The sequence below is a fragment of the Schistocerca cancellata genome, chromosome 5, assembly GCF_023864275.1.
Source record: "Schistocerca cancellata isolate TAMUIC-IGC-003103 chromosome 5, iqSchCanc2.1, whole genome shotgun sequence".
Lineage (NCBI taxonomy): Eukaryota > Metazoa > Arthropoda > Insecta > Orthoptera > Acrididae > Schistocerca > Schistocerca cancellata.
The window spans coordinates 404,819,999-404,964,177 of NC_064630.1; the positions used below are offsets into that span (position 1 = coordinate 404,819,999).

At 44.2% G+C, this 144,179-nt stretch overlaps 1 protein-coding gene across 1 annotated transcript; it reads right to left on the reverse strand.

The window, feature by feature from the left end:
• Positions 1-48,972: 48,972 nt before the first annotated feature.
• Positions 48,973-115,651, reverse strand: LOC126188568 (zinc finger and SCAN domain-containing protein 5B-like). Its single transcript, XM_049930169.1, has 5 exons — positions 115,605-115,651; positions 115,269-115,466; positions 109,000-109,456; positions 106,479-106,710; positions 48,973-52,073 (listed from the first exon to the last, which is right to left on the reverse strand). The coding sequence occupies exons 1-5, from the start codon at positions 115,649-115,651 to the stop codon at positions 51,898-51,900; spliced, it is 1,110 nt and encodes a 369-aa protein (XP_049786126.1). The 3' UTR covers positions 48,973-51,897.
• Positions 115,652-144,179: the final 28,528 nt, after the last annotated feature.

The following is a 144,179-nucleotide window of genomic DNA, read 5'->3' on the forward strand; positions in this document are numbered from 1 at the left end:
CTAAAGCCAAACTGATCGTCACCTAGCGCATTCTCAATTTTCTTTTCCATTCTTCTGTATATTATTCTTGTACCGAGAATATCAGGACTCAAATCTCCGACATCGGTGCGGCAGAAAAAATATCCTGGAAAACTGGACCGAAGACGACTGAAGAGAAACGTTCAACGTGACAGAAGTGCAACCACTCAGCAAATTGCTGCAGATTTCAGTGCTGGACCATCAAGTGTCAGGTTGCGAACCATCCAACGAAACATCATCGGTATGGGCTTTCACAGCCGAAGGCCCACTTGGGAAGTTTAACGACTGCACGACACAGAGCTTTACACCTCGGCTGGTCCCGTCAATACCGACATTTGACTGTTGAAGACTGGAAACATGTTGCCTGGCCGGACGAGTCGCATTTCAAATTGTATCGAACAGATGGACGTGTAGGAATATGGACACAACCTCACGAATCTATGGACCTTACATGTCAGCAGGGGACTGTTGAAGCTGGTGGGGGCTCTGTAATGGTGTGAGGTGTATGCAGTTGGAGTGATATGGGACCCCTGATACGTCTAGATACGACTCTCGCAAGTAGCACGTACCTAAGCATCCTGTCTGATTACCTGCATCCAAGCATTTCCATTTTGCATTCCGACGGACTTGGGCAATTCCAGCAGTACAATGCGTCACCCCACACTGTAGAATCGCTACAGAGTGACTCCAGGAACACTCTTCTGAGCTTAAAGACTTCCACTGGCCACCAGGCTCCCCAGACATGAACATTAGTTAGCACATCTAGGATGCCTTGCAATGAGCTGTTCAGAAGAGAGCTCCACTCCCTCGTACTGTTGCGGGTTTGTGGACAGCCCTGCAGGATTTATGGTGTCAATTCCCTTCAATTTCTTTGGCTCTTCAGTGTAGTTATATTGTATATTAACATAATTTTTATATTAAGGCGTAATTTTGACAATACTGATGCAATATTTTCTGCGAACTTACAAATGTTAGACATTAACATAAAATGGCCACTGAGTTCGCTACGTGCCAATAGAAGTCGCAGTGGTCCATCTCTCCCAGACAGTCTGGAGGGATGGACCACTTGTTTCCATGTGAAAGAGATGGAGAGCAATTAAATTTAGCTCTGAGGCGTATGGAATATCCCCACTGAAGATAGCCACAGTCCCAGAATATGCTTATTTGTCTGAAGATACGTCCGTGCCAACAAACCGAAGAGCAGAATCTCTCACGCAGACCAACCAACTACTTCAAAGTTCATCAAAAGACTTTAGTGATCCCAGGCACAATAAAAGAGCAGACTTATCTGGACAGGTCAGATTCCTTCACTGACTCCATTGCTACTAAACCTAATATTTTTCCACTTCAAAACTGACTGCTCCAAAGCCAACACAGACAAAACTTTTGGAAGAAATATCACCTATTGCTTTTATTGACAAAAGCATGAAATTTGAGAGTAGTCAAAGCGCTACATACTGCTGAAAATATTTAAAGGGTAACGAAAAAGAGGGATGAGAAAAGAAGGGAAGCAGAAGAAAGACACAAAAATATCACCAAAGGGATATACTAGCGAAAAGAACAACAGACTGAAGAAGCTAAAAAAGAATACTGCAAATAGCTCAACATAGTCTTCGGATGCAGACATAGTAGAAAGATTACGAAAATATCTTTGATTAATCAGATGAAAATTAATATGTTGGGTGTTTTGAAATTTCATTAATAAAAATGATTGGATTCAGTGTGTTTCCCGTTCGCGATGGCAACATGAATATTGTTCAATATTTGGTAGCAAGTGTAAATGCTGTGGTGAGAGAAAGACTGGCTAATGCATGAACAAAAGCTACAACTCATTACAAATGCCAATGATCCATCAAGATTCGAAATAAACTGATAAAATTGTTTTAGGCTAAATTATTTAATAGAATAATTCTGTATTGATTACAACATGTAGTAAATAAAAATTTGTCATTTTAATTGAGACTTTTCTTCATGTGTAACCTTTTCCATACGGCTCATCTCTCCTAGTACACTGGTCGCTCTCACCTATACACCTATGGGTGAGATGGACTACTTGTGTATATTTTCATTTCATCATATCTCCAGTACTTTAAGTCGCACTGCCTCGATAATATACTATACTTGGGTTAAATGAACATGCTGCTAGAAGTACAAAATGTTGAAAAACATCCAAACTCTATGCTGTAGAGAAAAAGTGGTCTAAGTCTCCCGGATTTACCCTACATAATACACTAAGCTAAATGACACTCCGTCTGAACAGGTTTCGGTAAACGCATTGGTTCTGACCGACCGCCGTGTCATCGTCAGTCTACAGGCTGGATCCGGATATGGAGGGGCGTGTTGTAGACTCACCTCTCCTCCGGCCGCTGTTAGTTTTCATGACCGCAGCCGCTATTTCTCAATCAAGTAGCTCCTCAGGTTCCCCCACAAGGGCCGAGTGCATCCCTCTTGCCAACAGTGCACCGTAGACCGAATGGTCACCCATCCATCTACTAGCCAAGCCGGACGCCGCTTAACTTCGGTAATCTAACGGAAACAGGTGTTACCATTGCGACAAGGCCGTTAGCTTACATAATATACTGCTGACCACCCTGTTTACCCCCAAATAACCTACAAAGTAAATTATACAGGATGTTTCACAAAGAAAGACCTGATCTCAGAACTCCATATTCATTGATAACAAATACTACAAACAAGTGATAAACTGCAAAATACTCAAAAAATCTTAACGTTCTAGCTGTGCTGTCACAAGTACTACATTCGTTCACCAGTGGCAGAACGAACAATATTCGTCGTAAACTTTACACAACTTATCTGCTTTTACAAAGTTACGAACGCTATCCTACGTTCTTGGCCTCCAAGATCACCAGAAATGAGCCCCAGCGACTTTTTCTTGTAAGGGTCTGTAAAAGGAAAGTGGTGCGTCTTCCCTTTAACTTGTTACATAAAAGAAGTGACGAACAGAATAAGCCGCCCGCGGTGGCCGTGCGGTTCTAGGCACTTCAGTCCGGAACCGCGGGACTGCTACGGTCGCAGATTCGAATCCTGCCTCGGGCATGGATGTGTGTGATTTCCTTAGGTTAGTTAGGTTTAAGTAGTTCTAAGTTCTAGGGGACTGATGACCTAAGATGTTAAGTCTCATAGTGCTCAGAGCCGTTTGAACATAATAACAGTCGCCATAATTTCTGTAAAAGTAGATACATTGTGCAAAGTTTGTGACGAATTTAGCTATCGTCTACACTTTGTTTTTGCTACTACTGGTGGACGCATAGAGCATATGTAACAGCACAGCTAAAACTTCAAGACTTTGTGAATATTTTGTAATTCGTCCCATGTTTGTAGTATGTTTTTATCAATAAATATGGAGTTTTGAAATCACGTCATTCTTTTTGAAACATCCTGGATATTGTTCCTCCTGTATTGTATACGCACATTATGTAAAATTCACTTATTTGCTATGTCCCTGTTAGCTGTAGTGGGTGTCGTAAAGTCCATTCATTTCAAGATTAGCATCAGGAAACACCTAAAAGCCACTGTGATCTGCATGTACAGGGTGTTTTAAAGTCTTTGGACAGGGGTGGTAGATCACGTAATGGGGAACAACTTTTGCTGAGATAAAATGTTCGCTTACTCTTTACACGGGGGTACGATTCGTTGAGTACCGTAACTGCGTTAGCCTATTGATAATTCGTAGCTGATCTGTCTTACTTACTTTTCGTGTTGTTTGGAACTGACATTTAAGTGAAGTCGTATTCCTTCTGTTTGCGAAATAATTCTGCGTATCATCAGATTCGGGTATGTCTGTGAAGATCTGAATGTGCGAAATGAACTCAGTTTCAGTATCAGATAACTCGTGTACGTTAAAATCCGTCGTAATCAAGTATTCTTCGATCTCCGTTGATTCCTGTTGTCCTGTTGTCCTCTTAAGTGGTATAGTAAAACTCTGAGATTGGTTTGTTTCGTTGATTGCTTTACCAAAATTAAGTGATTCGTGTCCGTTGAATTCACGTGGAAATTAACTAGCATACTCACTGGCGTAATTTCACTTCACCAGAGATATTGTAGCCCGATCTTCGTCGACAATTGCTTTCTCTGAGAAACGATGTTAATATCTCGGCAGAGTTTAGGAAAAAATTAAATTGTCCTTTTCCATTATACACCCTCTGTAACTCATCATCACACGAAATCTTTAAACGTGTTTGCTCGTCACGATTACTATGCAAACGACAGCACAATCTTTTTATACATTCTGTGCACCAGACATGATCACCATTTCGTAGCCGTTAAATCCATCAGCTCTGACCTACATAGCCAAGATGTTAATTTAGCAAAAAGTCAAGCGTAAGATTAAGTCCACTTCGCAAGAAACTAGTTCACGTTTACTGAATATACGTGTCCCCCTTTTCTCTTTAAAGTTGGCTGCCACCAAGTTAGTTACGTTTTCGCAAAACAGCCGTGTAATATTTGGTAACTAGATTGCGGAATATTCTACCGCCATAGATCTTCTTCTGTATTTTCCAGCACTCAAATTTAAGTTTAAATCGTATCTCCATTTGGCGAGAAATTTCCCGGATATGCTCTTTTCAAAATTCTTTATAAATCATAATGTTGGTATCGGCAGTTTTCGAAAAAACACTTTTTTTCACAGTTTTGTTGACACAATATGTACACCATATACATTTACACAATACACCTTTCATGTATTTAACTTGTCAAAAGCATGTTCAGAACTGAACTTTTCAAAACTAGAAATTCGTATCTTTATTATTTTTATTGCTAAAATATGAAGTCCATGGAAGGAACTCGGTCCAGGTATCTTCTTTTAATGGGTAGCCACCGACTAGGAGCTGTTTAGTTGGTTTTTGTTTTGAGTTCTTGCAGCTCCGAAGACGCCATTCACTGCCAAGCTGCAGCAGTTCCGCTCATGAAACAAAGAAATAACAAGTTTTTTACTCAATATTTTGAATGTTTATATATTATTTATAATAAGAATTCCAGTCTTATTAACATACTATTCCGTATCCAACTCATCGAGTATCGTTGGTGATGGAGGAACCAGCAGCGTCTTTCATAATGTATTCTGGATCACTACATCTTCCAGTTGACGTAAGGTGTCCTTCAGTATTCGCCAGACCTTCGAAGACACGCCGCGGAGGACTTCTGCCCTGGTTGGCTGATTGGTTACTACGGGGGAGGAGACCAAACAGCGAGGTCATCGGTCCCATCGGATTAAGGAAGGATGGGGAAGGAAGTCGACAGCGCCCTTTCAAAGGAACCATCCCAGCATTTGCCTGAAGCGATTTAGGGGAATCACGGGAAACCTAAATCAGGTTGGCCGGACGCGGGTTTGAACCGACGTCCTTCCGAATGCGAAGACAGTGTGCTTAGCGCTGCGCCACCTCACTCGGTCTTTTGCGCTGTCACCTGTAAGGGGCATAATCAGTGTTACACGACACATAGCGTCGCTGGGAAGCGTCAGGAAGCATTTTATCTCTAACGAAAGTTGTTCTACATGAAGTGGTTTGTAGCACCTAGATGTTTGTCGCAAGCACTTTCAAACACCTTGTATTTACAGATAAATAGTTTAGGTCAAGTGACCGTCTGCAGGTGATGTATACCACTACACCAGGTTAAAGGGAGGCTAGTTTGTGCCAAGCACATAATTATTGTCAGTTGTAGCATCTGTCACTTAGACACGTATCCATTAACTTACAGATTTTTCTATTAGCCAATAAGTACACAAATTGACAGTCTCTTGTAGTGTTCTGCTAGCTGTATCATCAAGGTGGCATCAAAATGATTTTAATGGCTAGCACTGTAATTTTGTTTCATCTGCAATCCATACTAGCAATTGAGAAGGTTGCGTGTACATAAACAACTCACAGTAATGTGAACGTAAATGTGTGCATGTGTAAGTAACAGTAGTGCAAGAATTGTAAAAGTGAGTCATCGCTTACAATTTTGTTTTTGTTTTATTAATTACTTACTTTCATTATACTTCATTTCTGATGTCCGCCCCAGTAGCTGAGTGGTCAGCGTGACGGATTGCCGTCCTCCGGGCCCGGGTTCGATTCCCGGCTGGGTCGGAGATTTTCTCCGCTCAGGGACTGGGTGTTGTGTTGTGTTCATCATCATTTCATCCCCATCCGGCGTGCAGGTCGCCCAATGTGGCGCCGAATGTAATAAGACCTGCGCCAAGGCGGCCGGACCTGCCCCGCGAGGGGCCTCCCGGCCAATGACGCCAAACGCTCATTTCCATTTCCATTTCTGATCAGCTACGATACCTTCTTTACATATCTACTAGCTGTTCCTTGCTACGCATTGCTGTGGCTCAGTGTGGTTAAATGGAAAAGAAAGGAGAGAGATAGCGTAAATTTCTGATATATATGGGAATTGGATATATGTCCTAGTAGGACAGGCTAGTAGGAGTAATCCACTAAATTACAAGCCCATATGTCGATATGCAGTAGCATTTTGGAACATATATTGTGTTCGACCATTGTGAATTACCTCGAATAGAATTGTCTATTGAAACACAGTCAACACGGATATAGAAAACATCTTTCTTCGTGAAACACAACAAAACACTTTACACACGAGGGATTACAAATTGATTCCGTATTTCTAGATTTTTAAAAGGCTTTTGACACTGCACAGCACAAGTGGCTTGCAGTGAAATTGGGTACTTACGGAATATCGTCTCAGTTATGTGACTGGATTCGTGATTTCCTGTCAGAGAGGTCACAGTTCGTAGTAACTGACGGAAAGTCATCGAGTAAAACACAACTGATGTTTGGCGTTCCTGTGCTGTTCCTTATCTATGTAAACGATTTAGGAGTCAATCTGAGCAGGCGTCTTAGGTTGTTTGCAGATGATGTCGTTTATCGTCTAGTAAACTTACCAGAAGATCAAAATAAATTGCAAAAACATTTACAAAAGATATCTAAAAGGTGCCAAAATTGTCAGTTGGCCCCGAATAATGAAATGGGTGAGGTCATGCATATGAGGACTAAAAGGAACTCGCTAAACTTGGGTTACATGATAAAACAGTCTAATCTAAAGGCTGTAAATTAAACTAAATACCTAGGAATTACAATTACGAACAACGTAGAACACACAGAAAATGTTGTGGGGAAGGCAAACCTGTTGTGGGTTGGCAGGAGAGCCAACACCGGTCTGAGAGGAAGCCGAAAGGCACGCGTTTTAGCTCACGCAGGCTGGCGTGAGGTCTGAAACAGGACAAGGAAATTAGACTGTCGCAAAAAAGGACGTAGCTGTTGGAATACTTAACTTTAATCCGTAAATTGGTGAACGTCGGTCTGGCGGTACATTAACAAGATCAATAGCAACTGATAATGGCGGCTTGCTAGGTCGTAGCAAATGACGTAGCTGAAGGCTATGCTAACTATCGTCTCGGCAAATGAGAGCGTATTTTGTCAGTGAACCATCGCTAGCAAAGTCGGTTGTACCACTGGGGCGAGTGCTAGGAAGTCTCTCTAAACCTGCCGTGTGGCGGCGCTCGGTCTGCAATCACTGCTAGTGGCGACACGCGGGTGCGACGTATACTAACGGACCGCGGCCGATTTAAAGGCTACCATCTAGCAAGTGTGGTGTCTGGCGGTGACACCACAAAACCAAAGACTGTGTTTTATTGGAAGAACACTTAGAAAAAGTAACAGATCTACCAGAGAGACTGCCTACACTACGCTTGTCCGTCTTCTTTCGGATTATTGCTGCGTGGTCTGGGATCCTTATCAGATAGGATTAACGGAGTACATCGAGAAAGTTCAAGAGAAAGCAGCACATTTCGTATTATCGCGAAATAGGAGAGACATGGTGATCTTTAAAGCAAAAGCGTTATCAGGACGGCCGTACAGAGCAACTCCACCCTCCCGAATACAGGGTCAATGTCCTAAAAGCTGCACTGCCTCATTCGTTAAGTTCCTATCGTATAATGTCCCTTGATTTACGCACAATTTACTTCGGTGAAAAATGAACGTATCACAATCCCACTGAGAATATTAAGCGGTTTGCTATTCGTGTGTCCACTTTACACAGATTACTAAAACGTTGTGCGGTATAATAAATTAGGATACTAAGTTAAGCCTCAAGAAACTTTGACATAACCGTCCTGAAAGTTCAACAGACCACAGCCCTGAAACTACATGTTTTCGGAGGCGATTGTCTCTCGAGAAATGACTCATTTGCCATCAGACAGGAAATATTAAGCGGAATCAGGATTTTTGCTTTTTTAACGCCATGCAATCATTTACACAAGAACGAGAAAACTGGTTGAAGACACCTTGGGGAAAACCATCTTGGGTTCCCTAGAAATGTAGGAACACGCAAAGTAGTACTGACATAATGACTTAACTGTTAAGATAGGCTGAAGAAAGGAGAATCTACGTTTAAGGGGAGGTTCCGGTCGAGAGGCACGAAATATGGTTGATGTGTAGAATTTCTTTTCGTAGAAGGATGTGATTTCACCTGTTTGTTACACATATATTGGTCCATGAAAATATTATTTATCTCACAACGACTTCAAAATGGCAACTGCAGCCCTTGTCAACGTATGCAACCCATTGCGCGTCCCGGTTTGCTCGATGCGTTCTACAGACTCGCAGCTATTTCTGAAATGTATAAAAATAGAAAAAAATGCTTAAATTAAAATGAATTTGGAGAGGGAACCACCTCGAAAAAGGTCGCAGATATTTCAAAAATATGTCAATTTCTAGGCATGGTTCCTAAGTTCAAATGTTTTTAAGAAAATTTAAAATTCGAATCCAAATAAACCTCTCACTAAGCCCCCCGAATTTAAATATCTTTCACTTAAAAAATCAAATAAGCTGTTACTCTGATAAAACTCTACAGAGTTTCGCGCTCTGAGAAATGATGCTTCGAGAAAAACGCGTTTAAAGTTTGGAGTGACAAAAAAAACATTGTTTCAAAACTTTGAGCTAATCTGAAACTTCAGGTCCATGGGAGCAGCCTGCCCCTTCCTCAAACCTCTCTGGCCCTGAATTTGGTCTTGCATTTTTTTATTTTAACAAACTGATACATTCCTTGCTCTGCGGCAGCCATGCGTTTCCAGCCAGATAACTGCGCGGTGTTTACTGTTCGCCGCTATGACTATTCCTAACACGATCATGGTCTGCAGAATATATGAATAGCCTTCGTTGAATATACCTGCAGCTATATATACTTTTGCCTCACAACAGACGTTTAGGTACCAGTTTCGAAATGCGTTGCAGCTCTTGTTGTCAGTTCGCTTATTGGCACCAGTGCACATCATCATTGGACGGAAATTCGTATACTGGTCAAATCTTTTCTGGAACTAATCATCGAGCGCCTACAGTTGCAAATATTTCGGTCACCACACTGATTCATTCAACACACTGTAGCTTCTAAAATACCTTCAAATTAAAAACTCTTTTGTGCAGGCACAATATATCTGTATACTTCAGGCACGCAAACTATGTAAAAAAAATCAATTTTTCATCTGTCTCGACCATAGCCTCCCCTTAATGCAGTTGTAGATTTAGAGAAAGCTTTTCACAATTTTGACTGGACTGCACTCTTTGAAATTCCAAGGGTAACTAGGACGAAATTCAGGGAGAGAAAGATTATTTACAACTTGTGCAGAAACCAGACTGCAGTTGTGGGAGTTCGAAGAGTTGAAAGGGAAGTGGTGGTTGAGAAGTGAGTGAGCAGATTTATAGCCTCAATGCTATTCAGTCCGTTTATTCAGCGAGGAGTAGAAGCAAACCAAAAAAAATTGGAAAGAGAACTAAAGTTTAAAAGAAGAAATGAAAACTTATATGTTTCCCACTGACGTAATCTTAATAGAGAGTTGTCCTGATGGCATGACTCTCATTGTGTGGGTCTGCTCTTTGTCCGCTCTAGCTTCTACAGCTGGAGCTACACTCTACATCCACATCTGCATCATACTCAGCAAGCCACCAGATGGTGTGTGGCGGAGGGTACTTTCGTACCATTAACTGAGTCCTCCAAACCTGTTCCACTCGCGGATAGGCCGTGGAAAGAACGACTCTCCGTACGCCTTTGTACTGTCTCTAATTCGTCGACTTTTCTCCTGTGGTCCTTACGCAAAATGTATGTGCGCGGATGTAATATGTTGTCCGCCTCTTTCCGGAAAGTGCTCTCTCGATATTTCAATAGTAAATCCCTCCGTCATGCGCAACCTCTTTCTTTTAACATATGCCAATGGAGTTTGTTGAACATTCATGTAATGATCTCGCGCCGACTATACGGTCCTGTGACGAAACCTGCCGCTCTTCGTTGGATCTTCTCTCTGGCTCTGTCTCTCTCTCTCTCTCTCTCTCTCTCTCTCTCTCTCTCTCACTCACTCTCTCTCCCTCTCTCTCTCTCCGCTATTAGTTCTATCTGGCAGAGTTTGCAGATGGGTAACAATACTCAATAATAGGTCGAACAAGCGTCTTATAAATCACTTCCTTCGTGGATGAGTTACATTTCCATACTCTGAAAATCACCTTACGGTTTGTGGTGCAGGGTATGTCTGATAACACTATGTTTTGCTCCTTCCCTGTTCTAATTAAGAATGGTGTGCAGGAAGAATAATTGTCGGTAAGCTTGAGTATGAGATCTAATTTCTCAGATTTTTTTCTTTGTAGTGGTTTCGTGAGACGTACATCAGAGGGAGTAATATGCTAGTGTTTTTTTCCAAAATGTGTGCTCTCTGATTTTCAACAGTAAACCTCTCTCTAAAACAGAACGCCTCTCTTGTATTGAGCGCCATTATAGTTTGTTAATCATTTCTGTGACCCTCTCGCTCCGACTAAACAATACTGTGGCGAGATGCGCCGTCCTTCGTTGAATCTTCTCTACCTCTTCTATCAATCCTGTTTCGTATGGACTCAGGAAGAATACTCGATAATAATGTGTCAAACAAGCGTTCGTAAGCCACTTATGTCGTGGATGAATTATATTTTCATGAGACTCCTGCCATTCCTGTTATTTATATGATTTAGATCGATCCAGACAGCTTCTCCTAGGTATTGTGCAGAAATTACTGTTTCCAGAGATTTTTCTTCATATTGTAATCGAAAAATAACGGATTTTGTCGCCTATTTATGCACCATACGTTGCATTTATTTACGTTCATTGTACCTGCACAAGTCACCTGACCTATGCACGTCTTTCTACGACTCGCTAAAGTTTCCTGGCGTTTGCACTTTCCTACAGACAGCTGTAACATCTGCGATCAGCCTCATGAAGCTTTTGGAGTTTCCCAATGGATCATTTACATACTAGTAAAAATATTAACAGCCCATCACGCCTCCTTGGTGTACTCATAACACACTGTAAGACAAAAGAAAGGAGGCACCACGGAGTACTTACCCGAATGGGACAAAAATCGTTAGATGTGATTTAGATGTATAGACAAACAAATGATTGCAGTTTCAGAATAACTGGGTAATTTTTTAAGGGAAAAACCTCCACAAATTGATCAAAGCTATAATGAACTGGTCTACATCAGAGCTTCATGCAAGCAGTTATTCGGCTTGGTATTGATTGACATGGTTGTTGGATGTCCTCCTGAGTGATATCGGTCAAATTCTGTCCTAGTGGCGCGTGACGTCATCAAAAGTCCAACATGGTTGGAGGGCCCTGCACATAGTGCTCCAAGCGTTTTCAGTTTCGGAGACATCCGACGACCTTTATGGTCAAATTATGGTTTGGCAAGAAGTAGTAGAAACTCCCGCTGTGTGTGAGCCGAGTCCGCAGCTCGTGGTCGTGCGGTAGCGTTCTCGCTTCCCACGCTCGGGTTCCCGGGTTCGATTCCCGGCGGGGTCAGGGATTTTCTCTGCCTCGTGATGACTGGGTGTTGTGTGATGTCCTTAGGTTAGTTAGGTTTAAGCAGTTCTAGGGGACTGAAGACCAAAGCTGTTAAGTCCCATAGTGCTCAGAGCCATTTGAACCATTTTTTTGTGAGCCGACATTATCTTGCTGCAACGTTAACGGAGTACGGTTTGCCATAAAGCGAAACAAAACGCGACGTAGAATATCTTCGACGTATCGCTGTGCTATAAGGCACCGCGCATGATAGCCAGAGGAGTCCTGCTTCGAAACAAACAGCACCCCAGGCCATCACTCCCGGTTGTCGGGGCCGTACGGAGGGCAACAGTCAGGTTGGTATACCACCACTGTCCAGGGTGCCTCCAGACCATCTATACTGTCATTGGGGCTCTGTTCGAAGCAGAGCTCACAACTGTAGATCTATCCGTCAATGAGTTTCCAGGGTAATTGTGTCCGAAACTGCTGCAAATAGGCTTATTGGGTACACAGCTCAGTGGTAGTAGGTGCGAGGGACGCCGTGAGCTCAGTATGCTTCTATGAGGCACCTACTCATGGTCCATGCACGTCGGATCGACGACAACGATGAACCTGGGTCTCTGAGTTTTTGTCTGACAATTGCCAGGTCCTTACATTCTGTCGTCTTTCTAATCGGTCGCTTCCGTCTTGTGTTCGGCTCCCAACATCGTCGAATATTGGTATCGATCCTATCGAAATGTCGAGCAATTCGCCAGTTACTCCGACTGCCTAGTTTGAGCCTCACATGCAAGAGTGATGCGTCATACATAGCCTCTCCTTCCCAAGTAGCTCTTTGCGCCTTCCCGTGGTGCCAGACGTCAGGCTTGGCATTTCCCAGGCCCGTATAAGAAGGGAGAGCTGCGACGCAACTCGATGCGAAAGCGAGGTTGCGTGACACAGGGGGGCTGTGTCTATAGACCTAAGACCTGTCCCTTGGAGGAGGACTGAGTGGGCTGCTAGGCCAGGGGGTGTCGCTCACCTCGTGGGCGACTCCATTGTGCTGGGTGGCTGCTGTCCCCTTCTCTCTTCGCGCGGACTACAGAACAACAGGTGCTCTGCGTGACAGCGACGTCGTTTGTCAGCGTGGGTTCACGGCGCATGTCGGCACGGATACTTCGCTGTGCCCAAGGGTAAATCAGGCGTGTTCTGACAAGCCCAGGGGATGGTGACATCGCCTGGGCCAGGTTAGCTGGGTCCAGACCACTGAACGACTGGGTAGGAGTGGGTTCTCGGCTGAGAGGTGGAAGCTCGAGCAAGTAGGGCGGCGAAGAGCGAGAGGTTCATCTGCCTCTCCAGAGTGCGGGGTGTACTTGCCGAGGAGTGCTGAGTGAAATGGTCGGTGACAGGGCCGTCGAGGCGGATCAATGTGCTAGGGACAGTGTGCTGAACTTGGCAGCTCAGGAGTGCCCTTGGCGAGTCTCCATCCTCCCCCCCACCCCCCACCCCCATGCCAGAGGAGTCAGTCCAGGGCAAGAGACGGGCTCCCAATGTTTTTCATTCCTGTAACAACCATGATGACTGACCAAGAGACGTGTGATTCGACTGAGCCTTCTAGAGCTTCAGTGCTACCTGTTCCTTCCTCGGAAGAGGGCCTGGGACAGACCGTGGAAACCGTTTTGTAAAACATGCCAGGATAACTCAGATCCTGGACTAAACTGTTAAGAACGGTAAAATAAGCCAAACAGCAGTCCTGTCTATTAAGAATGAATCGCTGCTTGGGCTATCGAAAGCGCGAAGCTCTAGGGGCGAGTTAAAGAAATTGAGAGAGAAAATGAGCAGCTGCGCAAGCAGCCTACGGAAACATGGTCAGGAGTGGCTGCGCGAGAAGCCCCCAAGCCTCAAACAACTAAAGAAACGATAGCGAAAGTGTCGCAAGGACCGGCACGGCAGTATTACTAAGACCCCTGCCTGGTCAAGATACAAAGAAAGTGCAGGAGAGTTTCACTACAATGGTGAACCCTGGGAAATACAATCAACGAAGTCGAAGCAACGAAGAACGTGGTTATTGTAGATCTTGCCACAAAAGATGACAGAAATAAAATTCTCAACTACCAGAATCTGACGAAAGCGGAAAAGTGTGAGCCGCCAAATAAGAGGAATCCAGTGGTAATATTGTACGATGTGCCTGTTACACTAAAGGATAATAAAATATATGAAACAATATGCAACAAAAACTTCGTTGAAATGGATGTGGAAACTCTTAAAAATTAATTCAAACTGCACTTCAGAACTGGATATCGGGAACGTGGCGTGGTGCATCATGTTGCCGAGATTTCTGGTAAAATATGCAGGAAATTAACCACTATGGGTAAAACCAACATGGGATTTCACGCAATAAATGTACAAGTTTATCAGGTAGTAACTCATTGCCACAATTTCGGTGATCTGGCCCACGTACATAAGCACTGTGATAGGAGCCTGGCATGGTCCAGGTGTGTGACTGAGGATCACAAATGCAAAAATTGTAGAAAAATTGGAGTTTGCTTTCCCCGCAGCAGAAGAGATAAAAAGACCTATAACACCACTGGGAAGAACTGCCCTACCTACAGGCTGCTAGAGCAGCGACTCATTTTCAGAACTGACTATGGCTGAGGCCATGTCTGAACACAGGAAACCTAAGACGAAGTCCCCGAGCAAAAGGAGAAGGGATGCTGTCAGGGCCAGAAGATTTAAGGAATTTATGCAGAAGATTGCCGAGTCTCGAACTGAGAGAATACTGATGGTAGATGTATACATACAAGCTGAACCTTGTGGTCCAGAAGAAGCTCCCTCTCCTACTCTCCTAGAAGCCAGGGACAGAAGTCGTACGAAGACCGGGAATGACCAGGAGAGCATCCTGTGGTAGGAAGTTGACCGGTGGTAATGGAGAATTATACGATTCAAAAAGAAAAGGTGCAGGTAAACACCATAAGCAGTATGAGTGGCTTAACAACAGACTTACTGCGTCTAAGAAGCTTGGTGATAGACCCTGTTAGGGTACATCCTAACCTCGAACATGCAATGCAGATAGCAGGCCAGGAGGAGCCAGCCATCCTAACGACAGCTCTGCAGCACATGGTGCATGTTGGCCATCAGTATGAGAGAAAAGTCACCTTTTCGGTAACGGAGACTGTGGACAGGGTACAGCTCAAGACAACGAATCTCCCTGCCGGCCTTGGGGCTCTGGGGGACTTAGTCAAAAAAGTCTCCAAAAGAAGGAAGAACTTTATAATCAATGTGCCCTAACCAATGGACGAATAGCACATGATTGAAAGTGTGTCCAGAGTGACATGTCTATACGTATTTCCCATGACCATCAGTTTTAAAATGGGACCTATCAATGTGCACAACAGGAGACTGGTGATACAGGAGCTTCAAAGAGTGGTGGAGGAGAGGAGTCTCAATGTGCTCTGTCTGCAGGGGCTGTATTCCCTCGATGGGCAAATCCCATTTATGGCTGCAAACTGGCAACTGATCTGACCCAAAAGCAGCACTGAGAGTTATGGTCCTTTCACAGCTCTGTAATGTCGTGGAACGTCAGTCACCTGTCCGGTTACTATACCTCGTTAATATGTATTTCCAGTATGGGAGAGGAATTGATGAATTTTTAGATCAGCTAGTCTAGGTGGCCACGTCGTTGTGGTGCCGCAGATTTATTGTGATGGCGGATATGGTTCAGTGGCTCTCGGGATGACAGGTGAGAGAAGGCGGATGCGACTGACATGGCATTACAACTGATGGTTGCTAATAGACAGGTTGCTAATAGACAAGGGAACCCCTCCCACCTAGAGTGGCGGAGGGGGCGAGTGCACAAACATTGACGTTATGCTAGTAACACCAAATCTTGCAACCAATTTAAAGGATTGAAAAGTACTGGACAAAGTAACCACTAGTGACCATAATCTAATAATGTTCTTACCGTGTGATATGGAGTGCCACTGGGACATGACGTGGGGGTTCAGTTCAATTACGGTAGGACCAATTGGGAGCACCTGGTGAGGGAATGTGATATATCGATACTACCTGAGGGTGACAAAAATGTATATGAGTACGCTGAGGAACTGGTGAGATGTTCCAACCAGGAGGAGAGCCATTTCAGCCTCTCCATCAACATGGTCAGCTGAGCTGGGGCAGATGCTTCAGTCTGTAAGGAGAGTGAAGAGGTACTACCAGCAGAGTGTCGTCTGAGACGAAAAGCAACGCTGGTGCACCAATACCAGGAAACTAAGGAACAATTTTAGAAGGAGCTAAGGGCAGTAAGTTTAAGGAGTTGGGAAAGATACGTGCAGAGCCAGTTTGCTACAGATCCATGAGCTTCCCATACAAGTTGGTATGGGACAAAATAAGGTCGCCAATGGTGTTGTCATCGTCAGGGACGGGAATTGGATGACGGAATCGTGGCGAGATACCGCCGACGTCCGCCTCCTGTTGCCTGACGATAAAGAAGGAGATAACTCACATAAGCAGCGCTAGATGAGGATGGAGGATCGACAAGACCATGAGAATAACACTAATTATCCCTTCTTGGAGTAAGAAGTCACTGCCGAAATCAAAACCCTAAAGAGGGCAAAGCTCCAGGCTCAATCGGGATTGTAGCAGAGGTGGTGCAATTCCTCTCCCTCCCACACACACCCCTCCCCTCCCGCCCAGTTGATGGCGTCACTCACTATGTTGTACAATGAGTGTTTGATGCTCCGGAAATTACCCTGTGTGTGGAAAAAGGCAAACTGGGGTTAATAAAGGAAGACCCAAAATAGATAAAGTTGTATAGGCTCATCTGCTGGGGAAACTTGTTGAGAAGATGCTAGCAGACAGACTCACAGCACATCATGTGCTGTGCGGGATGAGTGATAGACAGTTCAGCTTTCGGTCGGGGCGATCGGAGTCTGATGCATTCGCCCTGATTGCTGATGTCTGTGGCGCAGCCCCACAGAAGTACATAGCCAGCATCTTGGTGGATATCAGTGACGCCTTTGACAACCTGTGGTGGCCTTTGCTCTTCTCCTGACTTAGATATACGGCTGTTTTGGGAACTATTGTGAAGAATGGGAGGTCAGGTTGTTTTCAACTAACGGTAAAATTAGCAAAAAGATAACAAAGGGGTATTCATAGGGTTCTGTCCTGGGGCCACTCGTTCCGGACGTTAACATGGGCCTCTTGTGGAGAACTTGAAGAAAAGTGCGGATGTGCTAGAGGTCATAGAATATGCAGACTACCTCCTACTGCTGGTTGGCGGTTGTAGCCATGAGGATTGGAAAAAAAAGTGGAAAAGGCTATGCCAGTATTGACAGCATGGTGCTGTAAAACAGAGATGGCGGTAGCACCTAGCAAGTCCACCTGTTTACTCCTGAAAGGGCAACTTACCAGAAATCCAACAGTAAGAATAGACAGCTCACGAGTTCCTTGACGCCGCGAGGCTCAATACTTGGGAGTGGTCGTTGATGAGAAATGGATTTACGTGACACATATCAACAGTGTGACCCAAAGGTCGCTGGAAGTCCTTAATGACTTGATCGGAATTGGACAATAGCATTTCTACCTAGTAGCAGACTTGATTAAGCTGTACCACAAGAGCATGCTAACATCCATTGTAGGTTATGGTTTGGGAGTCTGGGAACACAGACTCACGAGTGTCATGCCTGCCATGGCTGTGAGAAGGATGCAGTGGAACATGCTTTTGCGTTCAGTAGGGGCATACAGAACGACTCCTGAGGGGCAGGGGCATTATTAGGGATACTGGTAGTCCTCTTGATATCAAAATCAGAGAGCAAGGAGCACGGTATTGGTTAAAGGCAACAGGGTGAAAATAGTTGAAGTAATGGGTGTTCAGGTAGGAGATAAAGCTGCAGTTAGAAGAAGGGGTGGGGAACTACGGGAAGAACAGTGGGATGGGTATGAAACTTGGCGCAGAACTCATGAGTTGTTACCAGATATCAAGGAGCATCTGCAGCTCAAGAACTTCAAACCTGCCAGAGGACTGCTGTACTTTCCAACCAGGCATGGACCATATCCGGCATATGTATGCTGGTTCGGGAAGTGGGCTACATCATCGTGTGACTGTGGTGCTATACAGGGCATTCCAGACCAGGTGGTGTTCAAATGCCCTCTTTTTGGCGATGTAGCATCTCGGCTTAGACAACAGTTACCCAATCACGACGCTTACCACCTGCTCAGGCAACAAGACACATTCAAGATCCTCAGTGAACTTGCCCATGAGATATTAACCAAAGTTCTAAAAGAATTTCTACGATTAAAATAACATACTGACTAAGAAACAGTGCACCTGTGCTGTACCGCTGGGGCGTGGACTTGGATAGCTGCCTTACGGCTGGAATCTGTCACGTCCTGGTTTCACAGAGAGGGTACATAAATCACCGACTGGACAACGCACCGATTATGACTGCAGTATTAAGAATTTTGGGTTAGATGTAGATTTAAAATAGGATAAACTATTAGTAGGTAAACTGCAGCGAATTCTAGATCTTGGCCAGTCCGGTGCCAGGGGTATGCCCACTGGGATTAGCTCGGTGGGCACGGCCATCAATGTAGCTTTATATCACACTGGCATACCTGGAATAATTCTGGTGGTATAGTTTAGTTTCTTAAGTACCATGCCGCTTACAACATAGCATAGAATTAGAAATAGATACTACCGTACTAACCACGTAGAAAACTTAGCAGTAAATGTCACATGTAGAGCAAACAACGATAGTTAAAACAAGAAATGCCTATAGTGGAATAAAATACACATACTGTAGTTACAACAATTAGCTGCAGTAATTGTAAATGTAGATGTAGAATTAGGACCCCCTTATGAGTGAGGTAGTGGGTTGTTATGTATCATATGGTTAATTGAAATAAAGACATTTTTTTAAAAAAATCGGTTCCACGTTAGTGAATTAGCATAAATAAAATGTTTCGCTGGCATACGATAATTACAGCTCAAAGTGCACTTCCCTGGGTAGCTGCATTTGAATTATACCCATTCGGTGCATCCTCGATAATTCTGAAACACAATGATGTCAGTGACATATGCTATAATTATTGGCATCTATCGTATTACCCTGTAGCACTACGCCAAAATATATTACAGTCGCCGATCCGTCATCATCTTCAAAGGATTCACCTGGGGATCGTGAGCACGTGACCTGTCTCAGGTGGTCAGGGGGCTTTTGCGTCCCGCTAGCGTTTGCAGAGCTCCCAGCGCAGCCACAAGGAGGCGACAGCTGGTTGAATTGGTGGCATCTCATGGATATGGGAAATGTAAAGAAATTAGACACCATTGTGAGTAAGAGTCACGAGCGAGATGTCTGTCTTTTGACTCCTGACCTACTGAGGTAATCGTTCTCAAGAATAACGATGCAGCACTCTGTCTGGAGAACAGTGTCAGATCAAGAAATTTTTCAATGAGCTTGCGCTTTCCGACAGATTCCATAAGTAAAGCTACCTGTACCAATAGCTTGACCAACAAGCACCTAGTCGTAATCGTGTCATTGTGGAGGGTTTCTTCACCATGTTGATACAACCCATTATTGATCCACTGCCAACAGGACTAACTGCTTTTGCTACGATGTTGCTGTGGTATGTTTCAGAACAGATTTTTTGTTATTTTCAAACTCTCATGAGGATGGACGAAATGACATGTCAATTTTTTGGCATCACATAAAATGAATGTATCACAATATTTGCGCTGTATACCTAGAAAACCCAAGTTTTACCTTTTCCACACAAATCATATTTTTAATGTGAAAAACTTTTAATGTCATGTGAAGATCTGATCAACTACTTTTCAATTTGGCTCATTGTTGTCTACACTCCTGGAAATTGAAATAAGAACACCATGAATTCATTGTCCCAGGAAGGGGAAACTTTATTGACACATTCCTGGGGTCAGATACATCACATGATCACACTGACAGAACCACAGGCACATAGACACAGGCAACAGAGCATGCACAATGTCGGCACTAGTACAGTGTATATCCACCTTTCGCAGCAATGCAGGCTGCTATTCTCCCATGGAGACGATCGTAGAGATGCTGGATGTAGTCCTGTGGAACGGCTTGCCATGCCATTTCCACCTGGCGCCTCAGTTGGACCAGCGTTCGTGCTGGACGTGCAGACCGCGTGAGACGACGCTTCATCCAGTCCCAAACATGCTCAATGGGGGACAGATCCGGAGATCTTGCTGGCCAGGGTAGTTGACTTACACCTTCTAGAGCACGTTGGGTGGCACGGGATACATGCGGACGTGCATTGTCCTGTTGGAACAGCAAGTTCCCTTGCCGGTCTAGGAATGGTAGAACGATGGGTTCGATGACGGTTTGGATGTACCGTGCACTATTCAGTGTCCCCTCGACGATCACGAGTGGTGTACGGCCAGTGTAGGAGATCGCTCCCCACACCATGATGCCGGGTGTTGGCCCTGTGTGCCTCGGTCGTATGCAGTCCTGATTGTGGCGCTCACCTGCACGGCGCCAAACACGCATACGACCATCATTGGCACCAAGGCAGAAGCGACTCTCATCGCTGAAGACGACACGTCTCCATTCGTCCCTCCATTCACGCCTGTCGCGACACCACTGGAGGCGGGCTGCACGATGTTGGGGCGTGAGCGGAAGACGGCCTAACGGTGTGCGGGACCGTAGCCCAGCTTCATGGAGACGGTTGCGAATGGTCCTCGCCGATACCCCAGGAGCAACAGTGTCCCTAATTTGCTGGGAAGTGGCGGTGCGGTCCCCTACGGCACTGCGTAGGATCCTACGGTCTTGGCGTGCATCCGTGCGTCGCTGCGGTCCGGTCCCAGGTCGACGGGCACGTGCACCTTCCGCCGACCACTGGCGACAACATCGATGTACTGTGGAGACCTCACGCCCCACGTGTTGAGCAATTCGGCGGTACGTCCACCCGGCCTCCCGCATGCCCATTATACGCCCTCGCTCAAAGTCCGTCAACTGCACATACGGTTCACGTCCACGCTGTCGCGGCATGCTACCAGTGTTAAAGACTGCGATGGAGCTCCGTATGCCACGGCAAACTGGCTGACACTGACGGCGGCGGTGCACAAATGCTGCGCAGCTAGCACCATTCGACGGCCAACACCGCGATTCCTGGTGTGTCCGCTGTGCCGTGCGTGTGATCATTGCTTGTACAGCCCTCTCGCAGTGTCCGGAGCAAGTATGGTGGGTCTGACACACCGGTGTCAATGTGTTCTTTTTTCCATTTCCAGGAGTGCATTACTTTAGTCAGAAACAGGTTTGGAATGTTTTATTTTGGCAATGTTTCCTGCGCTTTACAACAAGTACTGGAGCTTAATTACTTAATCAGAGAAAACTTTTGTGTGATGATATTAATTACAACTTGAATTGCTCAGACTAACGGAACTACATTGCTCATGCGAAATATTTTAACATCTGCGTGTAAACAAAGAAGTGTATATTGTCTGATACACAGTTTATTTCCACACTAGGTAAGTATTTTGTGAAGCAGAAATTGTATATTTTGATACAAGAAACAAATGAGAAACGTCCTAAGAAGTTACATGTTTCGTAAGCGCTATGAAGGAACCTGCTTAGCACCATGAGAATAGCTTCCATTTTTACGGACAGTGGTAGACGATAACTTATTTACGTCGCTATTCTGTATTGTCTTAAAACCTCTTTGGTTATATTTCAGATGTAGTGTCACGAAATATTTACCAATACTCATTGAGTGTAGTCGCCTACCCACTGCATGAACAAGAGGTTGTTATTAAGGTGTGTTATGAGTTACAGTATGTGTTTATTATGTTACTTCAAAAATTGGATTTTCTCCCTTTCCACATGACGGGTGATAGCTGTAGCATGTGCGACGAATTTGGCAATGGTTCGCTTTGCGGGAAATCTGGTCACTAACCATCACTCGCTGAAGGCCAACGCATCTCAGAGCGACGATCACGCATTGTCTCCGTAAATTATTAAATGAATTTTATACCTTGCTATTAATTACGATGTATAGATTTGGTTCTAATATTATGGAGATATGAGAAAGGTTGCAACATTTTACTTATACTGGAATAAATGTCTGAATTCAAACGTGAGTAGCTGCCTCTCACTCACGAAAAATTTTAAAGAGTGAGCCTAAAGTCACTATCCACCGTACCATAACCGAATACAAAACAAACAATCGAAACAAGTGAACACATCATTTAAGCTACACGATTATTTATAATATTGTTTCTCGAATTGTTTTCCATCTTTCTTCATACATTTCGTCAGACGTTATGGGACACTTAAGCACACTTGTTCACACAATCTTTTATTAGAATTGATGTCTTCAGAAGTGTTGTAAATAGTTTATTTCAAGCCTGCAGTTCGTTGTGGCATTCCACTTTTCTGAAAACATTTTCATAGATTGCAGGTGGAACATTGTTGAAATTAATATTCCACTCATTTATTTTTAAATTATAACCACCTTTATACCTCGTTTCTAAAGCAATAACTCTTTCTTTATTAGAAAACATCTGCACAACTGGTTGGAATGAACAATGAGCAACGTCAGAGAGGTTTTACTTAATCACAGTGTATCCTTGTATTTGTATCTACAACTGTCGAAAACAAAGAATACCTTAATGTTTACAAAAGGATACGATGCTTAGTGACTTTTTGCCCACCCCATATATGTATGAAGAATGACACTACGATTTCTTAGTAAGACGTAGGCCACCTGTTTCAAGAAATGTATTTGAATGGGACATTACGAGAAGAAAGTGTAGTCAGGTTATTGATGGATACGAACTTCATTTGTGTGCTGAAAGGAGTGGATTAATAATTTTGAATATTGAAGGTCTTCGCTTCCCAACAGCTATCCTTGTTTCTCAACAGCTATTCTTATCTTTTGAGTACTCGACGATAGGCTATCTAGAAAATTACTTACAGTCTTCATCCCTGTTCTATTTCTCCTAGCATATTGATCGTTTTCTGAAACGGAAGCCTAAAATAACGTCGACAACACAGACCTGACGCCTTTATGAAGAAACAGACGCAACAACTCACAGGGCAGCCGTGTCTATTTATAGAGGCAGTTCTTATTAGCTCAGTAGGAAGACATCACAGCAAGTTATCGTGTCACTTCAGAGTCGTTACGTCAGCACTAGTAAAAGAGTTTGCAAACTGTTCATACTAACCAACCAAAATGTTGAAGCGACTTTCAGTAACAGGTTAATCATTCAGTGAGTAAATAAATAAGGAAACAAAACTGTATGAATAGTATACTCCTAAGTGACAAGAGAATAAGTTTATTGATTAGCGACTCCGTGGAGTGCTGTGTGCACAACGGCCATATATATTAAATTAAAAGGAAGGTCAACGTTGGCCGTAATATTGATGGTTTATTGCTAGCGAAATCGACTTTCAATCACATAGCGATCATCTTCAGTGTTGTGATGTATAAATTAAACTCATAGGCACTGTTATCAAGTTATCAGTAACCAAAACTCTCATTTACTTTTAAATTATAACCACCTTTATACCTTGTTTCTAAAGCAATAACTCTTTCTTCATTAGAAACGGAAGCTGATAACTTGATACCAGTGCCTATGAGTTTAATTTATACATCACAGCACTGAAGATGATCGCTATGTGATTGAAAGTCGATTTTGCTAGCAATAAACCATCAGTATTACGGCCAACGCTGACCTTCCTTTTAATTTAACGAGAATAAATGTATTCTCTTGTACAGAATCCATTTACATGTAATTTTTTTCAAGAAATGCAGTAGGATCCATGTACGATATCATTATAGTCTGGAATGCTGATATAGTATTTCATACACAATCATTTCCTCACATCAATTATGTCACAAAATGTAACATGAGTGAAGTGAAATTGTGGAGAGTAGTTACAAACATGACAAAGACCCTGACCATTTTATAAAGTGTGTGACTGGTAATAAGTGCAGTTAGTTTTATATGTGGTAACTCTATATGTACGCACATCAGCGCGTTGGTTGTTTATTCTCTGCACCGAATTGTCTTCTCACAGACAAGTCACGTAACTAATTACCTGATGTTTTCTTCATGATTGTAACTGCATCACTATGTGATCTACACCTGTATGTATAAGCTAACTGTTTTACGTCCACACTTCAACCCCTGACCTACTGCCCTGGAGAATATGACTATTAATGGCTTGCTCTTGCCACATGTACTTCAAGGTACCAACGAACCTTAAAACCATACTTCCTAATAGCTATAAGCATTAGTCTCCAATTTAAATAAATACTGATGTAATATTCTTCGGTACAGTGTTCTAAGTCACCAGCAAAAATATCTGCACTTACATCACTTACACGATGTGTACAGGAAGGCTAGTTGAGTTCTAAATATGAATGAAATACTTTTTAATGCAGTAGTCTTATTTAGAAACATATCTTTAGGCGAAATGGCGCACTAATTAAAGAGATAGAAACGAAAATATACTAGATTATTCAGCTTCAAAGAAAATGATTGTCCACTTTTGAAAGCAATTCTTGTTGATACTGATTTTAAGTAGCAATCTTGAAGTATATTTTAATCGTGAAATTAACAATTTCAGAGGGGAGATTCTACGTATATTGCAGAAAGTACATAATTTTCAAAATTATAGACTTCACTATCTTCAACACTAACCTTCTCACTTGTGACATCTACGACAGAGTTATTACACTGGTCCAACAAACAGGTACATTGTAAGATACTGATCATGTCTTCAGTAAAGTTGATAGGCTAATAATAACTCTATGTCTGAATGTGAGGGACGACATGCTGTTGCTGAAAAAAGTACCAAATCATTTACTGTAAATTTTCTTTCGGGGCTATTGTCGGTAACTTCTGTTATGCACCTCTTAACGGAGCATGATCCTATGGTTCAGCGAGTCCTTCAGTAGCGAAATAACCATATTCGTAAGCCACACTTATTATTTTTTTAAAAAAGTGCACTTTGTTGGTTGCTTAGAGAGTAGTCCAGGATTTTTGTGTTACAACACGTAATGTGTCAAAAGCCTGCAACATTTTTGTGTAAAGTCCTGTATCAAGTTTAAGGTTTTGTCTCTCTCATAAACTGGTTGTGTATTTCTCTCAACATCTTTGTCCATACACGCCACCGTCTGTAGTCTGAACGGAATCAGTGTTACGTATGTTTTAACATCTTACCTGCTTTTTCTCTGTCTCCTTTTTAACTCTGTTTTCTTCTTTCTTTTTCTTTATAATTTCCATGTTGTGCTATACTTTCCGAAATACATAACTCTTTGAATATAACATATTTATGTATTATTTATTTGTTGCCTTCAGTAGTAACTTACAAGGAATTACGTGTAAACAGAGAAATTTGATGTGACACAGCAGATGTAGGAGACGAAACTATGATTTGGCATAAATAAAGACGAGCATAAATGGATGAGTAAATAAGGGGACTATTCATACGTAGCGAAAATACCATTCTTACCATGTAGTCATAATACATATCTCATCTTATAGTTCAATATAGATGTTCATACCATTCTTTACTATACTAAGTATTTACAGGATTTCCATTAAATTCTTATAATTGTTACTCTATTTTACTGATTATTTTATTATTTTATTTACTTGCTAAAGTTTTTATATTTCCATCAGGGGCACTACTGATTCTGATGGGTGCGCCTCAACCTATGCAACAGTAATCTACGTGTGTGGATTCGGTCTACAATCATGGTCCTTAGAATCTGGTTGTTCTGTCGACTGGAGATAACAAATAAAATGTTTTCATTTCTTGTCTGAGTGATTAGGTCAACTGTGAGAGAGCTCGAATCTGATCAGCTCGATCCTAGTCAGTTGGGACTGGGACAAGGGGGTTCCCAATTGAGAATACTATTAGTGTCTTGTTATCCGTTTCCTTTCCCAAAGGATACGGCAGCTGTGAGTTACAATGCCAATCATTTGGCCAAATACGACCCAAACTGTTTTAAAAAAGAGTTGCAAAGAAATTGTTTCACTTTAAATAATTTCTTCCTGTGGTGTATGCGTTCGCTGTGTACTTCCTCCCACACGGACTGTGCCAAAACGGCAACTGATCCTCCTATCAGTTATCCCATCACGAAAACAGACCTTACTGTGAATCAGAACTGCATGTCTGGTAATACGTTTCCTGCTTTTCGTTTGTATGAAAATAAATACTTAATACATACTTTCATTACAAGTAATGTATTATCACATTTTATAATTGATTCAAGATATGTCGTTTTTCCGACTATATCAGTTTGTGTACGTTCCTTTTTCTCGACAGACGCAAATTACACTATTATAACGCACATTGGAAAAGAACCATGAGCACACCAGATAAACAAATAGTCACGCCCAGGTTAAAGCACGCTAATACCGTATAACACCGACTTTAACATAACGGCCTCAATCCCAAGAGGAAGAGATTCTTTAAGTTTCTTCAGGTACGCTGTAATCAGCAGAAACCACTTACTGAAGATCCCGTAGAACTACCAAACTGCGGCGATGCCTATTGTTGTATTTTATCCGCTGTTCAAAATAGTCCCAGACATTTTCTATGGCATTACTATCGGGCGATATAGCGACCCAATTATAGTATGACAGGGTGCCTGAAAGATCCTCACACCCGCAGCGTATGAATGCAGCCCTGTGTACACGGCTGTTGTCATCTTGTAAGACGGGAGCATTTACAGCACACTCATCACAAAGATGCAGAACAAAGAGCAACAAATGGGTCGTGTTAAGAGTAAATACGAGGTCTAATTCGGAAAGCAAGCAACGATAGGTCGCGAAATGGAAACCACAGGAAAATCAAAACTGTTTTATTTGCAACGGTTAGCTACACCTTCCAGCTACTTCTCTACACAGTCGACTCTCAGACTTAGACATGTGTCGTAGTGTTATACCAACTTTTCAATTCCCTCGTTATAGAATACAGCCACCAGTACTTTCTGACAATTTTCTACTCTGGAGTGCCGCTCGTTGCCTATATCAAAAAAATTGTCATAGTCTGCGGTTAATTTGAGCAGAGATGAACCTCAGGGGTAGCCAATTACGGGCTGTATTGTGGGTGATCAAACACTTCCCATCTAAAACGCTGCAGGAGCTTCTTCATTGCCCCTGCAGAGTGCGTCCGAGAATTGTAGTGTAGAACGAAGCGCATGACAGTTATGTTACGTGGACTGCATAGCTTCAGGCGAAATTTTTCACCAGGCCCTCATACTTGGCGGGAGATGTTGATTTCTAGCCATCTTTACGGTCTCACTGTGTGCTATGGTGCGATCAATGGGCGTACCAGACACAGTGCAAAACGCATCTGTGCAAAGCTTCCTTAGATTTTCACTGTATATTCCATTTCGCGACCGATCGTTCCTTACTTTCCGAATAACCCTCGTAAATGAGTGGACCCAAGTCATCCTTTGAAAAATACCCCCAAAAACATAACACAACCAATTCGGGTTTTAACTACACTCTCCACACACTGTCGGCTAAACACTTCATTGGGCGATCGATGCACTTGACACTTTGCAGTAGTTTGAAATGAGGCGAAATCGTTACTGTTTGTCCACACTATACACTTCCAGTCATTTACTGGGCAATTTCTGTATTGTTTGGACCAATGTACTGCTGTGAGCAATGGTCTTTAGCGAGTTACCCTGCTCCAACTCTCCGTTGTGTGCAGTTCCCTTCACAGATCGAAAACTGGTTGAGATCGACCTTCATTCGCTGGCAGCAACTGTTGCTGTCGAGTTTTGTAACTGTCGTTAACAAGGCGTCATACTCGTCTGCAGTCGCTGTCTATTAGGATCTTTTCACACCCAAAGTCCTGACTCCATCTTAGTGACTATCAGTGCTACGTCATTCCTTACAGAAACCTTGGACAGTCCTCATTGATGCACTAACAAACTGGGCAGCTACATTCATGGTGTGGTCATGGACACATTCAAACATGCACGTCTCCACGTCAAACCATCTTACGGCTCTGATTCCATACAACTGACAGCCACATACTACTTGCGTCAGCAGCGGAAGGGCACGTAACTTCCTGGCACCACTTCTGTAACACCTACGTTGATTCAGAGTGAACAGTAGGCTCTTTGAAATGGTCGACTAACATTTTGTTTTATGAGCTTATAGCAGGTGTTAGTCTTCAAAGTGTTAACATAATGAACTAATGATACACTCCTGGAAATGGAAAAAAGAACACATTGACACCGGTGGGTCAGACCCACCATACTTGCTCCGGACACTGCGAGAGGGCTGTACAAGCAATGATCACACGCACGGCACAGCGGACACACCAGGAACCGCGGTGTTGGCCGTCGAATGGCGCTAGCTGCGCAGCATTTGTGCACCGCCGCCGTCAGTGTCAGCCAGTTTGCCGTGGCATACGGAGCTCCATCGCAGTCTTTAACACTGGTAGCATGCCGCGACAGCGTGGACGTGAACCGTATGTGCAGTTGACGGACTTTGAGCGAGGGCGTATAGTGGGCATGCGGGAGGCCGGATGGACGTACCGCCGAATTGCTCAACACGTGGGGCGTGAGGTCTCCACAGTACATCGATGTTGTCGCCAGTGGTCGGCGGAAGGTGCACGTGCCGTCGACCTGGGACTGGACCGCAGCGACGCACGGATGCACGCCAAGACCGTAGGATCCTACGCAGTGCCGTAGGGGACCGCACCGCCACTTCCCAGCAAATTAGGGACACTGTTGCTCCTGGGGTATCGGCGAGGACCATTCTCAACCGTCTCCATGAAGCTGGGCTACGGTCCCGCACACCGTTAGGCCGTCTTCCGCTCACGCCCCAACATCGTGCAGCCCGCCTCCAGTGGTGTCGCGACAGGCGTGAATGGAGGGACGAATGGAGACGTGTCGTCTTCAGCGATGAGAGTCGCTTCTGCCTTGGTGCCAATGATGGTCGTATGCGTGTTTGGCGCCGTGCAGGTGAGCGCCACAATCAGGACTGCATACGACCGAGGCACACAGGGCCAACACCCGGCATCATGGTGTGGGGAGCGATCTCCTACACTGGCCGTACACCACTGGTGATCGTCGAGGGGACACTGAATAGTGCACGGTACATCCAAACCGTCATCGAACCCATCGTTCTACCATTCCTAGACCGGCAAGGGAACTTGCTGTTCCAACAGGACAATGCACGTCCGCATGTATCCCGTGCCACCCAACGTGCTCTAGAAGGTGTAAGTCAACTACCCTGGCCAGCAAGATCTCCGGATCTGTCCCCCATTGAGCATGTTTGGGACTGGATGAAGCGTCGTCTCACGCGGTCTGCACGTCCAGCGCGAACGCTAGTCCAACTGAGGCGCCAGGTGGAAATGGCATGGCAAGCCGTTCCACAGGACTACATCCAGCATCTCTACGATCGTCTCCATGGGAGAATAGCAGCCTGCATTGCTGCGAAAGGTGGATATACACTGTACTAGTGCCGACATTGTGCACGCTCTGTTGCCTGTGTCTATGTGCCTGTGGTTCTGTCAGTGTGATCATGTGATGTATCTGACCCCAGGAATGTGTCAATAAAGTTTCCCCTTCCTGGGACAATGAATTCACGGTGTTCTTATTTCAATTTCCAGGAGTGTATTTGCTTCAGAAAGTTGGCGAATGCCACTGAATCCAGTTTAATGAAAAGGACAGAAAATAAAAGTACATGATTTCCATGTGGATTTACGTTACTGATTAAACACATTTGTCACCTTCCCATGTTCCCTGTGTAATGTTTACTAATTTAATGTAATGAATTTATACGAAATTCTGTTGCAACTGAAGTTGTTTAGAGCAGCCACAGACATTCTCAAACATGTTTGCAAGTCCATGAAATGACACAAATTTCCTACTTGCAGTACAGCTGTTTTAGCTCTTGCCCAATGGTAGCTTCAGGACTGCTCTTGTGTCTATGCCGCTGCTGAGGGTATGCATTTATTCCAGTTCGGTGGACTGAGAGCCATGCCGAATTTAGCTCTGGTGGTGTGGAACTGCAAGAGGCCATTGGAAGACCCAGATATGTCACATCACCTGGGAGCCAGTGCCTGTGGTTCGTGGTCTGTGGCAGACAAGTGTTCGGCTCGGCGCCGAGGACCAAACGTCGCATGCTTTGTTTTGTAAAGGCAAGACTGGCCCGTGGAGCGGCGAATATGAAAGCGATTTCATGAAGTCTGAGGACGCTGTAGCCTTCAGGCGAGACAGCCGCAGTGATGTGGCAGTTCGAATTAGCTGACGAAAGTGATCTTGAACGAAGCTCAACAGTGCTGCCTGGAGTCGGAGTAGACAGCATGGAGGCAGCAAAGCTGTGTGGATGCGAATGGGCAACACTGTGGCCTACTGATGGGGCCAGGCATCGTTTGGCTGAAGTAGCAGATGGTGTTGGCTCCATACATCCAAAGGATACGGTAGTTAGGAGCCAAGTAGCGTTTGCGGCAGCATATTTCCATTACGAGGATCGGAAAACTATCTATAAGAGTGATTTGCACCTTTTTGTTGGCGGCGCGGGGTTACCCAAGCGGTCTGGGGCGCTGCAGTCGCGGACTGAGCGGCCGGTCCCGGCGGAGGTTCGAGTCCTCCCTCGGGCATAGGTGTGTGTGTTTGTCCTTAGGATAATTTAGGTTAAGTAGTGTGTAAGCGTAGGGACTGATGACCTTAGGAGTTAAGTCCCAAAGGATTTCACACACATTTGAACATTTTTGTTGTCCTGACATTTGAGTCTGTGGTGGCACTATAGTACTGCCAAGGCTTTGAATTGATTAAATACAACGTGGCTGATATAGGTCCTGTGATTTGGGGGCGTTTTATACAGTGTGTTCGGAAATTCTCATTATACACTCCTAGGACTGGTAGAGGGTTTTAAGTCCATAATATTTTGAATAAGCACCGTTTCCGTTCTACAGCCGTTTCAAAACATGTTTGCCAGGCAGATATTCTACAGGGTAGTCATGGTGTGGGTTGGTTACGTAAATCGGCTGATGTCATTTGACTCCTATCCTACCTCTCTGAACTGGTCCGAGACTTACTGAATTCTATATGAGTGTCAGAGCAACATGCTTGAGCACACGTCTGCAGAATACGCCGATACCATCCTTGTGAATGGCGTACCTCACGGTAATGGAAGAAATGCTCGTCGCGATTTATCAAGATCGTTCTCCACCACGTCCGACGCCATAGCATAACCTTTTCGTCTTAATTACGTAACGGCTTCGAGGAAGGATACCTTCACCGTCAGCAGGCGAGACTGTGGTGCTTCAAGGAGACACCGCACATCTGAAGTAGAAGAGGCTGTACCGAATCACGTTGAAGAGAACCCGTCAACGGGTACAAGAAAAATTTTTTCGGCTATTAATTGCAGAAACTGTAAAACGACTGATGTACTGTGTGAAGCCTAATCAGTTTACTAGTAAAAGCGCTCGCGTTTCCAACACGATTTCAAATAGTTATACCAGGAACCGGTACGTATCTACATCTACATCTACATCTACATCTATACTCCGCGAGCCACCTTACGGTGTGTGGCGGAGGGTACTTATTGTACCACTATCTGATCCCCCCTTCCCTGTTCCATTCACGAATTGTGCGTGGGAAGAACGACTGCTTGTAAGGCTCCGTATTTGCTCTAATTTCTCGGATCTTTTCGTTGTGATCATTACGCGAGATATATGTGGGCGGTAGTAATATGTTGCCCATCTCTTCCCGGAATGTGCTCTCTCGTAATTTCGATAATAAACCTCTCCGTATTGCGTAACGCCTTTCTTGAAGTGTCCGCCACTGGAGCTTGTTCAGCATCTCCGTAACGCTCTCGCGCTGACTAAATGTCCCCATGACGAATCGCGCTGCTTTTCGCTGGATCATGTCTATCTCTTCTATTAATCCAACCTGGTAAGGGTCCCATACTGATGAGCAATACTCAAGAATCGGACGAACAAGCGTTTTGTAAGCTACTTCTTTCGTCGATGAGTCACATTTTCTTAGAATTCTTCCTATGAATCTCAACCTGGCGCCTGCTTTTCCCACTATTTGTTTTATGTGATCATTCCACTTCAGATCGCTCCGGATAGTAACTCCTAAGTATTTTACGGTCGTTACCGCTTCCAATGATTTACCACCTATGGCATAATCGTACTGGAATGGATTTCTGCCCCTATGTATGCGCATTATATTACATTTATCTACGTTTAGGGAAAGCTGCCAGCTGTCGCACCATGCATTAATCCTCTGCAGGTCTTCCTGGAATACGTACGAGTCTTCTGATGTTGCTACTTTCTTGTAGACAACCGTGTCATCTGCAAATAGCCTCACGGAGCTACCGATGTTGTCAACTAAGTCATTTATGTATATTGTAAACAATAAAGGTCCTATCACGCTTCCTTGCGGTACTCCCGAAATTACCTCTACATCTGCAGATTTTGAACCGTTAAGAATGACATGTTGTGTTCTTTCTTCTAGGAAATCCTGAATCCAATCACAAACCTGATCCGATATTCCGTAAGCTCGTATTTTTTTCACTAAACGTAAGTGCGGAACCGTATCAAATGCCTTCCTGAAGTCCAGGAATACGGCATCAATCTGCTCGCCAGTGTCTACGGCACTGTGAATTTCTTGGGCAAATAGGGCGAGCTGAGTTTCACATGATCTCTGTTTGCGGAATCCATGTTGGTTATGATGAAGGAGATTTGTATTATCTAAGAACGTCATAATACGAGAACACAAAACATGTTCCATTATTCTACAACAGATTGACGTAAGCGAAATAGGCCTATAATTATTCGCATCTGATTTATGACCCTTCTTGAAAATGGGAACGACCTGCGCTTTCTTCCAGTCGCTAGGTACTTTACGTTCTTCCAGCGATCTACGATAAATTGCTGATAGAAAGGGGGCAAGTTCTTTAGCATAATCACTGTAGAATCTTAAGGGTATCTCGTCTGGTCCGGATGCTTTTCCGCTACTAAGTGATAGCAGTTGTTTTTCAATTCCGATATCGTTTATTTCAATATTTTCCATTTTGGCGTCCGTGCGACGGCTGAAGTCAGGGACCGTGTTACGATTTTCCGCAGTGAAACAGTTTCGGAACACTGAATTCAGTATTTCTGCCTTTCTTCGGTTGTCCTCTGTTTCGGTGCCATCGTGGTCAACGAGTGACTGAATAGGGGATTTAGATCCGCTTACCGATTTTACATATGACCAAAACTTTTTAGGGTTCTTGTTTAGATTGTTTGCCAATGTTTTACGTTCGAATTCGTTGAATGCTTCTCTCATTGCTCTCTTTACGCTCTTTTTCGCTTCGTTCAGCTTTTCCTTATCAGCTATGATTCGACTAGTCTTAAACCTATGATGAAGCTTTCTTTGTTTCCGTAGTACCTTTCGTACATGATTGTTATACCACGGTGGATCTTTCCCCTCGCTTTGGACCTTAGTCGGTACGAACTTATCTAAGGCGTACTGGACGATGTTTCTGAATTTTTTCCATTTTTGTTCCACATCCTCTTCCTCAGAAATGAACGTTTGATGGTGGTCACTCAGATATTCTGCGATTTGTGCCCTATCACTCTTGTTAAGCAAATATATTTTCCTTCCTTTCTTGGCATTTCTTATTACACTTGTAGTCATTGATGCAACCACTGACTTATGATCACTGATACCCTCTTCTACATTCACGGAGTCGAAAAGTTCCGGTCTATTTGTTGCTATGAGGTCTAAAACGTTAGCTTCACGAGTTGGTTCTCTAACTATCTGCTCGAAGTAATTCTCGGACAAGGCAGTCAGGATAATGTCACAAGAGTCTCTGTCCCTGGCTCCAGTTCTGATTGTGTGACTATCCCATTCTATACCTGGTAGATTGAAGTCTCCCCCTATTACAATAGTATGATCACGAAACTTCTTCACGACGTTCTGCAGGTTCTCTCTGAGGCGCTCAACTACTACGGTTGCTGATGTAGGTGGTCTATAGAAGCATCCGACTATCATATCTGACCCACCTTTGATACTTAGCTTAACCCAGATTATTTCACATTCGCATTCGCTAATAACTTCACTGGATATTATTGAATTCTTTACTGCTATAAATACTCCTCCACCATTGGCGTTTATCCTATCCTTGCGGTATATATTCCATTCTGTGTCTAGGATTTCGTTACTGTTCACTTCCGGTTTTAACCAACTTTCCGTTCCTAATACTATATGCGCACTATTTCCTTCAATAAGAGATACTAATTCAGGAACCTTGCCCTGGATACTCCTGCAGTTTACCAATATTACGTTAACTTTTCCTGTTTTTGGTCTCTGAGGACGGACGTTCTTTATCAACGATGATAATGTCCTCTCTGGTAAGCCGTCAGGTATTTTATCGTTTCGCCCAAGGGGGGGTCCCTCTAACCTAAAAAACCCCCGTGTGCACGCCACACGTACTCTGCTACCCTAGTAGCTGCTTCCGGTGTGTAGTGCACGCCTGACCTGTCTAGGGGGGCGCTACAGTTCTCCACCCAATAACGGAGGTCGATGAATTTGCAACCATTATAGTCGCAGAGTCGTCTGAGCCTCTAGTTTAGACCCTCCACACGGCTCCAAACCAGAGGACCGCGATCGACTCTGGGCACTATGCTGCAGATATTAAGCTCAGCTTGCACTCCGCGTGCGATGCTGGTTGTCTTCACCAAATCAGCCAGCCGCCGGAAGGAACCAAGGATGGCCTCAGAACCCAAGCGGCAGGCGTCATTCGTTCCGACATGTGCTACTATCTGCAGCCGGTCACACCCAGTGCGTTCAATAGCTGCCGGAAGGGCCTCCTCCACATTACGGACGAGACCCCCCGGCAAGCACACCGAGTGCACACTGGCATTCTTCCCCGACCTACCCGCTATTTTCCTGAGGGGCTCCATAACCCGCCTAACGTTGGAGCTCCCTATAACTAATAGGCCCGCCCTCTGTGACTGTCGGGACCTTGCCGGAGAATCGGCCACTGGCCCAACAGGCGAGGCATCCTGTGGTGGCTCGGAAACGATGTCATCACCACTAGGAAGCACCCCGTACCTGTTGGAAAGGGGTAAGGCAGCTGCCACGCGGCCAGATAATCTTCTGATGAGCTACTCTGATAATCAAGAAACACTCACTGAAATACGAGACGCGAAAACTACGCTAGGTTTTCCCAGAAAAACTATTTAAAAGCTAAGCGCAGCAAATAAGTACAAAAACGCTTTATACAAACAGTACTCGCTGCTGCTGGTGCTCTCGCTCTGGCTGTCACAAGACAACTGCTGATTCAAGTGACTAGTGGCTAACGGCCGCGAAACAAACAAAGACGGTTTTAGGGCGCTTTCTGTTCTAAACGATCAAGAAAACACTAAGAAATCTAACACGAAAACTACGTAAAGTTTTATCAAGAACTGTTAGTTACTATGCAGAGCAGATAAACACAAATAGAATCCCTTCCTTAGTGGAAGGTCGTAAACAAAATGCAAAATAAACGCTTTATACAAACAGTACTCGCTGCTGCTGGTGCTCTCGCTCTGGCTGTCACAAGACAACTGCCGGACATGGTTCCAATTTAAAATATTATCTACTCACTCCGCTCTACAAGTTTTAGAAGTTTTCAACGGGAATTTCTGAACAAACTATAAGTGCATTGTATTTTGATGAAACATGGTAAGACCGTGTGGGGCCTCACTAATGCAAAGCATTGAATTATCTGAGAAATTGTGTTTTAGTGATAAGCTTTTAATGATTCAAGGTGCCTTTCTATGTGCCTTGATAACTGATAAACGTTTGGTTATTGTGTCATCGCAGATTGTGCACGTTGTCGGTGTTGGGCTACGGTGTTGTTCATAGAGGGGTGACCTTGTGCTTCCGTGTTGACTACAGCGTCTTGTTCTGGAGAATACTCAGTGCCTCTTCGATTAAGCTAACCTAAGTGGGGCGAAATATTTATATTTGGTGATGTATGTATACTGGATTAATATTTTCTGATCGTATACTCATTGGTGGCCCCTCAAGGCCTTTTTATTACTGTTGGTAGAAGGCTTATTTTACTGATTCTTTTTTTTAGGCCTGGTGTTAAGCCACTTTGAAAACTGAGACCGATCTCACAGTTTGTTTGTCTTACACATGTGCTATGGTAACAGGATAGCTCATCCCGTTAATAAAATTAAATTGTTGTTAGTCAAGATTCCACGCCTGCACGACTCCTAGCCAAACTCCATTTTAATCGAAATCCTGCACCACATTAAACAACAAACATAGCAGTATCAATATCAACCAGCCAACTTCAACTTTCATTCCGAGTACGGTTTTGAAATGTCAGCACCTTTATCAGACTCGCGAGACTTCATAAATTTCTTATTTCGTAACCTAACCGAGTCGGTCCATGATGAAACTGCCAATTCCTGAGATACAGGGACTAGTGAACTGGTAATGGAGCAATGCTGAAACCAAATGTTTTGGCATATTCCTACAGTCAATATAAATGGCCTACAATTCTGTGGATAAGACTTATTGTGGTTCGAGCCAAAATTATGCGTCCCTAAATTGGGCAGACTGATCTGCTTCGTGTTAGAATGTCCATCGCGACTGCTGCACATGCCTCTTAATTCCTGATGAATTTCTTGTGGTGCGAGATACCCTTTCAGTGTTACCCACAAGCAGGACATTGGTGAAAATCCGAAGGACTTGGGGTATGTTCAACTTCTTCGCTCCTCTTCACCCCTTAGTCGCCTGGAATTTCGCACTGGGATAAGCTGACTTTTCTTGGTGGTATTGTCGGGGTACTTCATTGCATGCGAAGCAAAATCCCTTCTCATTAGTGGAAATAAACGCCAAATGAGACAAACATCAACATCAAGTTCATTAACAATTGGCCATGGCATGTTAAAAATAGTGGGACACTTCCCACCAGACATAGATTCTCCGTAAAATTGCAATTAGTCTGTTGCACACCAGAACACACGAATATGCACATTTATCATTCCGTTCAGAAGAATCTGTCTCTTAAATGGCCAAACCATTTTAACGCCTCCCATCGTGTCCACTAACCACTCAGAGAACCACACTTGGACCAAATGGTTCTACATTTTGAAAGGTACGGAAATTGAAATTTTCTTTGCATATTTGTATAATTTTTTCTTGTTCAATTTACTGTAATGTTATTTATGTCTGACTCATACATTTTATGTGTGTGAAATTTTGTACACGTATATTTTATGCAACTTGAGTGTTATGTCATAGAGGAAGTTTTATCTAAAGAGATTAGGAGTGCAGCAGTGATGCTGTGCTTAGATACAGTGTGTGAGTTCCTTTTTTGTGGAAGATAACTTGAATGTATGTAAGAAAAATTGTTTTGTGTGGAACAGTTAGCTTTTAGCTAATGCGTAAATACTGCACTACGCCCGCTTGAATGTGTTTGGCCACAGCTAGCAGCAGTTATGCAATCAGATTTCGCCTATCTCAAGAAACAGAGGAGGTAGGAGAGAAGCAACACAGGACAATAACCTTCGTCAGTCTCTGATTAACTAAATATGTGAAGAACTATGGCATTTCTGACAAGGGAACCTCCCCATCGCACCCCCCTCAGATTTAGTTATAAGTTGGCACAGTGGATAGGCCTTGAAAAACTGAACACAGATCAATTGAGAATACAGGAAGAAGTTGTATGGAACTATGAAAAAAATAAGCAATATATACAGACTGAGTAGTCCATTACAAGATAGGCAACATCAAGGATAATGTGAGCTCAGGAGCGCCATGGTCCCGTGGTTAGCGTTAGCAGCTGCGGAACGAAAGGTCCTTGGTTCAAGTCTTCCCCCTCGAGTGAAAAGTTTTAATTTTTTGTTTTCAGACTATTATTATCTGTCCGTCCGTCCGTCCGATGCGATCACTTTTTTGTGAGTGATTATCACATCGACAAGAAAACCTAAATCGGGCAAGGTAGAAGAATCTTTTTACCCATTTGCCAAGTGCACAAGTTATGTGGGTCGACAACATATTCCTGTCATGTGACGCACATGCCGTCACCAGTGTCGTATAGAATATATCAGACGTGTTTTCTTGTGGAGGAATCTGTTGACCTATGACCTTGCGATCAAATGTTTTGGTTCCCATTAGAGAGGCACGTCCTTTCGTCTACTAATCGCACGGTTCTGCGGTGCGGTAGCAAAACACAGACACTAAAAGTGTTACAGTGAACAGAGACGTCAGTGCACGAACGGACAGTTCATAACTTTGCGAAAATAAAGAAAGTAAAATTTTCACTCGAGAGAAGACTTGAACCAACGACCTCTGGTTCCGCAGCTGTTCACGATAACCACGGGACCACGGCACTCCTGATCTAGCATTGTCCTTGTATTGCTTATGTTGCACATGGACTACTCAGTTTGTATATTTTGCTTTTTTTTCATAGTTCCACACAACTTCTTCCGGTTTTCTCGATTGATCTGTGTTCAGTTTTTCAAGGCCTATCCACTGTGCCAACTTATAATTAGATCTGAGGCGGGTGCGATGGGGATGTTCCCTTGTGAGAAAGAAGTCTTGACGATGGTGTTGTGAGTTGAGTTGGGACAGAGCAGCAGTGGGGTGCGGACTGCCATAAGTCGCTCGATCGTTGCCGACACACATGACTTGAGTGGGGACTGCCTTGGTTAGTCGTTCGGTCGGTCGTCTCATCGGACGACGTGTATTTGGTCGCCGACCGCTTCTGGGTTCTCTGGTGTTTCGACTTTTGATTCGTCCTTGTTGTACCTCAGTGACTGGTTTTAGTATCGTTCGAATTGTTTGTGGAAGTGTTTCCGCACACGGTTTTGACTGACCGGTTATTGTAACGCTCTCTGCGTGTTGGATGCAGTCAGTCGGTTGGGACAGAGCAGCGAGGAAGTCTCCGCGGTGCGAGATCAGGCCGAGACCACTGGCGGCGTGCACGCGCAATCGGATTGTGAGGCGCTAGCGAACCTGGACACTGAAGTTGAGTTTATCAGGTAACCTTTTATGAAACCTCAACTGCTGTGTTGGTGCTTCCTGGGCCATTCCGGCTAGCAGCAATGTATGGTGCGTTGGAGTCGGCGAAATCTTGCAGCCATCTTCCTGTATGGTCTTTAACTATTAAATTTGTTGTTACTTACCAGTGAAGTGCACCACTGGTATTTTCTGCCATGTGGCCATTGATGCCCCAGTTACCTGCCCTGGTCGTTAGCATAGTTTTCCAGTAGTGTGTTTTTCCTCGCCGTGTTGACGTTGTCTAGCACGGCATCTAGTTCGATAGCCTTGTTTGTTCATATTTTTTTTCTTAACGTGGTTATTGTGCCTTGCTTGACTGTTTTTAGACGCCAATTTTAAAGACGTAGTGCTGTTGGTATCTTTGTCCGTGGCTGATACTTTCCGTTGCCGCGCCGCTAGTCGGACTGAAAAACAAAATGGCTCTGAGCACTATGGGACTTAACATCTGAGGTCATCATCCCCCTAGAACTTAGAACTACTTAAACCTAACTAGCCTAAGGACATCACACACATCCATGCCCGAGGCAGGATTCGAACCTGCAACTGTAGCGGTCACGCGGTTCCAGACTGAAGCGCCTAGAACCGCTCGGCCACAACGACCGGCGGTCGGGCTGAAGGTAATTGATTAGATTGTTGGTCGGTCCTTCAGCCACGCCTGGGTCAGGTTGCCATCCGATTATTTAACCTTACTTTTGGCTGCCTGTCTCACCTCACCTTACCTCAGGCCGACCCTTGGAACACTTCTGAGCACCACTGTTCTGTTAGTTTTAGATTGTGATTTTCATTTTAGTCTGAAGTACTGTGCGAGGCGTTCAGCTGTCTATTAATTTACTTTGTTTTAATTTTAAAATAAGGCCTTCAGCCGTCTTAAATTAAAATATGAAAATTGATTTGTTTAAAACTAATTTTTTTTTAATTTCTATCTGAAATTTTTGTTATCCTGGCCCTAAGTCCTGAGTTGTTCAATGTCTTGTGTGTGGCCTTCAGCCAATTATTTATTTTGTCTTTAGCCGCGTGTATTCCTTAAAGCAATTTTTAATAACTTGTGGTTCAGGCCTTTAGCCGTTCTTGTTTTTGGTGTGGTTTTGGGCCTTCAGCCCAGGAGGTATCGCAAGTTTTCTTAACTTTGGGCCTTCAGCCGCATTGTTTTAATTTGATCCTATTAAGGTAATGTGTAATTAAGTCGTTCTTAGGAAAATAAAAGTTTGTGTGTTTGTGCAACTAACAGTGACTCATCACGGCCCCTTTACACAACCATAACCTGATTCGCTCTATCCGGCGAAACCAGATTTCACGATCATAAAACTGAGGCGCGTTTTACAGTGAACACTATTGCCAGAAGATGAATTACATAGTCGCTGTTCATTCGACAGTTCGAACTTGAAATAAAATTGGCGAAATGAACAAATTGTAGTACCGGACTCACTGTGATGGATGTCAGTAGATAGGTGTAAATAAGGGAAATACAAGATCATGTACAAGAAGGGAGATGTACAAGAGGCATATGTCAAGAAAATGTGCAGAAAACTAAAACTGCTACAGAATGAGAATAAGAACTTGTTCGGTTACGATTGGACCATGAAGAAGATAACGTGCAAAGGAATCTTGTTTAAAAGAAGTGAGAAGGGTATGACTGGAAGACTTGCTGGCCTGAGAAATGTGTGGATGAGCACAAAGATTATATTCATTTAATTTAAGGCTACTTTGATATACTAATGAGTGAAAAATTTGAAAGAAATCAATGTATTCAATCAAGGTATAGGACAGTTATAGTACATACTACACCCTGATGTTCTAGAAATGTATCACAAGTTGCTTCTGTTAACAGCATGAGTGATAAAGGGCATGTTATCCCTGTGTGTAATTTTCATATACCTCCTTGTGAACGTCAGACATCGTTTCCTGAGTTGCCACAGATGTGTGAAATTGATAATCGTATTGGTTTATCTGCTCCGTACTCAAGCCTCCATCGTCGTCGAAGTTCGATATCATCCTGCTTGCTCCAATACTTCTTTAAATATCCCTTTCAACGTTCAGAATAAAATGTTGGCTCCACTTTATTTGCTGCTCTACCAGTTCCACGTTATAATTTTAATAATGTTATAAGTATATCGATTGTGCAGGCGCCCAGCTAGTCAAGGGCTTGTAAGTGCAACATCTTTGAAAGAGCTTGTTGTATAGTGTCAGCAGTGACTTGTTGACGAAAAGAGTCTGAAGTCAGATTGTGTGGTGAAGGCACGAAAAAACTTTTCGTGTGTTCTACATTATTTTATAAACTGAGCAATGGAGCCAGTACCAATGAACAACAAAACATTCCATAAAATTGTCATAAAATGTTTGCCGTTTTTGTGTGTAAGATAGCTATATTTAACAACGTCTTTGCCGGCCGCGGTGGTCTAGCGGTTCTGGCGCTGCAGTCCGGAACCGCGGGACTGCTTCGGTCGAAGGTTCGAATCCTGCCTCGGGCATGGGTGTGTGTGATGTCCTTAGGTTAGTTAGGTTTAAGTAGTTCTAAGTTCTAGGGGACTTATGACCTAAGATGTTGAGTCCCATAGTGCTCAGAGCCATTTAAACCATTTAACAACGTCTTACATTGTACGTTGAGAAGTAGAGGTGGAGTTTGTGAGCAACATGGCACGAATAATAAAGATAGGTGCACTGCGGCAACTGGTCGTAAAGCGTAGAGATGTGTGTGTGTATGTGTGTGTGTGTGTGTGTGTGTGTGTGTGTGTGTGGATGGCTGGGTGGGCGGATAGGCGAATGAGTGAGTAGGTGAGCTGGTAGATGGCTGGGTATGGATGTGACTTACCTGTAGGCTGAGACACGTAAAAAGATGGATTCTGAGTTAAGTCTGTGTTGATGTTAAATTTAAAAAGACAATGAAAATTACCCCGTTCCAGTCCGCTTTCAATATGAAACATATTTGTTGAGAGAACATGATTGAACCATACAATTTCAAGGGATTTTATACTGATCTTCTCCATTTTCTTCAGACTATGTCCCATGAATGTAACTTCCCGTACTCGACCTAAGGGAAAAAGAGTCATATGTTCCATTCGTTTGCGAGTCCTGTAGAGTACGAGTTTGTATTGTTTCTGTAGCGTGTTTCTGAGCTGGAGATGCGGAACTGGCCATGAATTTGGCTAGACGCGTGAGGCAAAATAGCTAAAAACTGCGTTCAGTGTAGCCAGTATAGCAGATCAACCTCATTAATCCAAACCTCAGGTTTAACCGGATCTGACCAACAACTCTAACTAGCTGCCCAATAAGGAAGTGTGGAGTAGAGGTACCCAAGGTTCTAGCCCTGTGGCCCAGACTGTTGTAAGATGGCTCGATATGACTATAGGAACTCATGTAACACATTTATTAAACTCTTTTTATGGTGTGAATGTAAGGACGGCGAGTTTAAGTTATAGACGTTTCAGTTTATGACGAGAAGAGTAGCATCTTGTCTGCTCTAAAATAGTGATAAACAGTAAAACAGAACACTCGATTACAAAGCGCTTGTTTCATTTCCTTTTGTTTATGGAGCAGTTGGCAGTGATATTGAACATCCTGAAGAGAAATTCAAACAAACGGCGTCTTTGTTGTTCTGGAATGCTGCAGCCAAAGTTGCCGATCGGTATAAGGTTTTTGTACGAACTGAACAAGTACAGTTTCTTATTTCTGCGCGCTGGTTTATCCACATTAGTGACGTTTCAGATAAAGTAGTGGAAGAAATGAATTACCTGAAAGTAGTTCAAACTGAGAACATCAGTGACTGACTGGGACCAATTAAGCTCTCAAACACAATTCTTGATCAAAAATTGAGCAACAATTTCCCAGACGTCTGCGTTGTTCTAAGAACATGTGTTTCTCTGCCATTACCTGTGGCTGAGAGACTGATACATAGTTCAGCACATCAGAAAGATCGAGAAACATCCTACGAGACATAACGGCGCAAAATAGATTACCATGTTTAGGTGTATGTTCTACAGAAACGAATATAGCTTCTCAGTTAAACTGAAATGTTATGACTGAGACACCTGGCAACAATAACGCAAGGAAAGGTCGGAAAGGTCTGTTTTGAACTTAATAGCCCTTTACGTTTCACGCTCGGTTACTTACGTTTACAACGCTGTGAAGTAGCATGTAACTTGAGAAACAGTGGATCGCTAACTCATAATTTGGACGTAGTGTACGAGCTATTTGCTACCTGCTTTTATAATGTGTGATTTATTTGCAGGACACGTCTATGTTGTCTATTATCAAAGATGTATGGACGTTAAGAAGTACCCACCTCGTGACGTAAGCAGATGACCATTGGTACTGCCATCTCTGATGCTGTACACAGTATGTCGGATCCGTTTTCTTCAACATCACAAAATTTTTATTAAAATTCTCTCTTGTCGGAAGTGTTGTCTTATAACCCACTTAAAGGCCCTAAAATAATTAACAAACATGTAGAGTACTTCCTTCGTATTTTTGTTGTTGTTAATATTGTAGTCTCCAGTCCGAAGACTGATCTGACACAGCTCTCCACGGTACTCTATCCTTTGCAAGACTCTTCATCTTCGAATAACTGCTGCACCCTGCATCCATCTGAAGCTGCTTACTGTATTCACCTCTTTTTCTCCCTCTAAGCTTTTTATCCCCCACGTTTCCTTCCAATACTAAAGTGATGATCCCCTAATGTTTCAGGCTGCGTCCTATCAATCGAGCCCTTGTTTTAGGCAAACTGTCCCAGAAATTTCTTTTCTCCCCAATTAGATACAGTGCCTCCTCATTAATTACACGATCTGCCCATCTAATAGTCAGCATTCCACTGTAGCATCACATTTCACAAGCTTCTATGCTCTTCTTGTTTGAATGTTTATCGTCCACGATTCACTTTTATACAGGGCTACGCTCCAGACAAATACCTGCAGAAAATACTTCCTAGTACTTAAATTTATATTCGATGTTAATAAATCTCTCTTCTTCAGAAACACTTTTCTTGCCATTGCCAGTCTACATTTTATATCCCAAGTACTTCGGCCATCATTAGTTATTGGACTGTCCAAATAGTAAAACTCAGCTACTAATTTTAGTGTCTAATTTCCTACACTAATTCGATCACTAACGCCTAATTAATTCGACCACATTCCATTATCATTACTTTGCTTTTGTTGTTGTTCATCTTATATCGTCGTTTCAAGGCACTGTACACTCCGTTCCACAGCGCTTCCAAGGCTTTTGCTGCCTCTGACAGAATTACAATATCATCGGCAAACCTCAAAGGTTTTATTTCTTCTCCCTGAACTTTACTTCCTATTCCAAAGTTTTCTTCGGTTTCCTTTGCCACTTTCTCAACAACGTACAGATTGAATAACATCGGAGATAGGCTACAACTCTGTCTCACTCCATTCTCTGTCGCTGATTCCGTTTCACGAACTCCAACTCTTCACGGTTACCGTCTCGTTTCTGTATAAGATGAAAATAATATTTCGCTCTCTGTATTTTGACCCCGCTACCCGTAGTATCTAACGAATGGGTTCCATTCAATATTGTCAATAGATTTCGCCAAGTGTGGTTCAAATGGCTCTGAGCACTATGGGACTTAACTTCTAAGGTCATCAGTCCCCTAGAACTTAGAACTACTTAAACCTAACTAACCTAAGGACATCACACACATCCATGCCCGAGGTAGGATTCGAACCTGCGACCGTAGCTGTCGCGCGGTTCCAGACTGTAGTGCCTAGAACCGCTCGGCCACGACGCCCGGCCGCTAAGTGTGTGAACGCTATAAACTACGTTTGCCTTTCTTAACCTATCTTTTAACAGAAGTAATAAGGTTATTGTTGCCTCGTGTATTCCTATATTTCTCGAGATCCCTCAGGTCGGGTTCTACAGTTTTTCCATTCTTCTGTAAATAATTAGTGTCATTGTTTTGCAACCATGACTTAATAAACTGATAGTTCGGTAATAGTCACACCTCTCAGCACTTGCTTTCTTTAGAACTGCAGTTGTTACATCTTGACATTTTGAGATATTTCTCCTGTCTCATACACCCTGCACAACAGGTGAAGTAGTTTCGTCATTGCTGGCTCTTCCAAGTAGCCAGGAAGTTTGACGGAATGTCGTCTACACCAGGTGCCTTGTTTCGGTTTAGGTCTTTCATTGCTCTATCAAATTCTTCTCGCAGCATCGTATCTCCCATCTCCATCTACGTCCTCTTCCCTTTCTATAATGTTACTGTGCCGTGGTGGCGGTATTCCCGATCGATTCTCGATCGTTGGGCATCCGAGTGGTGTTTCTTTCTCCGTTGCGGGGCGCCTCCTGGCGGCGGGTGGCGCCGTCTCTGCCCGCAGGCGTGTTGTGTGCGCGGGCAGTCAAGTTTGGGCGCGAGCATTGCCTTTTGCGTCGGACGGTGGGTCCCTCCGCGCTGTCGCTGGCCAGGGCTGGTGTTACCTGCTGCCCCCCGGGTCGGTGGCTGGAGTCGTCGCCTGATTACCAGCTTTCCTGCCCTGTCTGACTGCGCCTTGCTGAGGTGTGGGTGACGATACTCGTGCTGGATCATCTTTCTCTCGGCGATTTCCCTGGACCGCGCCTTGGCAGGAGCTTGTAGCTGTGCTGCTCCCGGATCTACATCTACATCTACATCCATACTCCGCAAGCCACCTGACGGTGTGTGGCGGAGGGTACCTTGAGTACCTCTATCGGTTCTCCCTTCTATTCCAGTCTCGTATTGTTCGTGGAAAGAAGGATTGTCGGTATGCTTCTGTGTGGGCTCTAATCTCTCTCATTTTATCCTCATGGTCTTTTCGCGAGATATACGTAGGAGGGAGCAACATACTGCTTGACTCTTCGGTGAAGGTATGTTCTCGAAACTTTGACAAAAGCCCGTACCGAGCTACTGAGCGTCTCTCCTGCAGAGTCTTCCACTGGAGTTTATCTATCATCTCCGTAACGCTTTCGCGATTACTAAATGATCCTGTAACGAAGCGCTCTGCTCTCCGTTGGATCTTCTCTATATCTTCTATCAACCCTATCTGGTACGGATCCCACACTGCTGAGCAGTATTCAAGCAGTGGGCGAACAAGCGTACTGTAACCTACTTCCTTTGTTTTCGCATTGCATTTCCTTAGGATTCTTCCAATGAATCTCAGTCTGGCATCTGCTTTACCGACGATCAACATTATATGATCATTCCATTTTAAATCACTTCTAATGCGTACTCCCAGATAATTTATGGTATTAACTGCTTCCAGTTGCTGACCTGCTATTTTGTAGCTAAATGATAAAGGATCTATCTTTGTGTGTATTCGCAGCACATTACACTTGTCTACATTGAGATTCAATTGCCATTCCCTGCACCATGCGTCAATTCGCTGCGGATCCTCCTGCATTTCAGTACAATTTTCCATTGTTACAACCTCTCGATACACCACAGCATCATCTGCAAAAAGCCTCAGTGAACTTACGATGTCATCCACCAAGTCATTTACGTATATTGTGAATAGCAACGGTCCTATGACACTCCCCTGCGGCACACCTGAAATTACTCTTACTTCGGAATACTTCTCTCCATTGAGAATGACATGCTGCGTCCTGTTATCTAGGAACTCCTCAATCCAATCACACAATTGGTCTGATAGTCCGTATGCTCTTACTTTGTTCATTAAACGACTGTGGGGAACTGTATCGAACGCCTTGCGGAAGTCAAGAAACACGGCATCTACCTGTGAACCCGTATCTATGGCGCTCTGAGTCTCGTGGACGAATAGCGCGAGCTGGGTTTCACATGACCGTCTTTTTCGAAACCCATGCTGATTCCTACAGAGTAGATTTCTAGTCTCCAGAAAAGTCATTATACTCGAACACAATACGTGTTCCAAAATTCTACAACTGATCGACGTTAGAGATATAGGTCTATAGTTCTGCACATCTGTTCGACGTCCCTTCTTGAAAACGGGGATGACCTGTGCCCTTTTCCAATCCTTTGGAACGCTACGCTCTTCTAGAGACCTACGGTACACCGCTGCAAGAAGGGGGGCAAGTTCCTTCGCGTACTCTGTGTAAAATTGAACTGGTATCCCATCAGGTCCAGAGGCCTTTCCTCTTTTGAGCGATTTTAATTGTTTCTCTATCCCTCTGTCGTCTATTTCAATATCTACCATTTTGTCATCTGTGCGACAATCTAGAGAAGGAACTACAGTGCAATCTTCCTCTGTGAAACAACTTTGGAAAAAGACATTTAGTATTTCGGCCTTTAGTCTGTCATCCTCTGTTTCAGTACCATTTTGGTCACAGAGTGTCTGGACATTTTGTTTTGATCCACCTACCGCTTTGACATAAGACCAAAATTTCTTAGGATTTTCTGCCAAGTTTACAGGGGAGTACCATTCCGTCCTCGGAAGTTTGGTGCTGTTTGTGTGTTTCAGTGTACTATGGCTAAGAAGATCATCTTCGTTGTTATGATTGTGTCGGAATCGTGGACAAACCCCAGTTTTCGTGTTTCTCGGCATTCCGTGGGGTGATGTACCTTACTTAGTGTGTTTTTCTTGGCGTTTTATTGTTCCGTTGCAGAACTTTGTTTAACCTTTTCCCTCCTTACTCTTCTGCAGAGTGCCTTTGAATCCTGTGGCCTGTAATTTCACTTATGTTTTGGGGGATAATTGATTAAATTATGTTTTGGAATTTATGGGATTCTGTGTGTTTGTCTGGGGTTTTTGCTGGCCTGTGCCCGTACGATTTCCCGTTTCCTCGCCCGGGCCTCGTACATAAAGTTTAAGGTGAGTGAATTTTGGTAGTTCCCGTCCAGTGGTTCGGTGGGCTCCGAGACTAATTATTTTTTTGCACCCTGCCTGTCCTATCTTCCTGGCTTAAGGTTGGCTCCTCTGTGCCCGTGCGCGAGTGTGTATGTGGGCGACGGTGATCGTTTCCTAACTTGTTTACCTTTTCTTGCCGACTTCTCTGCATAGACTGCCGAATCTGCAATTTGGTCTATGCCATGTTATAGTTGCTTCAAGTTGGTTCGCACACTCCCCTTGGTAATGACATCTGCGCACCTATGAGATTGAATAACGTTTTGAACTATTGTAAGCTGGCGGTTGGCGCCGTATGTGTTAAATTTTAACTTGTGTTTGAGTTTTGGTGTAATTGTATTTTGTTAACTGAGTTAATTTTATCTGCCTACTGCTGTGATGTCAGAAATGTTAAAATCCAGCTTTGGGCTCCTTGTGAATTTTTATGTTGATAACTGATGCAGAATTTTAGTGTAATGATTTATCTTTTACGTTTTGGGGAAATTTTATCTTGGCAAATCCTTGGGGTTAAATTGTGCAACTTGTGTCTATGATGTATGCAAATGTTGGGATGGATTGCACTTCCTCGTTAGGCCTATCACTTATTCTTTTACTAAAGGCATTAAGGGATATTTGTTGAAAGTTGTTTAAAAAATTAACTATATAAATTTAATCTTACCTGTGAAGCCATATATGTGGAGAGTTGTTATTTAAATTTCATTGTCTACTGTTCACTCCAATAAAACCACCCTGTTAAAGAAAAAAATTTGGTGCTACCATTTGTTTCCCCCTTGTTCCCCTACCACGGCTCAGTTACTCATGTTCATTTCCATTTCACAGCCCCTATACACACTCATTCCACCTTTGAGCTTTTCCACCTTTGGCTAATACTGGTTTCCCATTTCAGTTCTTGATATTGATACGTTCTCTTTTCACCAGTTTTTGTTATATGAGCATAATGCCGATGTCTAAGGCGTGTTTCTTTGCCTAGAATTTCGCCTCCTAATGATGGAGACTTCCTCAGAGACTATAATGACGTCGTAGTTGATAACCACACACAGTTTTAGCCCCTCAGAATACCTCTAGCAATAGGCGACTAAAATTTAGGTGGAGAAACATGCCTTAGACCACAGTCTAATGTCCGTATACAAAAAGTCAGCAAGGATCTAAATTTCGGACGTGAAATGATCCAGTGTGTGATGGAAAGTACTGCTTGCAGTTGCGTCAGAAAAGCCGACGAGACGCAGTATGTGGTTGTTGGCACTAGTCCAGACAGTGAATGTTATATGATTTCTTACCTGTGTCGTCTTTTGAACAGCCCACGGTCAGGAGGAGGAGGGCATTATGCAGAAGAATGAGCACGGGCTTCTGAACAGGAACGTACGTTTATTTGCAGTGAGCAGATATACAAGCAAGAGAAATGCTCGGCGAGGCCGCTGGCGGTCGGCGGCTTCCGCTCTACAACGCGCAGGCGCAGAACCGCGCGACCGCTAGCGCCGCCGTCGGCATTCACACAAACTAGTGAAATACAATTTAAACAAATTTCTTGGAGAAACATTAATCCTTTTTTTTTCGGGGAAAGTGGTCGAGGGCTGTCGGGTATATCAAAGAGGAAGACTGGAAGAAATACAGGGATGGGAGTAAAGGGAAGTGGATAAGAAAATGAGAAGAGGTACTCTTTTCTCACTTTTATCGGAGTACGCTAAGTCTCTCGACAAGGGAAAAACAGATAATATTTTATAGAAATTATAACTATTTAAATTATCTCTTAAAAATACGTCAATATCTAGGCAAAAAGCAGTTTTTAAAAAATTCAACATGACAAATTATTCATTTTATCTTGCTTAAACATTAATAGGATGTACTTTTTTCTCTGATATTACGCCCATTTGCAACATCTGAGCGCCCGTATGCGTTTTTCCACCGGAAGAACTGTAGATGAGGTTTTTCACTTTCTTATTTAAATGCTGCAGAGGACGCGTTATTTGTACAATCACATTGATCACTCAAAAAGATTAACTGACTCGCTAATCATAATAATCATAATAATAATAATAATAATATTTATTAATATATATTAAAAACAAACTTACAATAGCCTCTCGTTTTTCTCTTTTTTTTAATTTGGTTATTTACTCACTCGTTTGTGTGTTGTCTCGTTTTTTTGTAACATTCAAAGCGTCTATTTGTATGACAATTTTACAAATTGTAAAACACAATTGCATGTGCCTTAAATCTGCGCACAAAATATACATTACTTCGTACATAATTTTATCTTTAATGACAGATTTCGCGTGTTCAGCGAAGTCCTTTACTGTACAAAATACTACAAATACTAAAAAATCTAGTTTACTTTCCCTTTCAATAAATTCATTTGTTGTCACAGTCACTCGAGCTCACATGTACTGCTTTTTTTTAATTTCTTTCTTTTTTTACTTTTATAATTTCTTTTCATCGACCGTATTAACAAAGACTCGGAAAGACATAAAAGAATGTAGTCCGATTCAAAAGAGGAATGTGAAAATAGACTGAAGCGAACGGTCTGTAAGGCTATTTCAGAGAGAGGAAGTCGTTGTTACGGATACATCAGTCAAGGACACTTATGCTGTATACTGTGGAGAAAAGAAAAATAGTTTCTTAAACCTATGTCTAACGTACAACGAAAAACAAAGGTGACATAACATCTTTTGACAACTATTTCTACGAACATATTTTGATTTTCTGCTAACATTTGAAAAATATGTCGTGCCCAATAAATGCAAGAAAGAATACAGTTACATTACAAGGCCCACACTTGTGAGGCACAATTAAAGACTATAAGAGAAATAACATTCGAATTCTTGCAACCACATGTCAGTCAAGAAATTTTTGACGGTCTTTTGCGGGTTCGAAAGCTCCACAAACAAGGAACCACTGCTATCGAGCCCGATATGGAAATACAAAAGTACTGGCGCAATAACATCCATAATACAATTGTTTGCTGACAAAAGTCTTTTCTCTCTCAACCGCAGAAGCCAGTCTTATTTCAAAATACTGAAATTGCTTTCTCTTCTCAATTCCTATATAATTCATTTAATCGAAAAAATTTCTTACTCGTAAATATTAAGAAAAAATGGGAAGATGATTGGAAAAAAATTCGTAGACATGGAAGAAGCTTTTTTTTTGTTTGGAGAGAAAAAAATTCTTTAAACATCTCGTTAAACCACCTAGAAAATCTTGGATTATGAAAAAACTGTCTTAGAAATTATTGGCGACGAAACCCTGATCTTGAACAGAGCATCTAATACGTAAGGATGTCCGCCCCACACTGCATCTCTTCATACCTTGTATCACACCTCATTACTTCACATCACATTACATCACACACGACACCACATCACAAAATGGGGCTCACCTCGCCCCCAAACGCACCGCCACGCACCTGCTCCACTACTCTACCGTCACACGACAAAAAATACGCTTCGTCTCGTGTAAAGCTTTTTTGAGCATTATTCCCGTGTAGCGCCTCTCTTGGTAGGAACCCTGATTTTTTTTTTTATTTTATCTCCTGCTTAGAAAATCGTCGCCATACTCTGTCTCTCTCCATATTTTTTTAAAAAGTTTCTTAAATTTCGTTTTTCAGCGATTCTATCTCCTTTTCCGCGCTCCTCACAGTGGAGCTCTACAGACGCTACGCACACCGCGGAACTACGCACTAACGGACGTGGGTTGCAGCGCACAGTACGCACACACACAAGAGTGCTGACTGGCCACGACAAACGTCTCACGCAACTCACACGACGACTGGTAACACTTCTCACATTTGGCAACGTTACAATACTTATTTTGGGTATCACTTTTCTTTCGTTTTCTTTTTAAATAATTACTCTCCAGCTAACTTCTTTTTCTTTACTTTACACTCGAATCACTACGCAATTAATCGTAGTTTTTTTTACCCCTTTTTTGGCATAATTCGAGTCGTCCACTTGCTGTCGAGCACTTGGAAAGACTGCTGTTTAATATTTTTAACACTAAATGAACTGGCCCCTGTATACATATACATATATATATATATATTTATGATTCTTTAACAATTCATCTCTCTCTCTCCTTTTTCTGTGTCCTCCGTGTCCTACAGTTTCCTTCCAAAATACTTCCGGAAAAGAGTGGCGAGGCGCCGAGACCCGCCGGAGGGCGGCGGCAGTCTTCCTCTTCTCCGGGAGGACGCAGGACGCAGAGGCTCGGCCGCGGCCGACGGCGGCGGCGGCTGCGGGGGTGGCAGTGACTGGGAGGCGCTGGGGGCGGTGCGGGGGCGGGCCCTGGCCTAGACGTGGCGCTTCATGTGCAGCGCCAGGTGGTCGGAGCGCGAGAAGCAGCGGTCGCAGTGGCGGCACTTGAACGGCTTGGCGCCCGTGTGCTTGCGGTAGTGGCGCGTCAGCTCGTCCGAGCGCGCGAACCTCCACTCGCAGCCCTCCCACGAGCACTTGTACGGCTTCTCACCTGCGGACACACAAGAGCACACAACACGTCACACTCGAGTAGTCGTCCGTGGCTCGGGCGCAGCCGCTGACGTTTTTGGGCTGCTGTGAACCAATTGAAGCCGGATTTCGGCCGTATGATGTCTTGCTGCGTGACACCACACGTGCGACAACAGTGGTTGAACAGAACACAGACAATCTTTATTTAGTATCTCAAGGCTGTCAGATATGGTAGTCTTGCCTGTAAATTACGAAATAACTTATGGACAAAGGTAAGTTTCTCACGAGGTGTCAGTGCCACGTAACACAGTCGATGAAACTTGTACATACAGAGAACTGGTAAGTACCGGGTGATCAAAAAGTCAGTATAAATTTGTAAACTTAATAAACCACGGAATAATTTAGATAGGTAAAAACTGACACACATGCTTGGAATGACATGAGGTTTTATTAGAACAAAAAAAAAGTTCACAAAATGTCCGACAGATGGCGCTGGACAGCAAAATGTCAGTGACTGCGCATGACAATCGTGTATAAAAGGAGCTGTAATGAGAGAGAGAGAATCAGCTGCGCCAGCAGTCGCAGCATACTGACTTTACCTGAAAATGTGCTTTTAGTCAAGCTGTATTATCAGAATTGGGAATGTGCTAGTTCAGCGTTACGATCCTATTGCCATAGCACGGGGATTCGAATGTGTAAAGGTCCGTTGATAAATGCAGCTGTGGCGAGAATGATTTCGAAGTTCGAAGCCACAGGTTGTTTAGACGATGGACCACGTAGTGGCCGACCGAGCATAAGGTGTAATGTTGCTGAGACAGTTCAGGACGAAATGGAGACTGTAGCGGGTTCGTCTATGCACGTGCAGTCACACGTCGCACGGGTATTCCATACACTACTGCTTGGTTGGCACTTGGACGTACCCTCCGGTGCTATCCGTACAAAATCCATCGGCATCATGATCCGTTACCTGGCGATTTAGTGAAGCGGAGGGCTTTTGCGGTGTGGGCGTTTCAAAAGATGGCGGAAGATCACGATTGGTTGAGTAACGTGCTGTGGACCGACGAAGTTCATTTCACGCTTCGAGGGTCTGTCAACGCCCACAACTGCAGAATTTGGGCTGCCGAAAATCCTGGAACTGTCGTGGAAACAACATTGCACGACGAGAAAGTCACGGTATGGGTTGGATTTACCACATCTACCGTTACCGGGCCTTTTATCTTCGAAGAAATGCGTGATTCTGGTTTTGTAACTGCTACCGTGATGGGTGAGAGGTACGTCGATATGTTACAGAATCACATCATCCCCAGCCTGGCTGATAAACTCCTACTGGAACGTACGATGTTTATGCAGCTCCTTTTATACACGATTGTCACGCGCAATCACTGACGTTTTGTGAACTTTTTTTGGTTCTTATAAAACCCCATCTCATTCTAAACATGTGTGTCAAATTTTTGTCATATTTTTGCTAGATGTGTGAAAGATCTCTTGCGCGCGTCGTTTGGTGATGATCGTGTGCTCAGCCGCCACTTTCGTCATGCTTGGCCTCCCAGGTCCCCAGACCTGAGTCTGTGCGATTATTGGCTTTGGGGTTACCTGAAGTCGCAAGTGTATCGTTATCGACCGAGATCTCTAGGGATGCTGAAAGACAACATCCGACGCCAATGCCTCACCATAACTCCGGACATAATTTACAGTGCTGTTCACAACATTATTCCTCGACTACAGCTATTGTTGAGGAATGATGGTGGACATATTGAGCATTTCCTGTAAAGAACATCATCTTTCCTTTGTCTTACTTTGTTATGCTAATTATTGCTATTCGGATCAGATGAAGCGCCATCTTTCGGACATTTTTTGAACTTTTGTATTTTTTCGGTTCTAATAAAACCCCATGCCATTCCAAGCATGTGTGTCAATTTGTACGTCTCTATCTACATTATTCCGTGATTTATTCAGTTTTCAAATTTATACTGATTTTTTGATCACCCGGTATATTACAGAAGGTAGCTGAAACAAACGCGCAGAAGACGAAATCACACGTGGTCATCAGTCCCCTAGACTTAGAACAACTTAAACCTAACTAACCTAAGGACATCACACACATCCATGACCGAGGCAGGATTCGAACCTGCGACCGGAGAAGCAGCACGGTTCCGAACTGAAGCGCCTAAAACCGCACGGCCACAGCGGCCGGCCTCGACATTACAAAAGCGGATCATGGGTCTTCATAAACATGAACGACGCTGTATACTCTGCAGCGTACTCACGTTCTGGTTTCAAAGGCTGGTAGTAACACAAACATCCAGTGTCCGGGCAGAGAAAATCCCCAAACCGGCCGGGAATCGAACACGGGACCCCATGATCCGGAGGTAGCAATGCTAGCCACTCCTCGAGTGTGGTTCACAACTGATGGAAAGTCGTTGGTCGATGTCGAAGCGCTGCAATACCTCTCCCCAACTCATCCCACACGTGTTCCATACGATGCATGTAGGGGGAACAGGTAGGCCACTCCATTCACCGAATATGCTCTCATTCCAAGAGCTTCTCTTTTTGCGCAGTTCAATGAGATTGCGCAATGTGAGGCACGAAAATGAAGTCAGGGCGGAATGCACTCCTGAAACGATACCCATGTGGAGGGCGTTGTCCGGTCAGTGTACCATGTTTAAAGATTTGGATGCCACCACTCCCATGCAACATTATCCTACATATACCATAAGAGCTGGACGATCGAAACGTTCATGTTCGATGGTGTTCCTCGCTGCGTTTTGTACTGTCACATGGCGAGAGATGGGAGCATTTAATGCAACCAGCAACATTGTCGATCATCGAGGACGAGTAAGATGTGTTGGGCAGATCTGTTGCAGACCGAGCAGGTACACCAAGGACCACCAGCAGTTGTCAACCGCGCCAGTGGAAGAATGGACACCCTACCAGAGGAACTCCATACCAACCCGGTCCGCAGCTCCTGGTCTCGCGGTCGCGTTCTCGCTTCCCGAGCACGGGGTTCCGGGTTCGAGTCCCGGCGGGGTCATGGATTTTCACCTGCTTCGAGATGACTGGGTGTCAGTGTTGTCCTCATCATTTTATCATCATTCATGCACTTGGCGAGATGGGACTGAGAAAAGGTTGGGAATTTGTACGGGCGCTGATAACCACGCAGTTGAGGGCCCCACAAACCAAGCATCATCATCCATACCAACAGTGTGGCCAGCATCAAAGCACGTTACAGAGCATGCACTGCCGTCCGTGGTGATTAAGAACTATGTCCCATGTTTTGTTATGTCCAGGGGACCATCATGAAAAGCGGTGACTTCGGTATAATTATTGTCTTTAAGTAAAATTCTCATTTCCGTTCACATCATTATGTTTTATTTCAGCTACCTTCTGCGTTATACTGTAGTAGTTCTTCCTAGGCATAGCGAAAGTCTCACCGAGCCTTGTCACTTGTCAATGACACAGCATGCTAAGGTTATTGTCGTCCTTAAGTTTTGCGCACCAGTCTCATAAGTAAGATTAACGTTTATGTAAGGAACTTTACTCTTTCTGAGGAGTTATCTACATAGTTTATTTAAATGAGGGTTGGCATGATCACCTACAAGACTGCAGCGAACTAATGTTTAAAAATTTGTGGGGACTAAAACAGTCTTTGATCGTAAATCTCTTTATTTAATTCACTTATCATTTTCCATTATTATGATCGTCGTAAAAATTACTCTAAGACCCTTGTTTGTTGCTGAAAAAAAATCTCGTAGCTGTTTTTGGAGAATTTTTTTTATTTCCACATGCACAACATGTTTCGGGCCCAGCCCATCGTCTGGTGAGCTGCCAGCAGTTAAAATGTGGGATTACAAACTCTTTCCATAACATAAATGCAAATATGCGCAACTGCAAGGTTCACAAACGTACAAAAATAATAAAAAATCGAAGATGTGAATATAGGCGAAAATGTACATACCATATGCAATTATATAAGCTCAAGAGGCACTGGGTTCTGCATGAAACCATGATTTCATTAAGTTTGTTTTGAAGTACCAGTCCCTTTAGCACTGAACGACCGATGCTGTTGTAAAACAAGACATACAGTGGTACACTGAGGTACTTCTACAATGGTAGTGGACTGTTGCAGTCACTTTTAGCGCTCACTGGAACAGTCGGGACGGAGACTGCTACGTAATAGTAGTAGTAGTTTTTTTCTTTTTCTTTTTTTAGCAGCCGTATACCTAAAGCTTTTCTAAGGAATTTGAGTTTCTGATAGTACTTTTCAGTTCTTATACAAAATTTATTAAATTTTTGTCTCATATCTGCTTGTTATTTAGGATTGTAAGTTGTTGTAGAATCATGAGTTCGTGGGTGCTTCGACATGTCTGGTTGTGTCTAGGGAAAATGCGGACTTGCTTTCAAATATGGGTTGAGTCAGGAGAAAAGGTACATGCTTTGAGACGCGATACTATTAGTGATTCTGAACAAAAAACTTCACCTGGACATGTGCATTATTGCGAATTGTTTCCGAGATAGAACACGTTTAATGTCAGTTTTGTACGTTTTTCTTTAATGACTCGAAAACCACACTCTCCAACGAAAACGTGTCTCAGTATAAAATTAAACTAAATTAATTTGCCACAAAAAGGTCCTATTTATTTTTTGCCTAGGACTAACAGTTTGCGCGGAGAGATCGCGAGAATATAGAAAATCTCGCGTGACGCGCGTGCGCTGTAGCTTAGGTGCTTTTTGTAGGCCAGTTTGAGGTAGTTTTCCGACTTGATTGACTACAACGTCCTGTATCACAATGTTCGTCTCAACTTCCTCTATATTACTGTGGTACGTTGTAAACACTGACCGTGAATAATACAGAAAATAAATAGAAATTGTACATTAAAAGTGTACTATCTCGGAAACCATTCGGAATAGGGCGTATATCCACATCAAGGATTTTGTTCAGAATCAGTAATGCTATCACCGATCAAGACACGTACCTCTCCTACTGACTCACTCTGAATGCCGGTGTGGTTGAAAACTGTACATCCTAGTGTCTCGAAAGTGGATCCATCTCCTGAAAACAATTCATTCTTGAAGTTTTGCCAGTTTCTTCTTACACTCGTTGCTTACTATAATGATAAGGATTAATTTTGTGAAAAACTTTAAAATTACATTCCAAAGTGAAACGACCTCCTTAAAGCAACTGAATGTTTACTTTTCATTAATATCTTTTAGTATTCGTTGCTTACTGTGATAATAAATGTTAATTACTTTAAAAAAATTATGTATTTTTCATATTTATGGGTCACAAAGGGTTAAACCAGATTTAAGATCAGGTACAGATATGTTAAGGCGTAAAAGTTTTGATCCGTCCGGACAGCCGCGAGCGTAAGCTCGCCGCTTCCGGGCTTCTGGGAGGTACGCCGGCTCGCATCGAAACAGCCAAGCGGATTAACGTCGAGGGATAGTGAGACGACCAGCCTGGATGTGGTTTTCAGGCAGTTTCCCAGATCCACCTAGGTGAATACCGAGCTGGTACCCAGGCGATTCGCAAAACATTTCGAACACGTTCTCAAACTTGCACATGGGATAACTCTACGCGCAGACAGTTGGCCTACACATATTCCATCCCAGTGACGAAACGGGTGGTAACAGGAAAGAAATTCGACCGGCCTCTACGAGTAACATCTTTACGCGCATCGCTAAACATATGGAGTAAAGAGCAGGAAGAAGGAGGGAGCGTGGAATAGCTCAACAGGATGTGCACTGCTCATAATACACTGGGGTGGCAGAAGTCATGGGATAGCGACATGCACATAAACAGATGGCGCCAATATCGCATCCGTAAGGTATAAAAGTGCAGTGAATTGGAGGAGATGTCACTTGTTCTCAGGGGTTCCACGTGGAAAGGTTTCCGGCGTAATTACGGTCGCACGACGGGAATTAACAGGCTTTGAACGTGGAATTGCAATAAAATTTCCTTGAGACACTATGTTATAACATTTGTTACACAAGACCAGTTCTTATCACAAAGTCTAGATATGAATATTGGTTCATCACGGCTTGGAGCGTGCCCCGTGCATTACTGAAGCAACCAGTTATTACAGTGAAACAGCGCACTGGGATACAATAAATAAAAGCCCAAAGTTTTTGCTAGGGCGCTCATTTCGATTATTTACACTTAGGTGACAAAAGTTATGGGGTAGAGATATACATGTATATAGATGGCGGTGGTATCGCGGACACAAGTAGAAAAGGGCACAACATTGACGGAGCTGTCATATATACTCAAATGGTTCAAATGGCTCTAAGCACTATGGGACTTAACATCTGACTTCATCAGTCCCCTAGACTTAGAACTACTTAAACCTAACTAACCTAAGGACATCACACACATCCCTGCCCGAGGCAGGATTCGAACCTGCGACCGTAGCAGCAGCGCGGTTCCAGACTGAAGTGCCTAGAAACGCTCGGCCACAGCGGCCGGCCTCATATGTACTCAGGTGCTTCATGTCAAAAGGATTCCGACGTGATTATGACTGCACTACCGGAACTAACAGATTCTGAACGCGGAATTATAGTAGGACCTAGACGTACGGGACATTCCGTATCGGAAATCGTTAGAGAATGCAATATATTGCGATAAAAAGTGTCAAAAATGTGCCGAGAATACCAGATTTCAGGCGTTACCTCTCGCCACAGGCAATGCAGCGGTCGACGACCTTCACGTAACGACCGAGAGCAGCGGAGTTTGCATAGAGTTGTCGGTGCTAACAGACAGGTAACACTGCGTGAAATAACCGCAGAAATCAATGTGGGACGTACGATGTACGTGTCCGTTTGGACAGTGCGGCAAAATCTGGCGCTAACGGGGTAAGACAGCAAGCAACCGACGCGAGTGTATCTGCTAACAGTACGACATCGCTTGCAGCGCCTCTCCTAGAGGCTCCTGACCATATCGGTTAGGCCCTAGACGATTGGAAAATACTGACCTGATCAGATGAGTCTCGATTTCAGCAGGTAAGAGCTGACGGCAGGATTCGAGTATGATGTGGACCCCTCGAAGACACGGAGCCAACTCGTCAACAAGACACTGTGCAAGCTGGCAATGGCTCCGTAATGGTGTGGGCTGTATTAACAAGGGAATGGTCTGGATCACCTGGTCCAACTGAATCGATCACTGATTGGAAATGGTTATGTTCGGCTACTGGAAGACCATTTGCAGCCACTCAACGACTTCGTGTCTCCAAACAACGATGGAATTTTTATGGATGACAATGCGCCATGTCAAGGGGAACAGTTCTTCGCGATTGGCTTGAACAACATTCTGGACATTTCGAAAGAATGGTTTGGCCACCTAGATCGCTCGACGTGAATCCCATCGGAGAATTATGAGACATAATCGAGAATTCAGTTCGTGTACAAAATCTCGCACCGACAACACTTTCGCAGTCGGCCCCCGGTAACTGAGTGGTCAGCGCGACAGAATGTCAATCCTCAGGGCCCGGGTTCGATTCCTGGTTGGGGGAGATTTCCTCCGCTCAGGGACTGGGTGTTGTGTTGTCCTGATCATCGCCATTTCATCCCCATCGACGCGCAAGTCGCCGAAGTGGCGTCAAATCGAAAGACTTGTACCCGGCGAACGGTCTACTCGACGGGAGGCCCTAGTCACACGAAATTAACACTTCCGCATGTATGGACAACTATAGTGGCTTCGAAAGAACTGTAGAATCCATGTCAAGTCGAGTTTCTGCACTACGCCGAGCAAGAGGAGGTCCAGCACGATATTACGACGTATCCCGTCACTTTCATCACCTCAGATTTTGTTGGTTTTCGAAGCCCAATGACTTGAATGAAAAGAATACTGTGTCCTTCGAATTGCGTACTTTATTAGTCACGAGAGAGGCCTCCATTTATCAGACCCTTGCAGATGCCAGCGGCGCAGGACCTGAATATCGCTGACGGCGCTCCGCGGCGGCGTCGATGTCCAAACCTGCTGCTCCCCTGCGGCCCTGGGCGACGGTAACTGGGAGCCGGGAGGCGGCAGCGAGGCGTGTTTTTATCTCAATTAGCGCGGCTGCGTGCGGCCTCTTGTCTCGGGCCCCGGCGGAGTAATTAGATTCTACACGTGACGATGGCGCTCGGAAGGGCCCTCCCGCTACGTACGCCGACGCGTCGCCTGCGCCCTTTATCAAAGCCGCCCTTAAGGGACGACGAAAGGCGCAAGCGAAGCGCTAACGTCGTCTTTGAAACGCAGCTCGAACTTTTCGTCTTCTTCTTCTTCTTCTTCTTCTTGTTCGCGAAAGTTCATCTGAGAATTTTCACCTGACATTTCCTACGTTGTGCATTTTGTATCCAGACAGACTTGTTTTGTACAGTTGGTTTCCGTTTTTCTACTAATTCCTGCAGAATTATTCGCTCAAATGAGATATTTGCCGCTAAAACTGCGGCACCAGGAAGAGTATGGTTCAAATGGCTTTGAGCGCTATGGGACTTGACTTCTGAGGTCATCAGTCCCCTAGAACTTAGAACTACTTAAACCTATCTAACCCAAGGACATCACACACATCCATGCCCGAGGCAGGATTCGAACCCACGACCGTAGCGGTCGCGCGGTTCCAGACTGTAGCGCCTAGAACAGCTTGGCCACCCCGGCCGGCCAGGAAGAGTAGCAAATAACGAATGAATGTATACATTATATTAGGAAGAATATACATCTAAGACAAAAACAAAAATTACAGAAAAATAATAATATTTATACGGGAGAAAGTTCTTCTCAAATTGAGCTAGTCAATAATGCACTGATCCAAGTCCGGCCATTATGCAAGCAGTTATTCGGCTTTACATTGATTGATAGCGTTCTTGGATGTCCTCGTGAGAGATATTGTGCCAAATTCCGTGCAATTGGCGGGTTAGATCGGCAAAAGCCCGAGCTGGTTGGGGGGTCTTGCCCACAATGCTCCTAAAGTCCTCAATTGGGGAGAGAGACAGCTTAGATCTTCCTGAAATGTAAATCAATGATGGCTTGTCATGAAGGGCAACGTAAGGGGCCGTAGAATATCGTCGACGTACCGCTGAGCTTGTCGGACGCCGTCGATAACAACCAAATGGACGCGTCTTAGAAAAGAAATGGCGCCCCAGGCCATTAGTTCTGGCTCTCGAACCCTATGGCAGAAGACTGTCTGGTTGGTAACCCAACCGTTGTCCATGGCGTCTCGAGACTTGTCTTCAGCCTGGGATCTAATTAACTGGAGCAGAATGTCTTCACTGATCAGTCTCACTTCGAACTGAGCCCCAATGACCAGCGATGACGTGTCTGCGGACGCCCCATATCAGCCCAGGCCAGCAACCAGCAGTGATGGTGTGATGGTTCGGGGTGACATTTCTTCTCATAGCACGACTCCTTTGGTTGTCATCTGCGCACAGCGATGCGGCGAGGATACTCTACACACCGTTTCTTTGTCCTTCATCGCCAGCCATCCTGAGCTCACATTTCAGCAAGATAATGCCCACCCGCATATGGCGAGAGTTTCTACGGATTGTTTTCGTGCTTCTAAAACCCCACCTTGGCCAGTAAGACCGCCGGATCTCTCCCTAATTCAGATGTTTCGAGCAATATAGGCAGGGTTCCCCATCCAGCTTGGAATTTTCACGATTTAACGTGACAGTTGGACAGAATTTGACATGATATTCCTCGGGAGAACATCTAACAACTCTGTAAATCAGTGCCAAGGTGAATGACTGCTTGAACAAGGGCCAGAGGTGGGCTAACTTGCTCAATTTTTGAAACTCTTTCACTTGAATAAATCATCCAATTTTCCTGAGATTGAAATCGTCTGTTTGTCTGTTCACATACATCACATCTACCGATTTTAATCCATTCGGATAATTTCTTCGTGGTTCGTCGCTCTTTAGTTTTAGAGTTTACTAAGAAGTGACGTGAAGTGGGACGATCACGCAAACTCAGTATGTGCTTTAAATTCAAGGAAATAATACCGGCAACAACTGAGAGACATATATCACATAAATCAATGAGAGATGGTGCTGAGTTCCCATGGTAGACAAAACAGGTCAGAACATTGTTGCAGAAGTAACGAGAAAAGTGCGTCAGATTTAAAAGAACGCAAAATTCCCAAGATTGGCGAAGGTGCATTGAAGCTATAAATTTAGCGCGAACGTCACTGCGAGATCCTTCTAAACTTTTGTACAACGACATTCTGTCTGGAAACCTGGCAGGAAACCCAAAGAAATTATGCTTGTATGTAAAGTACACATGCCTCAAAACGCAGTCATTATCTTCATTCCGCAATACCAATCGTGATGTCACTGATAACAGTGCTCTAAACCAAAGTTCCTAAACGCGGTTCTCCGAAATTTCTTCACCGAAGAAGGTGTAGTTTATATTCCAGAATTCGCATCAAGAACAACTGCCAGCATGAGTAATTTAAATACTGACATCCTCGGTGTAGAAAAATAGCTTAAAACACTTAAGAAAGGCAAGGCTTCCGGAACAGATAATATACCTGTCAGGTTTGTTTCACAGTATGCTGGTACAACAGCCTCATATTTAGCAATCATATACAACCGTTCGCTCTTAGAAAGATCCATACCCAAGGACTGGAAACTTGCACAAATCACACGAATACCCACGAAAGCTAATACGAGTAATCCGCTGAATTAAACAGCCATTGCACTAACGTCGATTTGGAGTAGGATTTTGGATCACATACTATGCTCAAACATTATGAATCACCCCGAAGAAATTATTTATTGACAAATAGCCACCACGGATTCAGAAAATAAAGTTGTTTTGAAATACAAGTGGCTCTTTATCCGCACGAAGTAATGAGTGTCATCGACATGGCATCTCAGATTGATTCCATGATTCTAGATTTTCACATGGCTTTTGACTCCGTTCCTCACAAGCGACCTCTATTCAAGTTGCGTACCTATGGTGTATCGTCTCAGTTGTGGGACTGGATTCCTGGTTTCCTGTCAGAGATATCACAGTTCGTAGTAACTGACGGTAAGTCGTCGAGTGGAACAGAAGTAATATCTGGCATTCCCAAAGGAAGTGTTATAGGCCCTCTGCTGTTCCAGATCAATATAAACGATTTAGAAGACAATCTGAGCTGACCTCTTAGACTGCTTCTAGGTCATGCTATCATTCACCGTCTTGTAAATCACCAGATGATCAAAAGCAAAAATAATTTATACATGGTATCTGTATGGTGCGTAAAGTGGTAACTGAATAAATAATTGTGTAGTATAAATGCACCCTATGCAAGACAGCCTGGAGCACATGGTGGAAGATATTCATGCATGGCTCTATTACTCAGTACCACTGCTAATCCATCTCTTTCCCATTCCGCTCGTAAATGGTGCGAGGACAAAACGATTGTCTGAATAGCTATGTATAAAGTTATCTCTCGTAATATGTCTTTACGGCCTATAGACGAAATGAACGTTAGACACTGTCGCAGAAGAGGATTCTCTGAACTGTGTCCCTCAAAGAGCGCCTTCTTCCCTCCAAGGATTCTCTTCGAAGCTCATGGAGCACCTCTCTAATACTCTCGTGCATATCGAACAGACGGGAAACAATTCTAGCACCACGCTTCTGGATTACTTCGACGTCTTTCTTTACTCGGACCTGGGAGGGGTGCCCAATACACGAGCAGTGCCGGAGTAGGGTCGCAGAAGCTATCTATACGCGGTCTCCTATGTACGTGGGCTGCACTTCTCCAGAAAGGTACACTCGGTCATTAGTGCAAGGTTATCACCAAAATAGTTTCAGTGCAAAGATGCATGTTTGCCGTATCACTTTTTATGGGTTCCAAACACTTTTGATTCATGTTTTTACTACAATGTAGCATTACTACAAGGTAGCATTACAATGAAAAATAAAAAAGGAATCTCACATTAGCTAATTAAAAATGTTGCAAGGCTTGGCTCCATAGAGAAAATTATTTCCTCCAATATATATTATCACCTACCGAAAGTTTCTTTAGAATGCTTCATCGCTTATGGGGATATATAAAGAGAACAGCTTTGGTGCCCAAGAATGTCTAAGATTTTCATCGATCGTCAAACCTCAACTTCATTTTAGTTGCAACAGAAGAAGTTCCCCTTACAGAAAGGAAACCCTTTGTCAATAAATCATACTTTCAAGCAACTTAAAGTTTCCGAGACTGTCGCGGATCCTGTTTATGAGACTTTAAATGACCCAGAGCGAACGTCTGCCATTCTGGATAACTTTAGCTTTTCTTTTCCTGTTTGGGTCGAATACCACAAGCGGTATGTCAGAGCGTTTCCGACAGGCCCGACCGCACAGCTGCGGCAAAATTCTTACGACCGGAGTATCTTTTATTTACGATTCCCCGAGGTGAAGTGGGGTGATAGAAAAATTGAGAGATTTACGACGTCGGACCGTGACGTATCTCTTCACTTAAATCCCGTCCGGCTGTGGCGGCGGTATATCCGACCGCGATATTTCCCTCCACCCCCTCCTACCACTTCCCCTACTTCCCATCCCAGTTGTCCTTATCGGCAGCCACTTCCATAAGGATCATCCGATAAGGTAGTCGGCTTCAGATGCGAAACCAGCTGACCTGGATTTCGTCGCAATGTAAGTACAGGCGCACGGATTAACTTTTAAAAGGGATTGTGAGTAGCTTCAAGGCAGAAAACCTTTGAAGAATGAAGAGTCACCTAAACAATTCTCAACTTTTACGAGTGCTGTACTTCGCAAAAACTGGCTGGAACGTGGAATTTGGCTGTTTTTAAAGTAAAGCCCGCTTCCTTCTTTAATGTTTTCTTGCCGTGTTTTCTGCCAAATAAAATTAAATTTGTAGCTGTTATGCATCATAACCCACAAAGAATTTCTGTACTTACGATTATTTTCTTGCCCCTTTTTTTTTGTTTTTTGTCTTCGACGGTGCCAGTCAACAAATCATTGTAATAAGATGAATCAAACTTATTTGGCCTTTCTCTATGTAAGTGTACACAGAAGCAGATTATAGTATCATTTTGGGAATGTTAACTTACTGTTTTAGTCCCATACAATACAGAGACAAAAAACTACAAGTGACATATAGTTTACACGAACTACAGTCAGACAACGCACACAAATTTTACCATTTTAAAACAGTAAAGTGCCTAAGAAACTGGTATAGGCATGCGTATTCAAATGAAAAGAAACATGTTGCCTGGTCGGACGATTCTCGTTTCAAATTGTCTCGAGCGCATGGACGTGTATGGGTATGGAGACGACCTCATTAATCCATGGGCCCTGCATGTAAGCAGGGGACTGTTCAAGCTGGTGGAGGCTCTGTAATGGTGTGGGTCATGTGCACTTGGAGAGATATGGGACCCCTGATACGTCTAGATACGTCTCTGACAGGTGACACGTACGTAGGCATCCTGTCTGATCACCTGCATCGATTCGTCTCCATTGTGCATTCTTGGGCAATTCTATCAGGACAATGCGACACCGCACAATCGCTACAGAGTGGTTCCAGAAACACTATTCTGAGATTATACACTTCCGCTGGGTACGAAATTGTCCAGATATGAATATATTGTGCATACCTGGGATGCCTAGCGACGTGCTGTTCAGAAGAGATCTAGAGCACCTCGTACTTTTATGGGTTTATGGGGAGCCCTGCAGAATTCATGGTGCCAATTCCCTCCAGCACTACTTCAGACATTGGTCCATGACGCGTCGTGTTGCGGCACTTCTGGGTGCTCGCGGGGGTCCTATACACGTTATTAGGCAGATGTAGCAGTTTCTTTGGCTCTTCAGTGGATAGTCAGGTACTACTGTGACGCGGAGAGTTGCATCCAAAGTGATTACAATAAATACCAGCGGATTAGCTACCAGCAGTCGATAATGATGAAGTAGTTGCAAAAAGGCCAGTTTTAATAACATTCTTAACCACACAAGTCACAAAACGCTCTCTTTACGCAGGGAAATGCAATGAAGTAGGCGTAGGCAGACTTGTAAAGCCATCCGTCGAGAGACTGCCTTAAGTTTTAGACACAAGGCACGCAGAAACTTTGTGTGAAGCCCAAAGTCGCGATATTAACGGCCGGGCGCGCTGTTTCGGTGTCTGCGTTTAATAACAAGGGCAGCCAACCGACGCAGACGAATCGGGTCGTCAGAGTATTGCTCGTCGTACCAGGCAGCCATTGGAGGTAGACGTACAAACAATTATGTCAACTTCTCAGAGTTAATAAGAAGTTTTCGTGCCCTTGGGACAAGCATTTTGTCTCTCTCCTGCTGGCCTTTTAAACATACAGCTGGCAAACGCACTGACACCCAAGTACTTTCGGGTTCTCCTCTTGGTGATGTGTGTGAACCATTGCTGATCATGTTAAATGAAATAACTGACCTGATAACAGCGGTTACTGAAAAGACCTGGATACGTCAAAAAAATGGTTCAAATTGCTCTGAGCACTATGGGACTCATCTTCTAAGGTCATTAGTCCCCTAGAACTTAGAACTAGTTAAACCTAACCAACCTAAGGACATCACACACATCCATGCTCGAGGCAGGATTCGAACCTGCGCCCGTAGCGGTCTCGCGGTTCCAGACTGCAGCGCCTAGAACCGCACGGCCACTTCGGCCGGCTGGATACCACAGTAGCAGTTGTGACCATCAATTTGATTTCTACATTAAAGCGCGAAAGAATCTGGTATTGGCATGTGTAATCAAATACAGAAATATGTAAACAGGCAGAATACGGCGCTGCGGTCGACAACGCATATATAAGACAAAAAGTGTCTGGCGTAGTTATTAGATCTGTAACTGCTGCTACATTGGCAGGTTATCAATAATTTGGTGACGCTGAACGTGGTTCTATAGTCGGCGCACGAGCCATGGGACACAGCTTCTCCGAGGTAGCAATGAAGTGGGGATCTTCCCGTACGACCATTTCACGAGTGTACCGTGAATATCAGGAATCCGGTAAAACATTAAATCTGCGACAGCGCAGCAGCAGGAAAAAGATCCTGTAAGAACGGGACCAACGACGACGGAAGATAATCGTTCAACGCGACAGAAGAGCAACCATTCCGCGTACTGCTGCAGATTTCAGTGCTGGGCTATCAAAAGTGTCAGCGTACGAACCATTCAACGAAACATTATTGATATGTGCTTTCGGAGCCAAAGGCCCGCCCGTGTACTCTTGATGACTGCACCACCCAAAGTTTTACCCCACGCCTGGGCCCTCCAACACCGACATTGGACTGTTGACGACTGGAAACATGTTGCCTGATGGGACGAGTCTCGTTTCAAATTGTATCAAGCGGATGGATATGCACTGGTATAGGGACAACCTCACGAATCCTTGGGCCCTGCATGTCAGCAGGTGACTGTTAAAGTTGTTGGGGGCTCTGTAACGCTGTGGGGCGTGCGCAGTTGAAGTGATATAGGACCCCTGATGCGTCTAGATACGACTCTGGCAGGTGACACGTAAAATTTGTAATTTTCCCGGCGAATCAACTGTTCAAAAAGATTTCGGGCTTGCAGTCGGTCATCGTAAACTTCATTGCACGACATTTCGGCTGGACAACTGCCAGCCATCGCCAGGTGAGCCGAACGAGGACTGACGAAGACGTTCTCCACTCCAGCTTATACAGTGCGCTCATAGTACTGCCGCGCATGCGTTGCAATCGCGGAGAGAGAAGGACCACACCGCCCAGCGTCAGCGCCTTCGCTGGTGGAAGTGCAATACTCAGCTGCCGTCGGTATTGTCGCAGACTGCAGCTATCGAAGTTTTCTGGCGTCTTCGTCTCGAGCAAATTTCGGAGATGACGGGATTCCATGCTTTATTCAATTGGTAACCACTGTCACGGTTCATTAGATTTCCCGTAATGCGTATTTCAACGAATTCTTTGATAATGGAGCGCCAAAAAGTTGTCGCTGTGGCCAAAATCGAAGTTTTGTCGTACTCCATTGAATGTCCGTTAGAAATACAATGTTCCACAACTGCAGACTTACTGGGTTGCGGTAGGCGAGTGGGGCGTTGATGTTCTGTACAACGCTCCTCCACTGCAGGCGTTGTGTGTCCTATACAGTATAGGCCATACCACATTGACACGGTATTTTGTAAATTCCTGCCTAACGCAGTAACAAATCATCCTTCACCGATCCCAACAAATCCGAAATCTTAGAAGGCGGACGAAAAACCACTTTCACATGAAAATTATTAAGAATCCTCGCTATCTTGAAGGAGATATTTCCAACGAAGAAAAAAAAAAAGCTAGGGACTTTGCTGGCGCGTTCTCCTCTTTATCCACTTCCCGGTTCCTGGCTCTAGTTGAGAAGGCTCTGTTAATTTGCCGGGTCGAGTACTAAATGTCTCTGAACAACGTCCTCAAATGTGCAAGTTGGTTAGGCAAATTCTCTGCGTCCGACACCGTATGTGCTCTGTGAACAATGGTTTTAAGTACACTCGTGGTCTGAGATGGGTGATGGCAACTTGAAGAATGCAAATACAAATCAGTGTGAGTGGGCTTACGATAGACAGAATGTCCCACCGTGCCGTCACCAAAACATCCAGGAATGTGAGGCAGCCATCTTTCTCTAGTTCCATAGTAAATCGAATATTCTCATGGATGGAGTTAAGATGATGAAAAAACTCCCTTAACTTTTCTTCTCCGTTGGGCCACACTATGAAAGTGTCATCGACGTATCTCCAAATAACAGTTGCTTTACAAACCGCTTAAAACAAGTGACTCTTACGCAGCCACCCAGTCTGATCACCTGCATCCATGCGTGTCCATTTTGCATTCCGACGGATTTGGGCAATTCCAGGAGGACTATGCGACACCCTGCACGTCCAGAAGTGCTACGAATTGGCTCCGGGAACACTCCTCTGAGTTTAAACGCCTCCGCTGGCTACCAAACTCCCCAGACACGAACATTCGTGCCGGGGACTGGCACGTCTTCCCACTCGGGAAGCAGCGCGTTAGACTACGCGGAAACTGTATATGTTACTTTGTTGTTCAGAGATGAATCCTAATCCGTGCAGACCTCTAACTATGTCTGCCAGTACTACGGCTTGCTTGGCAGGTCGTCGGGTTGCCACTGTGAGCACTCGATGCGTAGCGGACGTGCGGCAGTGACGGCGCAGCGCAGCACATAAACAACGCAACGCCGGCGGCGTCCTCGTAGCCGCTGCCGCCGTGCCTCAGGCCGTACTGCCCCCGGGGGAGCGCTGGACGCCCGCGGGGCATTGAGACGGATGAAGCGCCGCCTCCAGGAGCGAGCCGGCCCGGGCCCACTGTCCGCCTCCAGTTTCGCGGGCGACGGCTGGACGGCTGGCGCGTGACGAGAATGGATGGTCACCGCTGACGGCGCCGGTCGATATCTGGCCCGGCTCTGCTTTACCTTACACCCAGTGCTCCCGTCTCTGCTGCTACCTTCACGATTTCTGAACCTCAGCTGTCCACAAACGCGCTCTTCCTACTACAAACTAGTCACCTTCTTGATTTTAATACGCAACTATTACTTTTGGAGCCTTCAGTCTTTCAACTACTTTACTGCTACTGTGCAGTACCATTTCAGGACCGCGTCCGTCAGTTACTGCTGGCCGCTATTGTGAACGGCAGCTCAAGTTTCCCAGTTTCCTGTGACGCGGGGCTGATCTTCCGCCTGGAGATAATGGAACATATACACTGAAGCGCCAAAGGAACTGGTATAGGCATGCGTATTCAAATATAAAGATATGTAAACAGACAGAAGACGACGCTGCGGTCGGCAACAGCTATATAAGACAACAAGTGTCTGGCGCAGTTGTTAGATCAGTTACTGCTGCTACACTGGCATGTTGTCAAGATTTAAGTGGGTTTGAACCTGGTGTTATAATCGGCGCATGGCCGACACAGCATTTCCGAGGTAGCAATGAAATAAGGAATTTCCGTACATACTAGTACGCCCTTCAAGAGTGTACCGTGAATATCAGGAATCCGGTAAAACATCAATCGCCGACATGGTTGCGGCTGGAGAAAGATCCTGCGAGAACGGAACCAACGGCGACTGAAGAGAATCGTTCAGCGTGACAGAAGTTCAACCCTTCATCAAATTGCTGCAGATTTCAAAGCTGGGTCATCAACAAGTGTCAGCTTGCGAACCATTCAAAGAAACATTATTGATAAGGCCTTTCGGGGCCGAAGGCTCACTCGTGTACTCCTGATGACTGCACGAGCCAAAGCCTTACCCCTCGCCTGGACCCTCCAACACCGACATTGGACTGTTGGCTGGAAACATGTTGCCTGATCGGACGAGTCTCGGTTCAAATTGTATCGAGCGGATGGATATGTACGGGCATAGGGACAACCTCACGAATCCGTGGACCCTGCATGTCACCACGGTACTGTTCAAGCTGGTGGAGGCTCTGTAATGGTGTGGGGCGTGTGCAGTTGGACTCATATGGGACTCCTGATACGCATCCTGTCTGATCCCCTGCATCCATTCATGTCCATTGTGCATTCCGACGGACTTTTTCAATTCCGGCAGCACAGCGCGATGCCCCATACGTACAGAATTGCTACAGAGTAGGTATCCTGTAGCACTAGTGGTCAATCCCTGTTTTGTTCCAGTCACCAATGGAGTCAAGGTGAAACGAGTCACTTCACACCTTATTAGCAGAATGTACCTTGGCGGAAATTAACTCGTACTGCAGCCGGTCGCATACTCCGATTTTCCAGGTCGCAGGTTCGAATCCTGCCTCGGGCATGGATGTGTGTGATGTCCTTAGGTTAGTTAGGTTTAAGTAGTTTTAAGTTCTAGGGCACTGATGACCTCAGAAGTTAAGTCCCATAGTGCTCAGAGCCATTTGAACCATTTGTTGAACGCACGGAGGTTCAAATGGTTCAAATGGCTCTGAGCACTATGGGACTTAACAGCTGTGGTCATCAGTCCCCTAGAACTCAGAACTACTTAAACCTAACTAACCTAAGGACATCACACACATCCATGCCCCAGGCAGGATTCGAACCTGCGACCGTAGCAGTCGCGCGACGCACGGAGGTACTTACAAATAACTAGGTATATAAATAATTATTTCGGAGCCTTATTTTGCAATTAATAAGCATAATTGATTCGTTATCTAATCAAATTACTTTTTCTGTTACAGATACGTAATTCTGTTAAGAGTTTAAATTAGGAGCAATCTCAGAATTGTTTTTGTGTACATAACATCTGTTTCCGAAATTTACATGATTATGTGCAATTTTAAAACCCTGTTTCATATTTCCCAACTATTCCGTATTAGCCTCGAAATCGACTTCTTTTAAAACTTATGATAGGAGAAAGGGACCAATAAGCCGTTATGGAAAGCAAAAGAGATCATGTTTGTAAGAACAATAAATGGATACACTAGAGCGGACAGCTTTCGAAATTCGGAAATTCGGGAATACACTGAAATGAATATGCAGAAAGAAAAATTGGAGTAACATTACCTCTCTGGACAAGAAGATGTAAGACAGTTGGGAGAAGACGTCAGCGAAGACCGAGGAAGCGATGGATACAGTAACAGGCAGAACAAGAAAAGGACTAACGCTTGAAGTGAAAATGATGATGATGATGATGATGACGATGATTATGAAGTTTCTTAAACTTTATTAATAGAAACACAAATATTTATTGTTAAATAGCGTATTTCGGAGCTATGAATGAGTTCAGTTTTGAAATACCACAACAAATAGAAATGGTATTCCTGCTTCATCTATAGGGTAAGTCAAAAAGGACTTTACAACTTTAGAATGTTGCAGAAATTTATTGAGATAATTTATAGGATCAATAGATGCATCATTTTGTATCAGAGGTTTACGTTTCACTTAAAAGTGTCAAGTGTCATTTTGGTTCGATGTGACTACCATTTGTGATTCGGCAAACGTCCCATCGGTAATCAGTTTCTTCCCACACTCGTTGCAGCAAATCGGGCGTAACTAAAGCTACGGCAGCGTAAATTCGATTTTCAGGTCGCCTAAATTGTTTGACAGGATAGGAACATACACTCAATCTTTAATTAAACCCCAGGGATTGAAATCCACTGGTGTCGAGTCCGGGGAGCGATTACCGAGGAAACCTCAAACTTCAGTGAGGAAATGAGGTGGTGCACCGTCTTGCTGGTAGTAAACCTCCCCATATCAGTCATATTCATCGATCTGTGGAATAAAAAAGTTTTCAAGCACCTCCAGATACACAATACCGGCGACAGTTTTCTCCACGAAGGAGAAAGGGCCGAGCACTTCCAATCTGCTAACGGCACAAAACACGTTAACTCTGGGAGTTTCACGAACGTGTTCCAGAGTTGCATGTGGATTTCCGCAGAATCATATTCTGCGGCTGTGGGAGTCCACCATGCCACTGATGTGAAATGTTAACTTACCACTGAAGATCATTGTGTTCAGGATCGTCTCGTCGTCCTCTATCGGATGCAACATTTCCTCTGAGAATTCCCCACGAGCAACCTTATGTGCATCACTAATGTGCTGTTCCATTGTGAATCTGTATGATTTCAAGCGTAAACGGCTACGCAGTACTCCTTGAGCCTATTCGGTGGGAACTTTATTCGGAAGAGTTGTTGCAGAGTTCGTTTCACGAAACTAAAACACACCATTAGCGCGTTCTGCACCACTGAAGGTGGCCATTGGAACTGTGCACTACGCTGGCGCTGCTGGTGGCGGAATGGGGTACTGATGCACTATGTGAATTAGACACGAAATTGACTGCTACGAAATGATACATCTACCGATTCAGTAAGTTGCCTCAGTAAGTTTCTTTATCATTCCAAAGTTGAAAATCCTTTGTGGCCCACCATGTATATTAAAATATTAGACGTATATTACTGTAATTTTTATTGTCATAAAAATCTTATGCATATGTGTCACGTTAAAGCAGGGGTGATAATGAAAAGTTATATCTGAGATGGGAGGAGGGTGGAGTGGGAGAGGTGGAAAGGAATTGTGTAAATCCCGTCCCACAACTGAATCCTGCATCCGTGCCTGATATCCAATCTCACTACAGCCATAGAGACAAAAATACTGAAGTAGTCGTCAGAACACATCCTGTTAAGACAGAGAGAGAGAGAGAGAGAGAGAGAGAGAGAGAGGAGGGCAGAACACGAAGCGTGCAAAGTAACCTTCATGATTTGGCAACAGGAGAATTAGTCCAAAGAAATATCAGGGAGGGAAGGGAGGATGGGCACAGCAGCTACGTTAAAAGTTAGCTGAGTTAGCGCTTCCCGCATCACTGAAAGTGGCCGTTGGAACTGTGCACTACGCTGGCGTTCCTGGTGGCGAAATGGGGTACTGATGCACTACGTGAATTTGACATGAGATTGATTGATACGAAATTATACATCTACCGATTCTGTAAGTTGCCTCAATAAGTTTCTATATCATTCCAAAGTTGTAAATCCTTTTTGACCCACCACGTATATTAAAACATTATACGTATTTTTTTGTAATTTTTATTGTCGTAGAAATATTAGGCATATGTGTCACGTTAAAACAGGGGTGATAATGAAAAGTTGTATCTGAGGTGGGAGGGTGGAGGGGGAGAGGTGGAAAGGAATTGTGTAAAACCCCTCCCACAACCGAATCCTCCATAAGTGTCTGATATCTAATCTCACTACAGCCATACACACAAAAATACTGAAATAGTCGTCAGAGCTCATCCTAGTAAGAGAGAGAGAGAGAGAGAGAGAGAGAGAGAGAGAGAGAGAGGGGGGGGGGGGAGGGAGGGAGGGAGGGAGGGAGGGAGGGGGGGAGGGAGGGAGGGAGGGAGGGAGGGGAGGGCAGAACACGAAGCGTGCAAAGTAACTTTCATGATTTGGCAAGAGGAGAATTAGTCCAAAGAAATAGCAAGGAGGGAAGGAAGGATGGGCACAGCAGGAAGGTTAAAAGTTGGCGGAACGTCGGTGTCAGTGTCGCCGTGGCTGCGCTGCCGCTACCTCGTCTCCTGCTCCCTGTCGACTCGCCGCTGCGCTTCTTGAGGAGGCGGCGGTCCCCTTGAAACCGGCGGGTGTGAATATACATGAGGCATTCCGCAGCCGCGCCGGCGGTTTATACATTCGGCGCATGCACCACATCCAATTGAATTCCTCGTGTCGCCTCGCCTTATCCCCCTCCCCCGCCGCCGCCGCCGTTTGAAATGCATTCCGAACGGCGCCTCGCTGCGCCCGCCTCACGTCGCCGCTACCCCGCCGCCGCCGCGAGTTCCTCCAGCGGTGCGGCAAGTGCTGCGGCTGCCTGGCCGATAGCAGCGGCACGGCGAGGGCGAGGAGCGATCCGTCGCTCCGCCCCGGGTGTAAGTGGCGTCGCATTCCGGCGGTGCCCGGCTATTGGACGTCTGGCGTCGCGGCGGCGGTGGCCGTCGCAGGCTTCGGCAGCGCACCGCACACACTCTCCCGCAGACACAGTGTCGCCGAGGCGAGAATTCTTCGGTTTCCATTCTTCGACAGCGGCAGGCAGAGTTCCCCCCCCACAGAGGAGCGACCGGGGATTCCCCGCGGGATCGTGACGGGAATTCGGCGTTCTTGTTTGTCGCCAGATTTCCTCGCCCCCCCCCCTTCCCCCTTAGCTCTTCCCTCACGCCTGTCCCAGAGGACTCCGTGTGTACGGGCCGTACGCCACAGTGTTGGGACTGGCTGCGCTGAGCGGATGGCTGGGGAGGCAGCGACGAGACTGACAGTCCTTCTCTTTTTACGTTGCTCAGTGAGGCGATCAGTCGCTGGATCCCTCACGGGAAGCCTGATTCCAAATCAGTTTTCTGCCAAGTATCAGTTTTCTTGAAGTATCTCAGATTATTGCTTGTTCTCAAATCTCATCAGTATGTTCTCTGACATCAGAAGTATTTTCTTTCCTTTTTGCGTCCAGACGACACATATTTCACCATAATATGAAAAGTAACCAGACACCTATTAGTAGATATTAGTACGGATTGTGTCCAAGCTTCGCCTCTATGACGACTTAAACTGTGCTGGGGACACTCCCAATGAGGTGTCTGAATGGCTGTGAACGAATCCCAGCCCATTTTTCCTGAAAGCCCGAAACCACAGAAAGTAGACATTGTGGACGCTGGGTTCTGTTGTTACTCATCCCTATGGTTATTATCAATTAAATTCGCCAGCAACCGTGCAATTGAGATGTTATTTCATTTAATTTTGACTACCAGTTTCGGTATTCCAGTGTGCCATCTTCAGGTTTCATATGTAGTTGTGGTCTTCAGTCCACAGACTGGTTTGATGCATTCTCCATGCTACTGTATCCTGTGCAAGTTTCTTCATCTCCCAGTACCTACTGCAACCTCCATCCTTCTGAATCTGTTTAGTGTATTCATCTCTTGGTCTTCCTCTACGATTTTTACCCTCCACGATGCCCTCCAATACTACATTGGTGATCCCTTGATGCCTCAGAATATGCCCTACCAACCGATCCCTTCTCCTAGTCAAGTTGTGCCACAAATTTCTCTTTTCTCCAATTCTATTCAATACCTCCTCATTAGTTATGTGATCTACCCATCTAATCTTCAGCATTCTTCTGTAGCACCACATTTCGAAAGCTTCTATTCTCTTCTTGTCTAAAATGTTTATCGTCCACGTTTCACTTCCATACATGGCTACACTCCATACAAATACTTTCAGAAACGACTTTCTGACACTTAAATCTTTACTCGATGTTAACAAATTTCTCTTCTTCAGAAACGCTTTCCTTGCAATTGTCAGTCTACATTTCATATCCTCTCTATTTCGACCATCATCAGTTATTTTGCTCCCCAAATAGCAAAACTCATTTACTACTTTAAGCATCTCATTTCCTAATCTAATTCCAGCACCATCACCCGATTTAATTCGACTACAAGGTTCGATATATATCTCTCAAAAATAAACGATATTATCACACAGTCCATATATCCCACGATGTCGTGAATTAAAAACCGTATTGCAAGTGATTCATTCTAAGGCTTTATTGCAATTCTTAATCGAAGTAAGTGAACCACATACTAGCTACAAAAAACTGTAAGACAATATTGTTTATTTTTGGGAGATGCATATCGGGCCTGAAGATGGCACAGTGAAATGCCGAAACTGGTAGTCAAAATTAAATAAAATAGCATCGCAATTCCGCGGCTGTTGGTAATTACTTGACCAGCTGATGTCACCTGTCCAGGACAGATCAACAGAGACATCTCAAGGTTGCTCCATTGACTTGAGGTCGGGACACTGGATAGGTCCGTGCATTTCAGGAATGTTATCGTCCACAGATCATTGTCTCCTAGACACTACTTTGCGACATGCTATACTGTAATGCCGATAAACAATCGTCGTCTCCGAACTGTTCTTCTGTCGTATGCAGCACATAGTTCTGTAAACCGTGTTCATATCATTCTCCATTTAGTGTTTTTCTTAATCGAAGTAAGGAAACCACATACTAGCTATGAAAAGCACCCCTAATGTTAATGAGGTGGTCGATTCGGTTTAAATCCCATGTGTTTGGTTGCCAGAGCAGTACGATAAACTAATCTCGGTGCTCTTCCAACCACGCAATTACAATGCGAGCTGTGTGTCACGTTGCATTGTCCTTCTGATAGATGCCACCGTGCGAAGGACAAACAAACTGCGTGCAAGATTGGACACGGTTTCTCAGAATAGATGCATACTTGCGTTGATCGATTGTTCCTTCCAGAATTACGAAATCACTTAGGGAATTCCTATGCCTGCATACTTCCGACGATTGTTGCAGGGTGTTTGCTTTCGGAAGTTTCATGCCGTACACGCCAACGGTCATGGAACGTAAAACGTTATTCATATGAAAAGGCGACCAGTCGCCTCTTAGTTGATATCTAGTTTCGGTACTGGTGTGTAAATTCCAGTCTTCATCGCCGATGAACAGTAGTCAGCATCGGTGGATGAAGGAGGCGCCTACTGCATGGGCGCATACGTAGCAACGGTCGCTGAACGCTCGTTGCGGAGACATTGTTGGTAGCCCCGTAGTTCATCTGTGCTGTCAGTTGCTTAACTGTTGCACGTCTATTCGTTCGTACACATCTCCATACCACTGCAGCGGTTTCGGAAATGGTTCCACGTTTGGTCTTTTGGACGTCAGATCAATCGCTCCCGTTTCCGCATTACGACGATGACTGCACTATTTTCCGCGTCTTCTCAACAAGCTCCATATACATTCCACTGTTAATTCTACCATCTGCCGTCTGTGAATGGTTAGCACACGTTGACGTCGAACGTAGGCAATGGTCACATTAATGTGACTGGACCGTGTAGGACTTTCAGCATTCTCAGTATATGCAAACGATTTATTGGCAGGACTCTAAGACTGTTTTCTGGCGATACTGTTGTGTACAGAAAGCTATGGTCATTTGATTAGCCGGCCGCTGTGGCCGAGCGGTTCTTGGCGCTTCAGTCCGCAACTGCGCTGCTGCTACGGTCGCAGGTTCGAATCCTGCCTCTGGCATGGTTGTGTGTGATGTCCTTAGGTTAGTTAGATTTAAGTAGTTCGAAGTTCTAGGGGACTGATGACCTCAGCTGTTAAGTCCCATAGTGCTAGAGCTATTTGAACCATTTTTTTTTCGTTTGATTAGCGCAATGAAAAGCGGTAAGACTTGGACAAAACTTCCATTTGGTATAATGAATGGCAGCTCTCCTTAGATGTCTTTATAGGTAAGACAGTGCCCGTACTTCCTGAGCTCGTCACATCGTGTAAGTATTTTGGAGTAATACTAAGAAGCGATATGAAAGAGGGCGATTACGTAAAATCTGTATTACGAAGGAAACTGAAACGGATCTGTGAAGGTGCAATGCATTTGTAAAGGAAATCACATACAAGGCACTAGTGTGACCAATTCTAGTGTATTTGCAGTGCTCCGAGTCCTTATCGATGCATGACGTCAAACATCGAATAATTCGCACACGCGATGCTGAGATCGTAACAGGTCGGTGCAGCCAACAGAAAACTATAACATAAGTTCTCTGAGAACTTAGATTCCTTGCAAGAAAGACGGCGTAGTTCTCGCGAAAAGCTGATGGTAAAATTTAGAGACCCTGTATTCAAATAAGACTGATGTCAGCACAATATATTGATAAAAATGATATACTGAGCATGGAAATTAACTAACTGGTTGATTCTGTTTTGTTGTTTTCTTATTATTGTTATTGTAAAACGACACTATCATAAGTGCATTTCGCTATGCTAGCGTCCAAAAATATCGTTATTTAATGTATCCATACCATGTACCTATGAACCTTTTCCCGCACTCCACTACCCTTCCTTCCATTCTTTTTACAAATTCTGAAATTTAAATATTGGTTTAGTACTTATTAAAATTATTAATTAATTTTCAAATGACATGACATTACTCTGAGACGAGACTACATCCTACCTCTTCAATTTTTCTAAAATAAAAAAAAATAAATTAGTGGCTACTTAACACCTTTCGGATGTTTACTCTTAGATCCCAAAACGATTTGGCTGTATTCGATTGAAAAATATGTCTGAGAAGTATTTGAGGAACGGAACCGTGGCACACTGACGGCTGTCGTTTAGGGTCAAGATAGTACCTGCCTGTCAGAGACTTGCACCTGATGCAACGATGGAAAGACACAAAATGCAAATGAAAGTTTGTATAATGCCATTTTGTCCAAGTTCAAGAAGAAAAAAAGAAGAAAACGTACTTTATGGACTTATGAAAGTTCTTTCTCAGTACAGTATGGGATGTTTGAAGGCTCAAGATAGCAGAAGTCCCAGCACCCATTTATCACCTTCCCAGGGGAAGATCAGCTTGTCTAGAGATCAGCGATGGATCAAGTAGTCCACAAGGAGCCGACTGGAAATAAATCAGGAAAAAGGCTACTTGACTCACGAAAACAGCACAAGAAAAAGCCTTACAGGAGCAGGAAGGGAAAACGCATGGTGCTGATGAATTTTCATGGGCGTTTGTCTTGTACCAGCATTTAGTTTTTAATAAAATTTTAAAATCCATTTTCTGTGAGTTTGCTTTTCTAAGTTCAGTGCAACTTTCTTATATTAAATATTAACCAATCTCTACGAAATTTTTGCAGGGAGTAGTCTTGAGGTATTTGCGTACTTCTATGTATTAACATGATCGAAAATGTAGTTTGATATTTTATGACCACATTTATGCACCGATAACTAAAGAACACTTAAGTTTGAAACTTGAAAAATTACTGAAAGTAAATTAATAAGATGATCATAAAATGAATGGATAGGACTGCTGAACACTGTCCTTTCAATGTACCTAGAATATCTGGACTGTGAAAATTGTGGGGTAAGAACTAAAAATTGGTTTTCAAAAATACCTTTAAAATCATATTTAAAATTCAGAACTTACAAACCAGTAAATGTCTTCACGTCTAAGCTATGGTACTGATACATCTTTAAAAGGGAGGCATGATTTTAAAATTCTGTAGAAATAGGTAAAGTAGCAGACATGTTAAAGTTTTGGATGAGTCTCTCCTTAATGAACGTACCTATAAAATAAGCCGAAGTAGCTTGTCCTTCACGAATATACATGAATAGACAAAGATAGGCTTGCCCTACACCTATGGAACCTTGAATTCTACCTACTGTTGCGTTTAGTATCGTAGACAGTGTAACACCACCTTTACATCACAACACGCAGCATGTCACTTAAGATATTTCTCTTCTTTTTTAATCTTATGTAGTAACGTGTCAGATTTTATCGTTTCTATGATGGGTTAGGTCCCCAGTTTTCCTCTACTTACATTTGGAAAATCACCACTGGTTAATGTAAACCGGTTATGGCACTGTGGAATGCTGATGTGGTTGTGATGTATAAAACACAATAAAATAAAAAAGAAGCCAGTATCGTATATCAGGCGTATGGATCGACGGTGTTAAGGTAGGAGAGACTAGGACCAGTCTGTACAGAGGCATACAGGCAGCCGTTTGCCTTTGCTCATAAGCTAATGAAACAAGACACGAAGTCCATAATATTGGTATGAAGTCTCTCCAACATGCACTGAACATTGGCAGCGGAATATATAAACAGATGTGCCCTACCGATCACAAGTATACGGACATCCATATGCAATGTGGAACTGACCACTAGAATTCACCATAGGCAGACCTATCAGTATGAGAGTAGGCAGAGAGTATTATCTTGTCAGCACATCAGCAGTAGTGCCAGATCGAGTCTGTGAGGACAGCTACGTGACTTCGAACGTGGATCAGTCGTCGCATGTGATCTGACTAACAAAACCGTCAGGGGAATTTCAACCCTTCTAAACTGTGACCTGTGACCTGTTGGCGGTGTGATTGTGAAATTGAAACGTGCAGGAACAACCACAGCTAAACCAAGACCAAGTGTCATCTACTGACGGACAGGGAACGTCGACCGCCATTTATGAGGAATTTCCATTGCTCAGTTGTGAACGCAGAATGCAACAACACTACTGGCCATTAAAATTGCTACACAAAGAAGAAACGCAGACGATAATCGGGTATTCATTGGACAAATATATTATACTAGAACTGACATGTGATTACATTTTCTCGCAATTTCGGTGCATAGATCCTTAGAAATCAGTACCCCGAACAACCACCTCTGGCCGTAATAACGGCCTTGATTCGCCTGGGCATTAAGTCAAACAGAGCTTGGATGGCGTGTACAGGTGCAGCTGCCCATGCACCTTCAACACGATACCACAGTTCATCAAGAGTAGTGACTGGCGTATTGTGACGAGCCAATTGCTCGGCCACCATTGACCAGACGTTTTCAATTGGTGAGAGATCTGGAGAATGTGCTGGCCAGGGCAGCAGTCGAACATTTTCTGTATCCAGAAAGCCCCGTAAGGACCTGCAACATGCGATCGTGCATTATCCTGCTGAAATGTAGGGTTTCACAGGGATCGAATGAAGGGAAGAGCCACGGGTCGTAACACATCTGAAATGTAATGTCCACTGTTCAAAGTGCCGTCAATGCGAGCAAGAGGTGACCGAGACGTGTAACCAATGGCACCCCATACCATCACGCCGAGTGATACTCCAGTATGGCGATGACGAGTATACGCTTCCAATGTGCGTTCACCGCGATGTCGCCAATCACGGATGCGACTATCATGATGCTGTAAACAGAACCTGGATTCATCTGAAAGAATGACGTTTTGCCATTCGTGCATCCAGGTTCATCGTTGAATACACCATTGCAGGCGCTCCTGTCTGTGATGCGGCGTCAAGGGTAGCCGCAGCCATGTTCTCCGAGCTGATAGTCCATGCTGCTGCAAACGTCGTCGAACTGTTCGTGTAGATGGTTGTTGTCTTGCAAACGTCCCCATCTGTTGACTCAGGGATCGAGACGTCGCTGCACGATCCGTTACAGCCATGCGGATAAGATGCCTGTCATCACGACTGCTAGTGATACGAGGCCGTTGGGATCTAGCACGGCCTCCCGAACCCACCGATTCCATATTCTGCTAACAGTCATTGGATCTCGACCAACGCGAGCAGCAATGTCGCGATACGATAAACCGCAATCGCGATAGGCTACAATCCGAGGAGAAGGAGGAGGAGATTAGTGTTTAACGTCCCGTCGACAACGAGGACATTAGAGACGGAGCGAAAGCTCGGGTGAGGGAAGGATGGGGAAGGAAATCGGCCGTGCCCTGTCAAAGGAACCATCCCGGCATTTGCGTGAAGCGATTTAGGGAAATCACGGAAAACCTAAATCAGGATGGCCGGAGACGGGATTGAACCGTCGTCCTCCCGAATGCGAGTCCAGTGTGCTCAAAAAAATGGTTCAAATGGTTCTGAGCACTATAGGACTTAACATCTTAGGTCATCAGTCCCCTAGAACTTAGAACTACTTAAACCTAACTAACCTAAGGACATCACACACATCCATGCCCGAGGCAGGATTCGAACCTGCGACCGTAGCAGTCGCACGGTTCCGGACTGAGCGCCTAGAACCGCGAGACCACCGCGGCCGGCCCAGTGTGCTAACCACTGCGCCACCTCGCTCGGTCTAGCTACAATCCGACCTTTATCAAAGACGGTAACGTGAAGGTACAAATTTCTCCTCCTTACACGAGGCATTACAATAACGTTTCACCAGGCAACGCCGGTCAACTGCCTTTTGTGAATGACAAATCGGTTGGAAACTTTCCTCATGTCAGCACGTTGTAAGTATCGCCACCGGCGCCAACCTTGTGTGAATGCTCTGAAAAGCTAATCATTTGCGTAGCACAGCATCTTCCTCCTGTCGGTTAAATTTCGCGTCTGTAGCACGTCATCTTCGTGGTGTAGCAATTTTAATGGCCAGTAGTGTAAATAGCAGGTAGTGGCTCAAAACAGCATCGTCGGTGACTTCGTAGCTTTATATTCGCCATTCTTGAAAAGCTTGATGCTGACGCAACACCTACTACTCAGCCGCAGCGCTAGGACGGTGTGGGACTCGGCGCCGCCGCCGCCGCCGCCGCCGCCGCCGCCGGCTACACCACCAGTGCAGGCGTATCCGCTGTGCACGGCGCCTGCGCGGTGCGACGCGCCGCCGCACGTACCAGATTCGATATCGTAAATTCGACAGCTTCCTGCGGCGCGCTGTATCTTTAGCTTTTTATGCCAGCGGCGCAGACTCCCGTGTATAAAAATCCGCAGGATACGCGCCGCTACAAGGCCCGTTGCCAGCTAGGGACCGCGCCGCGCCGCGAGCTACGCCGGACGCCGACAGTAAACAGCACCGCCGACCAAACCACCCTCCCCGACCGACGCTGCCGTTTCTCTCCTTCCGCCCGGCTACAGCCGCTGGCGGATCTTACATCTTGGTCTTCAAATACTGTCCACACACACCACACTTATAAGTGTTGGTAAAAAGCAGCATTCTTCGTTCGCATCATCACCATCGTTATCATGTCCGGCTCTATCAAGTCGGAACGGAGATAAGTAATGTCAGGCATCCCACAAGGCTCGGTATTAGATCCTCTACTGTTTTTATCGTACATTGGTAAAGTGTCATCAGTTCTGCCCTAGTGTAAAAGCCACATGAATGCTGATGACATCTAGTTGGCAGTGGAATATGTAAACAGATGTACCCTATCGATCACAAGTATAAGGGGGTTTCAGCGCTGACCAGTGTGCATTATCAAAATGGGCACCTGATACAAGGTTTGTCAGGCATCCCACAGGGCTCGGTATTAGATCCTCTACTGTTTTTATCGTACATTGGTAAAGTGTCATTAGATCTGTCCTAGTGTAAAAGCCATTTGTATGCTGATGACGTCCAGTTATAACTAAGTGCCAAACCAGTAAGGCAGCTAGGTTTCAGCGCTGACCAGTGTGCACTATCAAAATGGGAACCTGATAGAAAGTGAAGGTGCTATTCATCCAAAACACAAGCGGTCCTAGTTGGTGATTAAAGGTTTCTTAGAGTGAAATACCTAGAATCTCTACTGTCTTTAATCCGAAATGGGGCAAACGTCACTTTCTTTGCCCTCAGTAAAGAGTCTAGAAGTTACAATAGATGAAAACCTGAAATGGACTGAGCACTTAGCAGCATTCCACACGAAGGCATCAGCCTCTCTCCATGCCCCACAAAATATAAAAAAGAGATCCCCTTTTGATTTGAAACCGAATGTTAAAGAAATGCTAGGACTTCCAGTTGTTGAGTACGGCGATTTTATTCTGTGAATTCTATTCAGGAAATAATCTCGCGGCACTTCGAACTGGCTTTTTGATCATATTTCAACATCTCATGTTCAACTACCTTGGCTACCTGCAGACAAGCGCAGAGATTTCCACACAACCTGCCTCCTCCACTGTCTTACCAAAAATCCCTCGTCCTTAACATTCTTGTCTGAACAACACACCAAAAACAATAGTTGCCATCAAAACAAAATCGTTTATGACCCATTCAGTCTATCGGGCGCTTCCTCGAAGTGCTTTGCAGCAGCAGGAATTCGCTTCTGGACTGATCTCCCTCATTATATCGCAGAACTGAGTGACAGCTGCAGTCTGAAGAGACAGTTAATGACGTACGTATTAAACCAACAAAAATGTCTGTCTCCGTTCCCGTCCGCACTCGTTACTCCGTTACAACTATTTAGCTCCTTTCCAGACAGATCTGCCTCATTTCCCAAAGCAAATATGACAGTTACAAAAGGAAAAATTAGAAGTATTCGAAAGTCCTATGTAAACGAACAGAATAAAATTCTGAAGTCTCGCGAGATTGGTGCGCCTGTAGGTGATACTTGCAAGTCAGTTGGTTATTGGGTGGCCGTAGCAGACAGTATGTCGTCGTCTAGAAGTGTACTTCTCGCCCCAATTCTATTAGCGCGAAGTACATTTTCAAAACATATGCGTTTTCGTTTTCTTGTATTTAACTCTTGCATCATCTCTAATGCCATAATCTGCACCGTAACATTTACACCCTCACGAATCAACTCACCTGACTGTATATTGTAGACTATGCAATTACGCAGCATATGTGGCGTCGTGTGTGATCGGTACCTCACGGTGCCATTGCAACATGCCATGAGCAGAGGCATTACTTTAATAGCACGAGTAAAGCAGGCATTTAAATATGATTATATTGAGGGTAGTGGATGGAGAGTCACCTGGGTGGAAGCCGTCCCTCTTTAAGCGCCATATTTTATTTTTCGAAGCAATTTATGTTCCTGGTCGTTTGAAACAACTGTTTCTGGGAAACCGCTGAGGGAAGAGCAAATGTCGATATGATGCTTGCCCCTTCACTCTGGCCCATACCTTAATATCCTAACTCCTTCCATACACAACATTTTTTTAAGAAAATAGTCACTTAAGTTGAATTCTGTAAATATTTTGGCATATTAGACGAGGGCAAAAATAGAAAAAAATTCTGTCACTAAAATTTTAATGGAAAAACTACTAGCACGATCGTGTGAATCAAGCTTTATTTCACCTTGTCTTCTGACTTATTGCCACATATTTCATATTATGAGAAAATGTACTAGTTTATTCGAGGTAACACTTCGTGGTGACAAAATGTCATCTGCTGTAGGCCAGTTAACGTGCCCATCGCATCACTTGCCCAAACACGATATGAACGAGGTGTGTATGGTTCAAATGGTTCAAATGGCTCTGAGCACTATGGGACTTAACAGCTGTGGTCATCATGCCCCTAGAACTTAGAACTACTTAAACCTAACTAACCTCAGGACATCACACACATCCATGCCGGAGGCAGGATTCGAACCTGCGACCGTAACAGCAGCGCGGTTCCAGCCTGAAGCGCCTAGAGCCGCTCGGCCACAGCGGAAAGCTTTCCCTACAAACTTGAACAAAAAGTAGTGATAGAGCGAGCAAATAACACATTCCATTCAAGGCTGAAGTTATGCTATAAACATCTAATCCGCACAATCGTTCTAGTACAGATTTAACGAAAAATTACTGTACGTAGGTATCACTGACAACAATCGACAGTATAACATTGTATACTTTTTACGAACGCTCATGCCCAGAAATTCGCTGAAACAACTCAATTACGAGCTGTCGACCTGGCTAAGATTTGTATTAACTAAAGCCAATTACTTGCGGGCCAATGTGCCCTGCGGTTCTAGGCGCTACAGCCCAGAAACGCGCTGCTGCTACGGTCGCAGGTTCGAATCCTGCCTCGGGCATGGATGTATGTGATATCCTTAGGTTGGTTATGTTTAAGTAGTACTAAGTCTAGCGGACTGATGACCTCAGATGTTAAGTTCTACAGTGCTTAGAGCCATTTCAGCCAATTACTTGTTCCGACTTCTAATGGCACCAAGTCAAGACAAACGACAAAAATACAGTGGCTGTCATGAAAAGTGAAGCACCCAGAAGAAATAGTGGATGTCGTTGTAACGTTGTGCACGTTGCCCAGAAAGTAATGCATCGTATTCTTTATCTCAGCCGAAAAGAGTGCCTCGAATGCGAAACGTTACGTATGTATTATTTGAAGTCTCCTGAATGAGCGCGCCAAGTTTCTGTCACTTCTGACAGATGGCACAGCTGCAGGACAATTTCAAAATGGTGTCGGATGGTAATGTATGCTACAAGCAACGTGTTTCACAGAATTTCTCACTGAGGAGAAAGGAACTGTGGGGGATATTCACAAGTGCTAGTCCAAAGTCTGTGGAGAATCTGCTCTCGACAGAAGTACAGTTAATAACTGGGCACGGAGGGTGAGAAGGTGGTTCGGGGGAGCTCCACGATCTGCAGCGGGGAGGCCATCCACGGCTGTCACACCCGACACACCTTACCTAGCCCTCTCTTGGACCATTAAAGGATGAGATACGTGGAAGACATTTTGACGACAATTGGAGGAATTTTGGAACACGTATTATGTTCGAGTATAATGACTTTTCTCGAGGCCAAAAAACTACTCTGTAGGAACCAGCATGGGTTTAAAAAAAGACGATCGTATGAAACCCAGCTCGCGCTATTCGTCCACGAGACTCAGAGGGCCATAGACACGGGTTCACAGGTAGATGCTGTGTTTCTTCCGCAAGGCGTTCATACAGTTCCCCACAGTCGTTTAATGAACAAAGTAAGAGCATATGGACTATCAGACCAAGTGTGTGATTGGATTGAAGAGTTCCTAGATAACAGAGCGCAGCATGTCATTCTCAATGGAGAGAAGTCTTCCGAAGTAAGAGTGATTTCAGGTGTGCCGCAGGGGAGTGTCATAGGACCGTTGCTATTCACAATATACATAAATGACTTGGTGGATGACATCGGAAGTTCACTGAGGCTTTTTGCAGATGATGCTGTGGTGTATCGAGAGGTTGTAACAATGGAAAATTGTACTGAAATGCAGGAGGATCTGCAGCGAATTGACGCATGATGCAGGGAATGGCCATTGAATCTCAATGTAGACAAGTGTAATACGCTGCGAATACATAGAAAGAAATATCCCTTATCATTTAGCTACAATATAGCAGGTCAGCAACTGGAAGCAGTTAATTCCATAAATTATCTGGGAGTACGCATTAGGAGTGATTTAAAATGGAATGATCATATAAAGTCGGTCGTCGGTAAAGCAGATGCCAGACAGATTCATTGGAAGAGTCCTAAGGAAATGCAGTCCGAAAACAAAGGAAGTAGGTTACAGTACGCTTGTTCGCCCACTGCTTGAATACTGCTCAGCAGTGTGGGATCCGTACCAGATAGGGTTGATAGAAGAGATAGAGAAGATCCAACGGACAGCAGCACGCTTCGTTACAGGATCATTTAGTAATCGCGAAAGCGTTACGGAGATGATTGATAAACTCCAGTGGAAGACTCTGCAGGAGAGATGCTCAGTAGCTCGGTACGGGCTTTTGTTGAAATTTCGAGAACATACCTTCAATGGTTCAAATGGCTCTGAGCACTATGGTACTTAACTTCTGAGGTCATCAGTCCCCTAGAACTCAGAACTACTTAAACCTAACTAACCTAAGGACATCACACACATCCATGCCCGAGGCAGGATTCGAACCTGCGACCGTAGCGGTCACGCGGTTCCAGACTGAAGCACGTAGAACCGCTTGACCACGCCGGCCGGCGAACATACCTTCACCGAGGAGTCAAGCAATATATTGCTCCCTCCTACGTATATCTCGCGAAGACACCATGAGGATAAAATCAGAGAGATTAGAGCCCACTCAGAGGCATACCGACAATCCTTCTTTCCACGAACAATACGAGACTGGAATAGAAGGGAGATCCGATAGAGGTACTGAAAGTACCCTCCGCCACACACCGTCATGTGGCTTGCGGAGTGTGGTTCAAATGGCTCTGAGCACTATGGGACTTAACATCTATGGTCATCAGTCCCCTAGAACTTAGAACTACTTAAACCTAACTAACCTAAGGACAGCACACAACACCCAGTCATCAGGAGGCAGAGAAAATCCCTGACCCCGAAGGGAACCGAACCCGGGAACCCGGGCATGGGAAGCGAGAACGCTATCGCACTACCACGAGCTGCGGACATGCGGAGTATGGATGTAGATGTAGATGTAGAGGTGATTCACACAGTGAAGCACTGGCTCCACCACCAGGACACGAATTGCTACCGATAGGGCATACACGCCCTTTCGCGCTGGAGGAAGGCCTTAGAACAGGATGGAGATTACGTGGCAAAATAGGGTGTGTAGATAATTCACCATTCTTTCGTGTGTGTAATTCTCATTATGTTCAGTAAAGAACTGTTGAAGAAAAAAAATGCGGTGCGTTACTTTCTGGGTAACTCTCGTACATCAGTGTTGTTTGTGTTTGATTACTGTTGTTAGAGGCCTGGGAGCGTATAGAAGCAGTGTACGTAGCGCGGAACCTGCACAATCAATGCGGGATGGTTGGAAGCAAGGCGAGAGACTCATTCCGACAGAAAAGGTAAGAACTGAATCCACACGATAGTGAGGATCATTGTGGAAAAGGCTAACGTGTCTCCGATGTCGCCTGAATCACCGTGTGGACGGACGCCAGCTGTGACAGTCAATGTCGGTGCACAGACTGGACTGGCAAACTGTTCCCTGCGCGAGTAAGGAGAAGTGTGTTTACGTAGACAAGAGCGCAAGCTCGCCTCGCAACGTAGAGCGTCCAAGATGAGCGCGCAGTCCAACACACGAACTCTGTGGAGAGTATCCTCGCTCACGCGGCTGCGCGTCTGCTATCCGTGCAATCCTGCGACTCTGCCAGGAATTTAGGACTGCAAATATTCCTCACCAGGGTGCGCCCCCGTTCATCCTTTTTCTTTCCTTTTTTTCCCCTCCTCCTCCTTCTCCTAGTTTCAACTTTCGCGTCAGATAACGGGGGCGACCGACTGCGGGCGCAGGAAATGAGGACGTTTGGAGTGGTGCGGACGAAGGGGGGGGGGGGGGGGGGAGCGGCGGGACGCCCAAAGAGCCGGCCTGACATTCCGGGGTATTCTTCACCGCTGCAGGACTCAAACAATGCACACTCGCGGCCAAACTTCTCCCGGCGAACGCGGCCGCTGGCCCGATACATATTTTAATGAAATTCTTGTACCAACAGTTTGTTACGGTAACATTTCCGCGCTTCCGTGTAAAAGGATTCGGAAGAAACCCCTTGCCTTTTTATTTTTCTCTCTTTACTTGGCCGCCGAAATACTTTCGAAGGCGAAGAGCGCGCCTTCGGAATCGGCCGCGGAAACGGTATTCCAGAGAACTTCCGCACAAGTTTTAACAAAGCTCCTGCCTTCTCTCAGCATGCCCTCTCCCTCGTCGAAGTGGTTGGAAGTAAACCCTAACGCAGCGCTGTTTCTGAAACGCACGTCTTAAGCGAAGAAGAGCAGAGACAAAAGGGGAGCATTATTAAAAAAATCCTCCGCGGCCCTTCCAGCGATATAATTTTTTCTCAGTTTTAGACTCGCCGACTCCTCTCGGGGCAACCACTACTTGCTGGAACAGAAGCAACCACTTGGTGGTGATTAAAGAAAAGCAGACAACTCGAAGTAAAAGTCGTGTGGTATAAAACTGATGTCTAAAATCGGAAACATTACTTGTGGGATGCCTTTCGTTGCAGGGAATCATATGAATCCGCCAATTAGCGCTAGCTGAAATCACGATGTAGTAGTTCACATAATGTGCAACCCGACCAATCTGATCAAAAATGCCTAGACACATTCTTTGCCTTTATGATGGATAGAGCTCTGTTGGAAACAGTTTGAATGATGTGATGTTGTCTGTGGAGGAATGACAGCCCATTCTTCCTCAATAGCCGATATCAGAAGAGGTAGTGATGTTGCGTGCTTGGACCAAGCCGACATTCTAACTCAACCCAAAGGAGTTCCATTGGGTTCAGGTCCAAACTCTGGGCACGCCTACCCATTTCAAGAATGTTATTGTCCTATTGTCCACAGATTTATGTTCAAATGTGTGTGAAATCTTATGGGACTTAACTGCTAAGGTCATCAGACCCTAAGCTTACACATTACTTAACCTAAATTATCCTAAGGACAAACACACCCACCCATGCTCGAGGGAGGACTCGAACTTCCTCCGGGACCAGCCGCACAGTCCATGACTGCAGCGCCCTAGGCCGCTCGGCTAATCCCGCGAAGCTCCACAGACTAATGCCTCACAGAAGCTGCTTTATTCCACTATGGGTTGTCATGCTGATACAATCAGCCAATGTTGTAAAATGTGTTCATATCCTTCCACGGTTTCCTCAGCACTGTAAGGCGACCACATCCTAACCACGAAAGAGACCCCCACTCCGTCAAACCAGCTCCTCCGTACTTCGCTGTCTGCCGGTGATTCGGCTAACCCAAAACCTTCCACAAGTTATAACGTGATTCATCACTCCAATATCACTCGTTTCCAATGACGCCGCTCTTTACAAATCCTCAAACATCACTTAGGAGTGACTAGAGAAATTTTTAGTTTGTGAAGAGCTGCTCGAGTATTGTACCTCAGTTTCTTTTTAACACCCTACACACAGTCAACGTGCTAGCTAGACTGCTGGAACCACTTGGAACTGACGATTGATTATTTCCACTGACTTCATACGATTGTTTAGAACCGCTGTCCACAGTGCTCGGCGGTCACTATCCGTCAGTAATGACGTCTGACTGGGTTCAGCTGTGGTCGCTTCTTCACGTTTCCACTTCATTATCACATCCCCAACAGTCGATTTCGGCAACTTTAGACGGATGAAATATCCCTGATGGATCTGTTAGTCAGGTGAAATGCAGTGCCTAGCCTACTTTCGAAGTCACTGTGTTTTTCTCTCCGGCCCATTTTGATACGATACTGTATATTTCGTACCACTGTAACTACACATCTTCATTTTAGAATGAGATTTATTTTGAGACTGCCCGCATCTCGTGGTCGTGCGGTAGCGTTCTCGCTTCCCACGCCCGGGTTCCCGGGTTCGATTCCTGGCGCGGTCAGGGATTTTCTCTGCCTCGTGATGGCTGGGTGTTGTGTGCCGTCCTTAGGTTAGTTAGGTTTAAGTAGTTCTAAGTTCTAGGGGACTGATGACCGTAGCAGTTAAGTCCCATAGTGCTCAGAGCCATTTGAATCATTTTGAGACTTTTGTAAGATAATCAGTTCTTGTTGCCAAAACTAATTTTTTGTGTAATTAATTTAACTTTTCTTTCTTGACGACCAATAATGAAGTAACGGTAGAACGGTAATATTTTAAGCTGCATCCTTCGTGGATACTACTGGGACATTTTCTGTGTGACTGATTCCAATGATTGTTCTGCAATTGTACTGTCATACAATAATGGGTCTTTCAGCCTACTTTTACATATTTGAGGGTAAAGTGCAATCCCCACAGCAAGCGTCGAAACTATACAGGTATTGCTGCATTTCGCTACAGTTTACTAGTGTTGCGACTTTTCCGTATAAATTGGAAATTTGTGGTAAGTTCCTGTGGGGCCGAAAGTGCTGAGGTCATCCGTCCCTCGGCTTAGACGCTACTTAATCTAACTTACGCCAAGGACAACACACACACCCATGCCCGAGGGAGGATTCGAATTTCCGATGGAGGGAGCTCTGCAAACCGTGGCAAGGCGTCCGAGACCGCTCGGCTAACCCGCGCAACTTTTTTTGTATAGGGTTGGGTTGGGTTGTTTGGGGAAGGAGACCAGACAGCGAGGTCATCGGTCTCATCGGATTAGGGAAGAACGGGGAAGGAAGTCGGCCGTGCCTTTTGATAGGAACCATCCCGGTATTTGCCTGGAGCGATTTAGGGAAATCACGGAAAACCTAAATCAGGATGGTCGGACGTGGGATAGAACCGTCGTCCTCCCGAATGCGAGTCCAGTGTCTAACCACTGCACCACCTCGCTCGGTTTTTTTTGTATACAACTGAATCTTCGTGAAGATGCTCCATGGAGCCTACTGGGCCATGTCACATTGCAGAGGAATATCTCTTTAATACATAAAACACTGTCCTATTCGCCAGGTATATCACCAGTGTCAATTACATATTTATCAGCTTCCATGCGACCATGCCACCCAAAGTTTTTTCGCTGTGGAACGTGTCAGGACATCGTTTACAGCATGCTGATTAGAACATTTATAAACAAAAGAATTAAAGAATTAATATCATAGGAAATTATCGTGAGAAAGTATGCGAATAAATAGCACATTGTACAGGAAAGGTCTCGGCTACTGTGAAGGTCTCCTGTACACAAGGAATGAGCTACAAGGAAACCTTTCAACTTGGCGTACAATAAGGCAGTGCCTATACTTTACAGTGTTTGTATAGTGATTATACGATTTACTAGCAACATATGAAAATTTGTACCGGACCGGGACACGAGCCTGGATTTCCTACTTGTCGCGAGCGGTCACATAAACGGCTTCGGCTATCCGTGCACGCTCCTCGGACCAATCCAAACCTCCTCCATATGCCACTCTGTCCACAACACTTCTGCTCGCACATTAAGTGATCCCCGAACAGGGACAGGCCAATGATATCATCGTCACTTTTAGCCTGTCTAAAATTATTTTATCTTACAAAAGTGCTGCATTGTCCACACAATCAAACTGCGGCGCGGCACGTTACCTTTTTACCGCCCTGCCAGTGTCAAGTAATGTTCAATTGTATAGCTAAAAGCTGTGGTAGAAAATACTAGACCACTAATGTCTATTGCAGGTCGCAACATACATAGAATTGTCCGGTAAACGGGATGTGGCTAGCTACTGAAATAAAAGTTTTAACTTGGCAATGTATATTTTCAGGTGTATTTTTACGATAAAGATCACAGTTAATACTGCCAAGTCCGTACTAAGTGGCGACACAATGTAAAGTTCACACGCACACCACAATCACACATGTAGCCAGTTTATGGTATTTACACCCGTTACCGAAGTTAATAGAGTTCACCGGATCGTTTCGTTATGAAAATGCTCGCTCAAATGTTGTGCACTCTGCTCTACACGTAATACCTGTTCCAGTCTTAGATCGCACAACACGCCACGCGGTTTTAACTAACAGTCAAAAGCAATAATTTTGATATTCTGTCCGAAATTCCACACGACTTCCACTATACCGTTCACTTAAATACACTTTGTGCTACTTCGCGAACTCGTAATTAGCATTTTTCCGCGATTTTACAGTACCTTGGTCGGAGCTACTTTCAATGAGATGTTACTAGTTCGAACCCTCAGCCCTGACCCCCATAGATCACACCAAAGGCTTTGTTCCCAGCATAGATTAGTGCGAGCCTGCATTATTCTGATTGGCTGATATCACAAACAATGAGGTTGCAGTATTATACCGCGCTAACCCGCGCATTACTTCAATGACTAAGCATAGTAAAACATTTCTTTCTGTGGCAATTGCTAAATATTGGTTCAAATGGCTCTGAGCACTATGGGACTCAACTTCTGTGGTCATAAGTCCCCTAGAACTTAGAACTACTTAAACCTAACTAACCTAAGGACAGCACACAACACCCAGCCATCACGAGGCAGAGAAAATCCCTGACCCCGCCGGGAATCGAACCCGGGAACCCGGGCGTGGGAAGCAAAAACGCTACCGCACGACCACGAGATGCGGGCTGCTAAATATTAAATTTAGAAAAGTATCAAATATAAAATTACTCCTTCCGAAATTACCGATTAATTTGTGTTCTACTCACGATTTATTAGTACCATAAACTGACTGCACATTTAATTATAGTAAATGCCCTGTATAGTTTAACTGGTACTTCGTGAATAAACAAAACAATTTTCATTTACTTCTGTTCTTCTTCACTCATACAACAGTCACACTGCTAATTACTACACATATAAAACAATTATAATGATGCAAATACATTAAATATCAATCAAACATAACCTTACAACATTGTTTGACTACGACTGCTAGCACTGTCCGTCAACTACTGACCTCTGCCGCCTACTAGTACAACTATGTGCAGCTCTGTAACTCAGGTCCATGTCAGCTGGTGACATCTGTCGATGACTTATGCCTATAACGATATCGTCCTAACAAGTGACAGGATGGATGCGAAGGCGCTACGCCTCAAACCGTTATTGTTAAATTAAGGAAAATATCTACACTCCTGAACCAATCGTTTACGCCTATTAGTGCCTCACACCCAAAATAATAGACAGCTCATTTAGTGGACATTCTTTTCCGGAAGCCAAGCTGCGAGTTTGGCAACAAATTTAATGTACTGAGATGTGCCCCTACTGACCTGTATATCAACTTGTCGCAGATTCCCTGACAAACACTGTTTGTTTACAGCGCTATAGAAATGTACCACTACTTTGCGTGCTCGCTGTTGCCGGCGTCCTAACTCCCTCGATGTTTGGCGCTGGCCAGACAGAATTAACAGCGGGTTCCGAAGTCCACGCAGTGGAGTGCAGCACGCCTCGGTGCAGCAGCTAACTAAGGACTGAAAATAGGCGAAAACAGCCCGGCGCGCACCGACTACAGGACAAACTCGGTGACCGCTCTCCGAACGGCGCGCCGCTGCGTGCCCTTGTCCGCTGCAGGATTAAATTACCGAACTTGTGAAAGCGGCGCGGCGCGATCCAGACAACTATTCCAATTAAACATTTGTCGCTGCAAACAAGTAAGGAGCAGCGACACTCGAGACGGCTGCCGGGGTACGACCGGGCCGTGATTAAAATCGTAAGGGGGTGGGGGGGACGGGGGGAGAGGGGGAGATAGCCCCCCACTCACCATCAACAGGCACTTGAGGCGGAAACTTTTGTTTTTTGCCGTCTGGGATTTCCTGCTAGCGAGGACGTAGACAACGAAAAGAGTCAGCTAGCAACTATTCGGCCAAGAAATCTAGACTTTCTCGCTTAAAGTACAGGGTGATTCAAAAAGAATACCACAACTTTAAAAATGTGTATTTAATGAAAGAAACATAATATAATCTTCAGTTATACATCATTACAAAGAGTATTTAAAAAGGTTTTTTTTTCACTCAAAAACAAGTTCAGAGATGTTCAATATGGCCCCCTCCAGACACTCGAGTAATATCAACCCGATACTCCAACTCGTTCCACCCTCTCTGTAGCATATCAGGCGTAACAGTTTGGATAGCTGCTGTTATTTCTCGTTTCAAATCATCAATGGTGGCTCGGAGAGGTGGCCGAAACACCATATCCTTAACATACCCCCATAAGAAAAAATCGCAGGGGGTAAGATCAGTGCCAGTGATGAAGTGCTCTGTCACGGGATGCCTGGCGGCCGATCCATCGCCTCGGGTAGTTGACGTTCTGGTAGTTACGGACAGATAAGTGCCAATGTGGTGGCGCTCCATCCTGCTGAAATATGAATTGTTGTGCTTCTTGTTCGAGCTGAGGGAACACCCAATTCTCTAACATCTCCAGATACTGTAGTCCAGTTACAGTAGCACCTTCGAAGAAAAAGGGACCAAAAACTTTATTGGCTGAAATGGCACAGAAAACGTTCACCTTAGGCGAGTCACGTTCATACTAAGTTGTTTCCCGCGGATTCTCAGTGCCCCATATAGCTGAACAACTGTCGTCGATTCACTTCTGCCGTACTCAATAACACAAAAAGCTTTCTGTTGAGCGGTCGCCATCTTAGCATCAATTGACGCTGACGCCTAGTCAACAGCGCCTCAAGCGAACAAATGTACAACTCAATGAAACTTTATAGCTCCCTTAATTCGCCGACAGATAGTGCTTAGCTCTGCCTTTTGTCGTTGCAGAGTTTTAAATTCCTAAAGTTGTGGTATTCTTTTTGAATCACCCTGTATATTTCATTGAAAAGGTGCGAGAGAAAGTACATGTAGGCTACTCTTGTTACAAAAGAAAATTTTGCCACATCAATTTCTATTTTTACGTGTATCAACCCGCGTTGATTGGCTTGATGCCTGACCATCTATAGGAAACATTCCAGCCAGCTAAAGGTGCACGTTCACACGCTGACCACACCTGACGCAAACAATAAACCCGACACGCTTCTTGAATTTACACGCAGAACCACTAAATCATAGGAATTAGAAATTTTTCTGCCAATGCATTCTTATGGAAGTAAGTTTTAACTTTCGTTACTTAATCTGACCCACTGTTACTAAAATAGATAAATAACGCGCATAATATTAGCTATAAAGGGCGATTCAGCTGCCCCTAACGATATCGTTTTATGCAATCCACAATGCTATATCAGAGGGCTTTGAAAAACTACTCGGGATATTTTCATATTCCCTCGCTCGCTCGATACGCGCTGACTGTTGGTCCTACAGGGAAAATTAACAGGACCGTTTCGTGAGAAATGTATTGTAGTTCAGATTTGTGTAGGTATACGTTTCGCTTCAGGTCAAGCTTTTTTTAGATATTCAAGTGACCTTAATACGCACCTCGACTGTTACATTCATACCTCACCAGTCAGGATTTCTAGTATGTTCTTCATAGCACACTTTACTACCTCATGAAAAAAAATTACCAACTGCCCGAATTGTTTTCCACATTCGTCAATTTTTGATTTTAATTGACTGGCCTTATTACGCCTCTGACATAGGTAAACACTTACAAATTGTTAAACTGACATTTGTATAAATTAGACCTAACAGTTTTTTAATTTTAACAGCATAAAATAACCAATTACTTCGCTTTAATCTGACTACGAAACTACTGCGCTTCTAAGGGCTTAAGTTCGGATCAAATTCGCAAGGTAATTAGTTTCAGCGTAACGTTTACAAAATTCGTTTTTCTTTCGTTGCCTTAACGGGCATGTTTAAATTAACAATGTTAACGAAATAGCCGACAATTTTGGTGGTGTAACAGACCAATCAATAGAGCCGAAAATAGTCGAATATCGGCAATAATTCTAGTAGTCGGAAATTTCTGTACGGCGGTATGAAGGAGTGCCACGAACAATGTATTAGAAGTCGTGACTGGTGAGGGATGAGTGTGGGGCGGAGGTGCGTTTGAAGGACACGTTAGTACGTTTTTCTTGAATAATTGGAAAACCGTGGTCCTCAGCGAAAACGAATCCCAGTACAATATTTAACTATATTAAATTTCTCACAAAACGGTACTGTACATTTTTTTTTGCAGGACCAACAGTTTGCGCGTAGCGAGGGAGGAAATATGAAAGGCTCGCGCGTGGTTTATGGAGGCCAAATACACACGGCGCGTTGCGTAAAACGGCGTCGGTAGGGGCAGCGGGATCTCCCTATACATGGTTACTTCATTGATTATGATGCTGTGCAATAAGAGCCATTCACTTCAGGGGAGTAACATTTGTGTTTGGCTACGGAAAGGGTTGGTGGTTTATATCGGACCACTAGAACACCTTTTATTCCCATGGTGCCCTTCATGAGTTTTTCAGGAGATATAAGTAGGAGGAAGGAATATTCATTTATTGGTTGATACTTCGATTACCATCTCCTGAGGTTATTTATATACTTGCTATTTAAATATAAATAACATTAAATAAGGAGATGATACTATAGCGATGGCGGAAAGTGAAAAAGAGTTAAAAGATAGTCTCACTGAATGCGAAAGCAGAAGGAGTGAAGCTGGTCTATGCTGAATGTCAAGAAAACTAAAACTGTAACTACACCTATCACTTCTCGGCACATAGGGGGTGAAAAAATGTTCAATTATCTCAACTCCAAGATTCCTGCTTATGGTGACTGCTTGGTGAGATGCTTGTTACTTGGCAGAAGGGCAATGTTCAACTTCGGCAATATTTTAAGGAGCAGAGACATAACTTTAACAACGAAGATCCGTACAGGAAGGGCTATGGTCTTTCCGATAGTGATGTACGGACGTGAGAACTGGACAATAAGAAAAGCAGTCCGGCGAAGAACAGACATTTCTGAAGTGTGGTGTTCCATGGACAGCAAAGAGAACGAACATGTCCGTATTACAGTCAATAAAAACAGCTTGCTGTTTGGAAATTCCGATACTGAAGAAACAACTTACCTAATTTTGGCGTATTATGAGAAAACGTGATTCGCTGGAGAAGACATTAACGTAACTTGCCTCTGAATCCGCTTAAAAAACAGATTTTTTGTTTATCATCTTAAGTAGACGTTTAGACCTTATTGAACAACATGGTGGTTAAAATAACTGGATTGAACATCAGGAAGTCGTTTAAAAAAGAAATTAAAAATCTCTCGGTGTGCTTCCACACCCTTGTTTCCGCTGCTTTTATACGTCGGTAATGTCATTAGATTCCTGTTCGAGAAACATACACTATACAACTGTTTCACAAGCTGACAGCCATGTTAGAAGATGTGCTTTGCGACCCTCTTAAGTTTCCCTACCAGATATTTAGTTTCTGAGTATTATTTTCCTTTGTGTCGCTTGAGTTGCTGCTACTTGGACATTCTTGAAAGTTATTAACCCCGTAATTTGTTTTAATGTGGGGCAGTTAGCAGGTGTGAAATTCTAGAACTGCTAGGAATATATTCTGGGTTTAATATGACAGAGTCACTGTTCGCAACTGATTGCATGAGGGCGGCCACAGCTGAAAAGTGCGTGCTTGAGGCAACTGAAGACGCCAGAATAACCAGGGGAAACAAGAAAAGGAATACAGTAGATGAAGGTGTAAATATTTCTAGAAGAAGACCTTGTTGCTGAAATGACATGACTGTAGCCTATCTTTTAGATAGACATGTTGTTTATGTGTACTTAAAGTTTCATACATGTACGTAATATAGTTAATAATTGGGTAGATTCCAAGTATGCACCGGTATGTAAACATGTAATCCACTGGTCTTCACAAAAAGTGTAATCAAGTCAATTTGAAAACTAATGTGACTAATTGTGTAACAAAATCTTCAGCGAGAAACACTCCTATTGTCCTGCAGTTTTCATCCCATTAACAATTCACGTTTTTCAGTTAGAGCCGTGTAGACTTTATGGAAATTGTTTGTGTTTTTCCAGGCGGCCACTCGCAAGTCACCTTAATGCTGAGGAAGATCGAAGGCAAAAGGAGGAGACGGCAGTAAAGGATGAGATGGATCGATGACATCGCAGAAGTAATGGATTCCAACCTGCAAATGCTCCCAGAGAAAGTGAAGGATAGAAGAAACTGGCATGCTTTAGTCTCTTGGGGTCACGGATAGTCGGAATCAACTAAATGAGTAGAGAGAGAGGAGAGAGAGAGACTATTTCGAGAAGTATTTGCTATTCCTGCTGAAACACGCGTATATTATACAATGTATTGCCGACGGACGTAATGCAGTGGGTAAGGACCAGGACTCGCATTCTGGGGCAACTGGATACAAATCCCCTTCAGACCACACAGATTTACGTTTATCGTGATTTCTCTGAACCACCTTAGACGAATGCTATGACAGTCCCTTAAACCACATGATGCCCGACGTTCTTGTACAACGCGAGCTCGGCTCTGTCTTTAATTATTTATACATCGACGTACCACAAAACCCGAATCTTCCTTCCCTTTCAGAAGCTAGAAGAATATGAGCCTAAAAGCAGTGGCAAGCAAGGTAGGTCTCATTTTTTCCCTCATGCTCCTGTTAAACAAAATTCAGCGTTTAATGTAATCTCTGTCCCTCAGAAATATTCTGCATGCCCCAGGTAATGTGGTAAAATGAGTAAAAAGAGCAGTCATGGACTTTGCAACGAAACAAAGCGAATATTTTAATTACGGCGTCGGGGAAGTGCCCAGGGCACGCCGACGAAATCGCACAGCACAAAGCGCACACCTCGTCCATTTGAAGTCGGAATTCTAACCATATTAACAGGCGAAAATGAAATGCACTTCTCCCATTCACAAAAGAAGCACTCTAATTACAATGGACGCCTCCCGCCCTCTGTAAGACGAACCCAGCCCTTTACGTCAATGGACTACAGCTCTCTTCTCTCAGAGCTCTAAAGACTTCTCGGGAACCCTTTAGCCATCATCTGAACCTTTTTGTTCCCGATAGCGGTGAAGAGAGAGCGCACAACTCTCTTACATGGTAGGACGACACACTGGTTATTCTTTCCGTCTCTAGCAAGCAAACTGTTCGGACACATTTTAATTCTCTGTGTAGCGTGTGTAACTGAAGAGCACGTGAAGTTCAGTCGAGTTACACAGTCTTTTTCATCTGTGACCGTAGTAAAAAAACCAGCCGCATATTTATTATTTGCAGGCTGAATATCGCTACTCTTTCAGCTGGTAACTCTCGCGGTTGCTCGCAGGCGAATCAAAACATCATGGTCATTTGCTTAATACCTCGCTTCGCATTTATAGGAAAAAGTTCATACCAAGTAGCTAACCTTATTCGTGACAGCAGTATTTAAATATCCTTCAGCACTAATAGTGAGCTACAATAGCACATCGTTCAATGCAACCAGACAAGTAGCCAGTGTCACAGTAAGTCAGGTATTCACAACCTTTTATGTGACATTTGCCCATAGTTCTCCATAGGCCAGACAGGACAAAGTTTCATTATAAGATACCGGGAGCAGATGGGTGCCTTCCGGCTAAATAATTTTGATAAATTCACTTTTGCAACAAATCTGAAAGTAGATGACCACTCAGCTACAGCCATTAAAGGTAATCTGCAGATAATATACACTGAAAGAAAATGAATATGCTTGAAGAGCTCGGAATTTACATCCATATCTCCAAATCCCCACACCTAATTCTCAATGAACACGTAGAACTCGCAAACAAGTCATTTGTTTTCATCTTTAATGAAATATTTTAAAAATAAAAACTTTAATTCATGACTCCCACATAGGTATAATTTTTTTCTAAATTACAATGTCTATTTAACCTTACATAATTTACCAGCAATCATTCTATAAATTTTCAACGACTTTGTGGTTCGACCAATATGAAACAATTCCGTTTTCGTAATTTGCGATATCTGTTACGTATCTGTATGTGTAACATCTTTGTACTTCTTTGACTTAAGCTCTTTGACGGTATTCTCTCTTTTCCAACGTAAGCACGTTGGACGTTGCGAGTGCATGTGCTTCTGAAGTTACCAACACCTAAACTGCCATTTCCCGGGTTCGATTCCCGGCGGGGTCAGGGATTTTCTCTGCCTCGTGATGACTGGGTGTTGTGTGTTGTCCTTGGGTTAGTTAGGTTTAGGTAGTTCAAAGTTCTAGGGGACTGATGACCATAGATGTTAAGTCCCATAGTGCTCAGAGCCATTTTTTGAACATAATATGAAATTACGAATAATTAGCATGTTGACTACTATACAGTTAACGTATAAATAACAAAATATTTTTGTTAAAAATGTGTCATAAATGTAACATGAAAAATATATGGTAGAACCAGCTATATGTAAGTACTGCAATACCGCGCGGAGTGGCTGAGCGATCTAAGGCGCCATGACGCGGATTGCGCGGCCCCTCCCGCCGGAGGTTCGAGTCCTCCCTTGGGCATGGGTGTTCGTGTGTTGTTCTTAGCATAAGTTAGTTTAGGTAGTGTGTAAGTCTAGAAACCGATGACTTTAGCCATTTGGTCCCTTAGGAATTCACACACATAAGCACTACAAAATTGTACAACACATGCCGCTTAACCGCTTACATATGTTTCATTTGTGTGTATTTAAACGGCATCATTTGTTTTTTATTCAAACCGTGGTCCATACCACTAAGATTGTGAACATGTACATGAATGCAAACCCCTGAAGATGGGCACAAGCCCGAAACCGGCCGTGTCTTATATAAAAGCATCTTGTATTGTAACTGGCAGTAGTTATTATGCTACACTAAATAAAGTAGCAGTCATGGAGTTCAACTGGTTCGATTATGGATAAAATACGCTTAATATCTTATTGATCCAGCTTTGGAACGCAACAAAGCAGCGATTATGAGAGACACAGATTTGACAAGTCCATGGTACGTTTACGGAGGTACACTTACGTGATCAAAGGTATCCGGACACCCACAAAAACATACGTTTTTCATATTAAGTGCATTGTGCTGCCACCTACTGCCAGGTACTCCGTGTCAGCGACCTCAGTAGTCATTAGACATCGCGAGAGAGCAGAATGGGGAGCTCCGCGGAACTCACTGACTTCGAACGTTGTCAGATGATTGGGTGTCACTTGAGTCATACGTCTGCACGCGAGATTTCCACACTCCTAAACATCCCTAGGTCGACATTTACCGGCGGGATAGTGAAGTGAAAAGGTGAAGAGACACGTACAGCACAAAAGCGTACAAACCGACCTCGTCTGTTGACGGACAGAAACCGCCGACAGTTGAAGAGGGCCGTAATGTGTAATAGGCAATCTATCCACACCATCACCCAGGAATTCCAAACTGCATCAGGATTCACTGCAAGTACTATGACAGTTAGGCGGGAGGTGAGAAAACTTGGATTTCGTGGTCGAGCGGCTGCTAATAAGCCACACATCACGCCGGTAAATACCAAATGACGCCGCGCTTGGTGTAAGGAGCGTAAACATTGGACGACTGAAAGTGGAAAACGTTGTGTGAAATGACGAATCACGGTACACAATGTGGCGAACCGATGGCAGGGTCTGGGTATGGCAAATGCACGGTGAACGTCATCTGACAGCGTGCATACTGCCAACAGTAAAATTCGGAGGTGGTGGTGTTATGATGTGGTCGTGTTTTTCATGAAGGAGGCTTGCACCCCTTGTTGTCTTGCGTGGCACTATCACAGCACAGACCTACATTGATGTTTTAAGCACTTTTTTGCTTCCCACCGTTGAAGAGCAATTCGGAGATGCAATTCCATCTTTCAACACGATCGAGCACGTGTTCATAATGCACGGCCTGTAGCGGAGTGGTTACACGACAGCAACAGCCCTGTAATGTAATGGAGTGCACAGAGTCCTGACCTGAATCCTGCAGAACACCTTTGGGATGTTTTGGAACGACGACGTCGTGCCAGGCCTAACCGACCGACAGCGATGCCTCTCCTCAGCGCAGCACTCCATGAAGAATGGGCTGCCATTCCCCAAGAAACCTTCCAGCTCCTGACTGGACGTATGCCTGCGAGAGTGCAAGCTGTCATCAAGGGCAAGGGTGTGCCACCACCATACTGAATTCCAGCATTACTGATGGAGGGTGCCACGAACTTGTAAGTCATTTACAGCCAATTGTCTGGATTCTTTTGATCACGTAATGTATATGACAACGTCTACTCACAGCTCACGCATTTCTGATAAATTACGGACCAGTGGTTTCTGGGTGCGGAGATGTCGGCCGATAGCGTACCAGATCTGTAACATCGGATTCAGTTCAGGCGAATATGCTGGACGAAACATCCATTTCTGTTCACTGATGCTCATCACACCCTGCAGCACGATTCTGGTCTTGCACCATCAACAGTTATCCTGCTGGAAGATGCTTCACTATCGGGTAAGACGTCAAAGCTTGAAGGGACGGCGGTCATCCACAATAATGTTCAGGCAGTTCACAGCTGCGACGGCGCCTTCGATTACTAACGCAGGACGTTCGCCTGGATTACGGCGCATATGCACACAATCATCGACCTGGTGCAACGAGAAACGGGATTCGTCTGGCCAGGTGTCAAGTTTATATTCTTTTTCGGTCGAATTTCGACTATTTCGTGCCCTCTGCTTTCATCACAACGTACGAACACGTAGGGTCCGGCTGCTACAGAATCCCATGTTCAACTATGCGCGCTGTTCGGTGTGCTCTGGAACGCTTGTACCCGTACCAGCAGAGCAGTCCGTCTCCAGATCTGCCACATATCGCCACCTGTCCTGCTTTACAGAGCGCACAAGCCTACGGCATCCAAATTCTGTAATGAGGCGTGGTCTGTCAGCACTTTACCGTCTGCTCGTGGTCTGAACGTTTTTCAATCACGTTCCATAGATATTCAAGATAGTATCAAGCAAACTGCCGCCAGATTTTGCCTTTCACGAGGCACCTGTTCCTAGATGCCAGGCCATAAAAACCTACCCTTGTAGTAGTCATTCTTGGCAGTGGTCTTCCAATATGCGACCCGTATACTCGCCAGAAAAACACACCACTTGCCTTTGCTCCGCTTATACAGACGTTTCCAGGAGAAATGGTCAGTATTCAGAGACATGATACGAACGATCATTGGAAGCAAAAAAGTCCAGTAAACATCGGCTCTAAAATGCATACCTTGTGAGCTATGAGAACTTCGATCTTCGATACGGTGAAATACATTTCTGCTACTGAAAGCTCTTTACTTTCCATGTTTTGCGAGGTGGTAGTATGTGTCAAATCAAGAAAAAACTATCCAGCCTGCCTTAAGAGTTTTCAGCACTTATTCACCCTCGCTACTCTGAAACATACCTTTCTACTGAACAAGTGGTCATAGGTCTTTAGGTACGGTGTGAATTTTAGAGCTCATGTTTACTAGACTTTCAGCTTCGAATTATATTTCCTGCCATATCCCTGAACACTAACCATTCATCTTGGGACACGATGTATACTCCCCTTGCCGCGTCACGTGCCCATAAAAAGGACCGAACGTGTGCTTGTGCGTGTGTGTGTTTGTGTGTGTGTGTTTTCCTGTAACTGTTTACGGGCCTACAGAGGAAGTTGATTCTGAATGGGAACACAAAAAGGCTGGAGGGTTCAGCAACACCAAAATTAGGGTATACAGCTTAGACTAAAAGTATGATGGCAATAGTAACGGGGGTTGTTAGCTGCAGTAGCTCTTTCGAAATGAAAACGTTGCCACCAACTGAGAAATAGTGGAGTGACGACATTAGAAAATATTTTCGTTACAAGATTGTCTGTTATCACAATGCATGTAATTGATTTGACTCACTCATTAAGTGTGTAAAAATATTAAAATTGCATGCGCGTATGAAGTACGAAATGATGAGGTACTAGAGAGAATTCTTGATGTAAAGTTTCTGTCGAAAAGTGTTTGCAGAAGAAGACCGAGCTGGATAGGGTATACGCTGTGGCGCCTTTGAATAATTAAGTTAGCGCTGCACAGAGAAGTAAAACTGAAAAATTGTGGGGCCAGACTAGAATATGCAAACGAATTATCGATGGCATTTTCTGCAGTAAGCAAGTGAAAATGATAAGATTAGCGCAAGGTGGAAAGAGGAGATGACTTAAGATAGGAAAAAGATGAAAAGTGTGTACAGGTTGCGGCACTAAAACCCGTACAAATTTCAATTCGAATTTGTCACCACATCGTAGTTCCGCCGTTGGTCGCGATTGGCGTTCTCGAAAGCATAGGCTTCTAGTAAAAAGTCAGAACCTCAAAATGGCAGAGACTTTTCGAACAAGTGCGGAGCACAACCCAAGAGCCGCGATTATCGAAAATCTTGGCACTGGGCGTTCGCCCGCTCAAATAGTTCGATTCTTCGAGACCCGAGCTCAACTGTTTACCATATTGTGATCAAGTATAATGCTTCGAAGAAGTCTGGGGAAGATTCCGCTAAACCGGCTAGGAAACGTCAGTGGAAGAAACGTTTGTCAAGAACTGCGGCAGTCATTGAAAAGGCTCAGGTGCTGTTTTCAGAGGACTCGGGGCAATCGCTGAAGAAATTGGCGCCAGTCTTGCATGCCAGCGAGTGGACAATGCGTCGTATGGCAGACGAAGACCTCATATGAGCCAGTTAGTCCAAAACTGGCTCTCGGACAACGTTAACAAGTTCTGGTCAAAGGATTTGTGGCCCCCGAATAGCCCGGATTTGGACCTCCACGACTTCTACTCGTATGTCTGAAGCGTAGTCCAAAGAGTTACCAATAAGACGAGACACCCTAATGTCGCATCTCTACGCATAGCGCCGGCCGCGGTGGTATAGCGGTTCAAGGCACTCAGTCCGGAACCGGGGGACTGCTACGGTCGCAGGTTCGAATCCTGCCTCGGGCATGGATGTGTGTGATGTCCTTAGGTTAGTTAGGTTTAAGTAGTTCTAAGTTCTAGGGGACTGATGACCACAGATGTTAAGTCCCATAGTGCTCAGAGCCATTTGAACCATTTGAATCTACGCATAGCATTCGCGATATAGACAGCGCTGTTTTGAAGAATGCGTGCGATTGCTTTAGGAACAAGATCGGAAAAAACTGCTCCCAAACAGACCATTAAGACCCAACGGTACCGACCCGCCGCCGTGTCAGCCTCAGCGTTACTGGATGCGGGTATGGAAGGGTGTGTGTGATCAATCAAGTAGCTCCGCAGTTTGCCCAACAAGTGCTGAATGCACCCCGCTCGTCAACAGCGCTCGGCACACCGGATGGTCCTCCATCCTCAGCCTGTCTGACAGCGCTTAACATCGGTGACTTGACCGGTATTACCACTGCGGCAAGGCCATTGGCTTTTAGAACAAGACTGGAGGCGGCCATTGCGGTTGAAGGGGTTTATATTGAGTAACGTTAGTCTTGAAAGATGCCACTACTTACACATAAAAGGGTTTCCAATTTTTACTTGTCTTTCGTTAACTGTGTTTTTAAAGAAACGTTTCATTTGTTCTGATTTAAGCGCCGCACCCTGTATGTTTGAACCACACGGTGAGAAAAAATAAGATAAACAGGTTGAATTGCTTTTACGGAGGACGGTTTGTGAGCGATGGTCACCCACCTGTATGCGTCCGCTGGTGCGCCTTGAGGTGCGAGCTCTTGGTGTAGACCTTCTTGCAGCCGGTGAACTGGCACTTGTGTATCCGCCTCTTGGAGTCGGGTGACACGTCGTGCCGATGTCGCGTGGGCACGTGGGTGATGTGCGGTGCGTTTGGCGCCACGCTGGGTGGGAGGTGATGGTGGTGGTGGTGGTGATGGTGATGCGCCGATGACGCTGACGCGCGGAACACCACCTGAAACACGTTTGTGCATCTTTACCCACTGGAGAGAAACAACGCTCTGTACGCGCTGCAATGAACTACTGGGCAGGTAAAGCGCCATGTCATCTAACGAATGTTACTCAACTATTACTTAAACTTCCAAAAGCACAATTGTGGTCAGTAAATTTGAGTTTCAAAGTACGACAAGAGATATGAGTTACTCATATTGTGAGGACAAACTGAAAACTTGTGACTTGTGGCGGAGACGAAATTCATATCATCGAAATTTTGCAGTTCGTATGTTGGCCCAGTTGAATTTCCGGAATTAATGGAATTAATCTCGATATCAAGTTCATGATGATTTCTTTTAGGTAGAGGGTCTATACAGGAATTCGGAAGTAATAGTGACAACAATCGACGACGACAATCATTAAATTTAAATTACGCCAACCATAGTACATGGAATGCCACAATGTCAGTTAGCAAGCTAACATTGAGTTTGTCGTGTGTGTAAAATGACATGAGAAAGAGGGTGGTTGTGGTAATGGGCAGAAAGTTAGATGTACTGCATAGAATGGATAAAGGAGAACTGTTGAAAAAGCTTGTAGCTGAATTTGATTGGAAAGGACATTTCGAACAAAAATAAGTTAAGAGTGGATAGTCTAACGGTTGAACCTGTCCTATGATATGAATCAGAACTACAGATTTCAAATGCTGACCACGGAAGAAGACTTATAGCTGTAGAAATGGATTATTTACGTATATATACATATATTCGTAAATAATAAGGACAAATGAGACAGTTATGTACAGAATTGAAAGAACCTAATGAAAGTGGTATGGGTGTAGGTCAAGAACGCCAAATCATCGCGGAGTAAAGAAAATGTTTGGATGGAAACAGTCTGGCAGGCTTAAGTGCATCAGACCACAATGTCCTTGGTTGACCACATCAGCAATGTAATGGAGCATCATGGAGTACACAAGGAGGATGTCCGAAAAAGCGAGACTTGGCAGATTTTGTGTCGCATTTAGATATCACGTATGAGACGTGTAGTCACCTCCTCTTCATCCCAGTAGAATCCTCAGAAATACAATGAATCATCTTCTTTCCCCTGAATTGTGTCAAAATGACTTCAGGAACACTGCTCATTTGGATGCTTATGCCTGCTCATTGAAGGTGCATGGCATACGAACAGATCATAATCACAATACTGGAATGCATCTGCTCACTGGAGATATAGTACATCAGGAAGAGGCAATCAGAATAATGGAATGCACTTGCCCACTGAAGGTAGATCGTACGTGAGGGAAAGCTAATTTTAATATTTGAATCTATTTGCCCTATTAGAGGTGGGCGGTATGTCAGGAAGCGCTAATTACAACAGTGAAGTGCATATGCTCACTGGAGGTAACGGTTGAACCTGTCCTATGCTCTGAATCAGAACTACAGATTTTAAATGCTGACCCCAGAAGAAGACTTATAGCTGTAGAAATGGATTATTTATGTATGTATACATATATTCGTAAATAATAAGGACAAATGAGACAATGATGTACAGAACTGAAAGAACCTTATGAAAGTGGTATGGGTGTAGGTTGAGAACGCCAAATCATTAGGGAGTAAAGGAGCTGGGAAGCTCGGAAGCGGTAATCACAGCACTGAAATGAGGTGTGTGGTAAATGAGGAAGAGATGATTTGAAGAACTATTCGCACAAATAGATATCTCGCCCACCGGAAGTAGGTCGTAAGTTTTGGAGACAACCACAATATTGGAACATACATGCCTTTTGGAGAAGCGTGGAATATTAGGAAGATCCAGTCACAAAGTTTGGACATATCACCTCTCGTGTTGGATGTCATTTCAAGAAGAGCGATTAATAAAAGTAGACCGTACCTAAGCATTGGAGGTGAATGGTATATCAGGAAGAACTAATAAGCTCACTGGAATAAACCTGCCCTACGGGAGTTGGATGATTCATGAGGCAGAACTAATGAAGCACTTGCCCACTGAAGTAGATAGTACTCCTATATCAAGAACAGTTAATCACTTTATTTAATGACACTTGTCCATTGGAAGCGGCTGGTATTTCAGGAGAAGCTAATCACATTATTGAACTGGAACTGTCGTACTGAAGCTGGGGGGGTGTATGAGGAAGACCGAAAAACCCATCTATCAGTTCGAGGTATACGGTATACCTGGAATAGCTAAACACACAATTGGACGCACCTATCTGTTGGAAGTGGGTGGTGTCAGAAGAAGAGCTGATGAGGCATCTGTCCGTTGGAGGTGGGTGGTATAAATGGAAGGATTAGTAGCTCACCTGTCCGTTGGAGGTGCTGCCGGCGCTGGAAGAGGAGCTGGAGTTGCTGGAGGAGTTGCCGCGGCCGGACTCGGGGCTGGACGGCGGCGTGAGAAGCGGCTGCACCACCTCGTACAGCAGGTCCTCGTCGTCGTCGAGCGCGTCCGCGTCCAGGTCGCCGTCCGCGTCGCCGTCGCCGTCGACGTCCGCGTCGGCGGGGTCCCCGCGCTGGCCCTGGCGCACCAGCAGCATGGCGGCGCGGCACGCGAGCCGCCCGCCCGCCGGCAGCTCCTGCCACGACAGCTCCGCCTCCTCGTCGTCCACCTCGTCCAAGTCCTCCTCGACGTCCACGTCCACGTCCACGTCCACGTCCACGTCCACGTCCAGCTCGTCCAGCGCCTCCTCGTCCTCGGACAGCGACCTGCCACGCGCACCACGGCGGTCAGCCCACAGCATCAGAGGAAACTGCCGTCTCGATCTGTGTCCATCATAAAACTTCCCGCTCATCTCAACTGCAGTAAAAGTAGGCACAACAATAAATTGGGTTGTTAGTCATCAAATTGTTTCCGAGCTCGAACCGAGTGAAAAAACCTTAACCGCACCGTACTTCAGGCCAGTGTTCTAGAATGACGTATGTTATTTTACACTGCGCCAGGCATAAGAACAGTTTAAGTTATTCATCTCTCGAGACTCGGTTTGTTAGTGTTGCTACGATAAATGCCATATGGCTCCCACTGACGGCTTTGTTTTCATAATTAACATTATACGTAATTTTTTTTATCTTGTAACATAATTAATTTTTGCTGCAAGCCACTTTATAATGTTGTTTTATCTCCATACATAGTACGGCGCATTTCGAGAATTTCTTCTCATTTTCAAGGGCCCGTTCGTCTATATTTATACATATGATCGTCTAGTTGTGTTTCGTTTGCGACGGAGGTGGTGATTTTCTTTTTTTTTTTTTTCAAAGCGAAAAACAAATCTAATTTATCATGCGAAATTGCGTAAGTCTTGAACCAAGCTGTATTTACTTACCGCACAGAAAAACATGTCTTACATAGAAAGTAAATACTACCACATTTTAAATGCAGACTTACATTATTACAAACTTTTTCGCTCTTGCAGTCGAAAACCACGAAGAGAAATGTAAAACTCAGCATCACTCCTACAAAATTGTATCAGAACACGCACCCAAAACCACCCATCGTAATGTCGTGTGGAGATAATGGACGTAAATTCTCGCACCATTTCGTCACACTCCGGAAAACTAATGCTTGTTGTTGTTATTTCCAATTCAGTAATTAGTCTGATGCAGCTCTCCACTCCTGTCTATCGTGTGAAAGCCTCTTCATCTCGGAATAGCTGCTGCAGCCAACATCAACTTGCACTTGCTTATTTCATTCAAGCCCTGGTTTCCTTCTACAAATTTCACCTTCGACACTTCCCTTCATCAGCAAACTGACGATTCCTCAGGGTATGTACAATCATCTTATCCCATCTTTTAATCTAGATGTACAATCAATTTCTTTTTTTTTCCTAACTCAACTGAATAGCTACTCCATCTATGCACCCAGTCTTCAAAATTCTTCTGTAGGACGGATTTCAACAGTTTTTATTCTCTTCTTGCCTGAACTGATTATTGTCCACGTGTCACTTCCACGCAGGCCTACACTCCAGTTTCTCTCAGAAAACAACTTTCTCAAACGTACATTTTATATTGGATGTTAACAAATTCAGAAATGTCTCTCCTTGTTAATGCTAGCCTGCAATTTAAATCCATTCTGTTTCCGTCATCACCAGTTATTTTACTCCCCTAACAGCAAAACTCATCCCCTACTTTCAGCGTCACGTATCCTCATGTAATTCCAGTATACAGTTTGTTTCAAAATTACACTGAAAAACTTCGAGAGGATGCAGAAGGTGGCTTGAGGAATAATAGGAACCCGCGTCGGCAAACGTCATCCAACGCCACTACAGAGTGTCGAAATTTTATGCGTATATGTATATACAGCGTGATTCCGAGATGCTTACAAACTTTCAAGGATGATGGGGGAGGACAAATGTATCAGTCTCAGATAGGGGAGCCTGGTCCGGAAACGAACGAGTCGAAAGTTATAAGCGAAAAACTTTCTGGTACCTCGAACGGTGGAATACATGGACGGGAAAAGTATACGTTAAGAGCTATGAGCATTTTTTTCAATAGAGGATATGTGTTTCATAGTAGTGATCAACAAGTAGTGCTCACAGCTCCTCAGCTATGCATTTAGAGCTCATCTTTACTGGACATTTTTTTCTTGTTTTGTTCGATACTACCACTTCTGAAAGTTACCTACCCTACAATGTTAGCAATAACAGTACCAACACGCATATTTCACTGGCCAGAAGTATCAGAACTGTTTTCGTTTATAACTTGCGACTCGTTGGTATCCGGCACAGGGACTCATACCTGTAATTGATACATTTATCCTTCTCCATCATCCGAGAAAATTCGTATCATCATCACAGAATCACCCCTTATATACATACATTTACAGGCGCCGGAGTCTATAATTTTAGCGCTCTTTAGTGTCATTGGATGACATTTCTGGACACATGTTCCTATGCTAATTTTGTGCCTCAAGACATCCCTCGAAGTTCGTACGTGTAATTTTGAAACACCCTGTATATTAAGGTTTATAATTTATATAAAAAAACAGCTACCAGCCACATGTATGGTTTAGAAAGGTTTATTATCTTCAGACCATGACCGGTTTCGGATTTATCTTTACAAATCCATCTTCAGATGGCAGATTACAAGCGTTCTTAGTTGGACCCAGTTTTGTTTATGTTATTCATTTGCTGCAGAGCTGTGTAGTTCTGCCTGACGAAATATTCGTGCGTTTATGTTTTCGAACGCAAGCTTGATAAACTTTTCAATATGCACTATGTGAGTGCTATTCCAGTCTATGGATGTCACTTTTAACCTCATCATATTAATTGACACGCAGCACACACGAATAACGTTTACAAAACGTGGCCCAGCTTCACATTACAAATGAGAACCTACGAATATTTCGTCAGGCAGAACTACACAGCTCTGCAGCAAATGAATAACATAAACAAAACTGGGTCCAACTAAGAACGCTTGTAATCTGCCATCTGAAGATGGATTTGTAAAGATAAATCCGAAACCGGTCATGGTCTGAAGATAATAAACCTTTCTAAACCATACATGTGGCTGGTAGCTGTTTTTTTATATAAATTATAAACCTTAAGTACAACAGCCACGTTTCTCAACATGTCGACTTTCGACAAAATAACCCTGTATATTTGTAAAACGCACTCTACAGCTGTAATGCATTTGAAGAAATTCTTGTCACCACCAGAGGCTGCTTGTAGTGAATACTGCTTTACTCACGACTAGTCTTGGTATGACGCCGGCCGCAGTGGTCTAGCGGTTCTAGGCGCTCAGTCCGGAACCGCGCGACTGCTGCGGTCGCAGGTTCGAATCCTGCCTCGGGCATGGATGTGTGTGATGTCCTTACGTTAGTTAGGTTTAAGTAGTTCTAAGTTCTAGGGGACTTATGACCACAGATGTTAAGTCCCATAGTGCTCAGAGCCATTTGAACCATTTGGTATGACGTGTTGTTTCCAAGTCAACGTAAAAATACACTGTAATCGAAACATCTTGGAATATCTTAGTAAATTACGGTCATACGTTCTCCACACGACTTGGTCCACCCCGATAGCTAAATGGTCAGCGTGACGGACTGCCGTCCTAAGGGGCGCAGGTTCGATTCCCGGCTGGGTCTGGGATTTCCTCTGCTCAAGGACTGCGTGTTGTGTTGTCTTCATCATCATCATTTCATCCCCATCCGGTGCGCAGGTTGCTCAACGTGGCGTCGAATGTAATAAGACATGCACCAAGGCGACCGGACCTGCCCCGTAAGGGGCCTCCCGGCCAATGACGCCAAACGATCATTTCATTTTTCCACACCACATGACAACAAGGATCTATCAAAGCTGTACGAGCTTCGTCAATAGGTCTCAGGAGATGTCATACAGATGCGACGGACGTGTGCTTATTGGTGATGAGGAGAACATTTGATAGCAGTGCAGAAAGTTCTAATATAAATTTTCACCACTAAGACAACTGTTAATTTGGATACGACTTTTTACGTGTTAACCTATCTTACCAAGATCATCACCATCAGCCAAACTAATCCTTCCTTGACGTGGCCCCTTTTAATCGGCGTGAATCGTAGGATTCCAGCAGATTCTTCCATTTCTGCCGAGCTTGACCTTCCAGTTGACAACTGAATGTAGCTCTATATGTTCAGTCGCTGCCCCATCTTTCTGGTGACATTACCACGGTCTTTTTTGGCATAAATTGAGCTCCAGTCTAGTATCTGTTTTGACCATCTGCCATCCCTTCTTCGAGCGACATGACCAGCCCACTAACTTCTCTAGATGTTTACACTTCCCGTTACGTCACAGAACTTTGTTGTACGTCTGATATCTACTGGTTTCTTTCGGTCTTTCTTTTTGTAGCAACATTTACCTTTGAAATCCTCGTTGAATTACTAAGAGTTTTCCAGCAAGTGAACTCATTTTATGTCCATGTCTCACATCCATAACTTATTACTGGTACACATTGGACAGGAAGTATTTTCTTCATCTCAGCCGATATCTTATACCTGAATACTGAATATTGTCTTCCGTAACATAGTGAGATTTATGTAATCCTGATTCATCAGTTTGAAAATATCGACTGGGTTATATCATCATCATCTGAGGAATTCCTTTGTTTCATCTTGACTATAGCACGTTCCACATCAGTTATGAGAATTTCTGGGGTTTGGAAGACAGAAGCCCACCAAGTAGTCTTTCATCAAACCATATTCGTAAGTCGACTTGAAAATGATTGTCAATAAAGTATTATTCACGAAAAGCGGCTTACTGTGGTAACATGAATTTCTGCTTATCTAATTCCGCCAGCATCGACTAATTTAACTCGATTTCATTACATTACCCTCTTTACGATAATCGAATTACACATGACGATGGAGTCACACTGAAGCGGCAAAGAAACTCGTACAGGCATGCGTATTTAAATACAGAGATATGTAAACAGGCAGAATACGGCCTATATAAGACAGCAAGTGTCTGGCGCAGTTGCTAGATCGGTTACTGCTGCTACAACAGCAGGTTATCAAGATTTAAGTGAGTTTGAACGTTGTGTTACAGTCGGCGTCGAGTGATGGGACGCAGCATCTCCAAGGTAGCGATGAAGTGGGGATTTTCCCGTACGACCATGTCACTAGTGTATCGTGAATATCAAGAATCCAGTTAAACATCAAATCTCCGACATCGGAGGGGCCGGAAAAAGATTCTGCAAGAACGGGACCAACGACGACTGAATGATATGGGACCCCTCATATGTCTAGATACGACATTGACAAGTGACACGTACATAAGCATCCATTCATGTCAAACTTCCTGGCAGATTAAAACTGTGTACCGGACCGAGACTCGAACTCGGCACCTTTGCCTTTCGCGGGCAAGTGCTCTACCAACTGAGCTACCCAAGCACGACAGGTGGTAGAGCACTTGCCCGTGAAAGGCAAAGGTCCCGAGTTCGAGTCTCGGTCCGGCACACAGTTTTAATCTGCCAGGAAGTTTCATATCAGCGCAAACTCCGCTGTAGAGTGAAAATTTCATTCTAGATCCATTCATGTCCATTGTGCATACAAGCCAATTCCAGAAGGACAATGCGACACCCGACACGTCCAGAATTGCTATAGAGTGGCTCCAGGAACACTCTTCCGAGTTTAAACACTTCCGCTGGCCTCCGAACTCCCCAGACATGAACATTATTGAGCGTATCTGGGATGCCTTGCGACGTGCTGTTCAGAAGCCATCTCCACCCCCTCGTGCTCTTACGGATTTATGGACAGCCCTGCAGGATTCACGGTGTCAATTCCCTCTAGTCGAATCCAGGCCACGTCGTGTTGCGACACTTCTGCGTGCTCGCGGGGAAGTACACGATATGAGGCATGTGTACCAGTTTCTTTGGCTCTTCAGCTTACATCGTGCAATGTAGTAAATAGTAAAACAAACACTTTCGACTGAAAAAAATTATTTATTATACTTCATGTGTTTTTTTTGGTTATTTTTTTACGTGGCAAAGTGTGTAGACAGATACTTATTCAAATGAGATGCTGCTTAGTTGTGCGTGCTGTGAACAGACAACTAAGCCAATATCTGTACGATAGTGTATCATAACTGTATCAGTTTGCTCCGGTTCTCACCTGGCAGAAATATGTCCGACGTCGTCGTCGTGGTGCCGGCGGTGCTGCCGGGAGGTGGGCGTGCTGAGAGCGCTCGAGGCGGTCGCAGCTCTGGAGGTGGTGGTGGTGGCGGCGGCGGTGGTGGTGTGGTGGAGGTGGTGCTTGGAGACACCGGGCACGCTGGCGAAGGACGTGGCCGAGGGGACGGCCGGCAGCGGGCTGGCGGCCGGCGCCCTCCTGCTGACGGCGGCGGTGGCGGCGGCGGGGGCTGGGCTGGCTGCGGGCGCCGCCGGCTGCGGGGGCGGCGGGGGCGGCGCGGGGCTGCCGAGGGCCGCCTCCTGCTGCGCGGAGGGCGACGACCGCGGCCGCTGCGCGCGGGGCTCCTCCTTCAGGTAGCGCTCCATCTCGTAGCACGTCTGCAACGACCAGAACGAACCCAGTCACAACACACCCCACACCTTCTGATGCCACTACCATCAGCGGTGGCAAACGACTCTACTGGAAAAAATGCAACACCCTGAATGGCAAGGTCACCTTATTGACAGGTGAGGTGACAGGTAATTTGTCACTGTATGAGTATTTGCACTCCGTCTTCAGACCACAAATGGCCCATCGGGACCATCCGACCGCCGTTTCATTCTTAACAAGGATGCGGATAGGAGGTACGTTTGGTCAGCACACCGCTCTCCCGGTCGTTACGATGTTATTCTTTGACCGGAGCCGCTACTACTCGTTCGAGTAGCCTCAATTGGCATCACGAGGCTAAGTGCACCACGAAAAATGGCAGCAGCGCACGGCAGCCCGGATGGGCACCCATCCGAGTGCCGGCCACGCCCGACAGCGCTTAACTTCGGTGATGTGACGGGAACCGGTGTATCCACTGTGGCAAGGCCGTTGCCCGTTGTAGGAGTATATGATAACAAATTCGGACCTGATACGTGAAAACGAGACTGGAGGGTGAAATTTCACTAGGAGATACAAGTGAAAATGTGTGCAAATACGTTTGGAATATTTCAAGTACATGTAAAACATATCTCACATGTGTCAACGAGGGCAAAGCCACTGGAAAATAGCTCCTCGTAATCCCAGGATCAATTTCAGTCGAATTTGGTACACACATTATTTACTTTCTGGAAAGAAATAATATGAGGGTAACAACCAGCAACGACCTAATAGGGTGAGGGTGATAACGTGGTGGGAGAAGGGGGTAGGAGAGATGAACAGGGAGCAGGACGAGATGGACAGTGAGAAGGGTGGGGAAATGTACGGAAAGCGAAGAGGAGATGGACAGAGAAATGGAAGAGGAGGAGAGAAAGAGAGGGAGAGGAAGAGATGGACTGGCGCAGGAGGAGCTTGACAGAGAAAGGTGAATGAGCAGATGGGCAGAGAAAGGGGCAGGAGTAGGACATGGACGGAGAGAGGTGTGCGACGACATGGACAAGAGAGTGGCGGTTGGAGGAAGTACAAGAGAGGTGGAAGAAGGAGATGGATGAGTAGGAGATTCGAATGAATACATACGTAGGCCACGTCGGGTATGTTGTGTTGGCAGAAGAGCCAACACCGTGTTACTAGAGGAGGCCGAAATGCATGCGTTTTAGCTCACGCAGGCTGGCGTGAGGAGGAAATAACTATACTTAAATGAGGTCTGGAACATGACAAGGAATTAGAATTCAGAAAGCGGACGGAATTAGTTTGATACTTAACTTTAATCTATTAATGATGAACATCGCTCTTGACGGTACATGATTCACAATATTATCTGTTCAGAATACGTTCTTGAAGTAACTGAATACGGCGCCTTGCTAGGTCGTAGTAAATGATGTAGCTGAAGGCTATGCTAAACTGTCGTCTCGGCAAATGAGAGCGTATGTAGACAGTGAACCATCGCTAGCAAAGTCGGCTGTACAACTGGGCGAGTGCTAGGGTGTCTCTCTCGACTAGACCTGCCGTGTGGCGGCGCTCGGTCTGCAGTCACTGATAGTGCCGACACGCGGGTCCGACTTATACTAACGGATCGCGGCCGATTTAAAGGCTACCACCTAGCAAGTGTGGTGTCTGGCGGTGACACCACAGGGTAACTACTAGTAGCTCATGTGCTTTTCGTTTAAATATCTAGGCGTAACGTTGCAAAGTGATATGAGGTGGAACGAGCATGTGGAAACTGCGGTACGGAAGGCAAGTAGTAGACTACGGTTTATTGGGAGAATTTTAGGAAAAAGTAGTTCACCTTTAAAGGAGATTGCTGATGCGACCTGTTCTTGATAACTGCACGAGTGTTTGGGATCCGTACCAGGTGGGACTGAAGGAAGACATGAAGCATTTCACAGGCGGACTGTTAGATTTGTTACGGTACGTTCGAACAACACGTGTTACGGAGATGCTTCGTGAACTCAAATGGCAATCGCTGGAAGGAAGGCGGTGTTCTTTCCGAGAAACACTATTGAGAAAATTTAGAGAACCGGCATTGAATACATCGCGCGTAAGGACCCCGAAGATAAGATACGATAAACTAGGGCTCATACGGAGGCTGGCTCTATTTTCGAGTGGAACAGGAGGGGAAATGACAGGAATTGGTATAGGATACCCTCCACCAGTTACAGTATTATGGCTTGCGGAATATCTATGTAGATGTAGTAATGTGCTAAAGCAGCCCTTCCGCAGTTAATTAGTCTTTGCCCTGAGGAAGAGTGTTGGAACATGGCCGTAATGTCGCGTTTTTAGAATTTTAGCATTATACTTTACGATATGGCATCGTAGTACAACGAATAGGATTTTAATGAGCTTGTCCTGGTTGCTGCAGTGCAGCTTGCGAACATTAAGGGGAACTTTACCACAATATTTCACAATGTGATTGCTATACAGAGGGTTTCTCCATTCCTCCGATTGATACTTCTTTTGCAGACAGCAGTGCAGTTATATCACGTAGCACAGTTGCTTCCGTCCTACCGCGTCCACGCCGAACCCACCCCGCCGTGCAAAACCAACGAAAGAGTTTCGGCGCAGTGCTGTGTGTTGCGTCCGGTGTGGGCGACAAACTACACCTCTCTGCCCACTGTCGAGCAACAACGAACAAGTTCGGCGAGATGGCGGTACATCAAAGGAAACGGTTCGTTCGTGCGCTCTCTGTCTGGACCGAGTTTCTCGCTACCGAGCCAGAACGACACAGCAGTGTTCCGCCAGGAAGCGTGTAGATTAATTTGGGTTATATTTCAAACTAAGTTCCAGCTGGAATCATCAGGAAATAAAAAACCTTAACACACCTGTACCGAGCACAAACGAAACTGCGGAATCCGAATTACAATGATTGGCACATAACAAAACACGACGCTGATTGCACTCCTGAGTGCAAACCTATGCTGAAGCATCGGCCCCCTAATCACTTCCGACCTCTTCATTCCTGATTCTTCACGTCAGGTATCGCAGTCAACCCTTGAAGGAGGACAACATATTCTTTCCTATGAGTATTGTGCCTCTTTTCAAGAATTTGTTAATGATTTTTATCTCACAAATTGCACTGGTAATATAGAAAATTTAAAGTAGAGAATGTATACTTTTCACTGCATCATTAAAAGACCTCAAATTTCAGGATCGTTAAATTACAGGTTCAATCAAAATGACTAAGTGTCTGAAGTCTCTCAAAAATATTCGGTAAAAATGTTCAAACCTCCAATCACATTTTTAGGATCATCCAACTTCTGACTGGTTTGTTGCAGTCAGCCACGAATTTCTCTCCTGTACCAGTCTTTTCATCTCAAGTAGCACTCCCATCCAACTTGCTCCATAGTTTGTTGGACACGTGCCAATATCTGTCTTCCCCTACAGACCCTCCTAGTGCATGGAAATTGCTACCTGCTATCTTGAAACATGTCGTATCATCCTGTCCCTTCTCTTGTCAATGCCTTACACATGTTTACCTCCTCTCAGTTCGTATTCTGTGCTCAGTAGACAATTCATTTTACTCAATATGTGCTGTAAGTCTACCTCGTTTTCACAGACGATGGAAATGTCATCAGAGAATCTTACCATTGAAATGTTACCGATCACTACCGAGACGTATATCACTTAGAAGACTATCTCCACTGTGCCATTCCGAGGCCACAATGACTAATTCCAGTGGATCATAAACTGACAAAACTGAGATTAAACTCAGCTTTAATTTTAGTTCAAATTTCTGTTCCTGACATTATTGCGATGGTAATTTTGTGTGATGTACAAATTTGACCAAACACAACACATATAATCACTGAATCACAGAACAACGTAGAATTTGTATTTTTCAAGAGTTAGTCACTTTGTCAACTGAAGAAGTTTTCTTTTTATTTCGCTTTAACTTCCAGTGTAGGTAACCATCACAATAAATGACTTGGCCGTTGTGTTCCTGACGAGTGCTCACTAACTTGAAGTAGTCATCGTTCACAGGAGGAATATATTTCGGGAGGAGCATGAGTTGGTTTGACCCACTGACGATGATTTCTACGTTTTTCCACCTTCAGCTGATGATAAATAACTATGAAAGCAACGCTTGCTATTTTCAGAGATTTGCCTCCTAGTTTTATTCACGCGCGCGCACACTCTCTGGAACCACGCTACGCACCTACGAACACTCTGCTACATTCTATGGATTTCTGCGACTTTATATCCGCTCTGCGCCGCGCGTTTGAGCAATGCACTGTGTGCCACATCTGGTGTGGAGGCTGCTTCACAAACCTGGAGCCCGCTACACGTACGTGATGGTTCAAATGGCTCTGAGCCCTATGGGACTTAACATATATGGTCATCAGTCCCCTAGAACTTAGAACTACTTAAACCTAACTAACCTAAGGACAGCACACAACACCCAGCCATCACGAGGCAGAGAAAATCCCTGACCCCGCCGGGAATCGAACCCGGGAACCCGGGCGTGGGAAGCGAGAACGCTACTCCACGACCACGAGATGCGGGCCACGTACGTGACATCGCGATTACCCGTAAGTACCGACGATGGTTGTCACCACTGTGCCGCACTCCCTCTGGAAGTTCCAGTTTCCATGCACCAGATTGCCATTAGCTGTGTGTATGTAACGGTATACGCTAACAATATAGGATAACTGTTCTGGATGAGGAGAGTAGCGATGCTTACTCACAGTGAAGCCTTATTTGATCTGATCTGTGATGAAATTGTGTGGAGTCTTGTCTTACAGCAGCCCTCAGTGGGAAGAACAGCAGGCTAAACACACTCGTCCCGACGACGGAACTGCTGATGCGGGCCGAAACCTTACGCCGTCTCCCCCTGCAGGAGGAGACTTCCTGGTGGCCACCTCTCTCGCTCTATCTCTCTCTACCGCTACCCCTTCTTTTTTGTGCGTCCGGCCTGCGGAAGCCACAACAAACACGAAGCAGAGATCAAAGGCCGGCTCTTCCGGGCAATCGCTTAGTATTACGCGCCGTCTTAACCCGCCGTGGCTTCAAAGTAAAGCCGCCCTACTAATTAGGCGGGCCAATGGCAACTGCCCATTGGTCACTGTAACATGACTGCAGGACCTCCGGAGGCTGGTTTCTGTCGTCTTAATCTCAGACGACGGACGGCTGCAACCCCAGATGCGTATCTCAAAGAATTACGTCGAGGTACTGACCGACCAGTCACCCGAAGACTCTTCCTCGAACTGGCAGAGTCTGATACAGGAGCTTTTCTTTATTTTTATTTATTTATTTATGATTTTGAGCCATCAGTCCTCTGACTGGTTTGAAGCGGCCCGCCGCGCATTTCTCTCCTGTGTCAACCTTTCCATCTCAGAATAGCAATAACTGCAACCTGCGTCCTCAATTATTTGCTGGATATATTCCAGTCTCCTTTCGTCTACAACTGCTGCCCTTTACCGTTACCTCTAGTACTGTGGAAGTATTTCCGTAATGTATCAACAGATGTCATATCATCTTGTTCCTTCTTCTTGTCAGTGTTTTCGATATGTTTCTTTCCTCGCCGATTCTGCTCCTCTTTCCTTACTCTACCGGTCCACCTAATTATCAATATTCATCTCTGACACCACAACTCCAAGGCTTTGATGTTCTAGTGTTCCGGTTTTCTCGACGTCCATATCTCACTACCACACAATGTTGTGCTCCAAACACATATTTCAGAAATTTATTCCTCAAATTAAAATGTATATTTGATACTAGCAGAGTTTTCTTGACTATAAATTGCCTTTTTTCCGGTGCTAGTCTACACCTTACTCTTCCCGTCAGGTGTTATTTTGCTGCCTAGGTAGCGAAGTTCCTTAATTTCGTCTACTTCGTGATACCCAGTTCTGATGTGTTTCTCGTTGTTCTCATTTCTGCTACTTCTCATTACCTTCGTCTTTCTTCGACTTACTCTCGTCCCATATTTTGCACTCACTAAACTATTCGTTTCATTCAACACATCCTGTAATTCGTCTTCACTTTCACTCAGGATGGCAACGTCAACCGCGAATCTTATCATTGATATCCATTCACTCTGAATTTTAATCTCTCACTTCGATGTGTAGATTCAACAGTAGAGGCGAAAGACTACATCACTGTGTTACATCCTTTTTAACCCGAACACTTCGTTCTCGGCCTTCCAGTGTTACTGTTCCGCTTTACTTCTTGTACGTATTGTATACTGCCAGTCTTCCCTACAGCTTACCCCTATTTATCTCAGAATTTCGAACACACTGCACCGTTTGATTCTGTCGAACGCTTTTTCCAAGTCGACAAATCCAATGAACGTGTCTCGTTTGTTCTTTAGTCTTGCTCCCATTATTAACCGCAACGTCAGTCCTATATGACAAATGAAAACTTCAGGCTACGTAATGTTCACCAGACTCTCGAAGAACGCTGGTGACGTCTTGTTGTATGTACGTGTTTGATTAGAACATCGTCGCACTTCTAGTGATACTAGAAACAATTGTATCGTCCATGTGGTAAAGGGAGAAAAAAAATCTTGTATGACTGTGGAAGGTAATGGGACTGTTCCTCTGACACCATGCTATAAAGTAACAACGTCGTAACATCTCATGTATAGTGAAGAAAAAAATACGCCAGTTACCTCAAAAAGACGAAACATGATCTTTTTCGCACTGGACTTGTTGCTGTGAAAAGGCGTCTGTGCTCTGCTCTAACAAGGGAACTTCTTCGATTCTCGAAACTTCCTGGAAGATTAAAACTGTGTGCTGGACCGAGACTCGAACTCGGGACCTTTGCCTTTCGCGGGCAAGTGCTCTACCATCTGAGCTACCCAAGCACGACTCACGCCCCGTCCTCTACTTCCGCCAGTACCTCGACTCCTACCTTCCAAACTTTACAGAAGCTCTCCTGAAAACCTTGCAGGACTTGCACTCCTGAAAGAGGCACTGTGCTTCATAATGGAAAAAATCGAGACTCGTTTTTGAATTTGTCGACCTAGAAAAGCGTTCTGCTGTGTGGATGGGTGCAAGATGTTTGAAAATTCTGAGAAAAATAGGAGCAAACTATAGAGAAATACGGGTAATATGTAGAACGTACAACAATCTAGAGGGAATAATCAGATTGAAAGACAAGAAGTGCTCGAATTGAAAAGAGTGTAGTATAGGGATGCAGTCTTTCACCCCTACTGCTCAAGCTAGACATTGAAATGGAAACGAGCGTTTGACGTCATTGGCCGGGAGACCCCTTACGGGGCAGGTCCGGCCGCCTTGGTGCATGTCTTATTACATTCAAAGTCACATTGGGCGACCTGTGCGCCGAATCGGGATGAAATGACGATGAAGACAACACTACACCCAGTCCCTGAACGGAGAAAATCGTCAATCCAGCCAGGAATCGAAGCCGGGCCCCTGAGGACGGCAGTCCGTTAAGCTGACCATTCAGCTATCGGGGCGGACAAGCTAAACATTGAAGAAGCAAGACCGAAATAAAGGAAAGTTCAAGAATGGAACTATAATCAGGGTAAAAGAATGTCACTGACGGGATTCATTAGTGACATTGTTGTGCTCAGGGAAAATGAAAAAGAATTACATGCCCCACTCAACGGAATGAACACTTTAGTGAGTAATTTTCGAAAGAGAAAAGTAATGAGAAACAGAAGAATTGAGAAAAGCGAAAAACTAAATGTCAAAATTTGTGATCACAAAGTAGGCGAAGTTAAGGAATTCTGCTACCTTGGCAGCAAATAACCCATGACGAACGAAGTAAGAAGAACATAGAAAGTAGACTGGCACAGGCAAAGAGGACTTTCCTGGCCAAGAGAATTCTACCAGTAAGGAACATAGGCCTTAATTTGAGGAATAAATTTGTGAAAATGTACGTTTGGAGCACAGCATTATATGGATGGTGAATCGAGGACTGTGATAACACCGCGAAGGAAAGAAATCTAAGCATCTGAGATGTGGTGCTCTGTAACTAGGTTGAAAATTAGAGGAAGTAATAAGATAGGGAAAGAAGAGGTTCTCCACAGATGAGCGCCAGTAAACTCCAAAATAAAATCTCAGAAGAGAGGTCAAGACGTCGAAGTAGGCAAATAACGCGGCTTAGATGATGGGAGTTAAAAAGAAAAGTAAGAAATTTTGTTTTGCTCAAGGCAGGCCCTCTCCAAAAAACAAATAAATTTACTTTTATTATTTTGTTACGTCCATGCTTAGAGTCTCATTCTGACAAAGAAATAAATCAATGTCAGGAGTTCCTGTTTTTAAGTAAGATTAAATGCTTGTGCAAGAGTCAAACTAGAGGCCCAAATTTGTAACAAAGTGGAACATGTTGCTCTTCGCACATTTTGCTCCAGTTGTTTTCTTTGACTTTTAGAAAGCGGAGGTAGAGGTTGCAGGCGTGTAGAGTCCACATGCGGGGGAAGTTTTCCTTCGGTGTCGCTCCTGCGCTTTTATAATCTCATTCTTGGTTCGCCAGGAGACGGTGTTGGCTTTTCGCAGTAATCTGTTGACTTTCAATTTGGATTACTGTGATAGAATTTGCCGGCTCGCGGCCCGAGATGGCGAATACCTAATAAGGCAAAACTTCCGGACGTGTTCCCGGCTTTTAGCCCGGTCGCCACTCGAGCGCCACTCCGCCTTTGAGTAGCGCAACGGATGAGACGCGGACCAGAGTGGTTTTTTGGGAACAGCCTATTCACGCAGGAATATGACAGCGCCGAGAGAAACCAGCCTTTTCTTCTTTTTTTTCTTTTCGTGCTGAGCTGGAAACATGCATGAATGGCACCGCGTACATTCATTTCAGTGCGCTATAACACGACTATTTTTACTCCCTGCCGAAAGCCTGTAAACGCTAATCTTCCAAACTAGAAAACGTAAAAGCACTGCACATAGTCAGCGACATGTCAGCGTTGCCAAAGAAATTAAAAGAGAAAAGAAGTGTTTTACTTGGATGAAACATGATCAACGAGGGAGTAATAACAGGAGTTCGAAATGCTTATAGTATTTCAATTGGAAATCTCTTCAAATGCAGAAACAAAATTTGTTTACAGCGGCGGATCAATAAAGTTTCCTTGCTTACGAATTATTGGGTTGGTGTCTCTTTGCTGGAATAAAAATTTCCTTGCAACAGCGAAAAAGCTTTTGAAATGTCTTTTGTTGCAGTTTAATTTCAATATTTTTACACTGATTAGCCGTTTCTTTCAGGTACTGAACATCTTCAGATGTGAACTTACGTTGAACATTGCAACAAAGCTGTAAATTCCATTACTTTGACAGTTGAGAACACTCCTTTATCCGTGTATTTCTGTAGAAACGCAAATGACCCTACTGTTTATCACGCTATGAGTCCCGCACGCAGGATTATTTTTTCGGGGATGGGCCCAAATCGGAAAACTAATTTTATTTAGTGTGACATTTTGTATTACAGTATTAATACGGATTCGATTAAACATTTTGATAGATCAGACGGGAAGACAGGAATTGATTTGCTGTTTTCATTAGCCTTCAATTATCCATAAGCGTGTTAATAGCTAAAATTTGCGCATAACTACTATACAAATATTCATTTAATTTACAGCGATGTTACTGAAGTCTCGGTCTCACGTGATACTCAGTAGAAAAACAAATACCTCGAAAAATTCAAAGAAACTAACAGAAGGTTTCAAAGTACAGTCAAAATCACTCGCTTTTTTTATACGTGAAAGGCATCTGTTTACTTTACACAAGTTTTCAAACAAACATTCTAACTTTGAATCTATTGTGTTCTGTTCCGAAACAGCCCAGACGTAGCAATGCTGCACCTAAATTTCTCTTTCTATGGCTAAGTATTGCACTGAGACTGGAGACAAAGGAAGCTAATTAACTCAAACTCTCTTTGAATGGTCTATTTTCAACTACGCCGAAATCTTTACGGAATTACAGATTTTGTAACGTTATGAAACTGTCGACCACCTACTCTGCTTTACAAGAGTTGAAGCCTCATATACTTTCGTGAATATTCCTCTGCTGTTTTTCATCAACTTCTTTGCATCTTCGGTTGTGGAGGGGGGGAGGGGGGCGGGGGACTCCTCCTGCCCGACCTTCTCCCCTGCGTGCAGGAGTGCACACTATTATCATGTTTTTGTGTTTTTGACGATGACTGTATTGGATAAAAGTTTATTATGTTTCTTTTACTAGTTAAGAAGACAGACGCATTTGACGATGACCTAACAGGTCAAAACCATTCATAAAGAAGAAACATTTTGCTATCAAAAACTGTTTAGGACTCCATATCTCTGCCCTATCAATCGGATGCACGACTATCTTCTCGGCTACTCTAATGGCGTGCTACGGTACTGCAGCGCGGAGATTTTAATGTGTCCAGGGCTGCAGACGTATACCTACAAACAAACAAATAATTAATTACGTAACTTCATCTTTCGAATGATAATTAAAACATTATGACTAGCCCTCGCATTGATTTCACCAATGAAACACCGAATCACAGTTTAGCAGTCCACGAATCTTCATTTCCCCTGGGTTGACACACAGTTGCAACGAGAGGAACTGTTCTCTGGCTCCAGCATATTTACGAGCAGTTCAACGTTCTCGCTCGTTCATCTTCTGTATCTGCAGCGTGGCCGCTGCAGTTCTGCGGCTCTGAAACCGCATTCGCCCTTTCGCAAAACAAATGCGCTCGCACTCGCGCACACACGTGCACAAACAAAGTCTCTGCTGCACCGACCGCCCAGACCAAATAAACACGCCACTACTGTGCGGGGAGGGACAGGCATTTTTGCCGGCCGTGGGAAGCGCGGTTGCATATATCACAGGGGCAGCAGGTGTTTAATTAGTAACCCAGTCCGTGGCGTTTACCTCTGCATAGTCCCGCCTGGGAGCGCTGTGCGTTTCCTTTCTCCTCTGGGGGCCCCGAAGCCCGCGGGTGGGCCAGCCTACCCACCTACATTAATTAAGGTAAACAGCGCGCGGCACATTTCCGACGCGGATTCTTTTCCGCCCCCTTCCTAACGTTCTGCTGCCTTCTTCGAAGCATCCTCCCTGAATCGGGGCTACCGTCTTAAGTCTCTTCCCCCTGCCCCTCCCACCCCCAGTCTCCAACGCTCGACCCTTACGCGTGCTCGGAGGAGAGGAAAATTGAGAAACGCGACGAGAACAAGGCTCTGGCGGAGCCGACGCAACAACGAGAAGCAATTAAAAGAGAGGAAAATTAAATAGCAAGCAGGAGACAATCAGGAGGCAGACAATAGGGATACAATCCGGTTTCATTAAAATGTTCAAATATTTTATAACCCGGAACCTGTCAGCGATGAGAGGCGCGACAAAGGTCGATCAAACAACTCTGCCGACTGCTGCCTATTGTACTGTCTGTGTCGGAGACGAGCTCTGCATCTTGTCATCAAACTTCGGCATGTCGAGAGCGAGGAATTCGCAAAAGGAAGTCACACTATGAACCTACGATAAAGTATTCTACAGGGCATGTTTGTTTGTGTGGCCATCATCCGTGCAAGCTCAGAAATATTTTTTTTGTAAATAAAAATCACCTTTTCTTGCTGTAATATTTTAAATTTCTTCAAAAGCGTTTCTCCTTTTACTTAAAGGCATTTTCAGTGAGATAGTTCTTCGGGTTTTTGGTTAGTACCTGCGTTTCCTCTCATCTGTCACGAGCTGGAGGTCGCACTATAACTTCACTTACGAATCATAAGCACTTTTTCACATTCCGAACTTTTTTTCCTCAATATTTTCACATTGTTTCCCTTATTGCTGTGGAGCCGAATTAGTCTTCTGTCATTAGTTGTAGATATCTGATCGAAAACTGTTATTTAAAGACGTAATTCCTGTGAGTTCACTGTATGTCTCAACCCGTTTAGTTTGTTAATAGGGCTCCACAGCGAAAAGGGCAAAAAATAAGAAAATTGTGAAGGAAAAGGTTCGAAACACGAAAACATGTTTATGTTTCGTAAGTGAAGTTATAGTGCGACCTCCAGCATGTGGCCAGATGAGAGGAAACGCAGATTCAAACCAAAAACGCGAAGAACTATCCCACTGAAGAAACCTTAAAGCAAGAGTCGACACGCGTCTGGGAGAAACAATATACAATACAGCGATAAAACGCAGTTTTTATTTACAAAGGTGTATTCTACAGGGATTCTGTTTGTATTATACGAAACAGTTTGCTCCCCTTCCAATATATCGTAGGTCCATGGACCAATGACGGTTAGCTAGCGACTGTAAAAAAGAGCAGGTCATTTCCGTTTTCAAGGAGGATCGTAGAACCGATGCTCTTGGTTATAAGCCTCTGCCGCCGACGTCAACCTGTCGTAGAGTTAGAAACCAGTTTTATCCTCACATATTAAGAGGGTAAAAGAGGATAAAAATCAACATGGATTCCCCAAAAGGACATCTTCCAAAACTCAGCTTTCCGTGTTTCTGCATGTGATCCATTGCGCTGCAGACATCGGCGCTCCAGACTGATGTCGTATTCCTTATATCTGGGATCAACCATCCGGAGCGGAATGAGAACATAAAACAAATACGACTAGTAGGAAAAGAAAATGCCAGACTGAGTGTCATAGCAAGAATCTTAACAAGATTTAATACATCGACGAAAGAAGTGTCTTATGAAACACTTGTCCGACCAAAACTTGAGTACTGCTCTTCAGTCGTGGATAGTTACCACGTTGGATTAACGTAAGAATTGACAAGATCTAATGAAGAGCGGCGCGTTTCGTCACGGGTTCGTTTAGTCGTCGCCAAAGCGTTACAGAAACGTTCAGCAAACTCCAGTGGTAAACGCGACAAGGGAGGCGTTTCGAGAAGAGTCGAACAACATATACATCCTCCCACATACCTTTTTACAAAAAGACCACAACGAGAAAATTCGAGACATTAGATTTACCAACTATCGTTCTTCCCATGCACCGTTCGCGATTGGAACAGGGCAGCGTGGGGAGGGAGTGGTGAGCAGGGCTCAGACACTGCTACTAGAAGTACCCTCCACTATACACCGTGATGTGGCTTGCGAATTATAGATGTAGATATAGAAAAGAGGATTTGTGGTACGGCCAGAACTTGCTTACTAGGCAGGAATGCTGACCATTATACGAGTGTCACTCCAAAAGAAATGCACACTATTTTTGTAAAAATACAGATTTCATTCTGCATGCGTGAAAGTTTTACAGTGTGTAGATACATCCTTCCCGCTTGTTTTCAAACTTAGTTCAACCTGTTCCCGTGAGTGGCGCCGTGAGAGCATGTCTTCAAGATGGCTGCTACACTTGACGTTCGTCAGGAGCAACGTGCTGTCATAGAATTCCTGTGCTGTGAGAACGAGACAGTGGGAAACAACCACAAGAGGTTGAAAAAGGTGTATGGAGATGCTCCTGTCGATCGCAGTATAGTTAGTCGGTGGGCAAGCAGGTTACGTTATGAAAGCGGGCACGGCAATATTGAGGATTGTCCTCGCAGCGGCAGGCCTCGTACTGCACACACTCCAGACAATGTGTAGAGAGTTAACGAATTGGTGACTGCTGACAGGCGCATCACAGTGAACGAATTGTCACGCTACGTTGGGATAGGGGAAGGAAGTGTTTGCACTATACTGAAAGTGTTGGCGTTAAAAAAGGTTTGTGCCAGGTGGGTTCCCAGGATGTTGACAGTGGCTCACAAAGTAACAAGAAAAATGGTATGCAGCGAACTTTTGGAACAGTACGAGAATGATGGAGATGAATTTCTTGGAAGAATACTGATAGGTGATGAAACATGGCTCCATCATTTTTCACCAGAGATGAAGAGGCAATCAATGGAGTGGCATCATGCAAATTGACCCAAGAAAAAAAAAATTCAAAACCACACCTTCTACTGGATAAGCTATGGCTATGGTGGTTTTCGATTCCGAAGGACTCTTGCTTGTGGACATCATGCCAAGTGAAAACACCATAATTCTGATGCATATGTGACGACAATGAAGAAACTTCAAGCTCGACTGAGTCGTGTTCGACCACATCGGCAAGAACAGGATGTTTTGCTGTTGCACGACAATGCACGGCCACATGTCAGTCAAAAAACCATGCAAGCGATCACAAAACTCGGATGGACAACACAGAAACACCCGCCTTACAGTCCTGACCTGGCTCCATGTGACTATCATCTCTTTGGGAAACTGAAAGACTCTCTTCGTGGAACAAGGTTTGAAGATGATGACTGCCTTGTGCACGCTACCAGACTGTGGCTCCAACAGGTTGGTCCAGAATTTTACCGTGCGGGTATATAGGCGTTGGTTCCAAGATGGCGTAAGGAAGTTGAGAGGGATGGAAATTATTTGGAGAAATGAAAATATTGTTCCTAAAGGATGTATCTACATACTGTAAAACTTTCAAACATGTAGAATAAAAGATGGATTAAAAAAAAAAATAGTGAGCATTTCTTTTGGAGTGACCCTCGTACCACCGCAGCAGTATTGTCAACAGTGCTGCAAGGACTACACAAATCCAATTTACGGGGAAAAGGAGCTGACGATATGAATTGAAGTTCGTGTTGGGGAGGGCATTGGACTTGGGTAATCCGTGCAGGCCCAACCGGTAGCTCAACGTTTTCGGTCATAGGGTTAGCTGCTCTCTGTAATAAATAAAAAACAATAATAATAAAAAAAAATGTGAACGGATCAACGACGAACTTGGATGGATGTCATGCGATGTCCGCCACGACCAAATGCAACGAGCCATAACAATCAAAATGAGATTAAAAAAAAGAGGTCAGCATTCCTGCCTGGTAAGAAAGGAGACCTGGGTTCAAGTCCTGACCGTGGCAAAATTTCAATTCATGTATTCAATTTCCATCATTATTGAAGATAAAGATGAGACTTAAAAGACTCGAGGGAAATCTAATACCTATAAAATCTACTACCTATAAAATTTCTAGAAAATATCGTTTGAGTAGAACATACAGCACATTTTGTCACAGTAATATGATGAGAATTATTTAGTTTGTTCCACAATCAACGGAACACCAAAACGTTACTCGCGCTGTTAACGAAGACGGTTTACATAAACAGCCCGTAAGAAATATAGTCATTTAGGAACGACGTGAAGTACGACCTACTGGTACTTAGCGTGTGGCAAATATCAGTTCTTACCCTACCACACAGATTATAGAGAAAGAACCCAATTCCAGAGACATCAATTTCTTGATCATTCGTGCTTCATAGCTGATTCATGTTAATCAGAACCACCACAGCTGTTACTTCAAAGTCACGACCGGTTTCGTTCAATGACCATTACCAGATGGCACTGCTAAAAGTCTTTGTAGCTGATCCTCGCATGACTGTGCCAATATCATAATTCAAAAAGTCTAGACGTCTTACGTAACGTAGAAGTCACATTCGGTATCATGAAGAATACACAAACACTTAACCTACCATCTGGCAGATGCACAGCGGGCGGTGAGTGCAGTGTCTCTGGCTTGTTGTGTACACTAAACTTATGTTCCTTGCACCGGAACCTCGCTGTGCTTCTGCCAGGTGGTCGGTGGAGTGTTTGCATATTCGTTACGTCCCAAAATGGGCCTTCAGCGTTAGGTAAGACGATTAGACGACCTTAGTCGTGATATTGCCACAGTTCTCTGAAAATTTGTTACTAAGACGACAGTCATTGAACGAAACCTGTGGTGAAATAATAAATGTATCTTTATACGGTTATGGTGGATCTTGTAAACATTTTCATTAATTTTAGCGATTGTTCAGAGATACTTTCCATTTTGGTATGAGGGATTAGTGGTCTGAGAATAAAACATAAGCACTTCGTTTGATTCCTTATCCCCATTTATCTATGTGCCTGTATTGCATTGGAAATATGTATAAGTGCAAATGACGATAGGCGTTGCGCACCTTGTTTGGAAACAAAGTATTTCCAGTACCTCATGATATTTGCTGATGATAAAATGCCTCTCCTTGCCCACAAATTCGCATTCCGAACTGCTCGGTTCTGTATCGGATTTGTTTTTCTAGCGATGACCGTTGAACGTTAACAGTGATAACATAGCAATATGGCTAGGAGTACTCATTAAGAGCTGGCTGATATGTCCCTCATGTCACAGGAACGTGATACCGAAAACTACTGATCAGGTTGCGGGAGGCTGTAAAGACAAAATGTCGCGGAATACTATGCACGGCAGAGTCTCTACTCCACGACTTTCCTAACATTTTCCTGAACCCTAGTTTTCATGTTTAACGATTCATCTCTACGCAGTTTGTGGAGATGTGTGAAGGATGATGGGTTACACAGGACCTGCACCACGGACTTTGCTTTTCGAGAAAATCATTTTATTACGTAATTTCTTTTTATAAGTGCAACTAATTAACAACCCGTTCATCCTCCACGCAGAACAAGCTGCCTCTAATTACGACGCAGAACTGAAAAGTGAACGCTTTTGCTAATGAACTATGATTAGTCCAGTTCAGCTCTGATGCAGCTCAGCTTCGCTGAGCACATGAAATCACATTCACACAAAGGAAAGTTTTTTGAGATTGAACTGTAATCAACGGAACGAGCCTTCAGTAGTAACTAGTTGAACTTAAATGATAAAAATTCTGTGCACTGCTATCCGCAAGTGAGAGAAAGACAGGCACCTTATATTGCACCTTTTATAGTTTAATTACACAGACAGTTTGATAATATCTGCCTCATGTTATATATTATTGTATAAATGCAGTGGTACTAATGAAGAATATGTCATTACAATACACCAGAACCTGCAATACGAAGGCGCTATGTTGTATCGGAGACTTAAGAATTGGAACGTGGCTAAATTAATGATCTCAACCGGCCAGTGCTTTTGTAATTTGGGAAAGAATGACATGAATCGTTTTGTATTATCGCGAAATAGCGTACAGAATGCGACAGATACGGTACGGCAATTCGGATGGCAGTCTACAAAGGTGTTTGTTGTTGCTGCTGGATCTTATCATGAAATTTCAGCCACAAACTTTCTCCTTAGTGTGTGAAAATATTTTGTTGGCTCCCACCTACTTAGGGAGAAATGATAATCATAATAAGGTGAGAGAAATCGGATCTCGTACGGAAAGATTTAAGTGATCGATTTTCTCGCGTGCTGTTCGTGAGTTGCACGGTAAAGAAATAGCTTAAGGTTGGTTCCATGAACGCATTGCCAGGCACTTAATTGTGAATTCCAGAGCAAACATACAGATGTAGATGCAGATGAAAAGAGAAACATGTTTCTGTAACGAACAGTCAGTCAGTTATGTAAAGAAATCAGTGAAACTATTACTAACTTACTAAACAGTAGATTCTCCCTCTACGAAGTGCATTCAAGTTCTAAGGCCTCCGATTTTTTTTTCTCAGGACTGGAAAGAGATAGAAACATGCGCATTGTTTTAAAATGAGGCCGCATTCATTGTCAATACGTCCCAGAGATGGCAGCACCGTACGGGCAGATGGAATTTTACCGCCAGCGGCGAGAATGAGAACTGTTTTAAATACTTAAAATGGCGACGTTTTCCTTACTTGAACAGCGTGCAATCATTCGTTTTCTGAATTTGCGTGGTGTGAAACCAATTGAAATTCATCGACAGTTGAAGGAGACATGTGGTGATGGAGTTATGGATGTGTCAAAAGTGCGTTCGTGGGTGCGACAGTTTAATGAAGGCAGAACATCGTGTGACAACAAACTGAAACAACCTCGGACTCGCACAAGCCGGTCTGACGACATGATCGAGAAAGTGGAGAGAATTGTTTTGGGGGATCGCCGAATGACTGTTGAACAGATCGCCTCCAGAGTTGGCATTTCTCTGGGTTCTGTGCACACAATCCTGCATGACGACCTGAAAATGCGAAAAGTGTCATCCAGGTGGGTGCCACGGATGCTGATGGACGACCACGTGGCTGCCCGTGTGGCATGTTGCCAAGCAATGTTGACGCGCAACGACAGCATGAATGGGACTTTCTTTTCGTCGATTGTGACAATGGATGAGACGTGGATGCCATTTTTGAATCCAGAAACAAAGTGCCAGTCAGCTCAATGGAAGCACACAGATTCACCGCCACCAAAAAAATTTCGGGTAACCGCCAGTGCTGAAAAAATGATGGTGTCCATGTTCTGGGACAGCGAGGGCGTAATCCTTACCCATTGCGTTCCAAAGGGCCCTAAGGTAACAGGTGCATCCTGCGAAAATGTTTTGAAGAACAAATTCCTTCCTGCACTGCAACAAAAACGTCCGGGAAGGGCTCCGCGTGTGCTGTTTCACCAAGACAACGCACCCGCACATCGAGCTAACGTTACGCAACACTTTCTTCGTGATAACAACTTTGAAGTGATTCCTCATGCTCCCTACTCACCTGACCTGGCTCCTAGTGACTTTTGGCTTTTTCCAACAATGAAAGACACTCTCCGTGGCCGCACATTCACCAGCCGTGCTGCTGTTGCCTCAGCGATTTTCCAGTGGTCAAAACAGACTCCTAAAGAAGCCTTCGCCGCTGCCATGGAATCATGGCGTCAGCGTTGTGAAAAATGTGTACGTCTGCAGAGCGATTACGTCGAGAAGTAACGCCAGTTTCATCGATTTCGGGTGAGTAGTTAATTAGAAAAAAAATCGGAGGCCTTAGAACTTGAATGCACCTCGTATTTCTTACTTTAATACTCATCGGCTGCCTAACCTACAATATTAATAGACTATCCCGGAACCCAATACTAACTGCAGGTTGCCTGTCTAATGGCAAAAAAAGTAACTTACAATATTTCGCACGGCTATTGACCGAATTTAAAAACTTAAAATGCTGTCATAATTTACTCCTTAAGTCTAATATTATGGCAAAAGTTTGACACTATAAGACAAATATTCCTGTTATGAAATATGTGTTTGCCTTTTAGGCAGCGTAACTGAGGGCGCTCAAATACCTGGAATTGAGGAGTACTTAGCGACTTAAATCAGTCTTTTCGCAACTTTTCAAATCTTCACGCAATTTTTCTCACTGACACCCGCTCCCCACAAAATGGTGAAAGAAATAAAGTTTATCGCTTACTACATTTTCCCTGTTCATGCAGTAAAATTTTTGCACCAGGCATGACGTTTTAATTAATTACTTCTTTACTACCGAATCTACTCGTAACACAGTTTGCAGAGAATAACCGCGTATTCCACTGCAAAATTATATTATACGACCTGCAAAATTATATTATACGACACGTCATAAATACTGAGCTGCATGAAAAACTTGCCTTTACTTGAAATGGAGAGCAAATTACGCAGACTATATTCATCCAGTGTTTGGTAAAGAGAGCAGTTAGTGACTTCCACCAACTGTAAGCGTAATTTCAAACCTTTTCTAAACTTTTTCTCGGCTACACGCTTAACGCCAATGTTCAACATATTAACTCATTAATGAAGTAATCAGACGTCTGATTCCGTTTATACTTGGGAGTTCGATTTTTTAAAGATTAGGGGGTTTACTCCTGAAAACTTAAACCAAGGCTTCCTATGCAAAGTACGCAGAAGCTGTAGTTGATAACGGAATATGCAGCTAAACGTTGTTTCCTTCATTTACAAAGTTAGCCTGTACAAACATTCGCCGAGGGCTCTTATAACAAGAACGAGACGGAATTTCTAGAAAACGGAGTTTCGAATTTATATTCATCAGAGTCCTTTATCTTATTGTACGAACGAAGTGGATCAGGGCAGGGCAGCTTGAATGTCTTTATCCTCCCAGGTCCTCGCGTCCCGTAATTTCCCACAGTCCCGCTATTGTTGCGGGGCAATCCAATAAAGAAGTCGAAATATTAGATTGCTGCGCTCTATTGTGAGGAATCGCGCTCCCGTAGGCTGTATCTTCCGAGTGACAGAGTTACTGGGAGTAAATGGTATTTGGATTGAGTTTTCTAGCTTTATTTCCCGATATCCTGTGAGCGGCGGTAGCATTTCAGGGTTAAAGGAGACGGTACACTAGGGGGAGGACGACGCGTCGCGTTTAAGCCGAGTTGTCTCTTGCCCTCCAATAGGCATCAGTTCCCGTTAGGAAGGATGAGGAGTCGAGTCTGCGAGCTTCGCTCACGCAGTCTCTACGCTCTTACTCGGCGTAAGGAAGCGGAGGAATAAAGCGCCGTGTCGCTACATGCTAAGTCCAGGCACAGAGAATTTGCATTATCAGCGTGTTATCAGTAACAAGTAGGAATGAATGTGAATATAGTATAACATACGTGTTCGTGTTTCCACGGCTGATGCCTAACAGATTCGAAGTCAATCCAGGTTTTCCCATTTTCTCCGAAGGCGTCTTTGTGATTCCCTGATGTTATCACTGACGGTTTCCGACTCCCAATATCCTTCAACTGCATCGACGCAAGGACGCGTTCCATTTTTCTTGCGCGACTGTATTGTATTTCTTCTGCACGAGCTCAACGACGAGCAAATCACAGTGCTTCTTGCGCATTTATCCGGATGTTACTGTTTTTCCTTCCGTTATTAGGTACGCCAGTCAATACCTGCTTCATTTCTAAACATATATCTGTTAGTATCGTTAATTTTGGTAAGATATAACCAATTTCTTTTCTATACAATATTGTAGTCCTGTCCGTATCCCCCTCTGTCACTGTTTCAAAATGTAACTCACCATTTGCTGTATTTATGTTCACTGATTCTTCCATAGCTTCTTGGTATAACAACTTCGTAATTATAAAAGCAAATCACAAATTTGTGGATGTTCTACACGATTATTTATTTTGTTAACTCGTTTTTTTGCTTTCAAACCCATCATAGGACTTTAAATATTGCCCTCAAAGAGGATACAGTATTGAAACCTCCTGGCAGATTAAAACTGTGTGCCGGACCGAGACTCGAACTCGGGACCTTTGCATTTCGCAGGCAAGTGCTCTACCAACTGACTTACCCAAGCACGACTCACGCCCCGTCCTCACAGCTTTACTTCGCCAGTACCTCGTCTCCTACCTTCCAAACTTTACAGAAGCTCTCCTGCGAACCTTGCAGAACTAGCACTCCCGAAAGAAAGGATATTGCGGTAACATGGCTTAGCCACAGCCTGGGGGGATGTTTCTAGAATGAATTTTCACTCTGCAGCGGAATGTGCGCTGATATGAAACTTCGTGAGATTAAAACTGTGCCTTTCGCGGGCAAGTGCTCTACCAACTTGCTCTTGATAGAGCACTTGCCCACGAAAGGCAAAGGTCCCGAGTTCGAGTCTCGGTCCGGCACACAGTTTTAATCTGCCAGGAAGTTTCATATCAACGCACACTCCGCTGTAGAGTGAAAATTTCATTCTAGGATGCAGTATTGTTCAGCATTGTATCTCCTGTGTCATCCGAACAAGACGTAACCAGGGGAAAAGAACCACAGGCGCAAAAATGCGATATGCTGCCAGTGCCATAGAGACTCGCCACTTGCGCCAGTTCCACCAGCGCCACAGGCGGCGCTGAGGATGAAGATATCGACTTCGCCTCGGCTAATTCCCGGCCGAATACTAACCGCCAATGACCGGACGACAACGGACAGAAGCCTACTCGAAAGATAGAACAGCAGCTTTCGCCCACTTGGTTATAGATCATCGCCCAGGGCTGACTTAGACAGGGAACGTTGTCTAGTGAACTCTTAGTAGTGAACAGACAGCTGTTGCAAATTGCATTTGCCATGTACTGTGAAGTTTACCTACGACTATTTGTACTTAGTCATTGAGGACCTTTTTTGTTTTATGTTGCAGACTTCAATATAGAACTAGTCACAAAGATTAGTAAACCTTATAACTAATTTATGTGACTTGGTTACAAATTCGCTGGAGTCTTGTAGAACCTTCGTTCTCCTATGCTGTTACCAGACACTGGGGCATTGTTGTGTAATAGTGGCAGGGAGTGGTCGTCTTAGCGGTGTTATTCATCAGAAGCCGTTTCACGAACTCACCAACTCGGCCTCCACAGCAGTAACAATGAGGCCTTTACAAAACTGGCGACAAGTGTTTACGAAAGTATCATCTTTGACGACGATTGGTAATGTCTGATTATGACCCTGTAGCCAAAAGTAAGTAAATTAATACTGTAGAATATCCTTGATTTTGAGCTTTTCGTTTATAATTGATGTGTTTCTTTACAGAATGAGTATCGCAAGTATGGATCGTACGTATTTAACAATGCTACACACCGCATCTAGAAAAGTCTGGATAAAAAAATATGCCTTGAAGATTTGGCAAATGAGCGGTTGTCTGAATCATTTGAAGATGTGTTCAGTGGTGAGGAATCAGTAGTTTCTGGTTTAGAGTCCGGCATCTCGATTCGGAAGCACATCCTGTTGCTAGTCATGCGTTTCATGAACCCTGGGTTTCTAAAAGTTCAGGTGGAACATATACTCATCGTCTGCAGACAAAAAGGCACGCTGCACAGAATTTAACGTTTTAGGAAACCATCCTCATAGAAAAGGTCGACTGATTGTAATATCCGATCTTGTAGCACCATCAACGTGAGTTACACACAGGGAAAGAAGAATTACATTTTATAGTAACCTGCAAGACTTCACTGTCGAAGCAGATATTCATAAATTGTGATGTTGGTTTTTTTGTATAACACCAATAAAAAAACTGTATCAAATTCTACCACGAAAAGCCTTATAAAGCAAAAATTCGTATGGACATAAAATTTAAAATACGGAGATAGAATATATAACGTGTTTTGATTATCCAGTGGTTTCACAGCGAAACCAAGACCAAAGTACCAGATAGGAACCACATAATTTTTAAATAGTAATTACCAACAGTTTATTACAACTACCGCAATTCCATTCAGTACCACTTCATTATTTATCCAACCCCTTACATCTAATCTTCAGCATTCTTCTGTAACACCACACTTCGGGAATTTCTATTATCTTCTTTACATTACTGTTTATTGTAAGTGGTTCCCGTCAGTATAAGGCTAGATTACGAACAAATACATTCATAAAAGTTTTTCTAACAGTTTAGAACTTGAAAGAGTGTTTTCCGTATTCATATTAATTTTAGAGGGAGAAGGGGAGACTGTTAAAGCAGAAAATCTTGTTAATCCTGCTTTTAATATTCGTATCAGTTTTGGAGGGAGGAAGGCGAGACTGCTAAGGCAAATTCCATAAACAGTATCGGCTGCGACGCGATACTGGCAAATTTCCCTCCAGGTTAACACGTTTACTCTCCACTCTATTTTGTCGTCGGGTTAGCGCGTCGCCCGGAGCTTCGCGGAAGGGCTGCAACCACAGGTGGCAGGAGGCTGCCCGGCGTCTTTAAGTATTCTCGTGGGCGCCCCTTTTTCTTTTTGGCGCGGCCGCGCTCGTCGCCCGCCGCTGTATAGACGAGGGCCTCTCAAAGCCCGCCGCACAAGTGCCGCGCCGCGGGCTGCGCCACCTCTCTGCTGCTGCTGCTGCTGCTGCTGTTGCTGTTGCTGTTGCTGCCGTCGAGGACTGCCACGCCCCCTCCCAGTCTCAAAGCCACCACTTGCCGGCTGCGCCAAGCTCCCGGGCGTCGTTTTTACCACGGCGGGCCTGACAAGAGCAGGTCCTTTAATGGCGGCTGCTGCTGCTGCTGTTTATGAAACGACTAACGCCTGAGATAAAGCTCCTTACATGAACGAGTTTTGTAATCACTGGAACAAAGTTGGCACAGTAGTCGATAAAAGCAATGTAGTATCTCTGTTTTTTCTGCTTATAAAGAAGCAATTTCTCATATCCACATCTAAATATTACATAAAATTTTCTTACCAACGATAAAGCAGGGCAAAGGTTCACATTAGTCTCTGCATGTTCTTTTGCCACCCTCTTTCCGAAGACGGAGACTGTGCCAAAGAAGACAGTTCTACAATCAATATGTAAAACTACCGACGGTTCGGTTACTGTTGCAAGCCATTTCTTCAGTTTCTTTTTGCTTACTGCTGAATGAGAAAACTTTGTTTCTTGTATACCTGCAGACGTGGCTGTTGTCTAATTCTGATAAGCTGTTGAGGACGAAGGGGAGGGATGTTGGAAGTTCTTTATTGGTGTTTGTATTATTTCTTTTCATTGTTGGAAACCCGACATTTTGACTAGTGTTTGCATTACTGCATGTGACTGATGGAATTCGGCGAATGGGAACCAGGCGACAGTTGTAACGTGGCGCTGTTTTCCTGCTTTCTAGCGCCGGCTGAGGTGCGCCAGTACTCTACGTACCGGGTGATCAAAAAGTCAGTATAAATTTGAAAACTTAATAAACCACGGAATAATGTAGATAGTGAGGTAAAAATGACACACATGCTTGGAATGACATGGGGTTTTATCAGAACAAAAAAAACAACAAAGTTTACAAAATTTCCGACAGATACGCGTCGTTTGGTGATGATCGTGTGCTCAGCCGCCATTTCCGTCATGTTTGGCCTCCCAGGTCCCTAGACCTCAGTCCGTGCGATTATTGGCTTTGGGGTTACCTGAAGTCGCAAGTGTATCGTGACAGACCGACATCTCTAGGGATGCTGAAAGACAACATCCGACGCCAATGCCTCACCATAACTCCGGACATGCTTTACATTGCTGTTCACAACATTATTCCTCGACTACAGCTATTGTTGAGGAATGATAGTGGACATATTGAGCATTTCCTGTACAGAACATCATCTTTGCTTTGTCTTACTTTGTAATGCTAATTATTGCTATTATGATCAGATGAAGTGCCATCTGTCGGAAATTTTTTGTACTTTTGTATTTTTTTGGTTCTAATAAAACCCCATGTCATTCCAAGCATGTGTGTCAATTTGTACCTCTCTGTCTACATTATTCCGTGATTTATTCAGTTTTCAAGTTTATACTGACTTTTTGATCACCCGGTACTTGCGGCCGCTGTGGTCTCCTGCGCGCCTATGTGTATTGCTTCACGTGAGTTGTCGTTCCGCAACGCTCTTATCTATAGCAGACAAGACGTCGTAAGTCGGTACTCGTCTTCCACGTTCACGTTGGCGGGTCGCTCGGCTATTTTTATTGCCCCTCTAATCTTCCTCCTGAAAATAACAGGCTGTTTCGCCAGTACACGAGCTTCACCAAAATCAGTCTGTTTGCCGCTCTCATCCTGGTGTTCTGCCACCGCTCACTAGGTATGTTATCTTAGTCGGATATATTTTTCGTGTTCAGATATCCGGGTGCTGATGGATCGCCCCGCATCGCCTACATACACTAACACACTTTCGCACCTGATTTCGTAAACTCCAGCAGCATGTAGCTTGTCAACTGCATTTTTCGATGTGCGAAGAACCATTTTCATTCTGTACTGCTTCGGAAAATCGGCTTGACGCCTGCTCGGTGGAGAATGTTGCCCATCCGTTCAGTGACACCTTGAACAAATGGTAGCAGAGCGATGTTTTGTGCTTCCTTCTCCTCTCCTCTATTGCCTTCATTCTTTGTTGCCATTGTTTTGGTAATGCGATCACAAACAGAGAAAAATTATACTGACTGTGACAATGGCTGCGGAGGCCTACGTTTATAAATTAGTTCTAGTTTCTCACTGAAAGTAATAAGACGTTTCTTGTTTACTGCTCCGCAATTATCAGATATCTGTGATTATATGTATGTATACGGAAGTTGTAGAGTAATTAACATCACTATAAGAGAAAAAAATCAACTTAACTCCAAGTGCATACTCGGAATAATGTTATGAATCCAGGAAAATAACAGCACTAAGGTAATCTGAAAAATTACTCACTGTCTTCTTTGTGTTATTAATACAAAATGATTTTGTATTCCCAGAAAGATATTAACCCTTAACATACCAAGCATTGTATCTCAGCGAGCCGAGAGACTGATTTTTGGTGATACTGCTACAATTGTAAGAATCAATTTATTCTTGATTTTTATATGGGTTCTGCATCTGTATAAGATATATATTACATAATTAGACTTATGATGCGTCAGTTTAAAAAAGAAAAACCCATTTGGGACCCTGGAAGGATCCCGCTTGGTATGTTTACGATACACTTTTGATGGACGTATTTTTTTGTTATTTTCCATAACGTGAATGCCGTAAATTTTCAAAAGCGGCGGGCAAGATGATATTTTTCGGATGCTGGAGGAAGACACCACCTTGGTAAACAGCGCTGACGACTTAGATTTGGTACGTTAAGGGTTAACAGAGGACCAAATAGGTATTTTATTGGTATGGTATTTCAAGTCCGAAGTGAGAGACGACACGATACACAACTTGAATTCATATGAGACAAATTAAATAAAAAGTATTACGAACTATTCATAAGCAAGACGTAAGGTAGTAAAACAAAGAGAGAGAAAGGAACGAATAACCATATGTTCTTGTCTGTAATCGTGCGTTTACTTACTTCATACCAACAACTTCAACGATTAGTATTTCTTCAGTGTGAACCTTGAAGTTTTCCCAGCGTAATTAGTACTCGCAGGTACTTCGGGATTACAACAGGCTGATATCGTCTTCTGCCTCACGATGTTTTGGATGACAATCAAGCAGACATTTTCAAGCGAGTTTTACAAACATAAAAAGATTGTAGAACTCAGCTGAAGATTGCTGCTTTGTGGTCACTCGAAATATCGTAGCAAGACGTCGACATTTTCCAGCTCAAACCCGTAACTTCATGGAATACTTACCCACTTTGTGATCCAATCTTCACGCTTTTCTTGTGTTTAAGTCTCTATTGTGAACGCCACAACGACCATATGTCATCTCCAATGCCACGCTGTCTGAGGCGCCTTGTCACGATCCGCGCGGTTGCCCCCGTCGGAGGTTTAAGTCCTCCCTCGGGCATAGGTGTATGTCGTTCAAAAAATGGTTCAAATGGCTCTGAGCACTATGGGACTTAAATTCTGAGGTCATCAGTCCCCTAGAACTTAGAACTACTTAAACCTAACTAACCTAAGGACATCACAAACATCCATGCCCGAAGCAGGATTCGAACCTGAGACCGTAGCGGTCGCGCGGTTCCAGACTGTAGAGCCTAGAACCGCTCGGCCATCCCGGCCGGCTGTATGTCGTCCTTAGCGTAAGTTACTTTAAGTTAGATTAAGTAGTGTGTCAGCTTAGGGACCGATGACCTCAGCAGTTTGGTCCCATAAGATCTTACTACAAATTTCCAATTATTTCATCTCCAATAAAGCGAACCGACTTCTTTGAATATTCAGTCTTTCGACATGTTATACGCTTTCCTCCAGTTTTTTGTACCTGGTGCTAACCTTTTCATCTCTGCCTAACAGAACATAACTTTTGTATTATGCTTTTGGCGGATGATGAACACAAAGTAATTTCTAATGGAAAACATATATTTTTATGTGGTTTACAGTTTAATAATTTTCGGGTGTCCGTTACTTGTACTGTGAATGCTTGCTTCCTGCCAAATTTCGTGATTCTAGGTCAACGGGAAGTACCTTATGGGTTTTAATGATTGCGAGTATCAAAATACGTGAGATAAATAGCCACATCATGTAATTTGACTTAGATGCTAAATTTTTTTACACCGTCATGGGACCGTAGACTTTAGTATGTGACATGAATTTGATGTTAAGCGTTCACTCGTTCCTCAGCAAAAGGGACAGATAAAAAATGACATTTTTTTTCCTTGTGACATAATTATAAATTATAATTTTGGGGTGTTTCCTTTACTTGTATTCCCAAACCCGGCTTCTTTCCAAATTTCATGATTCTAACTCAACGTGAAGTACCATATGTGTTCTGATGAGTGAGTTTGCGAGTATCTAATACATGCGACACATATTGCCGTATCTTTAGACTGTATTCACTTAGAAGTTTAAATTTTGTATACCGTCAGGGGACCGTAGACTTTTGTGGCATAATTCTGAACTTAATACGTCAACCTCTTCCTGGGAAAAGGGTTCTTAACAGTCTGTCGGACAAACAGAAAGAGTATAACAAAGCGATCCTACAATGGTTCCGTATTTACCGACTTACGAACGGAATCCTAAAAAGTACATAGAAATACGAATATGGTTTTAAATGCATAATTTCCACAAGCCGCTGAAATGTCATCAGATGCCCTGTGTTGAAGTCAGGATGCACACACAGGTGGACGAGCTCAAACGTTGACATGGTAAATTCTCGAATAGACTCGACGATGAGCACACCTTTAGCAGATGCTAGGCGTCAGTAATGACACTATTGAAGCCACGTGAAGTCGCGTGGCACGCATTTCCAAAACGAGGACGAGATTACTGGCGAGATGGATCGTTTCACGACCAGACCAAAACGCAGGCTTCCACAACCTAGGTCTCTGTCAAGTCATCCATTGTAGGAGAAAAACGGTAGCATTGAAGGGTCAACATGTAGAACAGGTCTAGCACCATCACTTAAGTTTCACGATAGGCTAAAAATTTAAAATGACGCTATTTGGTACCAGAGACCTCTTCTAGTCTCAAACATTTATAACGTACATACGGAGACTGAAGCGACGAATGAAAATTTGTAGTAAGACTGGTATTCAAACCCAGGTCTCCTGCTCAGTAGCCAGATGGGCTAACCACTACGCCAACCTGGCACAGTGACTTTCCTGAACTGCACGTATTACC

Coding starts and splice junctions, on each gene's coding strand:
- LOC126188568 (XM_049930169.1), bottom strand. CDS start 115,651: ATGGAGCGCTACCTGAAGGAGGAGCCCCGCGCGCAGCGGCCGCGGTC. Junction 106,711..108,999: donor GCAGCACCTCCAACGGACAG/GTGAGCTACTAA, acceptor AACGTGTTTCAG/GTGGTGTTCCGCGCGTCAGC. Junction 52,074..106,478: donor GCACCAGCGGACGCATACAG/GTGGGTGACCAT, acceptor GTGTGTCCGCAG/GTGAGAAGCCGTACAAGTGC.